Raw genomic sequence first — 144,179 nt, 5'->3', positions numbered from 1 at the left:
AGAACTTGGAAGCAACCTAGATGCCCCTCGACTGAAGAGTGGATAGAGAAACTGTGGTATATTTACACAATGGAGTACTATTCAGCAGATAAAACAACTGAATCCTCAGATTTGCAGGCAAATGGATGACACTAGAAGAAACCATCCTGAGTGAGATAACACAGTCACAAAAAGAGAAACATGGCATGTACTCTCTCATATATGGATTTTAGACATAGATGTGGGGAGTGCCAGCCTACAATCTCATGGCCAGAGCATCTGGGAAACAGAAACTTCATTCAGTGGCTGATCTAAGAAGAGGCACACTCCCATGGCTAAGCACTGAGCTGAACTCAAGAAACAGAGAGGGAGGACTGATGACCAAAGGGATTAACACTGGGCTGGTTTAATCCCCAGACACAGCTGACCTGATAAAGGTTAACTTTTGAATCCCAGGCATCAGCCTGGGAATCCAGCATGGGACTGATCAAGACTCCCCCAGAATGTGGGTGTCAGTGAGGAGGCCTAAGTAATCTATTGAGTCTTGGGCAGTAGATCAGTATTTATCCCGGGTATACAAATGGATTTTGTATTCCCATCCAACAATGTGAGATGCACTTTCACCCTGAACTCTTGGGGGAGGGTCTATGCCCTGCGCTGGATGAAATGACAGACTATGGATATCCCCATGAAGGGCCTCATACTCCCTGGGGAAATGAGAGGATAATGGGGGGTTTGGAGGGAGGGCACGGGAGGAGGGAAGGGAAAGAGAGAGGGACCTGGAACTGACTTGTGAAGCAACCTTGTTTCTAATCTAAATTTAAACTTAAAAATAAATAATAATAAAAAATAATAATATATGTATATATAAAGAGAAAAAAATAAAAATCAGTGACTTTTAATACTGTACTTGACATATAAACAAACGGATGTAATGAAACTGGAAGTCTAGTTTAATGGTGACTGACTGTCCTAGTTGGAGTTCTGTTGCTAAGATAAGCACTTTGGGGAAAAAAACAACTTTGGAAGGAAAGAAATTTTTATCATCTTCCAACTCTCAGATGAATTCCATTATTGAGGAAACTTAGGACAGTAATGACAGACAAGAACATACAGGCAGTAACTAAAGCAAAGAACATCAGGAAACACTGCTTACTGGCTTGATCCCTATTGTTTTTCTATGTTTTCTTCATATAGAACCCAGGACTATCTGGACAAAATGGACCTAAAAGAATGGGCAGAGTACAGCCATGTCAATCATAAGCCCAGCAAACTCATAGACATACCTACAGGCTGATCTGATGGAGGAAACACCTCAAATGAAGTTATATCTTCCCAGGTTGACCAATTATGTTAAGTTTTCAAAATCTAGCCAGCACAAGAAGACATTCTCGAATGCTAGAGTTAGTTTTTTGGTGGAAATGAGGCACCTTTTTTTTTGTCCAGTTTAAGTAGAGGCACAATGGGTTATTAGTACTTTCTAAAATGATGGATTCAAATTTTGGTTCAAATTGGAAGCATTCAGAATCTAACATCCTTATGACCCAGTATTGAAAATTTAATGCCATAAGAAAGTGAATGCTCAAATTTAAAGAAAGGGGAAAATGTAGTTACTGATTCAAAAGTTTAGGCAAGTTGAAATTCTCTGTGAGACACAATGCTGAAACTCTAGTGTCCAGCTACAACCATATTTCCAGTAACTGTTCCTTGAAAATGTAGTTTTGAACACACCTTTAAGTTGAAATCATCGAGAGAAAGAATATACAATGCTCATCTTATCTATTCACTCCAAACTTTAACAAGTGATTGATATATATTAACATTGATCAGTTATTAGGACTGAACTTTATCTAATAATTAAGAATAAAGATGCCATAAAGGGTTAAATGCTGTTTTGGCAAACAAGTAAAACTCTTTAAGATGAAAAATAGAGAATTTGTGGCAATAGGAAAAATATACCTCTATTGTTCACAAGTGCAAATTGGGAATGGATTAGACATAGGACCTATTAAATTTCAATTTAATGGTTTTAAAATATAAGAGAGGGCTATTTTACTGAATTATTGAACACATTTAATTGCTGGTTGTGTACTGTGAACTATTGATCCAATAATTATTCATGTGGACTATTAAAAAGGGATGATTCATTTTTTATTTTACCATCTCAGGCAATCCTTATATATTATTTAAAATTTGGAAGCTAGGAATAAATGACTTTTAGTACAATACAGTATTTCTAAAGTAGGGCAGGTCTTTGTGGGAGTCCAAGGTAACATTATACAGTATAATCAAAAATTAAGTAACTCTAAATTTCAATAGGTGAAAAAGGACACCCTTTCCCTTCAGTTGCGTATTTTAATTGCAGAACTATCTGCACTGACTTATGAACCTTTGCAACACATCTGAAATATTTAAGTATGATATATAAAATATTTTAAGTGCTCTGCAGATCTTTCACAAAAAGAATTGAAGGGACTGTCTCTCGTTGCTGTTTTTTTTTCTGTGCTAAAAAATGACTTTTCTGTAGTTGAGTTATTTTTCCTCTCATTTAAATACATGGTAATTGGGTCATTGGAGATTTTCAGTTGGGGGGAGTTTGAGCTCATCACTTAACTAGTAGTTAAAAAGGACAGCTCATCAAATTCCTTGTAAGTCCTGTGTGTTATTTTTAATGTAGTCAACTTTGATTGGTGATTTGATACTTACACACTTATTGTTTGTGCACTTCCATGCTCCACAGAATGCCCAGGCTCCCTAACACTTATTATGTCCCTACTTGAGAGAATGTTACTCAGGAACAATGCTATAGGATGTATGTACTGTCCAGGTGAAAACACTTTAGTCATTAACCCAAAAGTGTGGATTTGTAAAGTTAAAGGCAAAGCTGGTCATTCAAATTCCAAGGATACAAATCTGGGAAAGAATAAAGCTCAGATTGCAAAGCGAGGTCTAACATCACTGATGATTATTTTGTCTATCTTTTACATTATCTTAGTCAAAGCATCTCATAAATGCTTTTCACAAGTAGATTTTGGTGGCATAAAGGTCATGAGATGGCAAAGGGACTTCTCTTGCAAAAAGGGAGGGCTTATGAGATGGGGTATCCTCTGAAGAAAGCTATTCTCATGGCAGGGTGGTACGTGTGGATTGGAAATATGCATCACAAAGGAATGGGTGTACACAATAACATGGGAAGAAATTGACCCATTTCTATCAGGTTAATCTACTATCATCATCGTTATTGCATATGATTGGTAAAAAAGAATATGAAAAGCTGTTTTTTCTTGGAAGCCAGGAAGCTATTAGATAATTCAAATAACAGATGACCAGAGATTTTAACAGGATTTAAGAACATAATTTCCTGTACATATCCCTTGGGGGTTCTGCCAAAATGAAAATTATGATTCATAACTTCTGCTGACACACAGGGCAGAGGGCTGAGGTGAACACTGAGTCATCCAATTTAGGCCCGATTTCCTCCTGTTTGACCTCTCTTGGATCCCCTGGCTTGGGGACTGCTGCCAGGTCAACTCCCCACCCCCCATGGATGACCAAGCAATAAGGAGCTTGAGAGAGCTGGTCTCAGGGCAGAGGGCAGAGGGGAGCACCGGTTCCCCATTTTAGAACTGATTTCCTCCCAGTTGCCCTCTCTTGGATCCCCTGGCTTGGGGACAGCAGCCAGGTCGACTCCCACCCCACATACTGGACAGAGAAGCGACCAGTTGCCTGAGAGAGTGCTGGTCCATTTCTGCCCACACTCAGGGCAGAGGGCAGAGGCCAGACAGCAAAGGCCAGAGAATGTTGGATTGGCTTACTCCCACCAAAAGGGAACCCTGGTCACCTATACACCAGGAGAGGTAGAGACTCTTTGTACACCCAATGGAGAAAGTGATAGAGAAGAGGCAATATAAGAACATACTCATCAACAGAAAAACAAATATGACACCATCAGCGTATAGAGATTCTACATCAGTAAGACCTGAACACCCCAATGCGCATAAAGCAGAAGGGAATGACCTTAAAAACACCTTCATGAAAATGATAGACGCCTTCAAAGAGGATGTGAGAAAAATCCCTTAAAGAAATGGAAGAAAAAACTAACCAAAAATTGCAACAAATGCAAGAAAGGGAGGAAAACACAAAGCAAATATTACAAGAGACAATTCAAGCAGTGCAATGGTTGAAAGGTGACATGAAGACAATAAAAATACCCAGTCTGAAGGAATGCTAGAAATAGAAAAACTGGGGAACGGTTCAGGTATTACAGATGCAAGCATAATCAACAGAATACAAGAGATGGAAGAGAGAATCTCAGGTGTTGAAGACACACGAGGAGAAATAGATTCATCAATCAAAGAAAATCTTAAGTCCAACAAATCCCTAACATAAAATATCCAGGAAATATGGGACACCGTGAAAAGACCAAACCTAAGAATAACAGGTATAGAATAAAGTGAAGAAATCCAACTCAAAGGGATAGAAAACATATTCAACAAAATCATAGAAGAAAACTTTCCAAACCTAAAGAAAGACATGCCAATGAAAGTACAAGAAGCTTACAGAACACCAAATAGAGTGGATCACAAAAAAAGTTCCCTCACCACATAATAATCAAGACCCCAAGCATATAGAATAAAGAAAGAATACTTAGATCAGCTAAGGAAAAAGGCCAAATAACATATAAAGGTAAACCTATCAGAATCACACCTGACTTCTCCATGCAAACTCTGAAAGCCAGAAGGTCCTGGATAGATATTCTACGAAGAGCCCAGACTACTATACCCAGCAAAGCTTTCAATCACTATAGATGGAGAAAAGAATATATTCCATGACAAAACCATATTTAAGCACTATGTATCCAATAACCCAGCCCTACAGAAAGTTCTGGAGGGAAAACTCCAGTCCAAAGATGTTAACTACAACCAGAAAAACATAGAAAATAGATAATCCCAATTTACTAACTCCCAAAAGAGAAAAGGGGTGGAAATCCACATACAATTCCACCAAGAAAAACCATTCCAAATCAAATGATAATGAACAATCAAAGGCCATTATTATCCCTCAGTATTAATGGTCTTAACTTGCCCATAAAATGGAACAGGCTGACAGAATGGATTTGAAGACAGAACCTATCCATCTGCTGCATACAAGAAACAAACCTCAGCCTCAAAGACAGACATTACTTCAGAGTTAAGGGTTGGGAAAAGATTTTCCAATGAAATGGTACCAAGAAACAAGCAGGGGTAGAAATCTTAATATCTAATAAACTAGACTTTAAACTGAAATCAATCAAAAGAGATGAAGGATGGCATGTCATATTCATCACAGGAAAAATCCACTAAGATGATGTCACAATTCTCATCTATGCCCCAAATCCAAAGGTATTCAAATTCATAAAAAAAACATTACTAAACTTAAAACACATAAAATCTCACACACTTATAGTGGGAGATTTCAACACCCCAATGTCACCACTAGACCGAACTATAAGACAGAAAAATAACAAAGAAACAAAGGAACTAATAGAAGTTATAACTAAATTGGATTTAACAGACATTTATAGAACATTCCATCCAGACACAAAAAATGTGCCTTCTTCTCAGCCCCACATGGAACCGTCGCAAAAATTGACCACATACTTGACATAGCAAACCTCAACAGGTACAGGAGGGAGAGGGAAATGGGACGACATGTAAAACAAACTATTTAAAATTAAAAAAAATTTATGCATTAAAAAATGGAATGGAATAACTCCATATATCTTATCTGACCACCATGCTTTAAAGTTAGAGTTCAGCTATAACACAAACTGGAGGAACCTGACAAACTCATGAAAATTGAATAATGTGCAAATGCACCACTCCTGGGTCAATTAAGAAATAAAAAAAGAAATTAAATACTTCCTAGAATTCTATGAGAATGACTACACAACATACCCAAACTTATGGGACACTTTGAAAAAAGTGCTAAGAGGAAAGCTCATAGCACTAAGTGCCCACATGAAGAAAATAGTTATACTAGAGAATTAACAGCACAGCTGAAAGCTCTAGAACACAAAGATGCAAAATCACCCAGGAGGAGTAGACACTAGGAAATAATCAAATTGAGGGCTGAAACCAATAAAGCAGAAACTAGGAAAACAATATAAAAAAATCAATGTAACAAAGAGTCAGTTCTTTGAGAAAACAAGATAGTCAAATCTTTATCCAAACTCACTAAATGGCAGAATGTGAACATGCAAATTAACAAAATCAGAAATGAAAAGGGGAACATAACAACAGATACTGAAAAAATCCAGAAAAAAACATCAGATCATACTTTGAAAACCTGTACTCCACAAAATTTGAAAACTTAAAGGAAATGGAAGACTTCCTGTATAGATATCACCTGCCAAAATTAATTCAAGAACAGATAAGCAATTTAAATAGACATATAACATGTAAGGAAATAGAAGCAGTCATCAAAAGTCTCCCAACCAAAAAAAGTCCGGGGTCAAATGGCTTCAGTGCAGAATTTTACCAGACATTGAAAGAACATCTTATACCAATTCTCCTCAAAATATTCCATGCAATAGGAAAAGAAGGGTCTTTGCCAAACTCTTTTTATGAGACTTCAATAACATTGATAACCAAGCCACACAAAGACAAAAGTAAGAAAGAGAACTTCAGACCAATTTCTCTCGTGAACATTGATGCAAAAACACTCAGTAAAATACTGGCAAATGGGATGCAAGAACACATCAGTAAACTCATCCACCACAATCAAGTAGGCTTCTTTCCAGGGATGCAGGGATGGTTCAACATGCAGAAATATATCAATGTAATCCACCATATAAACAAGCTGAGAAACAAAAATCACATGACGATCTCATTAGATGCTGAAAAAGCCTTTGAATAAATCCAACACCCCTTCATGGTAAATCTCTTGGGGAGATCTGGGATAACAGGAACATTGCTAAAAATCATAAATGCTATATACAGCAAACCAACAGCCAACATCAAACTAAATGGACAGAAACTCAAGGTGATTCCAGTAAAATCAGGAACAAGACAAGGCTGTCCTCTCTCCCCATACCTTCAATATTGTACTCAAAGTTCTAGCTACAGCCATATGACAACAAAAGGAGATCAAGGGGATACAATTTAGAAAGGAAGAGGTAAAACTTTCACTATTTGCAGATGATATGATAGTTTACATCAGTGACCCAACGAACTCTACCAGGGAACACTTACAGCTGATTAACACCTTTAGCAAAGTGGCAGGATACAAGATCAACTCAAGAAAATCAGTATCCCTACTATACACAGACGATAAGATGGCTGAGAAAGAGATCAGAGAATCATCACCCTTCCCAGTTGCCACACACTGTGGGAACAAAATACCTTGGCCAGAGGCCCACTTCCCCATCAGCCTGGAAGCAGGCAGCTGTAACGAGTAGAAAACATGTTTACCAAAAAACAATCCAGTGTCTGTAAAAACATGTTTACTGCAACAATGAGTTCCTGATGTTTTCAGAAGGGTTTGTCTACAGGAACACCCTGACCTTGACCTTTTCAATGACTAACCACCTCTTCCTGACCCCCCCACCACTGCCTCTGGTGTCAGGGCATATAACCAGCCAGGATAAGAATAAAGGGGAGCCTTCTGGGGCCTTTCCTGAAGCCTTCTTTCACCACTGACTTGTCTTTGTGTCATCAATTCCGACATCTTCCACACATTCTCAGACACAGGCTGGTCAGTGAGCACGGCAACACATAACATAAAATACCTTGTGGTAACACTAACCAAACAAGTGAAAGATCTGTATAGCAAGAACTTTTAGTCTTAAAGAAAGAAATTTAAAAAGACACCAGAAAATGGAAAGATCTCCCATACTCTTGGATCGGTAGGATCAATGTAGTAAAAATGGCAATCCTACCAAAAGCAATCTAAAGACTCAATGCAATCCCCATCAAAATTCCAGCACAATTCTTCACAGACCTTTAAAGAAAAATTTTCAACTTTATATGGCAAAACAAAAGACCCAGGACAGCCAAAACAACCTTATTCAAGAAAGCAACATCTGGAGGCATCACCATCCCTAAGTTCAAGCTCTATTATAGAGCAGTAGTCCTGAATACAGCGTGGTATTTGCACAAAAACTGACAGATAGACCAATGGAATCAAATTGAACACTCTGAGGTTAATCCACAAATCTATGAACAGCTGATTTTGACAAAGAAACTAAATTATGCAATGGATAAAAATAGCATCATCAACAAAGGGTGCTGTCATAACTGAATATTGGCATGTAGAAGACTGCAGATAGATGCATGTCTATTACCATGCACAAAACTTAAATTCAAATAAATCAAAGACCTCAACATAAATCCAGCCACACTGAACCTGCTAGAACACAAAGTGGGAGGTACCCTTGAACTAATTTGTACAGGGGTCTGCTTCCTGAACAATAACACCAGTAGCACAAACACTGAGATCAACAATTAGTAAATGGGACCTCCTGAAACTGAGAAGTTTCTGTAAGGAAAAGGACACAGTCAGCAAGATAAAAAAGCAACCCACAGATTGGGAAAAGATATTCACTAACACCACATCTGAAAGAGGGCTGATCTCCAAAGTTCTTTAGAAAGAACTCAAGAAGCTATTCTCCAAAACACCAAAGGACACAATTAAAAGTGGAGGACTGAGCTAAATAGAGAATTCTCAATAGAGGAGACTAAAAAAGCTGAGAGACACTTGAGAAAATGCTCAAGATCCTTAACCATTAGGGAAATGCAAATCAACACAAGCCTGAGATAGCTATCATCTTACTCCTGTCATAATATCTAATATCAAAAACACCAATGACAGCTCATGCTGGAGAGGATGTCGAGAAAAGGGAACACTTGTCCATTGCTGGTGGGAGTGCAAACTTGCACAGACACTTTGGAAATCAGTAAGGAGATTCCTCAGAAAAATAGGAATCAGTCTAGCCTATGACCCAGCAATTCCACTCTTAGGCATATTCCCAAAAGATGCACATTTATACAACAAGGGTGTGTGTTCTACTATGTTTATAACAGCATTATTTGTAATAGTTAGATCCTGGAAGCAATCTAGATGCCCCACAAATGAAGAGTGGATAGAGAAAATGTGGTACATTTACACTGAAAAACCTCAATACTCCCCCTCACCCTTTTTTTTTTTTGTAGTACTAATCAGCGGGAGAAAAAACAACGGAATCTTGAAATTTGTAGGCAAATGGACAGCACTAGAAGAGACCATCCTGAGTGAGGTAACCCAGGCACAAAAAGACTAACTAAAAGCAGAGAGGCTATATTAATAGCTCCTATCTAATGATAAGGTTGATGACTTCCTTATATGACATCCTAGAACCTTCATCCAGTGACTGATGGAAGCAGAGACTCACAGCTAAACACTGAACTGACCCGCAGGAACCCAGTAACAGAGATGGAGGAGTGATGAGCAGAGGTGTCAAGACCTTGCTGGTGAAACCCACAAAGGCAGCTGACTGGACAAGGGGGAGCTCTTGAACACCAGACTGATGGCTAAGAGGCCAACAGGGGACTGATCCAAACTCCATGAATGTAGTGTCAGTGAGGAGGCCTCAGAAATCTCTGGAGCCTTGGATAGTAGATTAGTGTTCACTATGGTGTACAAGTGAACTTTAGGATCCCATTCTACATGGAGGGATGCTCTCTCAGCCTGGACACATGGGGAAGGGCCTAGTTCCTGGATGAAATGACACACTCTGGAGATCCCCCCAAGGAGGGCCTCACCCTCCCTGGGGAAAGATGTGGGGATTGGGCTGGTGGTGGGGGGTTGGGATTGGGGCTGGGAGGAAGAAGGCGGGATCTAGGATTGACATTTGAAGCTTGCATGTTTCTAATTTAAATAAAGAAAAGAAAAAAAGAAAATTATGATTCATTAGCTCTAGAATGTGAAACAAAATTAAGGATTTCTAAGATGCTTCCATGTGATTCTAATTTTGCTGTTTGATGGAATCCATGACCAGTCATAGCAGAATAATAATTAAGCTCTTAAAGTTTCATCCCTAAACCAAAACAATCAGCATTATCTATGAATTGGTCAGAACTGTGCATTAGCTGTCCTCATCCCATATGGAGAAGCAAATGAAGAATATTTATTTTGTTCTAAGTTCTAATATTCAATTTCAGTGGAAAAAGTGACCTGAAGTGGGAAAAAATAGAGAAAAATACCATTGTAATTATGTATCCAAGTGGGTAAGAACTTACTAAGATTCTACTTATGCTGAGGGCATCATTTTTTCTTCAATCATTTGTAAAGTCCTTAAATATTCCTTGTATATTCATATTCCTTAAAGTTACCTTTTCTTTTGACAGTAAGTATAACATGCTTATAAAGATCTGACCTCTTCTGTAATGTAATTAAGCACCTTGAACACTTAGATGAATTAGCAATGATGTCCAAACAAAAATATATTCCATTAACGGTCTTGATATGATGCCTGGAAATTTTCTGGGAGAGGAATGATGGGAAAGATGATTTCATAGTGTTTCCATTTTTTTTATAAAATACCCATGAACAATCTGGCAATCTGTAAGGGAGGTAAACACTCTTGCTATATTGTGCTATACTGGGTGTCATCATACCAAATGAACTTTAATTAGAATACCATCATTTTAAGAGTAACTGAGCAAACAATTACTATAGGAACACTGCCAATGGTCTAAAGTCTGATGGAATTTGCAAGTAATTTATGTTTTCCATTAGCACAGAGACACAGCATATAAAACGACAAAAAGATACATAAGGCTCCACCATTTTTGACACAAATAAAATTGGGTTTTTCAAAATGATTTTTCAAATGTAAATCTTTAGGGCTCTGTGCCACCAAATCCTGTTAACATAGCACCAGGAAAGTGATAGCATGTAGATTCTGCTTCTAATCTTTAAGAAAAGTGAAGTCTTCTGCTTTGGTTGCTGGGACCTCTGAGCCTCAAGGTATTTTCTGAAGAGACCACATAGAAGAACACTTCATGGAGAAGAACATGGCATGACTAAGATTGACTAAGCATGGAAATGCACATTCTTATTCTAAGGCATTGGGCATGAGAATGAAGCCTTTGTCTGAAGACCACATTGTCACTTACTGATACTCCATGGAGTACTACTATTACTTAACAGAACTCTGTCTGAACTCCTAGCAAAACATAATATTTATAGGAGAATTGTTTCTCAACCACTAAGTCTTGGGTAGCTACATACGCTGCAACATATCTGAATCAATTGACTCCTTATCCAATGAAGTGTTGTCTCTACTATTCCTTTCTTTTTTTTCTGATAAGAAGCCCTAGACATTGACTGACAGCACTGTAACTAATAGAGTCTCTGTGTGTTACTTAGAGACTCTGAAGTGGTGAGGGGACCCAGGCAGCAATCCAGCAACAAAGTTTCATTAACTTTTCTTCACATATTGATTGAAGAATTTAATCACTCTATAAAATATGTAAAAATGGACTTAGTTGTTAGAGAAACTTATACAAAATTTTAATAACAGTAAGTTGATTCTGCATATCAATGGGGGTTAATATTTGTTATGGTCTCTGGTAATATCTCTGACTGGAAAGCACAGAATTTCTTTCACTCACTTATTTCTATATGCATGTTTTTATTTTTTATTTTATTATTTTAATTTTAAATAGCTTTCTTCACATGTCAATCCCAGTTCCCTCTCCCTCCCCTCCACCAACACCTTCCCACTATCACCTCCCCAGCCTCCCACCCTATCGCCACTTCCTACCACACAGGGGATATCTAGAGTATGTCATTTCACTCAGGTAAGGGTCCAGGCACTCCCCTAAGAGTCCATGCTGAGAGAGCATCCCTCTTTGCGTTATGGACACACAAAGTCTGAGTGTGAGAGTCAGTGAGGAGGCCTGGGTAACCTATGGGGTCCTGAGCAGTGGATCAGTGTTTATCTCTACTATTCCTTTCTAAAGGACAGCCCATTGTTCCCTTTGCTGTGTACATCTTTTAAAAAAAGATTCATGTGTTTTCAGGTGTGTGTGGATATATGTGTGTATGTGTGATAGAGAGGAGGCAGAATTTATAGGATTAAAAAGTGGACAAGAGAGGAAGATAACAAGGATAAGTATGATCAACATATGTTTTATAAAGACATGGAAATGCCTTAAAAATATTATATAAGCATTATATATTCTGGAAAATTCACATGGTGTTTTCTGCAATGAATAAGACAAAAGGAAATCAAGTGAAGCAGCTAGAGTTGATGAGACTGACTTTGAAGTCCTTGTAAGCCTTGACATAAGTGCAACAAAAAGAAACACAGCAGCATTTGATATTTTGAACAGAAGAGGACCTTTTGTGATGACAGGTATTCCCCAAACCACAGACACACCTCTTGTCTTCTGGCTCTACCTCTATCCTGGCATTCTGACTTATCATCTCTCCTCTGTGCTGCATTTAAATCTATGTCAAGAAAGTCTCTTACACTTTACTTTATTCAGAATATATACTCTACTAGGAACTGTAGATTTACTTCTGTTGAATACTGACTAGGATATTTTTCAGAAAAAAATATGTTTAAGCAGTTTCTCAGAGTTGATCAGGGTTATCTAAATAGAAAACTCTCAGCTTCTTTAACAGTTCTTCTGTAAAAGCTAATGACCTAACCACAGCAGAACACCTTGAATGCTTGGTAATCAGATCTTGCTAAGATCCTCCACAGCAACCCCAAAGGTCTGTTTATTACTTCATTCCCAGGGTGCACTTGGGCTTTCCTAATTCTAATTTTGTTCTAATGCTGAGTAAGATACTATTATAATCAGAAAGAACATTGAAATTAGGGAAAGACAGTATAATACAATGTATTCTTTGCTCTATTTAGACAGTGTTAAAATTTATCCTATCATAAAAATAGAGTAACTAGAAAACAGCAACTTATTTTATGGACGTTCCAATCCATTCAGCTCACTTGGTTTAGGTCTAAGTATCTCTGGGTTGTGGGCTTTCCTTGTTATTGCTTATATCATTTTTTGCTTGTCTAGTTTTTGGTAGAAGCATCTTGGTAATACCAAGAAGTCCAGGTGAGTTGAATGTATCATAAATCTAATAGAAATGCATTTCTAAATTACAGAGATATGCATATCATGCAAATGAGTACTTAAGAATTCTTAAAGACATATAAATAGGACTAACCTTGTCTCTAAATGTACACTAGTCACCAGTATTTCTTTGATAATGTGTATATTGTCTAGGATGTTAAATAATCTGTAATGATATCCGATAAGAAAGTACTGTTAATTCCATTAAAAAATAAAGTAAGTACAATAGAAAATTAATGGTCCCTATCAGTGAAATGTCTGAATTGAGTTATTTGGATAGAGTTTCTAGCTTGATTCATCTGTCAACTTAGAATCAACTTGGAAAGGGGATTAGATTAGATTAACATGTCCACATGACTCTAAGGCATTGTGGAAGTTGACAGTAGGATGACTCAGCCCACTGCAGGTAACAGCAATTCCAAGAAGCTGGGATTTGATTGTATAAAAATCTAGCAAATATTTCTGTGAGCAAACTAGTAATTTTATGGTTTCTTTCTAAAGCTTTTGCCTTGCGTTCTTTCCCTGATTTACCTCAATAATAAACCATAAGATAAAATAAACCTTACATAACCCTAGTTTGATTTTTGTCAGAGTATTTTGTCAGAGCAAAAAGGAATAAACCTATAACAGAATTTGGTGCTAGTAGTGGCTATTTTTATGATGACCTTGACCATACTGCCTTTTATACCTTTGGATAATTTTATGAGATTATAGTAGATTTTGAAATATAATCTAGAATAACCATTGTTCTCTAAGTTTATTAGATTGTCTAGTGGCATTCTTTAAATCCTCTGTTTTAGACATATGACTATTTGCTATTTAAACTATTTTGAAAAGTCAAGTTAAAAATAGCACTCTCAATATGATGTCAAGTGCATTTAAACTCAGATGACCATTTTTGTATTTATGTATTCCTAGAAATATTATTATGAGCCACCTTGCCTGTATAGATTAAAGTGAATTTATTTGTTAAGTAAAGAGTATGCTGCAAAAAATGCAGATAAGGAAGGCCTTACTTATAAGGTCTCAGAGGGAAGCAAAACATGATTGGGTCAAATTTGTATGATCTTTTGGGTTAAGCTTTGTGAACAATACCACACCTAGGTAGGAAAGCCATGGGATATGAGAAAGCTAGCAGAGCATAAGTTTGAGAACAGACAAAGAGAAAGCCAGAGAGTGAGTTAGTATTCCACTATGTCATCTGTTTCAAGCTCATGCTTTGTCTTCTTGTCCTGATATCTATTAAAAGTGTATTGTCATTTAGAAATGTAATAATATAATAAAATAAATTCTTTCCTCTCCTATGTTTTGGTTGACCATGGTGTTTATCACAGCAACAGAAAACAAACTGGGAATTGGAAGGAAAATGTTAATTTATCAGGTGTTTTCAGAGATCCAAATGCAAAAAAAAAATATCTAAGGCCAAGCAGCTGACAAGGCTATTTCCCATGTTTCCCAGTTAATTTACTCTGAAGCATCTGCAAATATCATCATAGACCTTGTATTAGTAAATGTAGGAGCTCTTACAAAAGAGTATAGAGTATAAAATGACATTTGTGATGTTGATGATGATGATGACAGAGTGTATAGTTTGGCGTTCTGGCTCCTCATATACCAATAACATACTTGAAATGCTTTGGTAAGTCATGTTACGTCATATTACTGTCATTTTAAGTTTATGTAAATTTAAATGAAGTTCTCTAAAATGACAAATTTGGGAGGCTTATGACGCAATTAAGGCAAGTTTTAGAAAATTATTAATACATCACAAAAAGGATAAATTTGGTATATGTGTCCTTACCATTGAAGTATACTGTTAGGCATGCAACTGGCTAATTGATACAGGTCATTAATAGGGCTTAATGTGAAAGATAATCTTCTATCCTCAGTTGTCAACTTCCTCAGATCTACTATTATCAATAAATATTTTTGAGTCAGACATGATAAATCACTCCTGTAATTACAGGTTTTAGAAAGCCATGAAAGAAGTATTCCTATAAGTTCCAGGCTAGCTTGGGCTGTAGGATGAAATCCAGGCCAGTTGTCTCAATATAAAAGTGATAATGTTATTAAAGTCATCCTCATCCTTCCTACATTTGTTTCTCTCTGTATCATTTATGTTTCCTAGGGGTGCTGCTGGAATTATCATTTAGTCATATTCATGCCTCACCAACAATGGAAACTTCTTGAATTCACATGAGAAAAAAGAAAAAAATTGTGACTTCTGAGAGGGCTTTAAATTCAAAGTCAGTACTTGGAACTGGGTACCATAGGATTCCAGACTGAGGGAGGAAGAGGGTTGGCTCATTGATCAGAGATATTAACAGATTCCAGTTTTATGTGAACCTTGACAGTGGAGACCTGAGCTTTCAGATCTGTGACTCCATAGTCACATCTGGACCTCTCATTTCCATGGTTTTGGGTAAGGCACACCATTTCTTTTAGTTAGTTTTTGCTTATAAATTGATTTCCTCATTAATGTTCTAGTCCACAGGGGAAGTTAATTAATTAATGTACATAAAGTGCTTCAATTAACGTAATTGACATTACTTGCAGATAGTTTCATCAGTGGCTCTTTGGGAATAATTCCAAATCACTTCTTTCTCAGGAGACTTCTGATAATTGCTCCAATGTTCTCCTGGAAGTCTTGTAATACAGAGCCATTTCCAAAACCATTAATTTTTTCTGGAAGTTGATGCCAGGTATTAAGATGTGCATCATATTTGAAGCTCCATTACTTAGTTAAGTCATGTTTCCTGTGTAGTGATATACAAAGCCCATGTCTGCCACTAATGGGAGAGATGACCTTAAATCACACAATTTTAGTCAACTACATCTTCATCATTAGTAAATGGGAACAGGACTGTAATTGGAGCTGCATCTGATTCCACCACTTACCCCAATTAAGTCCTCACACTTTTCTTTTTCTCGTGAGTTCTTTACTAAATAGCCTAGCTTGTGTTCATCACTCCACATCAAAGACATGTATAATAATACTGTTTGCACAACACCATTAACTGTAATCTGAGACTGATTCAAGAGTGGATTTCTGATACAACTTGGGAAATTTTGTCCTACGGTGCAAATGATGAGTCATGGCAGTATGCAGACTCATTGGGCATACAGAAGAAACTGTACTTTAAGAAACGGGCGGGAAAAAGAAATGAATTCTTTTCTTATGATTATGACACTAAGGATCAGAAACTTTTACCTATCATATCTGAGATTAAAATGAAAACATGCATCTATCCCTGGACACAATTTACTCTCTGTGTTTGTTTTACCTTAAAAACTGAAAAAAATAGAATTGTGTGTTTATCCTTGCGTTTTGTGTAATTGCTCATTTAAAAATAACACAAGTTTGGGGTTTGTTATCAGAACGTACTCAGTAAGCAGGTCACTGTTTTTCTTGGTCAGTCTATCATATGTTCACTGACTTATTCTGGTTACATGACCAGTTTTCTTACTTTCTTGTTGCGTTGTGAGGATTGATTCTGTTTTAATTTCTTGCCTGATATTATGGCGATTTCAGTTGTGATCATAGTCATTTTATTTCACATTCACTGATCTTACACCCATGTGTAACCATCTCAGACTACTAGGCTTGAGGATATCTGTTGAGTTCTTTGCAATCCTGAAGGAAATTGCCAGGAGAAAATCCAGTTCTGAGTGAAGAGGTCTTATTCTGTAGATAATTTTAACATAGAATGGACGTTCTAGTTTATTCGATAGTCATTCTTTGAGAAAAGGACAGTGCCTATCATTAGGATCTGCCTCTTTTTTCACTGGACAATGTTATACATTGTTTCTTAGACAACACACTCTGGACACTGAGAACTCTAAACCTCAATGAGAGGATGAGAGAAAGTACATATAGCTTCCATCATCATTGATCACACAAATGAGAGATGTTTGGCTGCATTCCCAATAGACAATGACAATGTATATTCTCTGACCATCAACTCTGCATTATGCTCAGCATCATAATGACATTCCACAATTCAATACACATATGTTTCACATGTAGTGACTTTTTCTTACATATTTCAATGGATAGTGTAGAATTATAATTACCATTTATGACATTACTCAGTTTTAATTTTTTTCTGAAAGACATAATTTGGTCAGTAAGTTATGATAGAACTAAGAGTTTCAGAAATACTTTTTTTAAATCTTAATTAGTCATCCATCGGTCTCCATTTCCTATATTTTAAAACCATTCTTTGTTATTCAGAGATGTATAGCTAGAAAGCATATGGCAAATAGTTTGAAAATGATTTTGTTTTCTATGTTTTAACAAAATAACCAGCATGATTTTTGTTAAATTTAAGAGAGTGTGTGTGTGTGTGTGTGTGTGTGTGTGTGTGTGTGTGTGTGTGTGTGTGTGTGTACTTGGCTACATGTAAACTTGCAGCTATGTATGTTTTCCAAGACATCCATGTGGAAATCTCTTTCACCATATGGGTCCTAGGAATTGATTGTGTATATTCAAGTATAACATCTAGCACATTTAGCTTCTGTATAATCTTACCTGCCCAGAAAAAAGCAGTAAATTAAATAGTGAGAAACAATCTCAACTTTGATATTGATAAATGGTACACATGGTTGTATTATGATTATTATTTTATTTTTCTTAAGAGTGAACCATCTGACCAGCTTCCTTCTATACAACTGCTAAATGTATCAGTAAACAATATTCTTTGAGAATAATGATATTTCTCATTGAGTATAAAGTAGCAGGATGCTGAGTATATGTAAGACATATCCCATACGGTTGTCTCATATATACAAAATTTTGTCATGATTTGATATATGGGATTAGTCCACATAAATATTAATTGATGGGCAGAGCAAGGGCAACACTTGAACCTAAAGGCCACAGTTTTCTTTTCTTTTCTTTTTTTTTTGAATTTTTTAATTTAAATTAGAACCATCTTGTTTTACATATCCCTCCCATGCTCTCATGTCCCCAGCCAACCCCCCATCCTATGCCCTTTTTGCTCCCCAAGGAGAGTGAGGCCATCCATGGGGCATCATCAGTGTCTGTCACATCATTTGCGCCAGGGCCTAGGCCTTACCCCCAAGTGTCTAGGCTGATGGAGCTCACAGTTTTCTTAATACACTGGAAGACTAATCAATTTCAATTCATAATGATTTTCAGTCCAGGTTCATTGTAAAGAATTCTTCCAGAAATATTGTAGATCATGGTAGATAAAAGTTGATAAACTGGATTCTTAATGAAGTCATCCAAATGTGTCCCATGATTATTAAACAATTCATTTCCTATTACCAACTTAAAAAAAGACTCATACAGACACCTGAGTCAGGTGAATGCTCCCTGAATTTTCTTGCAGTTGATGAGTGACCATTTTATAGATTTGGAAAGCACTGATTACATCAAACAACACTCACAGCAGAAAAACCTAATTAGATATTGCATCCATTCATGGTATCCACCTTCTGCTGTGCTGCTGCTTGCCTTCTCTGTTTACTTGAGAAGTTTTTCCTTTGTTCTTGACACTGGTTATAAGAACAGTGTAGGTTCTTTCTCATTCACCATTTAATGGAACTGTTTTTGTTCTCGTACTTCTTTGCATGAGAATGGTTCCCATAGGCTCGAATATTTGAGTGCTTGCTCCCCAGGTGGTAGACCATCTTGGAGGATTAAGAGGTGTGGCTTTGCTGGAGGTGATGTGGCCAGGTTGGAGGAGGTATGTTACTAGGGGTGAGTTTCAAAAGCCTCTCCACTCCCAGTTAGCTCTCTTTCTCTTTATCTACCTTGCAGACAGGATGTAGTTCTCTGTACTGCTCTAGTATCATGCCTACCTGCTTGCTGTCTTACTCCACCGAAAGTGGTCATGAACTCTAACCCTCTGGAACCATGAGACTCAATAAATGTTTACCTTCTAAGTTTCATTGGTGATAGTGTCTTTTCATAGAAATAGAAATGTGACTAAGATATTTAGTTTCTGCTGAAGTAAGAGAAAACAAAAGTATTTTGTAAATTAAGACATTCTGTGCTTTATAATGGAGATGTTTAAATTATATGTTATGATCGTCAGATGCCGAGGGCATAAATGTTAGAATCAAGACTGAGCATGGAGGACATTGTTGTGTCAGACTCCACTAAGAATGTATGATACTCAGTGGCACATAGTCCCACCAAGTTCTGTAGGATCCTTTTAAATAAAAAGATAGAACAATCTTCTCTATTGCTTAGACTTAATGTACTCTCTGCATTTTCCATATTCTGATGTGTAGGCTATTCAATACAGCCATTTATTTTTCCTACCACAGTATTTGAATAATCATTTTACTCTGCCTGTAGTTTCTCTATATATCTGATTCTATGGTGTTCTTTTTAAAATGTGTTTTCAGGCATGGCTTTAAATTTATTTTGCTATTGTGTGTTCTACATGCTCAAATTCAAGCACTAGTGACCTTTTCTATGTAGCATAAACTTATTTATACATCTTGCTCAGGTCAATAGGTCAGACTTTCTAGAAATAATATTGCCAAGTTTACCTTGGAGAAAGAGCATTTTGGATTTACTTTTGTGTTGCTGGATGGTCTGTGTAACTATCAAAAAAGAAAATGAGGTAATGCAGCACAATGAGAGAATCTTTATTCATTCTCAAAGTGTCTTTAAACATGATCTATGACTTTACCACACAAGATATTCCAAAAACAAATGCTAATCCACCAACTCTTTTATTATTTATTGGATTTTTTCTTTGACTTATTTGATCTTTGCACTTTGTTCTACTCATTATAGGAACTGAAATCCTCTGTCTTTTTCTTCTGAGTAAATATCATTAATAATTCAGAACTTCCTGATGCCAGCAATGCACACTGGGGCAAAATAACTTGGTGTCCCTTTCCAGTTGGTTTGTTCTGGTCATAGAAGGTTGATGGTTGGGGCAACCAGTTAACATTTAAATTGTTAAGGTTTTATCTAGACTATAATATTTCCAATTTTTTATTTATGAAGTAAATGTAAGTCACAGAAACAAAAAGGTAAACAAGACAGGTCACACAAGAAAGCTAAATAAATAAATACACAATACTAAGTTAATTAAGCAAATACATATAATAATCAAGAAATAGCTATAATTATATTATTTGACATTGACCTAACAGTGTTTCAAGTGGAAACTGAAAATGCTCCCAGAGAACATTGTGAAGTTAGCTCTTTCTTTTCTTAGAGATGAGTCACTATGGATCAGACTTAGAGATCATTCATGTATTCATTCATTCGTTTACAGAAGTATGAACTTATCAGAGGTGATGTGTTTCCTTTGAAGTACAGCATATCAGTTCCTGTCTGAAAGAATTTTACTGATGATGATGGGAACAAATCTGTGAGAAGGGATCATATCTGGTTAAGTGCTGTGATATAGATGTAAACGTATATTTGCTATTTTAATGGAAGAAGAAATTTAAAAACATATTTCATTGTGGGACTCAGAGCCAGAAATGTCACCAAAGTATTTTGGATGGAGTAATGTACATCAAAGACAAAAACAAATTTCTGATTTCCTAACAAACTTCAGTGGTCTTGAGTGCTAATGTGTGGGCTATGAATTGTATTCTGAGTGAGTTGAGTGTGTACCAATAAGCGGCTTGGTGTCATAAATGATTGGAATGCATATAAACTACACCTTATTATCCATCCATTTCATCTGACTCAAACATTGTAGCCCACTTGACCAGCCTTAAAAAGACAATGGAATGCATCTCTCAATGTTCAGATAAAGCAGCTAAGAGTACACAAGTTATTTTAGGAACATGGCTGATATACACTGAGCTTCTGCTTACTTTAGTCAGTAGTAAAATGACAAGGTAAGTTTGCCTTACTCAAGAGCATACTTACACAAGGCAGAGAGAGTAACTGAGGTATAGCATTTAAATTAAGTTTTGTAACATTGTTGTTACTATGGCAGACATTTATTTGCACATACTTCTTGTCACCTGAAAAACAAGGCTTCAGTGTACTATTTGATATAGTGTAAACTTTCAGGAAGAGCGATTCAGGAATATTCATAATCCTTTCCATGCATTGCATTCTGCAAAACTGTTTAACGATATCTTCATTTGTCTATGAAGGAAAAATAGGAAAGATGGGAAATAAAATGATGGAAGCAGGTAGAATTTGATGGAAATAAACTTACAAAAATTTTCTATGTGCCAGAGAGGTATTGTGTATAGCGGGGAGATAACTATAAGGTGATGAAAATATGAATCATTGTCCTTTGAAATATAATCACATGATTGTTTTCAGCTTAAAGACTGAGAAAATGGAAATAATATGGTTTAGTCACGAATGAAGAAAGAATACTCAGATAACCCAAGGTTCAGAATAAGTAAATATTGATAAATGTATGAAATGTAGAATTTAGAGATGAAACCTGGGCCACACAAAATTTTCTGTATTTCTCTTGCTTTCAATGGGTCCAGTGGGCATCACTGAATGAAAAGGTAAGTACATGTGCAAATGATGGTATGTGCCTTAGGCGTATAGTTATTTATGCATGATTTGGTGATTTAACCCAGTGTTCATTAAGAATCTAGTGTAAACACAAATACCTTCTGTGTAAATGGCACCATGAAAATATGGTGGACATAGGCTGTGTTCTAAGTAAGGATGCCTGTGGGGAATCCAAATAGTGAAGAGGGTGCAAGTGAGGTGAGTATTCAAAAAGGCAGGGAAGAATCCCCAACAGTGGCATTTCATGTGCTCATAACCTACTCTGTCATGGGAACTAAATGCTTGTCCTTAACTCTCCCTGACTAATGACCCATACTGCAGTGAACCTTTACAGATTATTTTAGCTCCGCAGAGAAAAGGCTTCCAGTACTTCATTAGTGCAAAACGACCCAGATTTTGCTACATTTCCAGTCTCATATTTTGCTCCTTAATTACCACTATTTAAATGGCCTTTCAAGATCAGCTGTAAATTAAAATTGATCCACTGTCAGCAATCTCCAGCAGTTGGCAACAGACTATTGATACAGATGACATGCCTTTCTGAGAAGACAAAAATGTAAAGAAATCAGCAGACTCGGCAGCTCAGCACAAAAGGCAAAAATGTATTTTTTCCCTAGTGGCAAAATTAAATATAAATTACAAGCCATGTTTAGAAAATTCAAATAAATGTGTATGAATGGAGACCCAGAGCTTTTATCTTTAAGCACGTCATGAAAGATTATGCAATCATGCTCTTTCTCTAAGGCACAGCATTTCTTTAGAAATAAAGCTTTGGGATATGTCAATGTGAACGTGTTCTTTGGAGTTAGGTCTGAAATAAAATCTTGCTTTGGTTTTTACGTGGTTTAGAGAAACAAACACCAAATACTGCAGAGCTCAGTTTGTGCCTCTAAACAATGCAAGTTAAGCACTCTTCTGACATTATGATGCTTAAATAAGCAAGACGAAATTATCAGTGCAGTTTGTACTACAATGCTTCATACAAAGGGATGAATAGAAGGTAAGGACATCTTGGAAGCAACGGGTGTAAGAAAGCACTGGGCTTCATCTAGAAAGAGACCTTCACATATCTTCATTCTCAAGGGCTCTGCTTAAGCCTTAGACTTCACTGCTAGAACAGATGAAATGCTCAAATGCACATAAAAGGTACTCCATGACACACATATGAACACACATACACACACACACACACCTACACACACACACACACACACACACACACACACACACACTATGGGATACAGTCAGACATTTGGTTTCCACTTTTTGGAGCCATTTTCCAGACCTAATTAGCCTTTTGTGGCACTGAACATTTCAGAACTACAGTCATTTACTTGCCCTCTCTCACATCTTTTTCCAAGACGTGGGGCTAGCACTCAACCAAGTATACTCAGGCTTCCAGGGCTATTACAACACTTCCAGGTACTTTTCAGAACACTTTCGAAAGTAACTCAATAAAAGTGAATTTCTCTGCACTTTTAAGAGCCACATCAGTCATATTTCTCCATCCACAAACATTCTGTCAGTATAAGAAAAAATAAACAAAAAAGCTAAACTAAACTATTAGTGGCATCAGAGGCATTAACTCCAGTGTGAATCATTTGTTTTACTTCGATAACACTCCTTTCCCTTATTTGGGAGGGTTGCCTCCTCCTTCCTTGTCACATCACCTGATAGAATGATGCTTCTCAGAGAAGCCCAATCTTATTGCATATTACCTAGTATGCACTATCATCTCCTCTAGTTCTCTCCCAAAGTCTACTGTATGTTTTCTGAATATATTGTGCTCTCTTATTATTTCCAGGGAGACAAGCCAAATAAACAAGTGGACAGAATGCATCAACAGTGATTCAGCTAGGGAGTAATGGTCCCAGTCACAGCAGAACTATCTAGGAAAGTCTTTCTTCTGTTAATCAACCAGGAACCAGACCTTACACCATCTATCCTTATCTATATTGCTGATCTCTATCTTCTGAATGCAATAGTCTCTACCAATACATGCCTTACTAATCCTACTCTACCACCAAATGTCCACAATTACTAAAAAAAATCTCCTTTACATGATCCTTGCTCTTCTGGTAGCAAACTGATTTTGTGCAAAAACACTTTGGATACCTGGTGATATGGCTCAACAGGTAACAGCACATTTTTTGTAAAATTATCTGAGTTCAAATTTCTAGAAACCATGTGAAATTCTGAGTATGTACTAGAACTTGTAGCCTCAGTACAAAATGATGGAGTATGGGGAGAAAAGAGGATCAATGGGAATTTTCCTGTCCTTTATGTCCTTTATCCTAGTTCTGTGTTCAATGAGTCCCCCTAGCTGAAGAGAATATGGTGGAGACTGACATGATACCCTTTACTAGCTTTCAAGCACACACAGGCAAATGGCCCCTACACACACACACACACACACACACACACACACACACACACTTCAAATATTTACAGTAGTTTCTATACAACATTTATCTGACACAGCTTGACCTCTGTATTTATGCCTTTGTCAAATATAGAATAGTACACAGGTCATCACACTTCACATGTGATTGATGCTGATGTTTCTTCTTTTGACTGAAGTTTATCAGTCAGTCCAGACATATAGTGAATGCTCATTCTTCCATCATGAGCTTTGCTGGGTTCCCTTGGGAAGAATGAAGCATGTTTTCCTTGCTTTTCCATCTTTGTAGCACTATTTATCATGTAATATAAGTAGTTAAATTTACCACTGCATTACATCATGAATTCTTAAGGGTTTTGATGATTGTCTTTTTGTCTTTACAACTGGAGTGCATAGCCTAGGGCCTGGTGAATGGCAAAAGCCCAGGGATATCTGAAGAATACATGAATAAATGAATAAACAATTAAATTATCTGGTAAGTCCTCTTTATCTGTGTCATTGTCTTTTGTATTTGTTTTAGATGGACTTAATATCTTGAAACGAAAACCATATATATTTTATTCTGTGCTATCTAAGGGCTTATTTTCTTTTCCATAAAACTGCTTTCAAGTATCAGTAAATGCACATATCACTACTATCACAACTGAATGGTAAAGGAAAGAAAACCCTGTAGCTGTAAAAAACACCAAACATGAATGTAGTTCTTAAGTGATAATATAAACTACATTACTAAGACCTTTGTGTCAAATAAACATCCTTCACTAGCCACTGACTCCTTTAATGTTCCCAGTGCTTTCCATTAACTCATCACCAATGGCCAGAGCAAACTCTTAGGCAAGACGTTGATCCTGATGCATAAAAATGTGGAAGGAAGGACTCTATACTTACTGACTTCACAGAGCATTTCATCTGACTTGAGATACACCAAGATAATAATTATTCAGAAGTATAATTTTCCAGAAATTTTATGGAGCAGTTAGTGCATGTTGTCTAATGTGTTGAAAATGCATTTACTTATTTGATCTTCGTAACTAGCTTTTAGATTACAGTTGATAACTCTCTGCATTTTACAGAGGGCAAAATCTGAAACATAAGAAAATTGAAGGGAGATAAAAGGTCACACAATACTAGAGATGAACTACAGAAAAACTCAAAGCTTTATCCGTAGAGCTGTTACTTCTTCATAAAAATGAATGAGGAAGCTTAGCATGAGAAAAACTGTACACTATCCATGTCCAAACACATGCTGAACAGAAGTTTAAAGGAACAAGGTCATCTCAGTTAATTTCCCATGGTGTCCTGTCCTGACATGGGATGTGTCCCAGTCTTTTAAAACCTCCCTGGGAATCTATAAAGTACACTCTTACATGCATCAGCGTAATCAACTGATCAATATTTATTAAGAAGATAGCAAGCAATGTCATTCCAAACTAAGCTGCAATAATTGCAGATGCTGCACTGTACCAAACCCTGTGAAGTTCGCCTCTACTGTGGGAAACAGATATAACATGAAGAGGGTTCAGTGTTTGCTCCCAGCTGGCAATGTGTGTTCTCATCATATGCTATACATTCCTCTCAGAAGATGAAACAAGTGCTTCTCACATCTGAGCATGGAGTGCAGTTGGTTTCCCATGGTGAGCTCATTTTAAACTGACACTTTCTTCTTTCAAGTTTTCTCACCTATGAGTCCTGCAATAACCCTGACTTTTTGATTTAGATTCATGTGCGTACACCTACTATTCAGGCAGTTGGCTAACTAGGTGAGTAGTTGGTCAGTAATCTATGAACTTAGAGAATTTCATATGTACAATAACCACTAAAGAAGCCTGACTGACTCTACCTGCTTCCAGGTTTGTCATCAATAGACTCATCACATCCTTGGGGAAGGGGTTCCCTAGAATCCAAATGAAGTATATTGCTAAATCTAAACATAGAATCTATAATCATTTCCTCAGTCAGTCCTTGACACTGACTTGGATAAGATGACTGCCTCAATCTATGCTGTAAAGAGGGCACAAAAAATCAAAAATTCAGTTCAAAGCTACACATTTTTTTTTCTCAAGTAGAAATTTTAAATTTATCTTTTAAGTTTCTTATGAGTTTTAAGCCTCAGTGCTGTATTTACATAATTTTCTCTTTTTTAATGTACAATCTTACATATAACCATTGTATACCAAACCAGTGTATTGCATCCCCTTAGGGTTGCCTGTGTGTATGCATTTAACAACTGACTTTTTGTTACTGAAAACATTATCAGGGGTATATTCTTGGAGAAAACTGATTCTTCTTCTCTTCGCAGTCATCAATTACACATAGCTTGCTATCTGGTACTGAGAGCTTTTGAGATTTCCCCTATGTATGCTGGTATCTCAATTGGTGTTTTCATCATGCAGGTCTTACTTAGAATTCAAAAAGAAATTACTACAGTGGAAATCTAGATATTATCTCTACAACTGTGATCCCCCACTAACACATAACTTTTGTGTTCTGACTTGGGTTCCAGGATTAATTGCTATTCTTGAACATGTAAAGTATTTTCCTGGAAGAGTTGGTTTACTCTTTCACCATGTGGGTCGGGGTGACCCAAGTCATATGATCAGCCTAAGCAGTATGTGCTCCTATATCACTATCTCATCAGACCTTAAACAGGTTTTAAAATTATGTCATCATTACTTAAATGATAATTTATCTCTTTCAGATTTAAACATGTCCAAGCTACTGACATGCAACTTGAACTTTCATTTTATGATAACACAGTGACATCAATATAACAATATCATGAAATCATGGGTGACTTTTAAAAAACTCTTAAACCTGATATGTCCTACCTTGTTAGAAATAATAGCATAAGCATTAAAAGTAGCAATAATAAGCTGCCTTTATCCCAGCACTCGGGTGGCAGAGGCAGGCAGATCTCTGTGAGTTCGAGGCCAGGCAAAACCGACAGCCTCCAAAACAATATAGAGAAACCCTGTGTCGTAAAACCAAAAAACAAAGTAGCAATAATAAAAACATCCTATCTTTTCCCTTCTTCCTGAAATGCCTGACAGAGTCATTTCCAATTCTTTTAGCAAATTAAAATTAAGTTATGGAAAATAAAAAGACCCATTTATGAGGTACTGACCTGATACCTTGTATTTTACAATGGCAATCTAAGTACCAGCCCCAGTTCTGAAACTCTGTCCTTCCCCCAGACTCCTGCTCTGACATCTAGACATTCAGGACTAATTGCTGCTCTTAATCGTCTGCAGCTCTTTCCTGTAAGACCTATAAATACAAGCCCAAAGTGCTTTGTAGACAGGCAAGGCCCAGTAATCCTAGGACATCATTCAGTTGGAAGTGGCAATTAGACATTTTTAACAAGTTCTTTAATACAAAATGGAGTAATTAAAGCTTGAACATTGGAAGGGAAAAACACTTTTGAGATTATGTTCATTTTATTAAGCCATTTCAAATACCAGAGTTTATTGCAAGGCATAGCTCTTTCTTTTCTCGCTTTAATTGAATCTCTGGCACTAACAACTCAATGAAATGAACGCCTGACCCATTGAGAAAGAGATTAAGTTATGTAGGGTGTTTATTTTTAATTGGTATTGACCATGAACTCATACATTTCCACTAAAATTGAATTGAACTGGAAGATTTCACTCTTCAATCTAAATATTATGCTTCAGTCACAGTCTGATGCCAGTCTCTGTTTAACCTATGCTAGCTGCACATTGTGGCTAATATCTCATTTTTGTTTGGGAGGTCATCAGTTTCATGCATGCTTTGCTAATGTTAGAAGCAGATATTTGGCTAATAATAGTATTATTCAATAATGTCTCCATAGTTAACTTACAGCTTTATTCAATGCAAATGCAAAAAAAAAGATTTTTTTAAATTTGTAATAACTATTTGCACAATATGTTACAACACTAAATGGTAGAAGATAGCCAAACTTACATTGGTTTTGAGATGCTAGAAAAGGTCTCTTGTGTAGATACGTTTCTTGGATTCCTTGAATTTTTTAATATACTCAATAAGAGCAGAGATATTCAAAATGTCTTTACTGAGGACTCATGTTCTCAAGAGAATCTTCTAGTTCATTGTTCCCACAGATGATTTTCCGTCCATTGTTTTAGTCTTTGTTTGGCCTTCCTTCCAGGATACCAGCAGCTTCCCAGCATGCAGCTTGAAATCTCCTCCTGTCTGCTCATTTCTTATCCCCTGCCTCCTGTGACTGCATTTGACTCTGACAAGGTAACTAACTTCAGTCATGCAAGAATTTGTAATGGCCACTGCTAATCATCATCTTGGCAAAGGCAAACTCCTGGGCTTTGGCTTCACTTGCTTCCAGAGCAGGGTCCTCTAGATTACTCCGCTGTCATACGATCTGGATTCTCCTTCCTAAAGCTAAGACAGATAAAGGACATATTTTTAAAAGGCATATTAAAACTGAGGACGGGTGTGATAATTTGACTTCAACATAAACAAAATGGAATACTGCTGTATCTCAAGATCTGTTGTTAAGCAAATGATCCAAAAATATGTGGGCAAAGTGATTTCCAGAGGAAAGACATAACATTTCTATTCTGTTGCTTCTAGTAAATTACAAAATTTTATGGTTAACATAATTTTGCAAAAATCAGAAAATCAAAATAAGTAAATAAGTCTCACTGGTGAAAGTCAGTCCCAGAGATGTTTTTTTCTGGAGCAGTTCTTCTTAATCTGTGGGTCACAACTTCAGTAGAGATAGGGGTTCTCATGTCTGATACCCTGCATTTCAGATATTTTCATTAAGATCCAGAAAAGTACCAAATTTACAACTATGAAGTAGCAAGAAAATAATTTTATGTTTGGGTGTCACCAAAAATGAGGTTCTGTTTTAAAGTCTCACAGCTTTTGGAAGTTTGAGAAGCACTTCAGAATCTTGAGCTTCAAGAACAGAATCCATTTCCATGTTTTTTCTAGTAAAGGACACCTTCACTTCTCATCCTTTAGATACTCCTACTTTAATCCATAAACATGTCATACATATACATAGTATTCAGACACACACATACACACATGACTTAGTAAACATACCTTATCTTATTACATCTCCATCTGTGACTCTGACCTTTCTAAATCTTCCATGCTGAAAACCTTGTCATCACACTGGGTCCACTTGGAATATTGATATTAATTGGCACTTCTAAAACCCTAATGGCATCTGAAAACTTTCTTTTGCCTTATAAATGTGGTAGACTGATATGGTCTGACAATTATGATGTGTCCATCTTTGAAATACATTATCTAGAATACTACAAATAAAAATCATTTAAACTAAAAAGCAAACACAAACTCATAAGCTATAAGAAACTCATAATCAAAGAACATATGTATATGTGTAAAGAAATGATTAGTCAGACTCCTGATTGAAACCTTGAAATGTAGTTAATATTCTCTTGGACTTGTAAATGGAAACTAGAGGAATATAGCATAGGGAGGAGATGCATAGGTAATACAAACTGGATATGCCCTCTCAAAACTCACCATTGTCTATGAATATTTCATGCTCAAGCTTACTTATCTAACTCCTGGTAATGAATGTATGTGTCCCATAAAGTGTAAGCTAGTCATTTTGGTGCTGTGTTTCGCATGCTTATGAGCTTGAGATTCATACCAAAACCTCTAAGTGGAAAAGAATAAATAGATAATGCTGACCATTGCAAGATTTCCAAATATGAATAGAACTTCATCTTTCTATTGTGTAACTCAGAGTTGAATAGCAAGAAACAGTTTCCAGAAACAAATGTCATGTTGTTATAAGTTTATATGAGTAAAATGTATTCTGTAATGTTTATGGAAAGCAATAGGGTGTTTATTTATATAATCAATAAATTATGCAGCAAAGTTGGCTATCAACCAGGAATGCCTGGGGGCTATAATAAATATCAATAGCCCGGCGGTGGTGGCGCATGCCTTTAATCCCAGTCCTCGGGAGGCAGAGGCAGGCGGATCCCTGTGAGTTCGAGCCTAGGCAGGACCGACAGACTCCAAAATAATACATAGAAACCCTGTCTCATAAAACCAAAAAAAAATCAAATCAGAATCAATTGGGATTCAGTATTCTGATTTCTTTCTTATGACTTAATGTTGTCTAATTCTCCATTTTAGCCATAATGAAATCCAAACACTTCCTAGGTCTTTTCAAGTCAAGTCAGCATAAGTCTTTCTCTTTAGCAACTTGCTGTATTTTGCTGTATTAGCTTTCACTACCCTTATCTTCTGAGTACTTGTCTCTCTTAATACCTGGGTTCTAATTTCTTCCTTTAAGCAGTGCATAATTTCTAGATTTCTTACGGATGAACTCTTCTCATTGAGAATTTGGTTCAAATACCATTTCTTCATATTACAAAACAATAAACACAGCTCACTATAGCATTGAAAATATCCCATGATTCACTAGTGTTATATAATCCTGTTTTATTTTCTTTGGGAAGACATTGGGCTACCTTTGACAAGACTCAGAGATGTGACCATTAAAGGTGTAAAGATCAGACTCACCCAGAAACGGAAGAAACAGGACCACAAAACTGTGACAACAAATGAGACATTGCAAGAATATTTGGTGAAAGGAAGCATTCCAAGCAAAAACTTTGCTTCCACATATAAATTAATTCATACACTGAGAAGAAAGACAATAGTAAAGTGAAATTGATGCTAAAGAAAACCTCAAAAGTGGCAAAAATGGACAGTACTGATGAGCCAGCTCTCTCTCTTAAACACCACTAAAGAAGGGTAATGGATCTTTTATTATCCTATGCTTCTCCTCCCCTTCTTTTCCTTTATCTTTCTCACATTCATTCCTCATCCAGATCATTGCAGTCATACTCAGATTACTTAAATATCTAAACCACAGTAATTGATATTATATTTATACTTGTCATAAATGTATACAAAATAATGACAGGTAGTGTAAGAAATAGACATCTTTCAATACTCCTTGTCAAATGTAAAACTCTATGAAAAAAGTATATGAAATTGGAACTATAATTGCTTATATTTCACAAATCAATTACTACCAGTTATAAGAAGAAAAGATATCTGATGTGTTACAACTGAACTCGTAATAAACAACCTAATGGTGAATATCTGAGGAATGACTACCTGGAAGAATATTTAATACATTCAATGTGGATGACAATTAGGTAGCTTGATCTGTGAGAAGGGCTTGCAGTGGGACCAGGACTTATCACAAGTGTATGAACTGGCTTATTGGAGCCTGTTTTCTATGGTGAGATACTTTGTTCAGTCTTGATACAAAGGAGAGGGCCTTGATCCTGCCTCAATTTGGTATGGCAGATTTTGTTGACTCCCTGAGGCAAGCCTTACCCCTCCGAGGAGTGAATGGAAGGGTGAGAAGCAGGCAGGTGGAAGGAGAAGCAGAAGGGGTGGGAGGTAAAATTGGGATTGGCATGTAAAATGAAAAAAATTAAATAATAAAGGTAAAAAGAGTATGCTTGCTACTCTAGAATTGTCATTAAAATGGATCATTAGATATATAAACACACAGTCTCTTACTGAATATCAAATGTACCTTGCAAAGTTTGCATCTAAGAAAACTGATAAATGAAATGACTCTCTCAAGGTCCCAGAAACAGCTTATTGCAATTCCAGGATGAGGGTCATTGTACAGTGTTCATTTATGTAACCACATTGCTTAATTTGCTGGAACAATTACTGCTAAGTTTTGCCCCATCATTGCCCAAATGTCAAGGCATAACCCTGTGATCCTGAAACTAATGGTTGTTGTACATCAACAGCCAATAAGATTAGCCTCCCCAAACTGCAGCATATGGAAACAAAACAACATTCCCACACACAATTCTCCTCATTAGTGATCTTCTCAAGGTGCCCCTGCTTTGAAGAAATATCTGAAAATTAAGGTAAATAGAAAATTATTGCTGTCTCATTGACTAGAATACAATTGTAGGAGCAATTGGAGTCTCTGATCGGCAATCAAATTCCAGGAAACATATCTGAGATATTTGAGCATTCATGCTTTGTGTCATAAGTGATTTGCTCCCCTAATCTCTTAAACAAACAATTATTCAATAAGCCGAAAACCGGAAGTATCAGAACACAGATGGCTGGTTGCTTCAATGAGAGAAGGGACTGTTTCTTTGTTGATAAAATGCAATGACTACAGCCGGGCGATGGTGGCGCACGCCTTTAATCCCAGCACTCGGGAGGCAGAGGCAGGCGGATCTCTGTGAGTTCGAGGCCGGGCTGGACCGATAGCCCCCGAAACAATACAGAGAAACCCTGTCTCGTAAAAAAAAAATGCAATGATTACATCTATTTCATGAGGTGGTGAAAACATGCATAAAACAGTATTTGTACATATGAAAAACCATAGCTATATAAAACATGATATTTGTTTAGGAAGAAACAGCTGAGGTATGATGAACAATAGCTGTAAGACAAGTCTGAGTTCTATTACACAGAATTTATTTTTTGTGTCAAAGGAGCTATGCTATCATGTTAGGAGAGGCAGAAAATGACATTCAGATAGATTAGTTAACGACAGCTTGTGAGAGAAAAAGGAATTTGAATTGAGATTTAAGTTGAGGATGCATCTGAATCTATGAGAAAGCAGCCTATTCTTTTTAAACACATTTATTTTGTAGTTTATGCATATGGGCATTTTCCTTGCAAGTATTTGAAGCATCTGCATTCAGTGGTCATGAAAGTCAGGAGATGGCATTAGATCCCCTGGAACTAGAGGTAGAGATAGCTATGAGCTGCTTAGATAATGCAACACAGGTCTCCAGAGAGATTAGTAAATGTTCTCGACTGTTCAACTCCATTTCCAGCCCACAATATTCAGTGCTTAAACCACAGGATTGGAGAAGCTCGTGATATTCTTAGTTATCAAGTATTTTCAATAGAATTTTTGGCACATGAATATGTTCATGGAAATAATTAGAAGAGGGATGAAAGGTAGATAACATTGCTATAGGCTGTAAAAAAAAATCAATATTCACTGAATGTGCTTGAAACTAAAATAAGAGGCCTTGAATTTGCAAGGGAGTCAGAAGTGAATCTGGGAGGATTTAGAGGAAACAAGGGGGTCAGGAAAATAATGCCATATTCTAATATAAAAATATATTAAATAATTAATGGAATCATTTTTTCATAATAATACATATTACCGTATGTTTATGGTGCTAATTTTATGAAATTCACTAAGAAGTATCTTCCAAAATTTGTACATGAATAAACTAAGGAATACTTTAAATATTTTTATATGTTTAGTTGAAATATGTCTTCCATTCTGTAATCTAAAGTTAACTTTCCTAGGAAATCACAGGCTATCAAAAATGAATAGCATGCTATAATAAGAGAAAAATATGGATCCCCAATTCTGGCAGTCTAATTAATTGTTTCTCTTGTGAAATAACATGACCTTATACTGAAGAGTTGTAAACTAAATAGCATCTCATTATCAATAAGTCAATGTCAAGTTGCATGTTTCTAGGGCCGTACTTCCTTAACTTGATTATAAATAATATTCTTACTTTGATTTCATAAAATATTTTACTAAAATAACACTTAATAAATATTTAGCTGCTTCTCTTGTATTAGTAAAAGATACATAAAGTTATCATTCTTTCATAGTCTCAGCTCTCCATGTACACTGTTAATTTGTTGTTGTACAGCAATATATGAGCTAATACTAGTTTATTCATACACCATAAAGAACTGTCCTATCTTTAAAGGTTCACATATAATAATATGTTTATATAAAACTTTGTTAGTCTATAGCACAGAAAACATTACTTGCTCAATTATACACATGAAATAATGATTGAGACAATGCAGATTGGTAAATATCTGTGAAACACAATTTCAGTGTAAGGGCATTTTGCCTAGTGGATTTTATATTAAGAACTATTTGCATTTGAAAAAAATAATTCCTATGATCACTTTCCTTTTTCATTATTTTTATTTTTATGTATTTTATTTTTCATTCTATGGAATATGCATATTATATGCCACTGCAATTCATCTTCATTGTTATATTGATTCATTCTTGATGTGCTATTGTCATACTGAGAGACCTGCATAAATGAATTCTCAAAATTCTCTGTTAAATAAGGTTGCTTCTCATTAAATAACCTTTCATTAGTAAGCAAATACTGTTTGCCAGTCTTTACAGCACATTATTTAATATGTGTTGTGTTATGTTACTAAGATGTAGAAGCTAACCACAAAGAAATGTGCCCTATCTCTCCTGGTAGAAACACAGCTGGAATATAAACAAATGCCTTTCAGGATAGAAGTTAAATGCATCGCCTAATGAGTAGGATGAAGAGAATGTGGAGACTAAATAGAGGCATGTTCCTGAATCTATGGATACTGCCTTTGCATCTCCTTAAGATTTCTGGAGCAGAAAGCTCTGTGAATATAAGGTATTCATTGTAGACTAGGGAAGTGATCATAGATTGGAGTCTAATCTTACTTTCTTTGCTTTATCGAGACCAACGTGTTCACTTGTTTTGGCACAATACCCTGGATATTAACATCATTTTATGTGAAGAAAGCCTATGTTTACAAAATGAACAAAATAAAAATAAAACAGACTGGAGATAACATCACTAGGCAGTCAGGGTAACCTACTGAAAGTGAGGACCTTGGATTACAAGGAAAACTGAATAAAGATAACAGTAAGTGTTAATAAGTTATATGACTGAACTCTAATATTTCCATTTATCCATGTAGATGATTTCCATGCAAGTCCTTTGTTTAACATATTTTCTTTGTTTTGCTTATTCATAATCAAGAAAATGATTTGACAAGAGTGTTGGTAAGATATAAATGGAGATACAATCTTTAAACAAGTAAACACTTAAAATATTTTACTTTTCTTATTTAAGTTGTTCATTTTTCATCTTTTTACATAAATATGCACTGAAAATATTGTTAAACTAACCAGTTGCTTTGAAAGAAATATGGTTCACAATTAGAATTACATCCAGCTATTTTGAAAGGCACTGGCTTGACTGAAATTAATTTTATTCCCAATTTTAGTAACCTAATCATTCATCAAAACAATGGAAAAATATTGAAAACTGTACCTATTTTAGGTCATTTTCCCAAATATAACTTAAGTATTTATAGATGTACAGCTTATCAAAGTACACATTTGTAACGTATTTACATTTGCAAGTATAATTCATGCACAAAATATGAAGGCATTAGATTCATTTAATAAATTCATGATGGATAATGTGTTGGATTTTCTCTAGGAGAACACATTTGGTTATTAAAGTAAAAAGAGATAGTGTGGAAGGCCCAGATTGCCAAAACATCCTTATATCATTTAAAAGTTACACATCACTTTTTGACTTGGAATTTAGTCAAGCAAGTTAATTTTATATTCATTGAGTAATACATTCAAAGGAAATTATAGATCACTTGGAATCTTGACAAAGAAAATGACTCCATGCATTTTGATAAAAATTTTCAGGTCTTTTTCAAGATTTATTTGTTTTTTTGTGTTTTTTTATTTTAATTTTAAATAGCTTGTTTCACATGTCAATCCCAGTTCCCTCTCCCTTCCCTCGTTCCTCACCCCCTCACCATCCCCCCCATCCTCCCACCCTATTGCCAATTCCTTCTGCATAGGGGTTATCTAGAGTCTATCATTTCTCAGGGTAGGGTCCAGGCAATTCCCTAAGAGTCCAGGCAGAGAGAGCAACCCTCTTTGTGTTATGGACACACGATGTCTGTTAGTATTCGAGGGATAAACACTGATCCACTGCTCAGGACCCCATAGGTAGACCAGGTCTCCTCATTGACTCTCACATTCAGGGGGTCTGGATCGGTCTCATGCTGGCCTCCCAGCTGTCGTTCTGGGGTCCAGGAGCTCTCCCTTATTCGAATCAGTTGTCTCTGCTGGTTTTGCCAGCCCATTCTTTGCCAATTTGCTCTTTGCTCCTCTCTCTCTGTCGCTGGGTTCCTTGGGTTCTGTTCAGTATTTAACTTTGGGTGTTTGCCTCTGCTTCCATCAGTCACTGGATGAAGGCTCCAGGATGTTTATAGACATCAAGTTCACTATCAGGAATGGACATTCGAGGTGGTCGCTACACTATTGCTTAGCTTGCCAATTGGTGTCATCCGTTTAGATCACTAGAGGTCACAATAGTGCCTGATCTCTCTTCTAATCTATGGGGAACATGGCGAGGTGTGGGGGAAGGGAGACCTGGGAAATAGAGAGGGGGAGAAGTGGAAGAGAAAGTAGGAGGTGGAGGAACAGGAAGGTTGACTGGGGGGTTAGGATAGGGGGAATAGGGAATCATAGGTTACAAGATTCATTTGTAATACAAATAGTCTGTCAAATATTTGTTCTAGAAAAAACATTTATTCTTTTATGTAAAGGTCAGAGATTGAACCTTTCAAGGTATTATTAATATCTCCAAGTCATAGAAACTATTTTATTGCTAGAGAGTGGCAGTAAAGTTAGGCTGACCTGTCCTTCAGAGAATAGAAAACTGATAGGGTTTATGACATTAAATAGTTTTTCATATAATCCATCTCTACTAGATCTAAGCCAGTTCCATACCTTAAGCCAACTCACTTAAATTATTCCATTCAAGTATTCCTTAAGTATTAATCCTTAGCATTAGAGTGTGTATTGATTTACTAGAGATATTTATCCTCTGTACTTTCATCAGTTACTTATAAAATATTTTTTGAGCCCTCCATTTGCTAATGTCATTTGGGTGACCATGAATATCCTCTCTGAGTATGTTTATCCTGTTGTACCAAGTGTTTGGGGTTCACAGGGGAAACTTCTCAGTAAGAACACATTTTTTTTCTTCCAATACAATGTAGCATCTCTTTCCTGAGTGACTTCAGTGTGCCAGCCAACACAAAAGGAGAAAGGAGCAAAGTAAAGACTGAGGACATTGATCTTCTATTCCTTGTGATATTTAAATCTATTGTCAGTATAGAGAGATGAAAACAGATTATCTCTGAGTAATAGAGTTGGGGAAAGGAAAGGGACCATTCCCAGTAGGGGGAGCAGAAATAAAGTAAGCATTATACAATATAAATTGATTATTCATATTTTGTGACTGAGCAACTGATTATCCTTGGCATGGACTGTAGAGCATGCTGGGTACTGGTTAAAGTGTCTTAAAGCTAAGAATCATGCCAAAAGCTAAAAGCGGCTTTCTACAACATCAGAATAGAATATTGCAAAGCAATTCTCCTCTAAGGAGGTGTGAATCTTGATTATAGAATGCAGAAATTATGATAGGGTCAAGATCATGTGGGTCTTCTTCAAGTTTGAAATAAGAACTGCATAAGTTTTGGAAAGGACAAGATATTCAGATGCCAGTTGGTAGAATTTTGTGTAAATCTCCTATGAAAAGTAGAGAAAAACAACAAAACAAAACACCTGTGCTCTTAAAGACACAGAGCAAGAAGTGAGTAATAAAGAACTGGCCTCCTTCCTTCCATAAGCCTCTGAGGACTTTGTCAAGTGAAGTTGTGAGATGGTGTCATGAGATAGTCTGGATCCTATAACTTCAAAATTAAACATCTAAATACATACAAATGTTGATTACAAATTTAAGAACATTACGGCAAGTCTCCTATCAAGTCTGAGTAAAGAGTTTCCTTGTAGGTTCCTCATTGTAAACAGTTGATATATGAGTTCCCAAAGGAATTATATAACATGAAAAAGCGGAGTGTGCTTTAAGCTCTAAAGTATTACTCACACTCTGCCTATTTCTTTTATAATCTGTTTAAACAAAATATTTAATATACTTTAATTCATTTATTTTATCATCTTATTTATTCATATCTCATATAATATATTTTGATCTTTCACCTGCCCAAATCTTTCCATACCTCCAACTTACCTAATTTCAAATTCTTTCTCTCCCTTAGAAAATGAATGAAATTTGCATACCTCATAACATACACACAAATAATGTACAAATAGCTTATGTATTTAGAGATATATATGTATATATGAATACACACATGTATACATATAAACACTTAATTTAAAAGGAGACCATTAATTTTTTTTAAAAAAAGAGTAAAGAGATATACATGGAAGGATTGGAGGTAGAAAAGAAAGGGAGAAAGAGTATTATTATAATTTCAAAAACAAAATAAAATAAAAATATCTAGTTTACCATGTGTATGTTAATTGTTCCTGGGTATTAGGCCTGCCCTAGAGTGTAGACAATGTACAAAGTATCATGCCAGAAAAGAAACTGACACTCCTTCACACAGTATCAATAACACAGAATAGCTACTTGCCTAGGTATGTGATTTTGTCCCACCTACCTCCCTCCTTTCTGGGATTTTTGTCTAGCTTGATCTTGTGCAGCTCTTCTACCACAGTATCTGGGGATTAACATGTTCATCTGCATAGGAGTGTCTGAACAAAACAGTTTCCTTGAAGTCATCTGTCACCTTGACTCTTGGTCATTTTGCCACTACTTCTGCTGTACAGATCCTGAGCCTTGAAGGAAAGAGTACGATAATGTCATCTCATTTATGCTGAGAATCCCAAAGCTGCGTATTATTTTCCTCTCAAGTAGTGCATACAGTACCATTCGGCTATGAATATTGGCTGATAGGAATAAAGTTTCCACTTGAGTATCAGTTATATTCACCATGTTCAATGACGTAAGTACATGGTATCTTTAGCAATAAGAGCTTACCTCCAATGTATTCAGGTTACCAAACATCATTAACAATTAGACTATAATGTTTTGGGTTGGAGGATATGGCATTGGCCCTCAATTCAGAACTCAGAAAGTGGTATGACCCTCTTGATACCGGCAATTATATGTTTGTTTATTTATTTTTTATTGATTGATTGATGTAGAATATGATAGCTCTCTGGGTTATAATCCTCCCAATATAAGACAACACAATTTAAATTCATTTTACATATATTCATATTTTAGGAAGTATCAATAGTAGTTTTTTTTCCTTTCTTTAAGTTAAATTATAAACAAGCTTGTTTTACATGTCAATCCAAGTACCCTCTCCTTCCCTTTCTCTCCTGCCTCCCACCAATCAATCCCTTGTCCCAAACTCAGAGAGGGTGAGGTCTTCCATGGGGGAATCTTCAAAGTATGATACATCATTTGGATCAAGGCCTAGACCCTCCACTATATGTCTAGGATGAGAGAGTATCCCCTTATGTGGAATGGGCTCCCAAAATGCATTCATGTACTAGGGATAAACTACCAGAGACCCCATAGATTAACCAGAACTCCAAACTGGCATCATGTTCAGGGGGTCTGAAACAGTCCTATGCTGGTTTCCCAGCTATCAGTCTGGGGTCCATGTGCTCCCCCTTGTTCAGGTCAGCTGTTTCTGTGGGTTTCTCCAGCTTGGTCTTGACCGCTTTGCTCACCACTTTTCCCTCTCTGAAACTGGATTCCAGATTTCAGTTCAGTGTTTAGCTGTCTGCTTCTGATGCCATCATCTACTAGATGAAGGCCCTAGGATGGCATATAACCTCATTATGCGAGGGCATTTAAGGTAGCCTCTCTACTATTGCTTAGATTCTTAGTTGGGGAACAACCTTGTAGATATCTACCAGAATTCTCTTTAAACCTATATTGACTCCCTCTATTATGGTATCTCTTTTCTTGCTCTGCTCCATTCTTCCCTGGACTCAATCTTCCTGCTCTCTCATGTCCTGCTCTCTCCTCCCCTCCTCTACCTTTCTTCCTTCTAACTCCCTCTTACTTCCCCCATGCTTCCAATTAGCTCAGGAGATCATGTCTCTTTCCCCTGGTCTGGGGGACAATGTAAGTCTCTCTTAGGGTCCTGCTTGTTTCCTAGCTTCTCTGGTTGTATGGACTGTAGGCTGATACTCCTTAGCTCTATGTCTAAAATCCATATTTGAGTGAGTATATGTCATGTTTGTCTTTCTGTGACTGGGTTACCTCACTCAGGATGGTTTCTTCTAGTTTCATCCAATTGCCTGCAAATGTCAAGATTCCATTGGTTTTTTGTTTGTTTGTTTCTGCTGAGTATTAGTCCATTGTGTTAATATACCACATTTTCTCTATCCACTCTTCAGTTGAGGGGCATCTAGGTTGCTCCCAGGTTCTGGCTATTACAAGTAATGTTGCTATCAACATGGTTGAACAGATGTCCTTTTTGTATGAATTTGCATCTTTTGGGTATATGACTAAGAGTGGAATTGCTGGATCTTGTGGTAAACTGATTCCCATTTTTGTGAAGAACCTCCATACTGATTTGCAAAGTGGCTGTATGAGTTTTCACTCTCACCAGCAGTAGAGAATTGTTCCCCTTTCTCCACATCCTCTCCAACATAAACTGTCATTGGTGTTTTTGATTAAGTCATTCTGACAGGAGTGAGATGGTATCTCAGAATTGTTTTTAATTATATTTCATTGATGGCTAAGGATGCTGAGCCCTTTCTTATGTGTCTTCAGCCATTTTAAATTTCTCTATCTATTTCTGTACCCTATTTTTATTGGCTTTTTTTGTGTTTTGGTGATGAGATGATTGAGTTCTCTGACTCTTTTGAAAATCAGCCCTCTGTCAGATGTGGTGTTGGTGAATATCTTTTCCCATTCTGTGGGCTGCCATTTTGTCTTGTTGACTGTGCCCTTTACCTTAAAAAAGCTTCTCAGTTTCAAGAGGTCCTATTTATTAATTTTCGGTCTCAGTGTCTGTGCTACTGCTGTTATGATCAGCAAGTGGTATCATGTACAATTCATTTTAAGGTACCATTTATTTTGACTTCTAAGATGTTAAATGTGGCTGTATTATGTTGAGTTCTTTGATCCATTTGGACTTATGCTTTGTGCAAGGTGATACATGTGGATGTATCTGCAGTCTTCTACACGCAAGCATCCAGTTATGCCAGCACAATTTGTTGAAGATGCTTTCTTTTTTCCATTGTAAAATTTTAGCTTCTTTGTCAAAATTTGGTGTTCATAGTTGTATGGATTAATACAAGGGTTTTAAATTAATATTGTTGAGTTTTAATAACCATTTATTGTTCATTCTTGATTCTTTTGGATTTGTTGGTGGTGGTAGAATTGTGTGTGGATTTCCACCCCTTTTTATTTTGGCTGTTTGTAAAGTAGGATTATCTATTCCCTATGTTTTTCTGGTTGTAGTTAGCTTCATTGGGTTGGAGTTTTCTTTCCAGTACTTTCTGTAAGACTGGATTAGTGGATATGTGTTGTTTAAATATGCTGTCAAATATGTTGTTTTCTCCATCTATAGTGACTGAAAGCTTTACTGGTTATTGTAATCTGGGCTGGCATCCGTGGTCTCTTAGTGTTTGAGGAAGATCTATCCTAGACCTTCTGGCTTTCAGAGTTTCCATGGAGAAGTCAGCTGTAATTCTGATAGGTTTGCCTTCATATGTTACTTGGCTTTTTTCCTTAGTTGCTCTTAATATTCTTTCTTTATTATTTATGTTTGGGTTCTGATTATTATGTGACAAGGTGTCTTTTTGTGGTCTACTCTATTTGGTGTTCTGTAAGCTTCTTGTACTTTCACTGTCATGTCTTTTTTAGGTTGCTAAAGTTTTCTTCTATGATTTTGTTGAATATGTTTACTGCCTCTTTGAGGTGGGTTTCTTCACCTTCATCTATACCTATTATTCTTATGTTTGGTCTCTTTTCACATTGTCCCATATTTTCTGGGTATTTTGTGTTAGGGATTTGTTGGACTTAAGATTTTCTTTGTTAGATGAATCAATTTCTCCTACTGTATCTTCAAAACCTGAGTTTCTCTCTTCCATCTCTTGTATTCTGTTGATTGTACTTGCATCTGTAGTACCTGACTGTTTGCCCAGCTTTTGTATTTCCAGTCTTCCTTCAGATTGTGTTTCTTTTATTGCCTCTATTTCAGTTTTCAACCCTTGCACTGTTTGAATTGTTTCTTGAAATTTTTGCTTTGTGTTTTCTGCCATTTGTTGCATTTCTTGCATTTTTTGTTTTTTTCTTCCATTTCTTGCATTTTTTGATTTGTTTTTTCTTCCTTTCTTGCATATATTTGTTTGCTTTTTCTTCCATTTCTTGCATTTTTCATTTGTTATTTCTTCCATTTCTTTGAGGGATTTTCCTATATAGTCTTTGAGGGCCTCTATAATTTCCATGAAGTTGTTTTTAAGGTCATTCTCTTCTACTTCATTTGCATTGGAATGTTGGACTCTTGCTGGTGTGGAGTCTTTAGAATCCAGCAGTGTCATATTTGTTTTTCTGTTGCTGAGTGTGTTTTTGTATTGTCTCTTTCCTATCTGTTCTTCTAGTGGGTGCAGAGAGAGCCCCTTACTAGTCTGGTGGTTATGGGAGCAGAGTTCCCTTTCAGTAGGTGGGTGCAAGCAAGTCCAATACTCTGGTATTTCTCCTCTTCCTAGTCCTAGTCCCATGGGTGGAGAAGAAGACCAGGAATCTGGGGTGCATAGTCTCCCACTCCGGTCTGCAGGCACTGGTCCCCTGGTCCCCTGGCCCTGTTGATGGAAGAGAAGACCAGGAATCTGGGGTGCATGATTCCCGCAGGAAGGGGGGCTCTGTGGCATTCCCAGGCACTTGAAGGCAGAACTGGGTACAGGGTCTGGTTTACCTTGTCCCCTGGTCCCTGGTCCCGTTGGTGGAAGAGAAGATCTGGAATCTGGGGTGCCTGTCTCCGACCCGGGAGGCAAGGCTCTGTGGCAGACCCCATGCAGTCCTCAGGCACAGGAAGGCAGGATTGGATACAGGGCCTGGTTTACCTGGTCCCGTTGGTGGAAAAGAAAACCCAGAATCTGGGGTGCCTGTCTCCTGCCAGGACAGGAGGCTCTGTGGCAATCACGAGTAGGTTTCATATGACTTTTTACAAAGGCCTTTTGTGTTATTTATCCAACTCTGCTATTTCCTCCTCTATGCCCAATTTAATCTTTTCTGTTTCATTTCTCCCACTTTATGTTTTATGGGATGGATTTGATGAAAGAACCAACAATTCCTTCTGATGTATAGCAGACACTTGTGGAAGAGAATAACTGAAGTAAAAAGGGGAAATGTTGACAAAAGAAAGAAGAAAAAACAAGCTTTCATAAAAGAGTATGAAGTAGAAAAGGGAAATGGTGATAAGAGAAAGAAGAAAAAGTAAGCTTTCACCAAAGTGTATTTATTGCCACAACAATCATGGAATCTTATCACATAAACAAAAATTACATATTTATTTAATGAGTGAGTGAAAATTCATGTGTAAATAAATAGCTTTAGAGATGATTATAAGAGACCTAAACCTATAATCATGCATGTATATACCACATATAATACTGGATTACATGCAACATACTTATGAAATTAATTATAGTTCATGATTTAGAAGTTAATATGATCACATTTATTTGATTTCTTATAATCTAGAAGGAGATTCTAGACTAGATCTGCGTAATTTTATTTATACTTCTGCAAAGTTAATTTTCACATTTTAGGTATAATATAAACATTCAGATTAAATATTTGTCATTGTATTCTTTCTCACAATACTTCTTCTATGCTTGTCAACAATATTCCCTTAATATATCTCATAACAGGTAAGTTGAAAAACAGGAAGTGTTTCAAGGATTTCTAAAAATATATACACCAGACCATAATTGTATGGGTACACTGTAGAACAGATGCAGGATCCAAGGGTCCACCGCTGAGGCTGAAAACTGAGGGAGTGGTTCAACTTTGATGATAGTCTGCTGTGTGGTTGTGGACAGGTCTAAATATAGGCATTCTTTCAGAGTTGTTCACACAATTTCAAACATTACTCTAAAACTTATAAAGTTAAAACTAGTAGTATATTTGTGAGAAAGTGAAATGGAAGGTATAAATAGAGTGGCACATCTCTGTCTGTCTCTGTATCTCCATCTGTCTGTCTGTCTGTCTCTGTCTATATTGTTCAAATAACATTAATTAAATAACTAGCATATGTGCACATATTTATATGTACTACATTGTCTCAAATAAAGAAGAGAAGAGATACACTTGAGCATTTGGTCATATGTATGTTTACTTAGTGCTTGGCACTTTACTTAGAAATACCATAAATATATTTTCATTTATCGATACAACCATCTCCGAGTAGGACAGTATTATTCTCATTGTGGCACATGGGGAAAGTAGTTTATCTTTTAAATGATAATTGTGGACCAAAAAAAAAAATAGAGCCAGCATCAGTCCTGTTGACATTACAACTTTAGAGTTATCTCCAGGTGTCTTGTCTTTAAATTCTGTGCTTTTTTAAATAGTATTAACCACAGCAAACTATCATGAGTGAACACAAGACTCATGCATAAATACTCACATTTGTACCTGAAATCCCATAGCACACATTTTGCTCCAGAACTCTTCTGTGTGAGACCAGAGCACTCAGTGTATCACTTTAGTGTTTTCACATGGCAGAAGAACTTCCCAATCATGGTTGTAAAATAAGTTGAGACAGGCTGAAAAACTTTTTTTTTCCAAAAATGGTTGCATTGTTTTATGAGCAGTTTAAAGCAATTTTGGACCAATATTTAAGGTTAGCTCCGACTCTAAATGGAAACGTGGGAGTGAGCAAAAGCAAAAGCACATAAAAATTCAGGGAAACTAGATTTTCTTTTGTTCATGCCAAAGGGAGAAAGTCAACCAACACACATATCTTTAATACCTGCTGTTTATTACACACCAATCCAGGAGCTTCTTTTACACTTTCCAGTTAAATTCCATAATTATGTGTGCAAAAAATATGGTATGTATCTATGATAGATAGATAGATACATCGATAGATTTGCTTTCTTTCTCTGTCTTTCTGTGTATGTGTGCACATACACATGTATATGCTGCTTGTTACTCTTTTTCTCTGTGTTTGTTAATTAAAATGACTTAATGATCACATGTGCACATATTTATATGTACTATTATTTTGAAGATAGTACTATCTTTGCAATCCTCCCATCTTTCTCTTTTATACTGAGAATGTTTAGCCTGTGCCATTAAATGTTAAAATTGTGTGACCTTTTGATTTCACATAACTTCAGAGATAAGACATTCTTCTGAATTTCATGACAAAGCTTGAACTTCAGGCTTTTGAATAGGGTTGAAACTCTTAAAACTGTTGGATTTCTCTGATTCAAGCCGGATTAATTTTGTGCTATTAGATGGCTGCATGCCTTTTGGGTCTAGGGACAGAATGCAATGGCTGAATTCCCAGTATCTTCCTGTAAGAGCTCTTTTGAATTCTGCTCTGTAGTTGGTGAGGAACTGTGAAATGTGTGTGCAGGGAGGCCTTTGAATATTATAGGTTGGCCCTAATTTCTATCCTTGTTCACTGCTTTCTCATCAGCCATAAGTGAATAGTCACCACCATGCTCTCTCCCACCAGGAACTCTTCATTTCTTTCTCTAAAAGAAAGAACCTTATAATCATTAGCTAATAAATATTTCTTCCAAAATTCTTCTCACAGATATTATGGTCACAGCAATGAAAAATTACTACTAACACGTGAGAAAAATCAATATCTTATGACTTTTAATAGGCTTTGAATTTACCACGGTTTTACATGTATGATAAAGATACATAAACTGTAGATAATGCCAAAGGAATACCATGCAAACAAATGATGAGAATTTGACAACACAAAGAAATCATCGCAGCTACCCTTTGAGTGTATTAAGGTCATTGATAATTAAGGAAAGTTTATAAATTATTTCTCATCTTAGATATTATGAAGGAATGACATAAAATGCATTTGCTAAATATTGAATGCAATTTTTTTTACAAACATGAGCAATAGAGTGGTCTAAGACAAATATTAAATGAAGCATGAGGATTTGAGAACAGTGGGTTATGAAGGCTAAGCCCCTGATCTTTATGCTCATGCAACATTTTTTTTTCTTTTATCATTTTTTATGTTAATTTTAAATAGCTTGTTTTACATGTTAATCCCAGTTCCCTCTCCCTCCCCTCCTCCCGCACTCCCCTCCCCCCCTAGCCTCCCACCCTATTGCCAAATCCTTCCACATAGGGGATGTCTAGAGTCTGTCATTTCACTCTGGGTAGGGTTCAGGCACTCCCCTAAGAGTCCAGGCTGAGAGAGCATCCCTCTTTGTGCTACAGGCACACGATGACTGTTTGTATTCCAGGGATAGACACTGATCCACAGCTCAGGGCCCCATAGGTTGCCCAGGCCTTCTCGCTGGCACTCACATTTGGGGGGTCCAGATCAGTCCCATGCTGGCCTCCCTGCTGTCGTTATGGGGTCCAAGAGTTCTCCCCTGTTCAGATCAGCTGTCTCTGCTTGTTTTGCCAGCCCATTCTTTGCCAATTTGCTTATCACTCCTCTTTCTGTCACTGGGTTCCTTGGGTTCAGTTCAGTGCTTAATTGTGTGTTTGCCTCTGATTCCATTAATCACTGGATGAAGGCTCCCGGATGGCTATAGATATCATGTTCATTATCAGGAATGGGCTTTCGAGGTGGTCTCTCCACTATTGCTTAGCTTGCCAATTGGTGTTATCCCTTTAGATCACTCGAGGTCACTCTGGTGCCTGATCTGTCTTCTAACCTATGATTCCCTCTTCCCCCTATTCTACGCCCACCCACTCAACTTCCTGTTCCCCCATGACCTACTCTCTATTCCTCTTCTCCCCCTCTCTTCTTCCCAGCTCCCACTCCCCCCCACTCCTCGCCGTGTTCCCCATCCATTCAGAGGATCTTGTCTCAATCCTCTTCTCTTGGGTACTATGCATATATGCATATCTTTTAGGTTCTTTCCTGTTTCCCAGACTCTCTATCAGTGGAAGTGCAGACTGGCACTATTCTGATCCATGTCTAAAATACATATATGAGTGAGTACATACCATGTTTGTCTTTTCGCAACTGGGTTACCTCACTCAGAATGGTTTCTTCCAGTGCTATCCATTTACCTGCGAATTTCAAGATTCCATTGTTTTTTTCTGCTGAGTAATACTCCATTGTGTAAATGTACCACATTTTCTCTATCCACTCTTCAGTTGAGGGGCATCTAGGTTGCTTCCAGTTTCTGGCTATTACAAATAATGCTGCTATGAACATAGTGGAGCAGATGCGCTTGTTGTATGAATTTGCCTCATTTGGATATATGCCTAAGAGTGGAATTGCTGGGTCTAGTGGTAGATTAATTCCCATTTTCCTGAGGAATCTCCATACTGATTTCCAAAGAGGCTGTATGAGTTGGCACTCCCACCAGTAGTGGACTAGTGTTCTCCTCTCTCCACATCCTCTCCAGCATAAATTGTCTTCGGTGTTTTTGATTTTAGCCATTCTGACAGGAGTAAGATGGTATCTCAGAGTTGTTTTGATTTGCATTTCCCTGATGGCTAAGGATGTTGAGCACTTTCTTAAGTGTCTCTTGGCCATTTTAGCCTCCTCTATTGAGAATTCTCTATTTAGTTCTGTACCCCACCTTTTAATTGGATCCTTTGGTGTTTTGGAGACTTGTTTCTTGAGTTCTTTGTAAATTTTGGAGATTAGCCCTCTGTCAGATGTAGGGTTAGTGAATATCTTTTCCCATTCTGTGGCCTGCCTTTTTGTCTTTTTGACTGTGTCCTTTGCCTTACAGAAGCTTTTTAGTTTCAGGAGGTCCCATTTGTTAATTGTCGATCTCAGTGTCTGTGCCACTGGTGTTATGTTTAGGAAGTGGTCTCCTGTACCAACTCATTGAAGAGTATCTCCCACTTTCTCTTCTAAAAGTTTCAGTGTGGCTGGATTTATGTTGAGATCTTTGATCCATTTGGACTTAAGTTTTGTACAAGGCAATAAACATGGATCTATCTGCAGTCTTCTGCATACCAGTACCCAGTTATGCCAGCACCATTTGTTGAAGATGCTTTTTTCCATTGTACAGTTTTAGTTTCTTTGTCAAAAATCAAGTGTTCATAGGTGCCTGGGTTAAAATTAGGGCTTTCAATTCGGTTCCATTGGTCTACCTGCCTATTTTTGTGCCAATACCAAGCTGTTTTCAGGACTATAGCTCTACAATAGAGCTTGAAGTCAGGTATGGTGATGCCTCCTGAAGTTCCTTTATTGTATAGGGTTGTTTTGGCTATCCTGGGCCTTTTGTTTTTCCATATAAAGTTGATTAATGTTCTTTCCAGGTCCTTGAAGAATTGTGATGGAATTTTGATAGGGATTGCATTGAATCTGTAGACTGCTTTTGGCAAGATTGTCATTTTTATTATGTTGATCCTACTAATCCAAGAGCATGGGAGTTCATTCCATTTTCTGGTATCTTCTTTGATTTCTTTCTTTAAAGACACAAAGTTCTTGATATACAGGTCTTTCACTTCCTTGGTTAACATTATCCCCAGATATTTGATGCTGTTTTTGGCTATTGTAAAGGGTGATGTTTCTCTGATTTCTTTCTCAGTCACTTCATCATCTGTATATAATAGGGCCACTGATTTTTTGAGTTTACCTTGTATCCTGCCACATTGCTGAAGGTGTTTATCAGCACTAGGAGTAACCTTGCGGAGTTTTTTGGGTCACTTATGTAAACTATCATATCATCTGCAAATAGTGAAAGTTTGACTTCTTCTTTTCCTATTTGTATCCCCTTTACCTCCTTTTGTTTTCTTTTTGCTGTAGCTAGAACTTCAAGTACAATATTGAAGAAATATGGAGAGAGTGGACAGCCTTGTCTTGTTCCTGATTTTAGAGGAATTGCTTTGAGTTTCTCTCCATTTAGTTTGATGTTAGCTCTTGGTTTACTGTATATTGCTTCTATTATATTCAGGTACGTTCCTGTTATCCCTAATCTCTCTAGGATCTTTATCATGAAGGGGTGCTGGTTTTTGTCAAAGGCTTTTTCAGCATCTAGTGAGATGATCATGTGGTTTTTCTTTCGCAGTTTGTTAACATGGTGGATTACATTGATAGATTTTCTAATGTTGAACCATCCCTGCATTCCTGGAATGAAGCCTATTTGATCATGGCGGATGATTTTTCTGATGTGTTCTTGAATCTGAATTGCGAGTATTTTATTGAGTATTTTTGCATCGATGTTCATGAGGGAAATTGATCTATAGTTCTCTTTCTTAGTTGTGTCTTTGTGTGGCTTGGGTATCAAGGTAATTGTAGCATTGTAAAAAGAGTTTGGCAGTGAGCCTCCTGCTTCTATTGTGTGGAATACTTTGAGGAGTAATGGAATTAGCTCTTCTTTGAATTTCTGGTAGAATTCTGCAGTGAAGCCATCTGGGCCTGGGCATTTTTTGTTTGGGAGACTTTGGATGACTGCTTCTATTTCATTAGGGGTTATAGGTGTGTTTAGATTGTTTATCTGTTCTTGATTTAGTTTTGGCAAGTGGTATCTATCCAGGAAATTGTCCATTTTTTGTAAATTTTCAAATTTTGTGGAGTACAGATTTTCAAAGTATGCTACGATGATTCTCTGGATTTCCTCAGAGTCCGTTGTTATGTCCCCTTTTTCATTTCTGATTTTGTTAATTAGCATGCTCTCTCTCTCTCCGTCTTTTGGTTAATTTGGACAGAGGTTTGTCTATTTTGTTGATTTTCTCAAAGAACCAACTCTTTGTTTCATTGATTCTTCTCAGTGTTTTCCTGGTTTCCACTTGATTGATTTCAGCCTTCAATTTGATTATTTCCTGGCGTCTGCTCCTCCTGGGTGTGTTTGCTTCTTTTTGTTCTAGAACATTCAGCTGTGCTATTAATTCTCTAGTATGACTGTTCTCCAGTTTTTTCATGTGGGCACTTAGTGCTATAAACTTTCCTCTCAGCAGTGCTTTCAAAGTGTCCCATAAGTTTGTGTATGTTGTGTCTTCATTCTCATTGAAATCGAGGAAGTCTTTAATTTCTTTTTTTATTTCTTCCTTTACCCAGGGATGGTGAAATTGTGCATTGTTCAATCTCCATGAGTTTGTAGGGTTTCTGCAATTTGTGTTATTGTTGAATTCTAATGTTAATGCATGGTGGTCTGATAAGATACAGGGGGTTATTCCAATTTTTTTGTATCTGTTTCCTATTATGTGGTCAATTTTAGAGAAGTTTCCATGTGGTGCCGAGAAGAAGGTATATCCCTTTGTATTTGGGTGGAATGTTCTATAGATGTCTGTTAAACCCATATGGGTCATAACTTCTATTAGTTCTTTTGTTTCTTTGTTAAGTTTCTGTAGGAGGTCCTGTCTAGCGGTGAGAGCAGAGTGTTGAAGTCTCCTACTATTAGTGTGTGAGATTTTATGTGCATTTTGAGCTTTAGTAATGTTTCTTTCACGAATGTAGGTGCCTTTGTATTTGGGGCTTAGATTTTTAAAATTGAGACTTCATCTTGATGTACTTTTCCTTTGATGAATATGAAGTGTCCTTCTTCATCTCTTTTGATTGATTTTAATTTGAAGTCTAATTTGTTAGATATTAGGATTGCTACACCCGCTTGATTCTTTGGACCATTTGATTGGAAGATCTTTTCCCAATCCTTTACTCTGAGATAACATCTGTCTTTGATGTTGAGATGTGTTTCTTGTATGCAGCAGAAGGAAGGGTTCTGTCTTCGTATCCATTCTGCTAGTCTGTGTCTTTTTATAGGTAAGTTGAGGCCGTTGACTTTGAGTGATATTAGTGACCATTGATTGATGATTCTTGTTTGTGCTTGATTTATTGTTAGTGAAGTTATTTTGCATAGTTTCTCCTCCCTTTTTCTTTTGGTGTTTGGTAAAGTGGGATTATATATTGCCTGTGTCTTTGTGAATGTAGTTATCTTCCTTGGATCCTAGGTTTTCCTTCTAGCACTTTTTGTAGAGCTGGATTCATGGATACGTATTGTTTAAATCTGACTTTGTCATGGAATATTTTGTTTTCTCCATCTATGGTAATTGAGAGCTTTGCTGGATATAGTAGTCTGGGTTGGCATCCTTGTTGCCTTAGCGTTTGTAAGACATCTGTTCAGGATCTTCTGGCTTTCATCGTTTCCATTGAAAAGTCAGGTGTAATTCGGATAGGTCTGCCTTTGTATGTTACTTGGCCTTTTTCTTTAGCTGCTCTTAATATTTTCTCTTTACTCTGTAGGTTTGATGTTTTGATTATTATATGTTGAGTTGACTTCTTTTTCTGGTCCAGCCTATTTGGTGTTCTGTATGATTCTTGTATTTTCATAGGCATATCTTTCTTTAGGTTAGGTTCTATGATTTTGTTGAATAGGTTTTTAGTACCTTTGAGTTGTATTTCTTCGCCTACTTCTATACCTATTATTCTCAGGTTTGGCTTCTTCACGGTGTCCCATATTTCCTGGATATTTTGTGTTAAGGATTTGTTGGTTTTGAGATTTTCTTTGGTTGATGACTCTATATCCTCTAATGAGTCTTCAACACCTGAATTTCTCTCTATCTCTTGTATTCTATTGGTGATACTTGCATCTGTATTTCCTGATCGTTTACCCAGGTTTTCTTTTTCCAGCATCCCTTCATTCTGTGTTTTCTTTATCGTTTCTATTTCAGCTTTCAATCCTTCAACTGTTTGAGTTGTTTCCTTTATTTGTTTGGTTTTTTTTTTCTTGGTGCTCTTTAGATTCTTTGAGAGATTTGTTTATTTCTTGAATTTTTTCCCCATTTCATGGATTTTTTGTTTGTTTTTTCTTCTATTTCTTTAAGGGATTTCCTCGTTTCTTCTTTGAGGGTCTCCATCATCTTCATGAAATAATTTTTAAGGTCTGTCTCCTCTTCTTTGTCTATGTAGTGCTTTTTGGTTCTTGCTGGTGTTGGATCCCTAGATTCTGGTGGGGTCATGTTGGTCTTTCTATTGCTGAGTGAGCTCTTATTCTGTCTTCTTCCCATCTCTTCTTCCAGTGGGTGATGGTGGGGTCTTTCTGTCTCCACTGGTCTCCTTCCTTCCTGTAGCTGAAGCTGGGCATGCTGACATGGAGTTTGGGGCCTGGAAGGGCTGATGTCTTTCCTGAAGCTGGACTCGCTGGGGTTGGGGTCTTGGAAGGGCTGATGTCTTTCCTGTGTGGGCGGGTCTTCTGGATCGCTCATGCAACCTTATACAAAATTTATTTCTATATGAATTTTCACTAGAATGGTAAAGGATTTCACCATCTTTTTTGATAAATAGTTTAAATAACAATTTTCTGTTTTCTGAGAAGTTTATTTAAAAATGGACTATGAAAAAAGTGTTTACCTAGAGCTCTTCTACTCTTAAAAATGTAGTTCACTTGATACTTTAAAACACTGAAAAAGGTGAAATTATTACATTCATTTAATTCAAAATTAAATTTCAGTAATGAAAAAAAGCATTAAAATGTTTGGTTCTGCCCTTCTGAAGGAAAAAAAAAACAGTCAGGATAATGAAGAGAACTTCTGTGGGACACAACACATGGGTAGAACATCTAGAACTGTACTGCAAAAGGAAGTTTCCTCAGCTCTTGGGGCAGAAAATACATTATTGTTTAAATAACCGAATTCTACTTTCTCAGGATGTGGAGGGATGTAGACACCAGGTTCACAGGACACACTCCTGTTTCATGGCAGCAGTTTACTAGCCATGTATATTATGTATCTTCATATATAGGACACACAAAAATTTATCACAATATGACACCTATTGTCAGAATTGTTTTCCTGTGAAAAAAAGTTCAGCATGCTTTGCCCACAAGAAAATACCAGTTGATGAAAACATTGAGATTCCATATCACCACAGTCAGACAGGCTCAAATCATGCTCTGTCAAATTTGGGGAGATTCCTATTAGTGGAGGCAGTGTAGATCTAAAACCAAAGCAGTAATAATACAACTGTAATATGACTCAACCAAGCCATCTCTAGCTCTATGCTTAAAAGATATGGCATCAAATGACAAATATATCATTTTATTTATATTATTGTAGCTGTTAAACCATTTTTTGATGTCAATTTAGGTGTTAATCAACAGTTTAATTCATAGAGAAAATTTAACACATATATAATGGGATGCATTATATTGACTCATATTTTCTTTATGCATTGATAGGTTAATATATATATATATAATTTGAGACACACACTTATTTTAGAGATAGAAATTATTATTCAGCCAATCAGATGAATGAAATTTTGTCATTTTTCAGGAGAATAGATGATTTACTTGGCTGAAATTAGGCCAAATTGATCAGTTCAGTAAAACAAACATCACACATTTTCTATTAAATGCAGTATCCTGTATTTTTAAATATGAGACATAAATTTGAGGAATTCTACTTTGAATTTGGAAAGGGGAGAAGCACCAGTTGATTGGGAGGGGAACAGGAGAAGGCAATATTGGAGTAAATGAAATAAAAATATATGAAAAATAATAACCAAAATTGTCTCAGTCCAAGATCTATATGAATAAGCAAGTGTGCCTATATCTTGAAAATTTTAACATTCTAATCTTGTTTTTGTTCAGAAAAACAAATAAGCATATTAGGACAGCATTAGAGACATGGAGTAATATGTTGCTGTGACGTACTTAACTCTCTTTTTTTGTTGGAAGAATGGGAAATTGTTTGGACTTTGAACTGAAAAGCCTCAGAGCCTAATGAGCTGTTTGAGGAGCTTAGAATATAAAAGTGTTGAGAAAAATTAAGAAAATTAGATGCCTGATGTGTGAGATTTCAGAGAGAAGCAAAAGCATTTTCAGGACTGTTTATGTTATATAGGCATGCTAACATGGAAGAAAGAAAGCCAAGATATGTATGTGTATATAATATAGATAGACAGATAGATAGATGATAGATAGATGATGGATAGATACATACATAATTGATAGATGATTGATAGACAGACAGTTAGATAGATGATGGATAGATAGATGATAGATAGGTAGATGATAGATAGATAGATAGATAGATAGATAGATAGATAGATAGATGATAAGCAGATCAGATAGATAGGGAGACATGTCTAAAAACAACTAAAACAGTTCTGAATTTGAAAGAGCACTGTCAGGGTACATGAGGTCAGTTGGAGGGACGAATGGTAAAGAGGGAAGGAATTGGTGGTTTTTGCTCAGCTAAAACTGAAGAATCATTTGTGATTAACAAGAAACAATCCCTCCCTCACATGGAATCTCCTGAAAAGATTTCCATGTGGTCAGCACACTGAAGTTGTGACTCAAAGGTAGGCAAGGCTTTCTTATACTGGAAGCAGAATATTGCAGTATAGAAGAGTGTTCCAAGTAGTGCTAGCTTTAAAAGGCATGAAAGCTGCAAGATTCATGGTGTCCTTGAGAGTGGCTGAGGCTTGCACCATGTGAATGAAGCATTGGAATCACTGAAAAAAAATAAGCAGAGACCATTGGTGAAGTTACAGCCTGAGTTGCTATGAAGACATCAGGGTACAGGAGATAGCAGAACTGTGGCAAAGCCGTGAAGGACAATATTCGAAAAATTATGAAAACCATTTTAAATAAAATTTTAAAAAGCATAACATACTACAAGCCTTTCCCCACTATCTTACCAAGCATATACTGTCACTTGATCAATGATGGACTCTATCCTCTGTAAGTGACTCATAATTTCAAAGTTATCACCTTTTATGTTAAAACAAATACTTGCAATGACAAATACATGTGTCTCCAGAAAATATTTAAATTTTAATTTGCAATAGTGCTTTCAATAAATTCACTTGGGAATTCTGATGAATCAAGGCTGGCTGGATTTACTCCATACCTGATCAACTTCTGTAGCAAAAGACACACAATGCAAGATTTGCCTGAAAATTTCTGCTCTGATATATTTATATTTTCTATTTAAAGTGGTAAAATATTACCACTTTATTAATAGCTGTTGAATTTTTAACATAATCTAGACATGTTTTCAGGCTTCCTAAGATCCTTCCTAAAACTTTAATATTTCTGTCACACTGCAGTAAACTTGAATGAGTGGAAACCCCAGATACCCAAGAGTTTATTTCTTTTCACACTTACAGTCAAAGGACTCTTTGAAAATATCTACCTGAGTCAATCACCTCCACGCTGCCTGCTTCTTGAGTCAAACTCCAGACTTGTGATTGATTCAGAGGACTTATGCCAATTTCACATGGACACTTACTGCACGTTACTAGCTTTTGCACAGAATATATCCCTAGATTGTTCTGATGTCTTTCCATGTTTCCCTGGTCCTACCCAGGAACAATATTCCTGATCTTAATGACATCTCACTTAGACGGCAGTGTCTTCACAGGCTATTTTTTAAATAGCCCCTACCTATGAGTTGCCACTTTTTCTCCTCTCATATTTCATTTTGGTGACAAGCATTTTGCTACATTTTTTATTATCTTTATAGTTGCGAAGTACAAATTCTAATCTATGTTTAATCCAGAATTTAATATTTTGGATGGTGAGAAAACATTTTATTTACGTAACTATCCATCATATTACTGGCAGTTTTGAGGAGAATAGCATTTTTATTAATTTATTATTTCAATTAAAAATAATCTTATTTTACTTGCCATCCTCCCACTCTTCCAACCTTTTCCCCATCCCACTCTCCATCCACTCCTCAGAGAGGGTGATGCCTCCCAAGGATGATCATCAAAGTCTGTCACATCATTTGAGGCAGAACCTAGACCCTCCCTACTATTGTCTAGTCTGAGAGAATATCTCTCCATATGGAATGGGCCACCAAAAGACAGTTCATGCACTAGGTTTAAATACTGGCTCCACTGCCAGTAGCCCCCACAGACTGCCCAAGCCTCCCAGGGACAACCACATTCAGGGATCCAAGTTTAGTTTGATGCAGGTTCCCCAGCTATCAATCTGGAATTCATGATATAATATTCTCTAAACACAAATGTATTATGCACAAGTAGTGGGAATTGATGAATTATTAAACCCACAATAAATAAAGGTTTTCTGTTTTACAGATGATTACTAAATGCAGAAATTCACAGCTTGTAAAAGCACAAAGAACTTTAGGGTACTCATCCTTAAATGAAATCTGATCACCCTCAGGGAACCTCTCATAAGAAGCCTTGATAGATTGTAAGAGCCAGAGAGAAATAAATACTGCTGTGAAATAATGTCTTCTACTCATATCTGAGCTGGTTCACTAACGTAACCACACCAGCTGTAATTCTATGCAACAAGATCAGTCCAGGAAAATATCCAGCATGGACCAGATATGCGGTCATGAAGTCCCACTGCTAACTGCAGAGGCTATTTGCATTTGATAGCTACTCTTGAAAGGAAAGCCAGTTTTCTTCAGTGATGTTGCCCATTGCAACTTGTTAATGTTCCACATGATCATCCCACTAGATGCTAAAATGTCTTTGACAAAATCCAGCACCCCTTCATGATAAAGGTCTTGGAGAGATCAGGAATAACAGGAACATACCTAAACATAATAAAAGCAATATACAGCAAACCAAAAACCATCATCAAACTAAATGGAGACTCAACGCGATTCCTCTAAAAGCAGGAACAAGACAAGGCTGTCCACTCTCCCCATACCTCTTCAATATTGTGCTTGAAGTTCTAGCTAGAACAAAAAGACAGCAAAAGGAGATCAAGGGGATGCAAATTGGAAATGAAGAAGTCAAAATTTCAATATTTGCAGATGATATAATAGTTGACATAAGTGACCCGAAAAACTAAACCAGGGAACTTCTATTAGTTATTTTATTATATATAACTGTTCACTTGGTGTATAATACCAGATGACTATGCTGGAAGACTACATTATTCCACAGTAGCAAATTACATGTTAATTCATTAAATTGTATCAGAATATGTTTCATTTCCATGTTCTTTCAAGGAATGTGTCTGATCTAAGCTGTCTGTGAATCTTCTGTCTTTTTCTCTTCAGTCTTGGTTTGTGGTGTGTCCTCTGCTGAAAAAGATGCCTACAGCCGAGGGGAAACTAGTCTCTGTGAATGAACATAATCTCCATCAGACACAAAATACCTATAGAAATCTCAAAAGTATTAGGTTAAATGATAATTTAAGGCTTGATAATGAGGGGAAACATAGAGAACACATGTATTTAATTCCACATACATGAAACTGAAAAACAAGAAATGATGAACAATATGTTATTACATTATAAAAATATAACAACTATAAAGAAAAAAATGCAAACCTGAGGGAGGAATTGTTAGCAAGTTCTGCTGCATGCCACCATACATATCTCCCTGCTAGGAGTACTGACTGCCACTGGTAAAAGGTCTGACAGATCTGGTGACAGTCAATTATATAAAGCAAAGAACACCCTAGCTGAAGAGTACAAAATTGAGCTGAAGACAGAAAAAGACAGTAATTATGGAAAGTTGGAGCTTCACTTACTGGGGAATATTTATAAGACAATCCAGCACACAAAGCTCTGAGATATTGCTCCTTATTCTCTGCAGAGGGGTAAGGGAGTACGTGCATTTGTATTGTATACCATCCTCTCCCAGTCATGGACTTAAAGCTGCTTTCTAAAGATAGTACTTCTTTTGTATGTATGGTTAACCTAGCAGCTGGCAAAGCAGGCTATAGAGACAGATAAAACCATTAACTAAAGAAATGAATACCCAGCCTTTGGCAGTTGAGACAGTGTTTCATTTGGGGAAACACAGACTTGACTAATGGAAGTAAGAATGTAAATGCAGATAAATAAATACAGCTACAGAACAAAGTATGTGACTAGTTTAAGTCCATCTATTCAAGCAAATGTAAGGCCATGAGTAAACAGGTAATGTTGCTTAAACAACTTAAATATGAATTATTTAAAGAGAAAAGAAAATCTTTGCACAAAAAGAAAGTTATGAAAATGAGAAAACAGTGAAATTTTTAAAAGTTATGTAAGTATAAATAGCATAAAATATTAATTTCATCACAATTATAAAGAGAAGTATAGTACTGTTCCAGTATATAAAGGGAGTTTATAGGTTTCCAAACTGAATCCAATAAAGAATCCATGTAGAATCAAAGAATATGAAACAAATGAAATAAAATTCATGATATTTAACTATAAACTAAGCTATAAATTTTGTATGTGTCTAACAGAAATTTTAATAGCTTCTTTACTGTTTGAGACAACATACAGATTCCATATGTATAAGGAGTTTATCATTTAAATATCATTAGAATATTCTAAAGCAAACAGATAAAATGAGCATCAAATCCAATTTCTAGCTCTGGCAGCATCAGGTAAGCAGGCCGGCTTCCTGGGCCTGTGTTCCACTGCCTGCAGATCGCCTGGGAACTGCACAGAGCTCCCAATCCCGGCGGGAGCCAAGCACCCAAGACTCCAGATCTTCTCTCCCACCAACGAGACCAGGAAACCAGAGGGGGCAGGGAGACCAGGGGAGTAGCTGTTCTGGATCAGGTACAACAGGACCCAGCATTTCATTTACTCCAATATTGCCTTCTCCTGTTCCCCTCCCAATCAACTGGTGCTTCTCCCCTTTCCAAATTCAAAGTAGAATTCCTCAAATTTATGTCTCATATTTAAAAATACAGGATACTGCATTTAATAGAAGAACCACCAGATTATTGGTCTTGCTAGCACCCACCAAAAGGGAACTCTGGTACCCAGACCAGTAAGGGGCTCTTTCTGCACCTACTAGAAGAAGAGATGGGAAAGAGACAATATAAAAACACAGTCAGCAACAGAAAAACAAATATGACACCGCCAGATTCTAGAGACTCCATACCAGCAAGACCCCAACATTCCAATGCGAACGAAGCAGAAGAGAACGACCTTAAAAGCACTTTCATGAAAATGATAGAGGCCCTAAAAGAGGATATAGGACAATCCCTCAAAGAAATGGAAGAAAAAACAAACCAAAAAATGCAAGAAATGGAAGAAAAAACAAACCAAAAAATGCAAGAATTGGAAGAAAAAACAAACCAAAAAAGGCAGGAAATGGAAGAAGAAATGAAGCAAAAAATGCAAGAAATGGAAGAAAAAACAAAGCAAAAAATGCAAGAATTGGAAGAAGAAACATACCAAAGAAGGCAGGAAATGGAAGAAGAAACAAAGCAAAAAATGCAAGAAATGGTAGAAAACACAAATCAAAACATGAAAAAATATGGAAGAAGAAACAAACCAAAAAAGGCAGGATATGGAAGAAGAAACAAAGCACAAAATGTGAGAAATGGAACAAAAAGCAAACCAAAAAATGCAAGAAATGGAAGAAAGAACAAACCAAAAAATTCATAATAGGAACAAATGGACGAAAAGATAAACAGAAAATTACAAGAAGCAATGCAAACACTGCAAGGGTTGAAAACTGAAATAGAGACATTAAAAAAACACAATCTGAAGAAAGGCAGAAAATAGAAAAGCTGGACAAACAGTCAGGCACTACCAATACAAGCATTACCAACAGAATAGAAGAGATGGAAGAGAGAATCTCAAGTGTTGAAGATACACTAGGAGAAATGGATTTATCAACCAAAGAAAACTTTAAATCCAACAAATCCTTAACACAAAACATCCAGGAAATATGGAACACCATGAAAAGACCAAACCTAAGAATAATAGGTATAGAAGAAGGAGAAGAAAACTAACACAAAGGGGCAGAAGGCATATTCAACAAAATCATAGAAGAATACTCTCCCAAACTTAAGAAAGACATGCCAATGAAGGTACAAGAAGCCTACAGAACACCAAATAGAGTGGACCACAAAAAAAAATCCCCTCGCCACATAATAATCAAGACCCCAAACATACAGAATAAAGAAAGAATATTAAGAGCAGCTAAGGAAAAAGGTCAAGTAACATATAAAGGCAGACCTATCAGAATTACACCTGATTTCTCCATGGAAACTCTGAAAGCCAGAAGGTCCTGGAGAGATATTCTACCAACACTAAGAGACCATGGATGCCAGCCCAGACTACTATACCCGGCAAAGCTCTCAATCACTATAGACGGAGAAAACAAAATATTCCATGACAAAACTAGATTCAAGCATTATGTGTCCACTAACCCAGCCCTACAGAAAATTTTGGAAGGAAAACCCCAACCCAAGGAAGCTAACTACAACCAGAAAAACATAAGCATTAGAGAATCCCTCTCTACCAACAGCCAAAAGAATAAAGGGGTGAAATTCCACACATAATTCCACCAACAACAACCATCGCAAATCGAAAAAGGATGAGCAATCAATGGTCATTAATATGCCTCAATATTAATGGCCTTAACTCACCCATGAAAAGACACAGACTAGCAGAATGGATTCGAAGACAGAACCCTTCGTCCTGCTGCATACAAGAAACACACCTCACCCTCAAAGACAGACATTACCTAAGAGTTTAAGGTTGGGAAAAAACTTTTCAATCAAATGGACCCAAGAAACAAGCAGGGGTAGCAATCCTAATATCTAACAAACTAGACTTTAAAATAAAATCAATCAAAAGAGATGAAGGAGGTCATTACATACTCATCACAGGTGCAACCCACCAAGATGAAGTGTCTATCCTGAACATCTATGCCCCAAATACAAAGGCATCCACATTCGTTAAAGAAACATTATTAGAACTTAAATCTCATCTAAAGCCCCACACAGTTATAGTGGGAGATTTCAACACACCACTCTCACCACTAGACAGGAATACCAGACAGAAACACAACAAAGAAGCAAAGGGTCTAATAGAAGTAATGACCCAACTGGGATTAACAGATATCTATAGAATATTGCATCCACATAAAAAAGAATATACCTTCGTCTCACCACCACATGGAACCTTCTCAAATATCGACCACATACTTGGCAACATATCAAACCTCAGCAGCTACAAAAAAATTGGAATAACTCCATGCATCTTATCAGACCACCATGCTTTAAAATTAGAATTCAACAACAACACAAATTGCAGAAAACCTACAAACTCATGGAAATTGAATAATGCTCAACTGCACCATCTCTGGGTCAAAGAGGAAGTAAAAAAAAGAAATTAAAGACTTCCTCGAATTCAATGAGAATGAATACACAATATACCCAAGCCTATGGGACACTTTGAAAGCAGTGCTACGGGGGGAAGTTCATAACACTAAGTGCTCACATGAAGAAACAGGAGAACAGTTATACCAGAGAATTAACATCACAGCTGAAAGCTCTAGAACAAAAAGAAGCAAACTCCCCCAGGAGGAGTAGACGCCAGGAAATAATCAAATTGAGGGCTGAAATCAACAAAGTAGAAACCAGGAAAACAATACAAAGAATCAATGCAACGAAGAGTTGGTTCTTTGAGATAATCAACAAGATAGACAAACCTTTGTCCAAACTTACCAAACAGCAGAGAGTGAACACGCAAATTAACAAAATCAGAAATGAAAAGGGGGCATAACAACAGACTCTGAGGAAATCCAGAGAATCATTAGGTCATACTTTGAAAACCTGTACTCCACAAAATTTGAAAATTTAAAAGAAATGTATTACTTCCTGGACAGCTATCATTTGCCAAAACTAAATCAAGAACAGATAAGCAATTTAAATAGACCTATAACCCCTATGGAAATACAAGCTGTCATCAAAAGTCTCCCAACCAAAAAAAGTCCAGGTCCCGATGGCCTCAGTGCAGAATTCTACAAGAAATTCAAAGAACAGCTTCTACCAATTCTTCTCTGTTGGGGAAGTCCTGTTATTTGTCAATAAAGTACTGTTGAGCCTATAGAAAACCTAGATAGGAGGGACTAGGAGTCGAGGAGGATTCTGGGAAAGAGAAAGACAAGAGAGTTCGAGATGTAACCACCATTGGGGTAGGAAGCCGGGAAATATTCTCCGGTAAGAGACATACTCAGATTAACAATTATGGGGTAATTACTTAAAGCAGAGCTAGCCAGTAAGAGACAAGCAAGGCCAACAGCTTCATAATGAATATAGCCTTCTGTGTGTTTATTTGGGACTGATGCGGCTCTAGAACCAGGCTGTCGCGGCAGAGCCCAGGCAACTGGCGGGGGATAAACCAAAGCGGCTAGCAAAAGAAAAAGCTTCCCTTAACACTTCTCAAAGCGTTCCACACAATAGAAGCAGAAGGGTCTTTGCCAAACTCTTTCTATGATGCTTCAAAAACCTTGATCCCCAAGCCACACAAAAATACAACTAAGAAAGAGAACTTCAGACCAATATCCCTCATGAACGTTAATGCAACAATACTCAATAAAATACTGGCAAATCGGGTCCAAGAACACATCAAAACAATCATTCACCACGATCAAGTAGGTTTCATCCCAGGGATGCAGGGATGGTTCAACATAGGAAAATCCATCAACGTAATCCACCTTATAAACAAGCTGAAAAACAAAAATCACATGATCTTCTCACTAGATGCTGAAAAAGCCTTTGACAAAATCCAACACCCCTTCATGATAAAGGTCTTGGAGAGATCTGGGATAACAGGGACATACTTAAACATAATAAAAGCTATATACAGTAAACCAACAGCCAACATCAAACTAAATGGACAGAAACTCAACACAATTCCTCTAAAATCAGGAACAAAACAAGGCTGTCCACTCTCTCCATGCCTTTTCAACATGGTACTTGAAGTTCAAGCTATTGCCATACGACAACAAAGGGGGATCAAGGGGATACAAATTGGGAAGGAAGAGGTCAAACTTTCACTGTTCGCAGACGATATGATAGTTTACATCAATGACCCAAAGAACTCTACCAGGGAACTCTTACAGCTGATTAACACCTTCAGCAAAGTGGCAGGCTACAAGATCAACTCAAGAAAATCAGTAGCCCTACTATATACAGATGATAAAAGGGCTGAAAGAGAAATCAGAGAAACATCACCCCTTACAATTGCCACAAACAACATAAAATACCTTGGGGTAACGCTAACCAAACAAGTGAAAACCTGTATCATAAGAACTTTGAATCTTTAAAGAAAGAAATTAAAGAAGCCCTCAGAAAATGGAAAGATCTCCCATGCTCTTGGATAGGTAGGATCAATGTAGTAAAAATGGGAATCCTGCCAAAAGCAATCTACAGATTCAATGCAATCCCCATTAAAACAGCAGCACAATTCTTCACAGACCTTGAAAGAACAATAATCAATTTTGTATGGAAAAGCAAAAGACCCAGGATAGCCAAAACAACCCTGTTCAACAAGGCAACGTCCGGAGGCATCACCATCCCTGACCTCAAGCTCTTTTTACAGAGCTATAGTCCTGAAAACAGCTTGGTACTGGCACAAAAATAGACAGGTAGATCAATGGAATCGAATTGAAAACCCGGGTATTAACCCACACACGTACGAACATCTGATCTTGACAAAGAAGCTAAAAATATACAATAGAATAAAGAAAGCATCTTCAACAAATGGTGCTGGCATAATTGGAGACTGGCATGTAGAAGAATGCGGATCGATCCATGTTTATCACCATGCACAAAACTTAAGTCCAAATGGATAAAAGACCTCAACATAAATCCAGCCACACTGAACCTCTTAGAAGAGAAAGTGGGTGGTACCCTTGAACGAATTGGTACAGGAGACAGCTTCCTGAACATAACACCAGTAGCACAGACATTGAGATCAACAATTAATAAATGGGACCTACTGAAACTGAGAAGCTTCTGTAAGGCAAAGGACACAGTCAGCAAGACAAAGAGGCAGCCCACAGAATTGGAAAAAAATATTCACTAATCCCACATCTGACAGAGGGTTGATCTCCAAAATTGACAAAGAACTCAAGAAGCAAGTCTCCAAAACACCAAAGGACCCTATTAAAAAGTGGGCTGCAGAACTAAATAGAGAGTTTTCAATAGAGGAGTCTAAAATGGCTGAGAGGCACTTGAGAAAGTGCTCAACATCCTTACCCATCCGGGAAATGCAAATCAAAATAACTCTGAGATACCATCTCACTCCTGTCAGAATGGCTAAAATCAAAAACACCAATGACAATTTATGCTGGAGAGAATGTGGTGAAAGGGGGACACTCCTCCATTGCTGGTGGGAGTGCCAACTGGTTCAACCACTTTGGAAATCAGTATGGAGATTCCTCAGAAAAATGGGAATAAACCTACCACAAGACCCGGCAACTCCACTCTTAGGCATATATCCAAAAGATGCCCATTCATAAAACAAGGATGTCTGTTCCACTATGTTCATAGCAGCTTTATTTGTAATAGCCAGAACTTGGAAGCAACCTAGATGTCCCTCACCTGAGGAGTGGATAGAGAAAATGTGGTACATCTACACAATGGAGTACTATTCAGCAGAAAAAAATAACAGAATCATGAGATTCACAGGCAAATGGATGACACTAGAAGAAACCATCCTGGGTGAGGTAACCCAGTCACAAAAAGAGAAACATGGCATGTACTCTCTCATATATGGATTTTAGACATAGGTCTGGGGAGTGCCAGCCTACAATCCTATGGCCAGAGGGTCTGGGAAACAGAGACTTCATTTAGTGGCTGATTGAAGAAGAGGCAGACTCCCTTGGTTAAGTACTGAGCTGAACTCAAGAAAGCCAGTAACTGAGAGGGAGGACTGATGACCAAAGGGATTAACACTGGGCTGGTTTAACCCCCAGAATCAGCTGACCAGACAAAGGTTAACTCTTGAATCCCAGGCATCAGCCTGGTAATCCAGCATGGGACTGATCAAGACCCCCTGAATCTGGGTGTCAGTGAAGAGGCCTAGGTAATCTATTGAGCCTTGGGCAGCAGATCAGTACCCATCCCAAGTATACACACGGACTTTGGACTCCCATAGAACAATGTGAGGTGCACTCTCACCCTGAACTCTTGGGGAAGGGTCTAGGCCCTGCCCTATATGAAATGACAGACTATGGACACCCCCATGGAGGGCCTCACCCTCCCTGGGGGAATGAGGGGATAACGGGGGGGGGTTGGGGGGAGGGCACGGGAGGAGGGGAGGGAATGGGAGAGGGACCTGGAACTGACTTGTGAAGCAACCTCGTTTCTTATCTAAATTTAAACTGGAAAATAAAATATATTAAAAAAAAGAAACCTTCAAAAAAAAACCAAATCCAATTTCTACTATTCATATACTCACTGGAGCATGGTCAAACTCCCAGTGGCCTTCCCTCAAAGAGAACTTACTCCTTACCCATCACCCATTCTAGCAGAAGCCATCAGCTCTGGAGAGCTACCCTTCAACATCTTTATCACAATTTTAAGGGCTCTCTTTAATAGCTTCTTGTCTGGACTGGGGAGGACGTCACAGAAGCCTCCAAAGGCTTGCCTTGTGTAAAGAGTCTGCAGTCATCAATACCACTGCAAAAGAAGTTTCCTTGCCTATAGAAGCTGGGAACAGCATGTATTTAAGTATTAGAAAGTGAAACACTCTCATAATCTTCTTTAAAATCATACACATTACTTATTTTAGAGAATTATCCTTGTCCCCTCCATTTCTGTGTCTGGACATTGTAACACATGCAGGTACAAATGCGTGTGTTTAGCTAGTTTGGTGGATGTGTTAATCCCCAAAGCCATGCTTTCTTTCATGACTCCAACAGAGAATGCTTCTTCAGCACCAGCCTTTCAGCTTCATGACTGATTTCCCAGGAGCTTACATTTTATGCTATAGAAATGTCTTCTTTTCCACATCAAATATAGTTTGCTTTTCTTTCTAACCTTACATTTTCTACCTGGATGCTATGAGCTGCCTTCAAGTGTATTTTGAGCACTGTGTCAGAGTAATTATGGCAGAATTAATTTTAAAAAGTTTGCAGCCCAAATGTACTTAAAGAGCAGGCACTGTGTCTAGAACTATCATTATACACTGTTCTCTGCTGCTATGTCACACTTGCAAAAACATAGGAATGTTAATCACAGTCTCTGAGTATCAGACTTTGTTAGTTTCAAATACAAACAGTTCCATCATATTTGTGCTGTTGTGATGAGTAAGTATGGACATTGTGATGCAAACCAAGTCTATAGGCATCTGCTCCACAGTAAGCTCAATAAATATCCAGCATTAGCATTGTTATTTCTATTACTTATGTTAATGCAGAGCACTGGACAAACTAGGTTACAGGGTATTTCTATTTGCATAGGAGAGAGGAAAAGATGCTTAGGGAAGGATGGGCTCAAATCATGGGAGATTAGGCACTGACCAGAAAGAGAACCAGGGGAAACCACTAATACTCATTCATCAAGTAGATCCAAATAATGAGATGCCATGACTTGTCAAAGGGATGCTGGTGGAGGTATACTTTCTACCCTATGATGAAAATAAAGTACACATCTTCAAAATAACAAAAGTATGGTTGCACGTGGAGTCCACAAAAGGATATAGTGCAGGACTTGCCACCCCACACTCTACTCTTCCGTCTTTCAATAATTACTAGTGGAAGACAAAGACATTGCCCAGGATAAATATGCATTGATTTGAAGTTAATATTTGTTGTTATTTTTCTTTTTACTGAGTATTTGACAAAAAAAAACAGGATGCTTACACAGATAGGAATCATCTCGTGCATTTCTTCACTTTTTTCCCAATTTAATTCTTTCTAAAAAGATTTTATTAAATTATTATTTGAAAATTTCAAAGAGTACCCAATGCATTTGATTACTCTCACCACTTCCGTGTCTTCCTCTCATGAATATCAACCCTGTTTTAATAATTTTGTCATAAAATTATTTGTCTTAAACACATTTTCCAGAATATGTTTCTTAGCTATTTTGAAATTTTCATTCCATATTTCCAGTATCTGTATCTATATTTTCATATTGTCTTCTTTTTATTTATTTTATTTTGTTTTCATTTTTGCTGTTTTCTTGTTATAATTAGATTTGCATATTTGCTCCTGTCTCTTGTCATGTTTAATTGTTTTACTGAATTAGTAAAATTAAATTGCATCTTGACTTTAGAGATTAAATCGTTAGACTCTTCAGATGTTGTCTCTATCTATAGAGTATTTAATTTCCTCTGACAGAGCTGAGACCACATGGCAAATTGGTTGACTCAATCAGAAACTGGAATGATTTTAGGATCAAATTTCAATATTGGGGAAGTCCGATCTACTTCATCTGCCTTAGCTGAAATTGCATGGTTTATCACAAGCCCTGCAGACACAGGAAGACACTTAAGGGTTTGGGTTGTTTTATGACATTTGACTGGCAGGTTCAGACAATTTGGTCTATTTTCTAGGCCCATATGAGATCTTGAAAATTCCTATAGAATACAGAAAAATATGGACTCATCTCCCAATTTCTCTCAGGCTTTTGCTCCCTCAAATCCTGCACATCTGAAGAACTTAACAGCCCAAATTTTACCCATCCAGTCTCTTGGTGTAATGAATCTATCTGTCTGATCTTTAAGGGACATGAAATTTATTAAAATACAGGTTTGAAGAAATAGGAGGCCATCTTGGAGTGCTTCATCTTTTTCCAATGCCTGATGCCATCACTCAGTTTTGCTGCTCTCAATTTGCTTTTACTCTCTTTTGCTTGAATATTATCTGCTATTTATTGTTATTGGTCTGATAAAAGATGCACCTGTTTTGCAAAAGTAGACACCTTTTCTTTTCAACTTTCTTTTATGGCTATCTTTTGTTGTCATAATGGAAAAGCAGCATCAGTTTGGGGAGTGAACATCTTTTATCTCTCAGGAAGCTCTCCCTGTCTTTCTCACTGTGTTCCACTGGTGTGAGCTCTCTGGAGCTGCCATGTCTCTGCAGTCAGTGTGTAAGAAACAAATTATATCTGTTTGTCTAAGTATTTTACTACAAATCAGACTGTTAACAGAAGTTGCTTTCAAGTACCAGAGTTCACCAGAAATTTAGCTGCAAATTTAAAATACCTCAATATATGTATCACCTGATATCTATATGTGCCAAATTCAATATGCTTGAATATTTACAGCTAATTCTTTCATGAATTTCTGGACAATGTCATGTACTAACCATATTTATAGACAACACAAGAATTATAAAGAAATGACCCTTCCAGTGTCAGATAAATAATTTGTGTATCAAATGCAGGACTGCTAATCTGTGTGGTAAAAATCATGAACATTTTAAAGGAAAGTTAATACATTGTAATTTATTTAAATATTCTTTTAGAAAACCATTTCATAATACGGTGATAATGCAAATTTCTACAATGATTTCAGTGCACAGTATAGGTTCGAGCAGAGAGTACACCAGCATATTTTGAGAAATCCCACCCAAACACCACTCTTAAATATGAATATTTTTCAGATTCAAGTGCCATAGTAATATTTCTCACAGGAAGCCCCTCTTTTAACTACATGATCCATAAATTTCCCAAAGAAACAGCATTAGGGAATGTATGCCACCATGTGAACTATTAGACTGTAGAACAGTCCCAGCACACATGAAGAGTATTAAGTCAGAGAGGATAGTGATATAGCCAAAGATATATTTCTTTTCAGAGTGAATCCCATATAAGCTAGAATTTAGAGTTATACTGCCGCCAGAGAAGGCAGCAAGAATGTAGTCAGAGGATAGTGACAAGATCAACAAAAGAGATAAGTGATTCCAGAACTACAAGAAAGACAAGAACACATACACCATTCCCTTACTTGTGTTTATTTGTGTCTATTAGCTTTGGCACAATTTATACTTGAGCTGAGCCTACACCTGAGGTAAATCAGAGGGACTTAGGTTTTATTTTCTCTATCTTACTCTGGTTGTCTGGTCTATCAGTTTTCTGTACGTGGAATGAATAATAGTATTTCTGCAAGGGTTTGCAAATGTGTCAGCCAATTCACTGGCCTCCATTCAATGACCAAACAAGCTGCTTCCTTCAGAAAGGAACCCAATATTTCACATGCCCAGAATGGGCAGGTGTTATTCATGTCTCCTTGATGTGGACTGACCTAATAGAAAGAGATCATGGTCTTGAAGACTTTTATTTTTTCTCCATTTGGAGCTTAGAATATCTGAATATATTTTTAGAAGCATTCTTATTTTACATATCCATCCCAGTCCTCTCTCCAACCATGCCTCCCAGGCCTGCCACCGACCCCCACAATCCACTACTCATCAACTCCCCAGGGAGGGTGAGGCATTCCATGCGGGATCGTCAAAATCTGTCAGATCCCATAAAAGCCCTCCCCCTTGAATCTAGACTGAGAGAGTAGCCCTGCATATAGAATGGGCTTCTAAAGTTCATTTGTGCACTAGGGATAAATACTGGTTAAACTGTCAGAGGTCTCATAGATTGCCCAGACCTCCTGACACCCACACTCAACATACTTCGTTTAATCCAATGCTGATGCCCAGTTTTATGACTGGGGTCCCTGTGCTATCACTTGGTCAGGTCAGCGGTTTCTGTGGGTTTCTCTAGCATGGTCTTGACGCCTTTGCTTGTCCCTCTTCACTCTCTACAAGTGGATTCTAGGAGATAGGCTCAGTGCTGAGCTGTGGATGCTTTCTGCTTCTGCTTCCATCAACTCTTGGATGAAGGCCCTAAGATAGCATTTAAGATATTCATAAATCTCATTATTGAGGAAGAGGATTTAAGGTAGGCTCTCCACTATTGCTTATATTTTTAGTTGGGGTCATTCTTGTGGATCTCTGGACATTTCCTTAGTCCCAGATTTCTCTTAAACCTATAATAGATCCTCTATTAAGATATCTCTTTTCTTGTCTCTTCTATTCTTCCTCAAGCTCAGTCTTCCTGATTCCTCATGTTCTCTATCACCTTCTTCTTCTCCCCTTCTCTTTCTCCTATCTCCATCCCTGCTCCCTCCATGCTCCCAATTTGCTGAAGAGCTCTCGTCACTTTCCCTTTCTGAGGAGTAACATGTATGTCTCTCTTAGAGTCCTACTTGTTTCCTAATTTCTCTGGAGGTATGCACTGTAGGCTGGTAATCATTTCCTAAATGTCTAATACCCATATATGAGTAAGTACATACCATGCTTGACAAATCAAATCCAAGAACACATCAGAAAAATATTCCACCATGACCAAGTAGGCTTCATACCAGGGATGCAAGGATGATTCAACATATGAAATTCCATCAATGTAATCCACCACATAAACAAATTGAAGTCTATCTTACATGAAATTGGAATACTGGAGAAGCAATATATAGGTGTTGTGATCAACACTACAGTTGTATCGAATGCCAACAGTCAACACCCATCTCAAATTGCGCACATGTACCATCTTTGATGTTGAATTTTAGCCAACTACTGCATGTAATCACAGGATCCACTGTAAATGATGCCCTTCTCTATGTAAATGGTTCCTGTTTGTAAACTCCAAACTGTTAATAAAACTGCTGTTTTTTCATAGTTTTTATTTAAGTTAGAAACATACTTGTTTATGCCATTCCCAGCTCCCTCGCCCACCCCTCCTCACTTCCCCCTCCACCAATTCTCCAACCCCCCACCCATTCCCTACACCATTTCCTAAGGAGGGTGAGGCCCAACATGGGGGATTTCCAGAATCTGTCATTTTATCTGGGGCAGGACCTAGGCCCTTCCCATGTGTTCAGGCTGAAAGATCATCCCTCCATATGGAATGGGCTCCCAAAGTTCATTCCTATGCCATGGCAAACACTGATCTACTACCCAAGGCCCCAGAGATTGCCAAGGCCTCCTAATTGACACTACCTTCAAGGGTCTGGGTCAATCCCCTGCTGGTCTCTCAGCCAATCAGTCTTGGGTTCAAGAGCTCCCCCTTGTCAGGCAAGCTGCCTTTGTGAATTTTACCAGGGTCTTGACCCCTTTGCTCATCACTCCTCCCTCTCTGTCACTGGGTTCCAGGAGTTCAGTTCAAAAGCTGCTGTATTTACAACTTTCAGTTGTTTATATAATTTGCTACATAGTAATTGTAACCAAAGCTTCAGTATCTAGAAGCTGTCTTAAAAATTAATGAAACTATAGAAACAGAAGAGACACCTTTGCTCTATATAAGCAGTGTTATTTTTATGCTCATGTTAGAACACTCAGACATCTACCAAGCATCTGTACAGTTTTCAAGGTAAGGTGATGTTTTAGTAATATAAAGATAGTTAATTCCTAATTCAATGTTCAAATTATTCTTTTGACATGCAGTGAAGTAATAAATATGTACACAATATAATTAAATATACATGACTCTGTGTTATGAAAATCAGGGATTTTAACTCCTAGTACTGAGGACACCTTGGATTAGAAATCTTTTTCCCTGCTACAGATAATGTCCCGCGTGGTCTAGAATGGGTAAAGTCATTTTTTTTTTCTGTCTCAATAGTAGATACCAATAATCCCTTTACCATGGGACAAAACTGGTCCCAGTTAAGAACTCACAACAGAAAACTCTGTTGCATATAGTTTTATTAGAGGCTTTATATGGAGTTTTTCCAAAATGAAACTGGTACTAATTGAAGACAAAAAGAGAAGACAAGTCTTATGTCTCTGATTTTACTTAACACTTGGAGGCCCACTGTCACCATTGAAATAGAAATGCAAGAAGTGTTTCATGCTTACCAAACCCTTGTACTCAAAGAAAATAGAATTATGGGAACAAGACAATGTTGATAAACCAGGAGCCTCTGTCTTGGGATAGTCATCACAGGATTATCTACAAAACAGTGTGAGCAGGACTGAGATCAATAAAGACAACTCTGGAAGCAGACACAGGAAAAACCACCTATAGAAGACACTCATCCAAAAATAAAGTCCACCCTATAGTCACTAATGGTATTCAGGAGGTAAAAGAGAGTATAAAGCCAACATAGGGGTAACTATGGATTTAATATGCAAGCAGAGTAGTATGTTGTGTTTCATTTCATGAAATAATATGCAGACATATAGGAAAATGAATTTCACACTGATAACAAAGAGAATCACTTATCAAGTTATATTTCATGCTAGTTTATTTTTGTTAAAAGATAATAATTACTACATAGAATACAAGTATATAAAGAACAATGATTTCTGTATATAAGATCCACTGAAATATTCTTAGAACTTAATTTGTTTATACAATATTTCTATATCTGCTCATTTTTTTAAATAGAAAAGTAATTGAGTGGATAAAATATATTCCCAAGTATTGAGGAATACACTGAAGTAGTGCTTTGGATGGCAGATAAGACAGAGAGACGTAACATACTGAATAATTAAGAAAATAAAAAGAATTGTATCTTTTTAAAGACAAGGCTACATGAGTCCAGGAGCCCTTGATTGTAATTGTATTATATCTTGAGTGATTTTTCTTCCTTCTTTGTTATGTAGAGACATTAGATAGATATGAATCAAAACTGATAATAAAATTAATCAGAAAGTAGTTAGGTGTGTCTTAAGTTTTGTGCATAGCATATTGTGTTAGTCATCATTCTATTGCTCTGAGGAGATACCATGACCAAGGCAAGTCTCATAATAAAATATATATTTAATTGGGGGTATTTCTTGCAGTTTCAGAGATTTAGTACATTATCATGATGGAATGAATGGTCAGAGTGGAGATAGATAGATAGATAGATAGATATATTATGCAGAGAGAGAGAGAGAGAGAGAGAGAGAGAGAGAGAGAGACAGAGAGAGAGAGAGAGAGAGAGTTGTATGTTTTGAGTCTTGGTATCACACCATCCCAAGTGCTTCAGTTCCAGGTGTATTCTACCACACTTAAATTGAATCACATTTTTTCCTGAATGTTAATTCCAACTTTTGTCCACTATACCATGATGGCAGTAGGCCATTTCAACATTGAATTTTAAACACACACAAACATGCTTGACCTCTTCTAGAGAAAGAAACAAAACAGCTTTTAATTTCCATTCAGGCCTTGAAACAGTGTCATGATTCAGGTTTCAATAATCTTTGAATTTCAATTCATTTTATTCCATCTCTTGAAATAGCCAACTAAAGAGATTCATCCAGCATAGGACCAAACAAGGCACCCTGAACACGGGTATCAATTAGGAGGCCTGGGCAGTCTATGGGACCTCTAGTAATGGAATGGTATTCATCCCTAGTGTATGAATGGACTTTTGGAGCCCATTCCCCATAGAGGGATATTCCCTTAGTCTAGACATACGGGATAGAGACTAGGCCTTGCCCCAAATGAGGTGACAGACTGATGATCCTCCATGGAAGGCCTCACTTTCCCTGGGTAGCAGAAGGGGGATGGGATGGGCAGTTGCTGAAGGGCATGGGAGGATGGGAGGGAGAGGAACTGGGATTGGTATGTAAAATAAAATTGTTCCTAATTTAAATTTAAAAATCTAGAAAAATATCTGAAAAAATGAGAAAGACAGACCCCAATATTCTAGGGTCTTCAGGTTTAGTGGTTTAGCCCATCCTATTCATTTGATTTTCAAATTCCTTTACTGAATAAAGTCATCAAATTTCATTTCTTATCACATTAGTTTCAAAATATGTTTTCCCCTCTTAAAAGCTGAATTGCTTTACTTTGTAAACTGCTTGTATTTTTCAACAATTGCATTACAATGTGTTCAATTCTCACCACCCTGCTGCTCAGTCTTCTATAAATCCAAAGAAAGAAATAGTTCTATAACCAAGAAACATAAGAAGTGAGTAAAAGAATGAAATTGCTTCAGATGAGTATCCATTTGCTGAGGACAAAAAGGCAATTTAACATCTTATTTTTCACATGTATTATTGCCTTCTTCTTCTTTGTTTACCTTGTACCAAGTGGAAGCCTGATAACATCTGTCACTCTCCCTCAATTTAATTACATAGTCTATATCCTCATTCTCACTAGGAAATGTCTCTAGTTTCAGAGACTTACCTTACCTTCCATATCCAAGTTTACATTGCATGATACTTTCTATTTAAGTAAACTGCAAATTTGCTGTCTTCACCAGTGAATTGAAGTTTTCATAGTTTGAAAGCACTTCTAATAAAGTTCCTTGAATCTGAATCCCTATTAGTTTCCCATTTTCCCCAGATGACTCAATTATCTCCTCAGGGGAGAATCTGTTTGAAACTAAGAATTACCTTGCCTGCACAGAGGGAGACCAGGAGAGGTAACATCTCTAAAATCCTTTTTCTTTCACTCTTTGTCTTCAAAGTGTAATTTATATTTGTGAAAAGATGTTTTGTTTGTCCTTTTGCTTCATTCTTCAAACCAGAAAAGGGATCTATGTTCTAGTATCATTGTTTCACACACTGAATGTTAAAAGCCAGCTAAGGTCTCATCTGCCCCTTGGTGTCACTTTCGTTCTTGAAAGAAAAGGGAAAATGAGCTTCTCTACTATTATTTTAATGCTTGCTTTCTCCTATTCAGAAGTATACTGTTCATTAAAATCCCCAGAAACTCTCAAATTAAAGCAACAAAATTATTCCCTGAAACACCCACTTTAGTGAATATGAAAATATTGCATGATAATTTCAGAGAAAAATTAGAAATGGTTGATATTAATAAATGCACTCTGTCTTGAGCAGGATCATGTGAAGAGCTACAAAAAGAAAATCAAAAACATGTAGATGCACACATAATGAATGCTATGCTATTTTAGTTACAAATATTACACTAATTTACTGACTAATCCATCATATACCTTTAAAGTTTGTTAGATCATGTTATAGTATGCTTTCCATCGCTGTCTTAAAAAAGGTTGAACAAGAATAACTTTGGGAAATTGTTTTTTTGGCTTATACTTCCTTGCTACAGTTCATCAATAAGAAAACATGTTGTAAGAATTCAAGTCAGCAACTGGAGGCAAGGAATTCAAGAAATCTGGAGGCAAGTATCAAGAAGGAATGTTGCTACTTCTTTTCTGGATAGATCTTTGACTTGGCTCAGAATCATGCTCAAGTTTCTTTATACAACTGAAGTCAGGTAGTATGGTATGGGTGGTGTACTGCCTTTAGTGGTCTGGGTTATCTAACATCAATTAATAATCAAGATATTCCTTCATAAGTTTGTACACAGCCCAACCGGATAATGATAATTGCAAAGTTGAGACTGTTGCAGGTGATTGACATGTAAGCTGTCTAGACTAGATTAAATATACTACCAGTATGCTTCCTGTTTTAAAGTAGCTTGTGGTCTAGGATAGGCAATGAAACAATAGATGGGTTGCCAGAAAGTCAGTCTTATAATATTATGCATATCTAAAAACTGGGCTTTGGGCAAAAGGATAGAAATTTTGGTTTAAATATTTTTTCATCCAATTATTAGTGGCCTATATTTACAGTATATAGAGAATATAATTCATTATATATATTCTTATTGTATCATTGAAATGTGTTTATTAGAATAAATTTATGCCGGTCTGAGGTGGCACATGCCTTTAATCTCACCATTTGATGGGTAGAGACAGGCAGATCTCTGTGAGTTCAAAACCAGCCTGGTCTACAAGAATTAGTTCCAGTTCAGGTTCCAAAGCTATACAGAGAAACCCTGTCTTGAAAAACCAATTTAAAAAAAGAATTAAGTTACTTGTTATTTGTTTTTAGCATTTTTATATTTTGAAAAATATATATTTGGTTATGCACATATATGTATATTACATATGCTTATATATTGTGAATGTATGTATATTCCAGCCATCATTTGATAATAATCATTTCTACAAAGTCAGATATTTAGTTTGATGATCTGGATTACTATCACAGTCTTTTCTTATAAACCAACACTGCTACCCTCTTGCTTGTAAGTGGATAAGTCTTAGGCTGATACTCAGGTTCCTTGAACAATCTAGCGATTTTTTTTCTGCTTTTATAAGTGTATTTTCTAGTTTTGCCTACCATGAGGCTGCAGTAGAGCTTTTATACAGTTTTAATAACTTGCCTTCTTCTGTAATTTTCTTCCTGTGCTTTTCACAGTCTAGAATGCAATTCTAATATCACATGGCCTCAAACTCTTTCGAATAACAGGCACAAATGTCCACATCCCCTGGAAGAAGTAATCGACTCCAGTGAGGACTTTACATTTCAGCAGGAGTTCTGCAGATAGGGTTGTTCTTCCTGTAAGCATGAGCCTTGTGCTGAGCACTGATTAGACAGAGTAATGACTCATGTGCGGCTGTTTCCACCTTAGCACTATGTATACAGTTCAGACTCATGTAGAATCAAGGAATGAATTAATTTTATTTCTGTGTAGTATATCTTTGACAGCTTTGGCCAACTCTATATATTCTAATATTCTTTCCAATATAAAGTCACATGAGTAATGCTGCATGCTGCAATATAAATTAAAGTCAGAAAAAGAATAAAAAAGTCACATAAATATTCTGATAGCAAAAATAAATGGAAAAGATGTGATATACATCAATGTATAGGATAACCAGATGATTTTTAAGCAAGAATCATGCTTTTTGTGGAAGAAGCAGTAGAGGAAATTATACAAATGAAATAAATGTGCCAGATAAAGACAAAGTTAATGTGATTGCATGTAGGAGAGTGAAAAATTACTCAGTCTTGTGCTCAATTCCTCTGTCCAACAATATTACCTCTATAGCATGTGATAAAATACTGTGTTTCAAGTGTTTTCAGGACTAAGGCTCCAAGACAGCCTCATAGTGTGAGAGAGCATTGGAGTTCAATAACGAGACATGCAATCAAGTCCAAGTTTTCAACATTCTCTCTGGAGACTCTATGCAATTTACCTGCGCTATCCTTGCCAATTTCCACACATACATTAGAGTAGTGGTTTCAAGTACTCCCAAGAAAAATCAGTAAAAATATCATGTCCTTAATGAGTTACAGAATCCCAATATAAGGTGCTATTCATGAAAAAGAACCATTCTGAAATTAGCTATGGGGTACAAATCATTTTTAAACAGTTTTCAAACAAAACTAGAAACTAAAATTATGCAGCTCTTTAGCTAGAAGCTTTTGTTTCATTACCAGACTGGAGAGCAGGGATGGAGAGGAATTCTTCAAAGAAGAATGAGAATATCCAAATATTCTAAGACTCATTCATCAAATGGTTTCACTCAGCTGAAGCCTCTGATGGGTGAGTAAGCAAACTGCATTCCTAAAGCAAGCCTGTCTCTTTGGTGCTGATTTTGTGTGTTGGTTTTGATTATTGTTATTTCTACTGAATAACTATGACATCACAGTGACAGCTTTCCCTTAGCCAAAGGTCACAGCTGTCTGTGCAAGGATTGTCTGGAATATATTCCCCACCCATCACTGCAATCACTGGCTTTTATCCTGCAGTTCTGTCGCAGGGGTCTTCATACAAATGCCTGTTGCCTTTCACCTCTTAAAAAAGATAAGGATGGTGTTTCAACCATTCAACAAGTGGCTAGCAAATTGCAGCACTTGGTGGATTGAAAAACTACCAGGGGGCCAGCTGGAATAATATAAAAACATCTGTGTCAGGGAGACACAGCCTGAAATCCCAGTGTCATCTTGTTTACCTAGGAAAAGTCATATTGACATGTTCCATTTTAAATTCTTTATCTGAAATATGGAAATAAATCAGAATTTAATGACCTCAGCAAGAAGGTCTGAGAAATTAAGTAACATGAAAATTCTTGATTGAACTGTAGTTTATTTCACAAATATCATTTATTATGCTGGAAAATTATTTTTGCTATATTTGTAATGAGACTTTTTATAGGAAATTTTTTAGAATCATTTTTTGTGAAGTTTTTTGAAATTCCTGGAAGTGACAGTAATGAAAAGGGGGCAAGGGCCATCTTCACATCCATTGTAGTGAGCAGAGCCATGGAGATGGCAGGGAATAATTCACTAGCTGCTAATCTGCCATGAGGATTCACCAATACCTATCTCTACCTCGATTCAGAACACAGTTTCTATCAGTGATGAACAATTCCTGATTACTCCTCTTACTCTGTTTTCTGCATGGCACCTTGACACCTAAATATTGAAGCTATTTCTGTATCTGAGAAATTATCCCTTCTGCGTGTTCAAACAGGTATAGTGGATAGAATATGCTTTACGAATGGGCCAAAATGTTGGATGTTACTCCTGGTTTTATGACTGGCTAGTTTCTGAAATGGTTCAAGAAAATTCTTCCCCAGCTTGCTTTCTGTGGATCTGTGGAAATGGCAATAAAATACTTACCTCAAGGATTGGAATAAGGGTAACATGTTGAAACAAGAGTTAATTTCTCCAAAACACAACACTTTCTCACACAGCAAGGTAGGGCTCTCAGTTTGAAATTCTTCTGGAGAGAATGGAGAAGCAAAATTGAAACTGTTTTGATATATCACGGCAACTGCTTTGGAGTGAGTTCTAGTCGTATTCAACACCAGATAGTTGGTGAGAATTATATCATTAGATAATGATATTAGAATTTGAGACAGTGCTTTGTAAATAAAGAACAATGCATAGCCATTTCATTGATCCATTGGTTTTTTGTTTGTTTATTTGTTTTTGTTGTTGTTGTTTTTGTTTTGTTTTGATTTTTTCAGGCAGGGTTTCTCTGTGTCTTAGGAGGCTGTCCGGGAACTAGCTCTTGTAGACCAGGATGGTCTTGAACTCACAGTGTTGGTATTAGAGGCATGCACCATCACCTTCCAGCCTTGGTCTCATTCTGAGATTAGAGGTATTTATCTTCAGTTGCAAACACCATGTTTTAATGACTGTGCAGAGCCCTAAATTTGTGTGATTGACAAGCATCTTGAATGAGCCTGATGTTGACTGTTCAGAATTCCATTTTAGGAATAGATATTTTATGACATTTGTTTACAGTGGTGAGAGCTGAAGCCCCATGACAGCAAACTCTGTGAGCCAAGTCTGTTGAAGCAGCATTAGTGCTGTCTGCACAGCATAGTGCACTGAAAATTTATGGAAATGGGACAATCTGCTGAGGCATCTGGGGCTGCTCTCTTCATCATTCCATGCTATTTTCAGGTGCTGAAAGAACAGAAAGTAAGTTTAACGATGAGACAGCTTTGAAAGTACAATGAAAGCCTGGCGTTCAATCCCAGCTAACGAAATAAGCTCCTTTGTGCCATTAATCTCACATTTTCACCATGTCACTTATATACAACAAAATAAATTCTAAATGGATTAAATGAAAACAATGTCAGCACATGAAGAAATACAGAGAAATTCACTGTGTATAATTTTATAAATGTTGTAAATGAGGTAGATTTGACTACAATAGACCTTTCTAGACAATAAGACTTCTATAAATGCTTTAAAGGATAAGTCACCAATTGGAGCAAGCTTTGCAGCATCTATAAAAAATTAGGTACAAATATAGTCACAGGACATAAGGATGAGAATATGTTCTAAGAAATTTGTCATTGGGCAATATTGTTATTGTAAGAAAACACTGAATGTTTCCACAGACCAGCGGCATTGACAAGCTCTGAATATAAGTTTCAAACAATTTTCCAGTTGTCTTCAGCATAGCTTTCTCAGGTTCAAAATTCTTTTCCATATTGTGCAGTAAATAATAATTTTAAATTGTTTAAAACCCACCCCCCCACAAATACAGAGAGCTAGGAGTAACTCCAACAACATAGTAATTCTAATTTTCATCTCAAGTTTATTTTTTTTTTCTTTTGAGCACAGTTGTCATGATATTAAGGAGATCTGTTTTTAAATCCAGATTGTTAGAAGTTTCTTCATACCTGGTAGAATACCTTCCAAAATGTTTTCTATTCTCCCTATGTTCATTTAAGAAAATCCTTTAACAGTTTTTGCCACATTGCTGTTTTTTTCAAGACTGTGGTTACAGTGGGATGGAGTCATGCTTAACAGGCAAGCAGTAAGTACCACTGGTTTTTAGTTTCACAGTTCTTATAATCACATTTATTTCATTTTCAGATCAGTATCTACAGTTTATCCCACAAGGCTCATTTGTAGGGCTCATAAGACACAGAACAGCATGACATTAAAAGAAGCTTAAGTGGAAATGACACAAATACATAAGGCATAAAACACATAAACCTGGGGCCATCTACTATCATATAGGTAGCCATTCATTGACTCAAATACACATTTTTTTGTTTTACAAGGCTGTATCTTTAACATACTCTGTTTTTGAATCAATAGAAATGATTGTTTACTACAAATAAAGGAAGAGCAGTTGAGAAATTGGTAAGGATTGAAGTATTTGAAAGGGCAGAAAAGCAAAGTTACCAGTCTTTTTATAGCATTTGATTTTCTAAGGGAAGCTAAATAAAATAATAAAGTCAATGGTAGGATTCTTGGTCTTTTCTTTTCCTCTGACAAACATAGTTCAACTTGGACATTGAGAAGCAGGTGCATTTTCAGGAGTTGATGTCATTTGTGCCGAGTCTTGAAGGACTGATAGAAGTCAGTGGAATGAACAGAAACCTTTCAGCCAACTATGCTGTGGGAAAAAAGTCAGAGAAAGCATGGACGTTGTGGTTTCTAGGGTATGAAAGGAAAGTGCAGGGGAAGCAGAGAGTGAAACATGTTATGAAAAGTCCTAGACAACATATTAAGGATTTAGAATTATGCTGTACGCAGGATGACATTCAAGTCAAAATGAAGAATAATACTAATAAAACTAAACAGAGAAGAAGTAGTAAATGGAAACAGTGAGAGCATCTTTGCACATCCTCTGCCTCCTTTTTGTTTTCTGCATCCATTTATGCAATACAAAGTTCCCGATTGTGTGCTATCTGCCTTGGTTTTCATAATCAACGTGATATCTTCTCATTATTCAAGCTTTTCTCCAGTTTTATATTGCTTTTTATATCTCCACCAGTAGAAGTCATTCTTGTTAGAAGGGTCCCTATATCTATCCTCAAACTCATCATATAAGAGGACCCAGATGCAACTGAATTGAGGTAAATGGGAAATAAGCTGTTGGTATAACCCCCTAATTTTCTTCTCTTGGAAACTGAATCACACTGTGGAACCAAACCTATACTCATACCTGCAAAACCCCAATGACCAAATAGTTTTTCTTCTTCCTTCAAAGCTCTAGTCTATTAATGGATATCATCCAGGGTGCTCTTTACAATTAATTCATAAAGATAAAAGGCAAAGTAGATGACTCTTAATTCTGTACTGTTATTGCATAAATAACATTTCACTTACAGGAATTGCATATTGGTTTGGTGCATTAAAATTTATGTCCTTTTTACTTACGTGTAGTGTGTGTGTGTGTGTGTGTGTGTGTGTGTGTGTGTGTGTGTGTACGCACGCACGCGCGCTGCAGGCAATCTATCAGGCATTGAATACCCTGGTGCTAGAATTACAGACAGTTGCAGATGTTAACCATTGCTCCAACCCATTTGTTACCATTAGTGTTAGTATTAAATTCTATATGTGATATATATGGAAAATTGGGCAGTTGCCAGGGAATATCCCAACACAAGCTAGAAAAAACAGACAACCTTGTGAAGTTGCTTCTCTCCTTCCACCTATATGGGTCAGGAAAATGCAATTCAGATATCTGATCTGCAAGGCAAAGGCCTTTACCCACTCAACCATCTTGTTGGCTCAGTTCCCTCATCTTAAAGGCAAATATTTATATTTGCAACCAGAATTGCTAGGCACTAAAAATTCTCACTCCTCCCACTGATAAGAAGCTAACCATGGGTCATATGGTGTCAGTCTCTTACAGGATGACACTCAGTGATACCTGTGTCAAAGCAGTTAAGGAATCAGTAGTGACATCCAAAATTAGGAATTCTGATAGATTATTGGATGTGTTTATCTTCTATGACAGCAGTAATTAGGTTCTACAAGATATATGCCTTAAAACAACATGAAGAGATGGTGTCTTATTTCTAGAGAACACCATGTCTGGTTATCCACATTCTCTCCAGTGGTTCAAGGTATGAAACTACTCCAGCCTTGCTTCTCTTAACTCCCTGTATTCTTTTAATCTGAGAATCTCCTTGTTTTGAAAATAAAAATTTCAGTCATCACTCATTCACATCCAGTATTTCCCATGTTTCTTTGTGTTTCTATTCTTTGTTCCTGACAGTACTAGCCATACTAGAGCAAGAGCTGTCCTACTCTAAAATAATCTCTATTATGTTTATACCTTTCATGAGTCCATTAAATTCAAGTCACAATCACAGGAACTAAGGATTAAGACTCAAACAGCCTTAGAAGATACAATTCAACACTCAAAGGGTAAATCGGTCACTTTACAGGAAGGTCAATGTGATTTCATGATCTATGTATGCTATATAGTGTTTACTATGAGCTCCATAAAGTGAACTTCAGCAGGCCTGGGTTTCTATATGTACAACTGGATTGACTCTCAGGGTCCTGGGACAAATGTAATACAAGTAAGATAAATAAAAAATATTGTACTGAATAATGTAAAATCATGTAAATTTCATATTTATGAAACAACTGCAAAGATGTGAGTGTGAGATGAAGTGACGGCGTCACATTCAGCTATGTCAAGTAAGAATATGTGTCTCTACTTATCCCAGAAAAGCAATGTGATGCCATAACCATTAAGGAATACCATATTCAGACAAAGAATAAAGTTCTAAAAGTCTTGTGTTTTAGGAACTGGAGAGATTGTTCTTAAGAGTACGTGCTGCTCTTCCAGATGACCTGAATTCAATTCACATCACCCACATGTTATCTCACAACCATGTATAACTCTAGTTTCAGAGAAGTTACAATGTGCACTCTGATATCTACAGGCACTATGTACAGAGGGGGTGGAGGAGGCATGGAGGGAAGGAGGCAAGGAGGGAGGGTTTGAGGAGGGGAAAGAGACGCACATAAAAATCGATAAAACACTCATACATAAGAATGTCCCATGTTCTGGTTTTGTTATGCAGTCAAGGTGAATGACTTTATGATAGTCTTCACATCTGCCTTCCTTCAGATGACAACAGGTCTTAAATACCTTTCAAGGTAAATACATGTGCAATGGTTAACAAAACTGGCTCATGTGCTGCCGCCCGTTTAGTGTATGATGAACTTCAGCATAAAACTAAAATTGCTACAAGAATGTTCACAACTACCTACACTCTCCTTCTCCCCAAACTGGTGTATTTCCTTATCACAGAAATCACATGAGAACACAAGCCCGGTACATTTAACCTTTCTATTTGGCAATAAGGCACATTTAACATGATATTTTGTCATTCAAATTAAATTATCTCTAAATTCTTAAATTAAAGATTGCTCCCTAGATTTCTGACACAATATGAGTCAGAAAAAGCATCATTATAATAATATTTAAACTTCCACAAGACTCAAATCTGTGTCCTTAAGATCACTGCTAGCAGCTTCCCTGAGGATGATGTGGGGATTGGGTGGGGGCTGAGGGGACTGGTGAAGGGACAAATGAATAGGGGTGGGAGAGGGAGCTGGGAATGACATGTGAAGCATTCAAGTTTCTAATTTAAATAAAAATATATATTGAGGAAAAAAGATCACTGATATAAATATGTTCTAACAGAGATTAAATATTTCAAAACAAAATATCATACTCATTTACATTCAAGATGATCAAGCTGCTTACTAATGCCAGCAAAGAAAAATTACCAGTCTACACATAGAAGGTTAATATCTGTTCAAGGGTACAAAGGTGGAGATTGGATGAGTCATGCTTGTGTGTGCCATGGATCTGCGATTGGAGATGTTGACTCACATTCCTTTAGCTCAAACAGTTTGTAATATAAAATTGCCTTTCACATAGAAATCTTATTTTCCTCACATTTTGTTGTAATTAACTAAGCCATTTAGAAATTATAAATGGTCATGGTTTATTATTAATATGGATTAGTAAGTACATGTAAATATTACAATACATTACTACAGAAAATTCTAAATCATTAAGTTATAATTATTCTAATTTGGCACAATTAAATGATACACTAAATTAACTTTCATAGTATTAAATATATTTTCATGGGACTTCCCACTAAGTAAGGTCATTTGAGTTTTATTTTAAGCATTTACTATAAGTCACTTTCTGTTTGTATTCATTTAATGTTTATCTATATTTAAAATCACAGGTAAGAATGGAAGCTTTGTTTTTAGTTTTGTTTTTGAGAATTAATGTCTAATGATTGAGTCTCAAAGATGGATGTATAAGCCTCTTCCTCTCCTTTATTTATTGTTAAAATCAACTCCCGGAGCTAGCAAATACCATTTAGCCTGTATATTTGAAAGCATAGGGGTAAAACACTACCAATTGCATTTTTCTTCTTATCAGTGTGACAGTATCAAACATCTCCTTTTCAATCATCTGTTTCATTTTTCTACAGTCTGGAGTCAGTTTGCATAATACATATTTTGCTAAGAATATCCATTTCCAAGATAGTTTCAAATTTATTAGCATATGTTTAAATGTGGTTATGTTTTCATTAATTTGTAGTCTGTCTTCCTTTTCTCTCTTTTTCATAATTGTGTTTTTGTGGTCTGCCTTTCTGTGTAGGCAGTGTGTGGTGTGTGTCTGTGTGTGTGTGTGTGTGTGTGTGTGTGTGTGTGTGTGTGTGCAGTTGTAGATGTCAAATACACCTGTGAATATCTAACAACAACTTCTGAGACTAGGATCTCTCCTGCCACCCTGTAGGATCCTTGGATTGAGCTCAGGTAGTCAGACCTCAGTTGCAAGCACCTTTCCCTACTGAGAAGTCTCACCAGCTCTCAGTTTTCTCTCTTCTAATATTTAACTCGCTTTTGTTACTGTCAATATTTTCTCATGACCCATCATCCAAGTCTGTATCCTTAACTCTTTTCTTTCGATTTTTCAGTTGCTATCTTAGAAATCTGACAGGAATTTTATATGTGTCCCTTACTGGCACTTCATGTGTATTGTACAAATGGCTACCAACTGCAACAATTATAGTTTATTGTGACTTTAAAATGGCTTTGGGGTTTTGTCATATGATGCTTTCTAATTTCATTTTATTTCTTCTTTATGAGTATTTTTTTAATTTCACTACTGAGTAAAGGAAAAACAATATATTTTTCAATTTTATTATTCAAACATAATTCAAATGAATGTTAAAATGACTATACTTACATTTGGTAAAGTCCTGAATGTTCTCTTGGACCTCAGACTGCTGGTGACCAGTGAAATAAGTGCATAGGTTGCCAGTCTAATATGATAAACGTTACTGCAAATGTTTAATTCACCTTAGATAAAATGTTCATTCTTTCAAATTTATGCGTTTCTGCCTTTATTCCAAATAATAGTTAAAAGGATTTTTGCCTTTTAAATTGAATTCTATTTACTGTGAGAATTAAAATATAGTTACATCATTTTTTCCCTTTCCTTTCCCCCTTCCAGTTCTTCTCATGTTATGTGACCCTCTTGTTTTCTAATTCATGGCCTATGACCATTTACTCTTTAGTAATCTGTGTGTGTGTGTGTGTGTGTGTGTGTGTGTGCATATATACCCCTGAACACGTTAACACAATCTGGTCAGTACATATAATGTTACTTTTATTTATATTAGTTTAAGGGTGACTACTTGTAAATATAATTTATAACACAGACATGCAATGGGGTCTTTCACAGTCATTTCCCTGTCTACTTGAATCAATCTATCTATCTATTCCAAAGTAAAATATAAATTGCCAATAAAATAATTATGAATTCATATAAAAGACACAGAATTCCAGTGATGTTAGCTGAGCTACCACTTACCTTCCACTTAATCCGCATTAAACCCTAACATATTCCCAGGAGCCTTTCAATTAGTCTAATGAATTATCTAGTTTTGTACTGGTAGTTTTAATTGTGTTCAGTATGCAACAAACAAAAGAAATACCACAAGTTTCTTATACCAAAATATTGTAAAAGAATATCAGAAGATAGCTACACAGAAATGGCTCGCCCTTCTCAATATTTCTCTTAGTGATTGTCAGGTTTGGAAAAGAAGTTGAATTGAGGAGAGGAGAAGGTAGAACAAATTGGAGCACAGACCTTCAGGTCTCCTTCTGTCCCCAGTGTTTCCTTTGTCTTACCACTTATTTGATTAGAGTATTGTTATTGAATGTTGGTGTAGATGAGTATTTTCTTACACCCACATACTGCAAGGAAGCCCTCTACAACAGAGACAGATACAACACTCACAGCAAGCCTATCAAATACATAGTTGCCTCAGTAAGATATTTCAATATACTTAATAGTTTTACTATACGTGCCTGCTCTGTGCCAGCCCCTCAGCCCTCACCCTTTGCTATTTTCAGGGAAGAATAAGTCTCCAAAGAACCTTTTAAGCCTGTATTCTGCCCTTTTTACATTCAGGTGTTTGCTAATATCTCTTTTATTCATTCATATTCCCTCTTCAATATAACTTAGAACTTACAAGAATAAGAAAAGATTTATTTACTGGGGCTGGTTTCTGCCTCATTCTTCATATCAATGAGCAACTGAGGACAAAAACTGAGTGTAGAATCAACTGTATTCCATCTTTCTCTTGCCTGTGTGTCCTCTGGAACAGTCTCAGGAAGACAAATCTCTGATAATTATTGGACTGTTAGCTTGAAATTGAAAAACAAAAACAAAGATCCCAAACAGCAAAAACAACAAAATGGTGGAACGTTTGTGTATTTTGATAACCTTGTATGATTTTAAAATGTAATAACTCATATGTAAGTGGTTTGTTTCCTTAAAATATTATTATCTCCACATTTTCTGTTGTTATGAGCCTTTATTCTTTTCATACCTCCCGTTATACTTTATATGTTATTGAACTCAAGTACTCAATGCTGTATCTAATTCAGTAAACTTTGTTAAAACACAGTTCTCAAATTTATTTTTCATTTACATATTACTCTGCAAATTACATTTTCTCACATTTATGTGCTTTGCTTAGGTTAACTTTCCTTTGTTCACTTTGAATATCCTAAGCTCATAATTAAGCTTGAATTCGATCTTATTCTTGCAAGATTATGTCATTTGGAGTTTGCATTTTCTGGTTGGTGTCCCCAGGATACAATTTGTTCATCTGATCAAAAAATATTTGATCACCTGTGTTATATGAACCAATTATTGGATAAAAACATTGGGAGACAATGGATGGTTTGTACTATAAAATTTCGTGCTAGTTTATATGAAAGAGAGAAATTAAAACTTCCAATGAATACATTCATAAAATTAAGTGAAAATATTTTAAATAATTCAAGAGGAGTACTATGACAGAAAAGAAGAGACTAGTGCCTATATAAGATAGTGTGAGAGGGTGAAGGGACATGGTACATCATAGAACTGATGATTAGGTCTCAAAACGAGCAGGCAAAGTTGAGTTTTAACAAAAGGAAAGCCACAACATGTCAAACATCTCAGCCAAAACTTGAGTTCCCCATCACTTCTCCTTATTAGCTTGTACTTAACTGTATTTTTCCAAATTTTCTTGTCCTAATTTTAAACCCAGTATACCTCATATCACCTGAAAAGTATTACCTATATTTGCAGAGATTAATAGAAATCTGCAACAGAAGCTTCCTCTTCTAAGAGGCCAGGATGCCTGAAAATCAAGCATACATCTATTTTACCTAGTTTCTTCCACTTAGGGAAAACAGAGTCTCCTTAGGATGCCAGCACAGCCCACCTTGGGTGTCATTATTACTTTCAGGATCTTTTTGCTATGATCTAATAATCTATATACACCTCGTCATTATTTGAATATATTGTCTCTCATAAAATTAAAACTCTACTTTAACTTCTTATTTCTCTCTAATGACTACCTAGCTGTCAACTCCATTACCAAAGCAGCCTTAGTATGAACAAATAAAATTTCTCCACTACTTGCTTAAAAGAAACTTAATGCATTGCTAGTATCCCACTCATTTCTAAAATTGCCCAGGCCTTCACTTGTTTAACCTATGTTGTCTGATGATTCTTCTGCAAATGATGATTTCACTCAGCATATAGAGTACCAGGAATTACTCCCCCTTCCTGCACCACACACACACACTGGGATTTCTTTGTTCTAAGTGATGGTGTTGTTCATGGTTTGATAGAGAAGTCCTGTGTATATGTTAATAAAGCACTGTTGGACAATAGGGAAGCAAGATCGGTAGGACTAGGGGTCGAGGAGAACTCTGGGAAGGAGAAACACAGGGAGTCATTATGTAGCTGCCTTAGGGGTAAGAAGTCTGGACCCTTTACTCCAGTAAGAGAAATACTTAGATTAACAATTGTGAAGTAAATACTTAAATCAGAGCTAGACAGTAATAAACAAGCATGACCAACAGCTCCATAATTAATACAGTGTCTTGTGTGTTATTTGGGGACTAAAACGCAGCACAGTCCAGGCGCCTGGGAGGGGGGGAACCAAAGCGGCTGCCAAGGAAAAGGCTTCTCTCTACAATGGTTCTGTTGCTTCTCCATGTGCTGGAGAGTCCTCTCCCTAGCACTCCACTTCCCACTGTGTTTCCTTCTAGCTTTAGTGGTTTTTGATTTTCTAAGTCCATTTTAAATATCAGTATGTACTCCTAATTAGATATTTATTTCTGCTCATCTCATTTCTTGTTAAAATGTACATGCAATCTTTTTCTATGGTTTTTGCTTGTATATCTTTTACACACACGAGTCTGAATTTCCAATTGCTATGGCAATCATTGTCTTTCTTGCCCAATAAATGTCATGTTCAGCTAATTTTTTGGTCTTCCAAAATGCTAGGTATCACTTAGGAATCTCCATTACACCCATCAACTAAGTTCATACCAAATCATTATATTTATACTTATGTCCATTTTCACCCCATTCATTGTATCAAGAACTGCATTTATCTCACATTTACTAACATATAAATTTAAAATATATATCTTGAATTGCAACTATATTAAAGTTACTCTAAGTTCTGGGGATAAACCAGTGAACCAGATAGATCAAACTCTCTGCCATGATGGATTTGAAAATTTCAGGGAGGAAATATTGTCACAAATTATAATACATTTAAAAAACAGAGCATTACAAATACTAAGTGATTTGGAAAAGGCAAGTGAGATGGTCAAATTGTGCCCCAGGCAAAGGGAATAAAAATAAATTCCCACATAAAGGAAAAAAAATGTGTTTAACATAGGGAATCTAGCAGTCCATGAGTGACTGTCAGCCAAGTGTTTGTTTTCTGGAAACTTGTGTTCAAAGCAAAGAAAAATGGTGAAAGCATGAGATGAACACAGACTCCATGGCTCTGGGACGCTCATTAAAGCTGACTTTATATTGTGTATCACAATGCTATTGTAGAGTTTTAGCAGGAGAATCTTAATTGTATTTTTCATAAAATAATCTTGTCTCACCTTTGGTAAATGGTTATAGTATTTATAGAAAAGGGGTAAAAGTTTCTCAATCAGATAAAAATCAAACTGCAATGGGAGCTAATAGTTCCACCTTTGAAAATATACCAGAAATAAATGCATTATTATCTAAAAATAATACATACACTCCAATGTTCTTGCACTTCCTGCATGAGAGTATGATCACCAGTCTATAACCAAGAAATATACTAGATGCTCCAGAATTGTGAACCACAATAAACTCTTTCATATTTTAAGTGGATTACATTAGATATTTGCTATAGTAACATAAGGCTAGCTATTATACATGTCCTTATATACTAGCATTTCATTGGATAATTTTATCTGCTTTTATTTAGTGCATTCACATGTTGGGGGGGTCAATTTGTAGATATTTTTCTCTCTGTTCCTTTCTGGCTTAATAGTTTCTTGTAATTTTTATAATAATTTTTTATTCAACTTTTCACACATATTACTCCCAGTTCCCTCTCCCTTCCCTTCTATCACTCCCCCCCAATCTCTCTCCCACTCCCCACACCATCCTCCCTTCTCTCCCCAGGGAGGGTAGGGCCTTCCATGGGGGGTTTTAAAAGTCTGTTATATCATCCCGGGTAGGGCCTAAACCTCCCTCCAAGTGGAGTGGACTCCCAAAATCCATTTGTATGTCCCATAGATTGTTGAGGTCTCCTCTCTGACACCCAGGTTCAGGGGGGTCTGGATCAGTCCCATGCTGGCCTCTCAGTCATCATTCTGGAGTCCATGCACTCCCCCTTGTTTAGGTGAGCTGCCTCTATGGGTTTCACTAGCTGGGTCATGATTCCTTTACTTGTTACTCCTCTTTGCAGCTGGGTTCCAGGATTTCAGCTCGGTTTTTAGTTGTGGGTGTCTGCCTCTGCTTACATCAGCCACTATAAGAAGGTTCTAGAATGGCATATAAGGTAGTCATCAATCTCATTATCAGGGGCTGTAATATTTAATTCATGCATTTGTTAAAGACATTGTTATTTGTGTTTTCCAGACTGTTTACACAGAGCATCTCATACTTTTTTTAAATGAGAACTTAATATTAGTCACTTGCCATATATACTTTTGCTCCACAGTCTTACAACTTGTATTTTTGTCTTATAGTTTATGACCATTAGAAATTTTATTATAGCAGTGATCATTTAATAGTTTGTTTTCAACATTTATCCCTGAGAACTGATTTTTATACATCTGGTATAGTGTAAAAGTTGTCCAAGCTTAATTGCATACTTGTATTCTGAGTTCTCCTCATTTTTATTATTTTGTGTTTCTGCCTAACAATATTTTCCTTCAACATGAATGACTGCCTTTTGCATTTTTAAAGGCAGATCTTCTGGTGATAAATTTCCCCATCCTTTATTGGTAAAAAAATCACTGTTCTGTAGTTACAAAGAGTAGAATTTTTGATAGTAGCATTCTTGTTTGACAGTTTGAATTCTTCTGAATTTTCACATCTGTCATCTCCTTCCTTTCTGGCAGACAGACTGTGTGAGCCAATTGCTTGTGGTTTACCAAAGAATCAATGAATAAATAGAAACCAAAGAACAAAACACCTACCAACCAAAGACGAATCCAGAAACCTAGGCCTGTTGTCACCCCAAACCTAGATGCCTAATTGCCAGTGTAAGAATACAATAATTGGCTGGGCGATATGTCACAGCCAGAGCCCAGCTATTGTACTATAGCAAGCCCTAGATATTACAAAACAGCTCAAGCTAAACTAAATCACAATAAAAACAAATTTATGAAGGTGATAGAGGCCCTTAAGTAATAAATGAACAAATTTCTTACAACAACCAAGGAAAAGACAAACAAATATTGGATGAAATTAATAAATCTTCTAAAGAAAGTCAAAAATAGACATACAAGCGGTTGAAGGAAACAAAACTGCCCAAGAACTTAAAATGATAATAGAAGCAATAAGGAATAAGCAAACTGAAGGAATTCTGGAAATGGAAAGTAAGTAAGCAGGAGTTATCAACAAAATAAGAAAAAAAAGTAGAAGAAAGAATCTCAGGCACTCAAGATACAATATAATAAAAATAAATATATTGTAGGAAATCCAACATTATACTAACTCCACCCCCTAACCACTGGCCTCAGCATGCATAGTGATTATTGCCATGTCATTGGTCACAGGACTCAGTGGCCATGTGTAACTCCACTTTTTGAGCCAAGCTCTTTTATTCTCTCTCTCTCTCTCTCTCTCTCTCTCTCTCTCTCTCTCTCTCTCTCTCTCTCTCTCTCTCTCTCTCTCTCTCTCTCTCATACTCTTCTATCTTATTTCTCTTTCTCTCAGCTCTACATGGGTTGGTTATCTTTCAATGTCCCTTTCCTTTCCTGTCTACCAATAATACTCCACGTGGGACCATTTACTCACAGTTTATGTCTCATTACTGGGTAAACTCAGACATTTTAACAACATATATATCTCAAAGAAAATGTTAAACCTAAAACACCCCTGACATAAGATATCCAGAAAATCTGGGACACTATGGAAATACCAAATTTAAAAATAATAGAAATAAAAGAATTCCAGCTCGAGTCCAAAAATATTTATAACAAAATCTTAGAAGAAAATTTTCCTAACCTGAAGAACACAAAAATACAAAAAAATATTCAGAACACCACATAGAATGGAAGAGAAAAAGAAGTTTTCTACCACATAATCATCACCCTCCCTGGAGAGTGGATGGGAGTTGGGATGTGGTTGCTGGGGGATGTGAGAAGATGGGACAGATAGGTACTGGGATTGATATGTAAAATAAGTTTGTTTCTAATTTTAAAAATATTTATAAAAATAACGCAAAATATTTTAAAACTTAAGGTATGTAAGTAGTTGCATTGATGAGGCTAATAAATGATACATTCATGTTAAACAAGTATTCTACATCATATTGACATATAAAAAGAAACTTTGTGTTAAGAGAATTTTAATTAATCACATTACTGGCACTGATAAATTATTCTTATTTTTTACAGTGATCTGTCTATAAAATTCTAGGACTGTAGTTTTAAAAATTAAATATGGTTCATTGGAAAATAATAAAAACTAGGTGTTGCATTCTATTAAACACTAAAACTACAAAAACATAAGGAACAAAACACAGATATTTACTCATACCACTTCTGCTAAATGTATTGCTTGAAATTCCAGCTGAAACTATAAGACAACTGAAATAAATCAAAGAGGATTCTACTTGAAAAGGAAGAAGTCAAAGATTTTTTTCTTTGCTGATGATGATAGTATGTATAAGTGACCTCAAATATTCTAGGCAGGAACTGTTACAACTAATAAATGTCTTTAATGAAGTGGCTAGATACAAGGTTGACTCAAAATGAAACAATATAAGGTTAGCCTTCCTATACAAAAATGGCAAATATACTGAAAAAGAAATAAGAGAAACAACATCCTTCACAATGGGTACAAATAATATAAACTATCTTGGAGTAATCCAAACAAACAAGAGAAAGATGTGTACCACAAAAACTCAAATATGGGGAAAAAATTTAAAAGATATCCAAAAAATAGAAACAACTGCCATGCTCAAGGATCAGTAGGAATAGCATAGTAAGAATGGCCATCTTATCAAAAAGAATTTTCAGAATCAATACAATCCCCAATTTGCAGCCTAGTTCCAACACAATTCTCAACATATTTTGAAAGGACAATACTCAGCTTCATATGGAAAACAAAATAACCTAGAAGAGCTAAAACAATCCTGAACAATAAAGAGAACATCCAGAGGTAACTCCATCCCTGATTTCATGATATACTATAGGCCTATAGAGATTAAAAACAACAACAACAATGACATGTTATTAGCAAAAAAAGAAAGGCTGGTCAATGGAACCAAATTGGAGACCGTGATATTAATCCAAACACCTATGGATAACTGAGCTTGATAAAGAAAGGAGAAATACACAATAGAAAAAAAGAAAGTATCTTCAACAAACAGTGCCAGTTTAACAGGACATATGCCTCTAGAAGAATGCAAATAAATCCTTATCCATCACCCTGCAGAAAACTCAAATTCAAGCTGATCAAAGACATCAACATAAAATTAAGTACACTGAACGTGACAAAAGAAGAATTGCGGCATTGTCTTGAACATACTGACACAAGAGACAATTTTCTAAATAGCATACCAACAGCACAAGCACTAAGGACAACAATCAATATATGTATCTACATGAAACTGAAAATCTTCTTTAAGACAAAGGAAACTCTCAATAGGACAAGACAGCTGCCTACTTAGTGGGAAAAGATTTTCACCATCTTTACATCTCACAGAGGGCTAATTTAAAAAATACATAAAGAATTCAGTAAACTATGTGTCTACAAACCAAATAATCCAGTCAAAACTAGGGTGCAGATATAAACAGATACTTTTCAACAGAGCAATTTCTAATAGTTGAGAAACACTTTTAGAAATGTTGAATATCCTTAGCTATCAGGGAAATACAAAACAAGACTACTTTGAGATTCCATCTTACACCTGTCAGAATGGCTAATATCAATAACAAAATTTACAGCTTATGCTGAAGAGGATTGGAGCAAGAGGAACACTCCTCCATTGCTACTTGTAGAGGCACTATGTAAATCAATATAGGTTCTTCATCAGAAAACTGGGGATCAGTCTACCTCAAGACCAGCTAAACTACCCTTGGAAATATACCTAAAGGATGTTTCATCCTACCATAAGGACAGTTGCTCAACTGTATTCATAACAGCTTCATTCATAATAGCCAAAGCCTGGAAACAACACACCAAAACATTACTCAGGTGTTAACATCAAGAAATTTCCATGCAAAAGGATAAAACTTGAAAAAAATCATCCTGAGTCAGGTAACTCAGACACTAAAACAAAAACATGATATTTAGTTACTTATATTTAGTGAGTTCAGCTGTTATCTCTGGAAAGCCTGCTCCATTTTTTTGAAAGCAAATGGAGGAATGGATCTAGGGTAGAAGGAATGTTGGGGAGGGAGGATTTAATGAATGAAAGAAGAAGATTTTTAAAATGAAAATTGTATTATTCTATTTCTTCTTTGTGTTTCACCCTTTGCAAAATTCCTAAACAATAGTAATTAAATCATTAGTCTAGACTTCTGCTCATACTCAGGGCAGAGGGCAGAGGTGAGCATGAGGTCCCCATCTTAGATCTAAATTCCTCCTGCTTACCCTCTCTGGGAATTCCTGGCCTGGGGACCATAGCCAGGATGATTCACCCTGGACAGATGACCAAGTGACCATTAGTCTGCAGACAGAGCCAGTGTACTCCTGCCCACACTCAGGGCAGAAGGCAGAGAGTATTGGAGTTGCTTTCCTGCACCAAAAGAGAACCCTGCTCACCTATCCACAAAGAGAGGAAGAGACTCTTTCTACAAAATAAGAACAGCCTCAGCATCAGAAAAAGAAATATGACACCAATAAAGTTTACAGATTCTACAGCAGCAAGACCTGAACAACCCAATACAGATGAAGCAGAAGGGAATGACCTTAATAACACCAAGGCCCTCAAAGAGGAAGTGAAGAAAATCACTTAAAGAAAGAGAAGAAAAAACAAACAAAAAAATCCAACAAATCCAAGAAATAGAGAAAACGCAAAGCAAAAATGATAAGAAAAAATTCAAACAGTGCAAGGGTTAAAAGCTGACATGGAGACAATAAAAAACACAGTCTGAAGGAATGCTGGAAATAGAAAAACTGGGGAAACAGTCAGGTACTACAGATGCAAGCATAACCAACAGATTACAAGAGATGGAAGAGAGAATCTCAAGTGTTGAAGACACACTAGGAGAAACAGATTCATAGACTAAAGAAAATCTTTAGTACAATGAACCCCTAACATAAAATATCCAGGAAATATGAGACACCATAAAAAGACCAAACCTAAGAATGATAGGTCTGGAAGAAGGTGAAGAAGCCTAACTCAAAGGGATGGAAAACATATTCAACAAAATCGAAGAAAACTTTCCCAACTTAAAGAAAGACATGCCAATGAAGGTACAAGAAGCTTACAGAACACCAAATAGAGTAGACCACAAAAAAGTCCCCTTGCCACATAATAATCAAGACCCCAAGCATACAGAATAAAGCGAGAATACTTGGAACAGTTCAGGAAAAGGTCAAGTAACATATAAAGGCAAACCAGACTTCTCCATGGAAACACTAAGAGACCATAGATGCCAGCCCAGACTACTACAGCCATCAAAACTTTCAATCAACATAGATGGAGAAACAAGATATTCCATGGCAAAGCCAGATTTAAATAATATATATCCACTAAACCAGCCCTACAGAATGTTCTGGAAGGAAAACTACAATCTAAGTAAGTTAACTACCACCAGAAAAACATAGGCAACAGATAATCCCATTTAACCAACAGCCAAAAGAGAAAAGGGGTGGAATTCCACATAAATTCCACCAAGACCAATCATCAAAAACAAACAAGAACGAGCAATCAAAGGTCATTAATATCCTCAATATTAATGGTCTTAACTTGCCCATAAAAAGGCATAGGGTAACAGAATGGATTTGAAGACAGAATCCATCCATCTGCTGCATACAAGAAACAAACCTCAGCCTTAAAGACAGACATTACCTCAGATTTAAGGGTTGGGAAAATATTTTCCAATCAAATGGCCCCAAGAAACAAGTAGCACTCCTAATATCTAACAAACTAGACTTTAATCTGAAATCAATCAAAAGATGTGAAGGAGGTCATTTCATATTCATCAAAGGAAAACATCCACCAAGATGAAGTCTCGATTCTGAATATCTTTGCCCCAAATACAAAGAATCCACATTCGTAAAACAAACATTACTAAAACTCAAACCATACATAATACCTCACACACTAATAGTGGGAGACTTCAACACCCCACTGTCACCACTTGACAGGACTACAAGACAGAAACTTAACAATAAAACAAAGGAACTAATAGAGGTTATGACCCAGTTGGGTTTGACAGACATCTATAGAACATTCCGTCCAAACACAAAAGAATATACCTTCTTCTCAGCACCACATGGAACCATCTCAAAAATTGACCACATAATTTGCAACATAGCAAATCTCAACAGGTACAAAAAAGTTGGAATGACTCCATGTATCTTATCAGACCACCATGCTGTAAACTTAGAGCTCAAGAACAACACAAAATGAAGGAGCCCTACAAACTCATGGATATTGAATAATGCGCTATTGCACCATGCCTGAGTCAAAGAAGAAATAAAAAAAGAACTTAAAGACTTCCTAGAATTTATTGAGATTGAAGACACAACATACCCAAACTTATGGGACACTTTGAAAGCAGTGCTAAGAGGAAAGTTCAGAGTACTAAGTGCCCACATAAAGAGACTGGAGAATAGTTACATTAGAGAACTAACAGCACAGCTGAAAGCTCTAGAACACAAAGAATCAAACTCACCCAGGAGGAGAAGATGCCAGGAAATAATCAAATTGAGGGCTGAAATCATTAAAGCACAAACTAGGAAAACAATACAAAGAAACAATGTAACAAAAGCTGGTTCTTTAAGAAAGTCAACAAGATAGACAAACATTTATCCAAACCTGTATTCCACAAAATTCAAAAATTTAAAAGAAATGGAGGACGTCCTGAATAGACATCACCTGTCATAAATCAAGAACAGATAAGCAATTTAAATAGACCTATAACACCTAAATAGAAGCAGTCAACAAAACTCTCCCAACCAAAAAAAAAAAAAAAGTCAAGGGCCAGGTGGCTTCAGTGCAGACTTTTACCAGACATTGAAAGAACATCTTATAGCAATTCTCCTAAAAATATTCCATGCAATAGAAGCAGAAGGGTCTTTGCCAAATTCTTGTTATGGGGCTTCAATAACATTGATACCCAAGCCATGATGAAATAGGCTTCATTCCAGAAATGCAGGGATGGAATAACATAAGAAAATCTATCAATGTAATCCACCATATAAAGAAGCTGAGAAAAAAATCACATGATCATCTCCCTGGATGCTGAAAAAGCCTTTGACACAATTCAACACCCCCTCATGATAAAGGTCTTTGAGAGATCTGGGATAACAGGAACATACCTAAACATGAAAAAGCTATATATAGAAAACCAACAGCCAACATTAAACTAAATGGACAAAAACCCAAGGCTATTCCACTAAAATCAGGAACAAGACAAGGCTGTCCCCTCTCCCCATACCTCTTCAATATTGCATTCAAAGTTCTAGCTAGAGCAATAAGACAACAAAAGGAGATCAAGGGGATAGAAATAGGAAAGGAAAAGGTAAAACTTTCACTATTTGCAGATGATATGATAGTTTACATAAATGACTGAAGAACTCTACCAGAGACCTCTTACACCTTCAGCAAAGTGGCAGGATACAAGAACAACTCAAGAAACTCAGTAGCCCTACTACATACAGAAGATAAGAGGGCTGAGATAGAAATGAGAGAAACATCACCCTTTACAATTGCCACACACAAGATAAAATACCTTGGGGTAACACTAACCAAACAAGTGAAAGACTTGTATCACAAGAACTTTGAGTCTTTAAAGAATGAAATTAAAGAAGACACCAGAAAATGGAAAGATCTCCCATACTCTTGGATAAGTAGGATCAATGTAGTAAAAATGGCAATTCTGCGAAAAGCAATCTACAGAATCAGTGAAATCCCCATCAAAATCCCAGAACAATTCTTCACAGATCTTGAAAGAACAATTCTCAACTTTATATTACAAAACAAAAGATGCAGGATAGCCAAGACATCCCTGCTCAACAAAGCAACATCTGGAGGCATCACCATTCCTAACTTCAAGCTCTATTATAGATCTATAGTCCTGAAAACAGCTTGGTATTGGCACAAAAATAGACAGGTAGACCAATGGAATCGAATTGAACACCCTGAGATTAATCCACAAACCTATGAACAGCTGATTTTTGACAAAGAAGCTAAAATTATACAATGAAAAAAGATAGCATCTTCAACAAATGTGGCTGGATATTGACATGTAGAAGACTGCATATAGATCCATATCTATCACCATGCACAAAACCTAACTCCAAATGAATAAAAGACCACAACATTAATCCAGCCACACTGAACCTCTTAGAATAGAAAGTGGGAGGTACCCTTGAAGGAATTCGTACAGGAAACCGCTTCCTGAACATAACATTTGTAGCACAAACACTAAGATCAACAACTAATTAATGGGACCTCCTGAAACTGAGAAACTTCTGTAAGACAAAGGACACAGTCAGTAAGGTAAAAAGGCAACCCACAAATTGGCAAAAGATATTCACTAACCCCACATCTGACAGAGGGCTGATCTCCAAAATTTACAAAGAACTCAAGAATCAACACTCCAAAAATCCGAAGGACCCAATTAAAAAGTGGAGGACTGAACTAAATGGAGAATTCTCAATAGAGGAGTCTAAAGAGGCTGAAAAACACTTGAGAAAGTGCTCAACATCCTTTGCCATTAGGGAAATGCAAATCAAAACAACTCTGAGGTATCATCTTACTCCTATCAGAATGGCTATAATCAAAAACACCAATGACAGCTTATGCTGGAAAGGATGTGGAGAAAGGGGAACACTCATCCATTTCTGGCACGATTGGAAAATTGTACAGCTACTTTGGAAATCTGTGTGGAGATTCCTCAGGAAAATGGGAATCAATTTACCACAAGATCCAGCAATTCCACTTTTAGGCATATACCCAAAAGATGCCCTTTCATACAACAAGGATGTCTGTTTCACTGTGTTCATAGCAGCATTATATGTAATAGCTAGATCCTGGAATTAACCTAGATGTCCCACAACTGAAGAGTGGATAGAGAAAATGTGTTACATTTACACAACGGTGTACTACTTAGCGGAAATATTCAATGGATCCTTGAAATTTGCAGGCAAATGGACAGAACTAGAAGAAACCTTCCTGAGTGAGGTAACCTAGTCACAAAAAGACAAACATGGTATGTACTCATTCATGTATGGATTTTAGACATGGGTCAGGGGATTGTCAGCCTATAATCCCAGGGCCAGTGAGTCTGGTAAACAGGGGGGTTCCGAAGAAATCTGCCTTTTACCCCAGAGAAGTGGAATGAGGCAAGATCTCCTGAGCAGATTGGAAATATGAGGGGAGGGGACAGAGAACCAGGAAAAAGAGACGGAGATAAGAGGAGAAGAAGACATTGGGGAGCAAGAAGTTTGAATCTGGGTAAGAATAGAGAGCAGGATGAGAGATACCATAAGAGATGGAGTCATTATAGCTTTGTGGCGACAGCTGACATTAGTGAGACTCAATGAATGTAGTGTCAGTGAGGAGGTGTAGAAATGGCATAAAATGATCTTTGGGAGCCCATTCAACATGTAGGGATGCACTCTCAGCCTGGATACATGGGGAAGGGCCTAGGTCCTGTCCTGGATGAAATGACAGACTCTGGAGATTCCCCCCAAGGAGGGCCTCACCTTCCCTGGGGAATGATGTGGGGATTGGGCTGGGCCTGGGGGAGGGGGTGGTGGAAGGTCAAGGGAGGCGGGGTGGGAGTGGGAGCTTGGATTGACATTTGAAGCATGCATATTTCTAATTTAAATTAAATAAAAAACCATTAGTCCAGTTATTTGTATATAAATATCGTAAAGGAGATATTAGTCAACAATAAATCTAGGAAGATCTTCATGATGCATCTAAACTCAGTTTTCTATTTCTGGTTTTTAATATTTTGAAAAATATCATAGTGTAATCTTGAAAGAGGGAAGACATAAGTGAGGACATTAAGATACACCTGGAGTCTTTAAAATTATAGGTATATGTTCTAGCTCCTTCCTCACTTGCAGGGAAGATTGCAGAGAAATCTAGTCCTGCACACTTTTGTCCCATATGTAGGAGATGAGGGAAAGGGCTATGTTGTTTAGAGTGCTTACTCTGAGATATGGAGAACAGCTACAACAGTTTGCAGACTTAGTTCATAGTTTTGTTCTTTGAGTTTAGAGATTCATGATGCATAGCTCCCTAAATTTCCAGCAAAGGTTACTTTATTAGCTGTAGCAATGCCTGACAATACCACAGGTGGCTGTCATCATGACAAGTCACCTAGAGACCTTAATCTACTGGACACAACTTGTGGACAGTTTGCTTCTGGGAACATGCTTTCCTTCCTTTTAATATGCTAACCATACTGCTGGCCTTACTCAATCAAAGTAGCTGATGAAATTTAATATTACATATTTGCATAACTGATCTGAGAAGAATGGTTTTAATCATAAGAGCTTTAAGGAAATGTTATTAAGGATAAAATAAAAAGCACCAATGACAGTTTATGCTGTAGAGGATGTAGAGAAAGGGGAACACTCTTCCACTGCTGGTAGGAGGGTAAACTCATACAGTCACTTTGGAAATCAATATGGCAGTTACTCACGAAAATATGAATCAGTCTACCACTAGATCCAGCAATTCCACAATTGAGCATATATGCAAAGGATGCACATTCATACAGCAAGTACATATGTTCAACTATGTTCATAGCAGAATTGTTATTAATAACCAGAACCTGAAATCAACCTAGATGTTCCTCAAATGAAGAATAGATGGATAAAATGTGGTACATTTACACAATGGAGTACTTCTCAGCAGAAAGACAAACAAAAAATGAAATCTTGAAATTCTCAGTCAAATGGAACTGGACGAAAACATCCGGAGTGATGAGAGAAAGACAAGCATGGTATGTACTCACTCATATATGGATATTAGACATAGAACAAAGGATTGCCAACCTGCACTCCATACAGCCAGAGAAGCTAGGAAACAAGGAGGACCCTAAGACTGAAACACGTGATCCCCCAAAGAATGAGAAAAGGATAAGAACCTGAGCAGAGACTTGCGGCTGGCTTAAGTTAGTCTTCCTAACTCAGCATTAAAAGAAAAAAAAAGGCAACAAGGTTCTTTTAAGAGGCTTTGCTAACAATTTAAAGGTGTGTACGTAAAGCTGGAAGTGACAGTGACCACATTTCTAAGCCTGCAGCTGGAGTCACGCTTATGCCCGCCATCTTGAAAAAATAACTGCAGTTTAAACTGCCACAGTTTTAACAGATAAGACACATGGCCAGAAAAACATAAAGAGTTACAGTAAAGTCAGACTTGGATGAAGAAAACCTCTAAAGGTTTACAGTGTGTTTAAAAATATACGTGAGATTGAGAGAGAAAATGAAACGACAAAGTGGTAAATAAATAGAAAAGTCAGCGTTGTGGTGGCACACGCCAGTAGGATTTACTCCAGAGGCAGAGGCAGGCAGATTTCCCAAGAAAAATCCTGTCTCAGAGAACAATAAATAAAAGTAAAAGAAATAAAGTAATATTAGATAAATAAATAAGCCACATAAAGATGGAAAATACACAGAGAGTCTGGATACAGTCTGCTATTGTGTTTTTCAGTTTTTTTGATTGCTCAGGAAGGAACAGCTGCTAAAGTACACTTGATTATAAATGCTGCTGAATTAATCCAACTTCTATCTTTTAAAAATGCCTTAATTTCAAAATTTAAGTATAAGGATATGTTACTTGGAAAAGGAGATTTTGCTTATGTTTCTACAGAAAATGAAAAGCTGAGGATTCCTTCCAGGCTTCTGTGGTTTGATGAACAAAGACCCCCTGGAAGCGGTGGACCAAGTGTTCCAACAATTGAAACAGCTAAGATGATACAGTTTTACAGACCCTGAAAATAAGGACTTATACATGTTTCTGAGTTTTGTCATGGTCCCCATGGTATGGACAGCGCCCCCTTCCAGCACGAAGCAGTTTCGAATGAGCGAAGTCCTAATTGCCATCTTGTTTATAAATCTTTGTTTTCATTTAAATGTGATTGTTTATAATTGGTTAATGATCACAACCAATCTCTTTTTAATGGTAAAAAGGGGAATTATGGTATGGGTATGGTTTTTCATTTATTGATACAAATTCAAGGTCAATTTTGTGATGTGTACATTTCTCCTCTTGATTAAGTATTGTGCTTATACTGATCTTTTTTCTCCTCTTGATTAAGTATTGTGCTTATACTGATCTTTTAAAACGTAATGCATAACTAAATACAGATTATAGATAGTACTTATAATAGACAGAAATTATAGTTAGGTAAGTTAGGTTTTCTAGATATATAGAGATGTATTTAAGACAGATAGATAGTCTTCAAACCTTTCAAAGACCTTCAGAAAATGGCATTTAAAATGGTTTAGGGTTTTTCTTCACAATGAGAAATATCTGCTCCTGGAAGCACCAATTATGTCTGAGAGGAAGATGGGCATCGAAGAAACTTGTTATGGAGTTTGCTTTCAACATGGCAAGATTAGCCATTTGGGCAAGAAACTGCTCTTGCCTGTACTGCTTGACTGTTGTTGTATAATCTGGACATGCAGGACCCACAGAAAAGTGACTACTGAACTCAGTCTTACAGGGTTCCTGCTTCATGGAAGAGTCCACGAGACTTTCTGCAGGACACAGAAAAAAGGACTGACAGACTGCTGATGCAAATGGACAGTTTGAAATTTCCTGCTTTGTTGAGAAGTGTTCCAGACACACTGTGGCCTATGGGCTGAAGATGGATGACCCAACATTACAGAGGAACTTTGGATGACTGTTCAGGTGGCAAGATGTCTCTGTCATTTCTAGTGTTTATATATTATCCTTCTGTGGTCTTTTTTGAAGACAGATAGTTATAGTTATAGTTTTCCTTAGTTATGATAAAAGATAAGCTACATATAGAACTTTGGACTCACAAGAATGGGATGGATGATATTTTCTTTAAATCTTGCTAAATGTTGACAAAATATTGCAACTGTGTTCTTATTTGATAACTGTTCTGTTATATAAAATTTGACTGTGTTAAAGTTAAGACCTTTTTGTTTAAACAGAAAGGAGGAGATGTTGGGGAAGTCATTTGTCAATAAAGCACTGCTGGCCAATAGGAATCTAGATAGGTGGGACTAGGAGTCCAGTAGTACTCTGGGAAGGAGAAACACGAGAGAGTTGAGATGTAGCACCATGGGGTAGGAAGCCCGGAACTATTCTCTGGTAAGAGAAATACTTAGATTAACAATTATGGGGTAATTACTTAAGTCAGAGCTAGCCAGTAAGAAACAAGCAAGGCCAACAGCTTCATAATTAATATAGCCTCCTGTGTCTTTATTTGGGACTGATGTGGCTCTAGAATCAGGCTGGTGGGAAGGCTTCTCACAAGGAAAAAGCCTCACTTTACATAAGTACCCCGAGCAAATTGGGAGCACTACCTTAATTGCCATGCTAGAGCCTTCACTCACTAGCTGATGGAAGCAGAAGTAGGCACCCATAGCTAAGCAATGAGTCATACTCCTGGAATCTAGCTATAGTGAGGGAGGAGGAAAGGAGTCAAGACCTTGCTGGAGAAACCTACAGAAACAGTTGACCTGACCTAGTAAGAGCATAGAGACCCCAATCATAAAGCTGGGGAACAAACAATGGACTGAACCAAGTCCTCTGAATATGGGTGCCAGCTTGGAGGTCTGGGCAATCTGTGGAACATCTAACAGTGGAGTCAGTGTTTATCCTAGTATATGAATGGACATTGGGAGCTCGTTCCACATAGAAGGATACTCTCTCACTCTAGACACTTGGGGGTGGGCCTAGGATCTACTCCAAATGATATGACAGACTTTGAAGAACTCCCATAGAAGTCCTCACCCTCCCTGGGGAGCAGAAATGGAATGGGATAGGGGATCATTGGGGGCAGGGGAGGACAGGAGGGAGAGGAAACTGGGATTGACATGTAAAAAAAGTTCCTTTCTAATTTAAATTTTAAAAAACTGAAAAAAGTGCTATTAAGTCAATAGTATCAAATGTCAAGAAACTGGGAATAAAGCAGAATCACAGATACTCATCATTCCCTCATTTCTAATAGCTGTGCCAATACTCTAAGGGAGACAGTTATAAGGACAAGGATGAGTGATGCCAACAATTTAGAGTAAGTTGCCAAATTTTGTTGCATATAGGATACATGGAAAAACCTGCCATGTCCCCGGAAGAGATAGAGCAGTGCAAAACACAAAATGGATTGATCCAGCTTCAACTGGTGAGTTGACCATGAGAACCCAGACTCTACCAGATGGTAAAGATGTAAATATTAACCACCATGCATGATGCTGTAACCACATGTGCTGCCAAATGGGCATGCTGTTCTACTTGTAGGCATGCCTAATTAGAAAAGATCCTTTGTAGCTTGCCAAACTGCTCATGATTCTGATGATAGAGATATAGGTCAAATTGCTACCCATGGCAGAGTTAGAAAATAAAAGGGAAAGAGATAGGGAACAAGCTGAGAATTATTGTAACCATTTTTAAGAAACTTAAAAAATAAAAACTCTTTGTAAAAGTATTCACACAAACCATTGAATACTACACAAATAAAAACAGTTCAGGCTATTCGCGGCCACTTGCTTGAATGAAAATTTATGGTCATGATTTTTTATTGCCTTCAAATCTACAATTCTATTCTAGGTCAACAAACCCAACAGGAGCAAAGTCTTCAGCAATGAGTCATTCTGTTAGTGAACATCATAAATACTGGCATACTCAATACTTGTAGAGACTACATAGAAGAAGAATATGCAAATTGGTATTGTTGAGCAAACAAAGGAGGGAAATCGGGAAGAACCTACTCGTGTTTGAAGAAGCTGAAGGCTTGTAATCTCCTAGCAAGTGGGAATTCTGACCTGAAATTATTGCTTAAGAAACTTAGGAACAAAGGCCACAGAAGACCTACTTTCCTTTCATCCATGAAGAAATACTTTCCCTCCTAATGAGAAATGGAATGGATGAAATTCTGGAACATTTTATGTTAGAAGGCATAGGTAGTGATTTCCTAAAATTCACACTAAAGACTCCAGTTTCTTCTCATAAACAAACTATATAGGGCTATGTTTGTTACTGTACAGACTGGGAGAAGGAGAAAGGAATATCCCCTCTCCTATTGAAACAACAAAAGTCCCTTTAACTTCTTCTCAAGGCACGCTCTTTGCAATTTTCTCTGAGGACAGCACAGAGAGTTCTGTTTTACCCTTCCATGTGCACAGTGGTTCACTGACCCCTTCTGATAAAGTATTATGAACAAATAGGAAGAGCACAAAGAGAACTCTCCTTTACACAGAGCCTTCATTCTTGCCAAAACCCTTAACTTCCTTCTAGGAGGATATAGGGATATGATTATTTGTGGAACCAACTGGTAGGTGTGTGCTGCTCTTCTCATTTAAAACATGTGTTGTCCATTATTTACTATGAAGACACTGAGACAAGAGTCTGTTAGAAACCATCAAAAGAAGATTTAACCAATGTATTTCTTTATAGAATAAAAATTGGCTTGGTATGCTAGGAAGGAGGAATAACAGTAGGGCAGCCATTTTTGATTCATTTCCCTTTTGTTCATTCTGTTGGTAAAACCTTCCAATGCCTGCTGTTTTCTAAGTGAACGAAGAAGCATTGAATAATGGCTAGAAAGATATATTCAAGATTTTTATCCCTGAGGAAAATGTTGGAGTCATTATTGTCTTCTAAAGTTTAAGGCTTTGTCTTCATAAAAGGGTTAGTACATGAGTGCATCCACACATTTCCAATACATTTTGATGTTGCACATTTTCATGCCTGTGCAGGGTGTGAAAGTCTTCAATTGGATTCTTTTTTTTTTGTAGATAGATAATCTGTGTTAAATAGTTAACTCAGAAAAAGACTCCAGTGTTTCCTAATCTAATCTTATGTGAATATAACAGCCAATAACATTTAAGCAAATACATCAAGATTATATAGGATAATGAACACAATTGTTTTTGACAAATGGTCCTGGAGAAACTTTATGTAAAGTGGTTGCACATCTATATCATACCACATTAGAACCACAAACAGACCTACTAAATATACTCTAAAAGTCTGAAAAAATTAAAAGAATAAATAGTTTTTGGAAGAAATATGGAGGTAGATTTCCACTATTTGGGATTCTATAGTAGAATTCTATCATTATTTTTTAATTTTTTTTATTATTTTAATTTTAAATAGCTTGTTTTACATGTCAATCCCAGTTCCCTCTCCCTCCCCTCCTCCCGTGCCCCCCCATCCTCCGAACGTATTGCCAATTCCTTCCACATAGGTGATATCTAGAGTCTGTCATTTCACTCAGGGTAGGGTCCAGGCACTCCCCTAAGAGTCCAGGCGGAGAGAGCATCCCTCTTTGTGTTATGGACACACGATGTCAGTTAGTATTCGACAGATAAACACTGATCCACTGCTCAGGACCCCATAGGTTGCCCAGGCCTCCTCCCTGACTCTTACATTCAGGGGGTCTGGATTAGCCCCATGCTGGCCTCCCAGCTGTCTGACTGGGGTCCAAGAGCTCTCCCCTGTTCGGATCAGTTGTCTCTGCTGGTTTTGCCAGCCCATTCTTTGCCAATTTGCTCATCGCTCCTCTCTCTCTGTCACTGGGTTCCTTGGGTTCAGTTCAGTGTTTAACTGTGGGCGTTTGCCTCTTCTTCCATCAGTCACTGGATGAAAGCTCCCGGATGGCTATAGACATCAAGTTCATTATCAGAAATGGGCATTCGGTGTGGTCTCTACACTATTGCTTAGCTTGCCAATTGGTGTCATCCCTTTAGATCAGTAGAGGTCACAATGGTGCCTGATCTGTCTTCTAATCTATGATTCCCTCTTCCCCCTATCCTACACCCCCAGTCAAACTTCCTGTTCCCCCATGACCTATTCTCTTTTCCTCTTCTCCCCCTCTCTATTTCCCAGCTCCCCCTCCCCCCACCCCTCAAATGCAAATCAAAACAACTCTGAGATACCATCTTACTCCTGTCAGAATGGCTAAAATCAAAAACACCAAAGACAATTTATGCTGGAGAGGATGTGGAGAGAGGGGAACACTCCACCACTGCTGGTGGGAGTGCCAACTCGTACAGCCACTTTGGAAATCTGTATGGAGATTCCTCAGAAAAATGGGAATCAATCTACCACAAGACCCAGCAATTCCACTCTTAGGCATATATCCAAAAGAGGCAAATTCATACAACAAGGGCATCTGCTCCACTATGTTCATAGCAGCATTATTTGTAATAGCCAGAACCTGGAAGCAATCTAGATGCCCCTCAACTGAACAGTGGATAGAGAAAATGTGGTACATTTACACAATGGAGTATTACTCAACAGAAAAAAACAATGGAATCTTGAAATTCGCAGGTAAATGGATAGCCCTGTAAGAAACCATCCTGAGTCAGGTAACCCAGTCACAAAAAGACAAACATGGTATGTACTCACTCATATATGGATTTTAGATATGGATCAGGAGAGTGCCAGTCTGCACTTCCAATGACAGAGAGTCTGGGAAACAGGAAAGAACATAAAAGATATGTATGGTACCCAAGAGAAGAGAAATGAGGCAAGATCCTCTGAACAGATGGGGAATTCTAACATTATTTACCTGCAGCACAAGCAATGTAAGATGAAGAGAGTGTTAACCATAATTAAGATATTATGGAAAGCCACATAGAAACTTATTATCTTGTAAACGAATTAAAGAATATAATCCATAAGTCAGAAAAAGACAACCTTGAAGCAAGATAACCTTTTGGGCTGGAAAATGTTGTTCCTAAAACCTATAGAATTTATTAAACAAAAATTCTAATGCTAGGGATGGGCATCTTAAGACTAATGAGTTTTTGGTCAGGGAGCCCCCTAAAGTTCCCTCAAAAGAAGACAAGTTCTTGCCATTTCTCTTGGTGAGCCACCAGAACTAGAGAGCAAAATTCTACTGCTGAAGTCAACACACATCTTAGTTGCAGTACACAGAATATTTAAGCTGGAAATAATATGGAAACTTCCTTTCTGTTGTCTAGATTTTATAGTCCTATCAGGGATAGAAAAGTCACCCCTGATGATGTTACCCAGTTCTGAATTCTATGAAGTAAATGTCTCAACTGCCGGGGAATATGTACCCACTTGTGTAGTAGTGGTACTCTTGTTATAGGAATACCCTGCTTCCGTCTGATTGAATTTGAATCTCAGTGCACAGAAGAGATGACAAATGTGTTACTGTATACCTAATGGGGAAAAATGAGAAACATAATGGGTGAGGTCAAAGGCACTAAGGAAGAACCTGTTACAATTATTTAACTCAATTGACATTATGCCAAACCGAATTCTAAATATTACTACTATTTAGACAAATAGTACTATTTAATGAGTAAAGCTTATCTTTTTAGTGAATGGAGGGACTTAAGGTTGCAAATGGTATTGATATTTTAGCCCCCCAAAAGATATTCATATGATCCTCTCAAAGTCTCAAGGAACATTGCCAGTAAAGGGTCAGAAAAAAATTGTGAAAGCCAGAGTACAGTAATATTGGCTGCCAAATGCCTCCTAATTGCCAAGGAGCAGCCATTACAATCCAGAGCTAACAAAAGCTTTAGAGGCTAGCACTAACTCCATCATGATGTTTTGCCCGTTAACAGTCAGGCATGAATGAAAGAGATACTCAAGGGACTCTCCCCTTATATCTGAATTTCTTTCTGCTGTGTATCAAAAGACACTGGGAGTCATTACTGTCAATTGTGTACTGGATTGTGATTATACTAGTCTCCTGTGTATAGTTGAAATCCTACAATAACACTTATGACTTCCTTAAACTAAACAGGTCACAAAATCAAATCAAAAGTCATGAATCTTGAGGAAAGGAGTATAGATAAGTATGGTTATAGGGACAGTAGAGTAATAAGAGAGAGTCATAGGAAGTAATTACAATGCATTGTGTATATTCATGAAATTATCAAACTTATTTAATTAAAATTAGAAATACTAGTATATCTGAAAACATCATCAAAAAATTGAAAACCAACATTTGAATTGGTGAAAATATTTTGTCATATATTTGAAAGTAAATAATATGCAAAACATAAAAATTATTTCAAATTTCTAAGAGAAAAGGGCAAATTACTTAACCAACAAATATAAGAGCTCTGATAATAATTTGTTTATAAATGATGATCAACAAGCCTGCAGGAAAGTGCTAAGAATCACCAATAACTAGAGATAGAAACATACTGGTATCTCTGTTAACAGTTAGTTGTATAGCCAGAATAAAACAAACAAATAAAAATAAATATATTGGTAAGCTTGTAGGAGATTTAAAATACCACATATTGCTGATGGTAAAACCTAATATTTGCTTCTTCAAAAAGATATTCATAAAATTAACACTCAGTAATTACAATCCTATACAATAGTAACAGAAAAAAGCTAATTGTGTCTTCAAAACTGCAGTATTTACAATAACCCGAAGGTGGAAACAATTATATTTCCTTCAGTGTGTGTATAAATAAGCAAATTGAGATGTATTGCAGCTAAGAAGATGGCTCACTAAGCAAAATACTTGGTTGAGAAAGCATGAGGACCTGATTAAAAATCCTCAAAACATGTAACACAAAGCTCAGGAACAATCAAACAAGCCCCCAAATCCAAGCGCTATAATATTCGTGAGGGTGTTTCTAGTAACCAGACTAACTCTGTATTCTGTGAGAGTATTGTCTGAGACAGAGAGTGACACAGAAATGTAACATTCACCTAAGGTATCTACATGCAAACATAGGCCCATACATCTACAAAAACTTATGTTCATTTAACACACACAGAAAATAAAAACATGTTGATATATGCACAAATGTACAAGTATGATTCAGAAAATCAAAGGTGTCCAATACTAATATATGATACAACATGACTAAGCGTCAAAAGAAAATGGTTACATAGAATAAATCACAGTCTGACAATAAAGGTCTTATCAAATTCTATGTATGACATAACCAGAATAAATGCACCACTAAGACCATGAGTACTGGCTGGGCGTTGGTGGCGCAGGCCTTTAATACCAGCACTTAGGAGGCAGAGGCAGGTGGATCTCTGTGAATTTGAGGCCAGCATGGTCTACAGAGCAAGTTCCAGGACAGCCTCCAAAAAAATACAGAGAAACCCTTTCTGGAAAAAATAAAAACCAAAATAAATAAATAAATAAAAATACCATGAGTATTTTGATGGTGGCAAGACTATATTTGCAGTCTCAGAGGTGGCCCTCCTCAGCAAAAAACAGACCCATTGGTTGTCCAATGCCAAATGAAAATGTCCATACAGGTAGCATTATATGGTCTCTTCAGTTTATATTTATGAATATGTGTGTATATATAAATCATATATGTATTCAATATCAATGGATTTAAAATGAGACCAAGATTTTGAAGGAGAATATGGAGGAATATATAATGGAGTTTGGAGGGAGGAGAAAGAAGAGTGAAAATGTAATTAAATGAAAGTTTCCACAATAAAATAAAAATAAAAACCAAACAAAAGAGAGTTTCTCTAAGTAACTTATGGCCACAGGAATCATTTGTGGATGATTCTAAAAACATAAAAATTGGAAATTCTGTAGAGGTGGTAGCAGTACTGTGTGCCCTTGAATTTCTCTGATTCTACTTCTATCATCTGTCTATCTCCTCTTCCACTTATTTTTGTTTACCTGAGACAGGATATTATTATGCTTTCCTGGCATTTCCAACACAGGCTGACCTTGAGCATGCAGTGAGCCACTTACCTGGCTTTTGTAACATTTTTATTATAGTAAGAGCTATATGGCTTGTCTAGAATTGCTCAATTTAAATCAAGTAAATTCCACTTGAAAAATGTTTAAATAGGTAGATGACTTAAATGAATACAAATGAATGCAAAGAAAATATATTAACAGTAAAAAATAGTATGTAGCATAGTTACTCATTAGAGGAATGTAAACAAGAATCATAATAAAGTGCCACATCACACCATTTAGGATGGCTGTACCAAAAAAAAAACAGTTACAAAAATCAACAAGAATATGGGAAATATGGTTTGTTCATTCTCTTTTGGGAATAACATAGAACTTCATAGTGTCCTCAAAAGATAACCAAGTACCACCTCAAAAACATGAACATAGGGAGTAGCTGCAAAGCCACTTAGGCTGTAAAATCAAAAGACATAAATACATATACACACAAAAACTAAACAAAAATACAACAAAAAGAAACTCACAAAAGCAACAACAAAGCAAATGTATGCACAAAAGTATTCATATTAGCATTATTGATGTTATTATAGAAGTAGACAACTCAACTGTCTGTTGAACCCTGAATGAATACACAGTAGTCTAGTCATACAACATATTTTATTTTACATTCATATGTGAAATGTGAAAGTATAAATCTTAGTGAAAAGTCAATATTAAAAATCAAACACTATTCTGGGATCTCCTGGCCTGGCCTGGGCACTGCAGCCAGGTCAACTTGCCTCAGGTTCACCAAGCAACCATGAGCCTGCAGAGATTACTGGGTCACTCCTACATCCACTGAGGGCAGAGGGGAGCCCTACCCCCACCTCAGGCACCACTTCTGTTTGCCTACTCTGGGATATCCTGGCCTGGAAACTGCAAGCAGGTCATCTAGCACCCTTCTCGCCCAGCAACCATGAGTCTGCTGACAGTGCTTTGCTAATCCACTTCCAACCTAGAGGGAAAGGGGGTGCCTCAGACCTGCCTGCACCCACCTTGAGACACATTACAGTATTGGACCTGTTTGCACCCACCTGAAGAGAACCTTAGACCCACATCCACCAGGAGAGGAAGAGACACACTAACTGTATTCACTGGAAGAAGTGATGGGAAGACAACAATAGAAGAACACATTCTACAACAGGAAAGCCAATATGACACCACCAGAGTTTAGTAACTGTACACCAGCAAGACCTGAAAATCCAAACACAAATGAAACAGAAGAGAATGACTTTAAACACAACTTCATGAAGAAGACAGAGACCCTAAAAAGGGAAATGAGAAAATACTTTAAAGAAATGGAAGACAAAACAAAACAAAAACTGCAAGAAACCATTCAAACAGTGCAAGATTTAAAAGTTGAAATAGAGACAATAAAAACACACAATTGGAATGTGTGCTGGAATTAGAAAAGGTGGGTAAACAAGCAGGAACTACAGATGCATGCATGACCAACAGAATCCATGAGTTGGAAGACAGAAGCTCAGGCATTGAAGACACACTAGGAGAAATAGGTTCATGGATCAAAGAAAATATTAAGTCCAACAAATCCCTACCACAAAATATTCAGGAAATATGGAACACTGTGAAAAAAACAAAACTATTCAACAGAATCATAGAAGAAAACTTTCCCAACCTAAAGAAAGACATGCCAATGAAAATACAAGAAGCCTACAGAACACCAAATAGAGTGGACCACAAAAATAAGTTCCCTTGGCACATAATAATTAAAACACTAAACATATAGAATGAAGAAAAATATTAAGAGCAACAAAGGAAAAAGACCAAGTAACATATAAAAGCAAAACTTTCAGAATCACACCTGACTTCCCAATAGAAACTCTGCAAGTCAGAAGGTCCTGGATGTTTTACAAATACTAAGAGACCACAGACACCAGTACAGGATACTATAACACAAAAGCATTCAATCTCTATAAATGGAGAAAACTAGATTTAAACAATACATATCCACTAATCCAGCCCTACAGAGAGTACTGGAAGGAAAACTCCAACCCAAGAAATTTAGTTACACTCACAAAAACATAGGCAATAGATAATGCCACATTACCAAAATTAAAAAAAGGGGGATGTCACACACAATGCCACTACCTACAACAAAAACACCAAATAACCCAATTTAAAAATAGAGATCTAAATAGAGAATTATCAATAAAGGAATCTAAAATGGCTGAAAAACACTTAAGAACAGGGGAGTGCCAGCCTACAATTCCACAGCCAGAGAGTCTAGGAAACAGTGAGGACCCTAAGAGAGATATGCATGGTACCCCAGAGAAGGGGAACAGGATAGAATCTTCTGAGTGTATTGGGAGCATGGGTCAGGGTTGGATCTGGGAGAAAGAGAAGGGGTGAAGACAAGGGGAGAGGAAGACCGGGGAGAGCAGGAAGTTTGAATCAGCAGTAGAATAGAGGAGAGCAGGATGAGAGATATTATAATAGAAGGAGCCATTCTAGGTTTGAAGAGAGATCTGGCACCAGTGAGATATCCAAAGATCTACAAGGATGACACCAACTGGCAATCTAACCAGTAGTGGAGAGGCTAACTTAAATGCCCTGCCCAGATAATATGATTGATGACATCCTTGTATGCCATACTAGAGCCTTCATCCAGTGGCTGAAGGAAGCAGAGAAAGACAGACACCTACAGCTAAACACTCAACTGAAGTCCTGGAACCCAGTTGCAGAGAGGGAGGAGTGATGATCAAAGGGGTTAAAACTTAGTGTGTGAAACCCACAGAAACAGCTGACCTGAACAAGGGGAAGCTCATGGACACCAGACTGATAGTTGAGAGGCCAGCATGGGACTGATCCAGACACCCTGAACATGGGTGTCAATGAGGAGGCCTCTGCATTCTTTGGGGTCTCAGGCAATGGATCAGCATTTATCCCTGGCACCCAGATGGACTTTGGGTGCCCATTCCATGTGGAGGGATGCTGATTCATCCTGGATACATGGGGGAGAGCCTATGCCCTGTCCTGGGGTGATATGACAGACTTTGGAGATTCCTCCATGAAGGGCCTCACCCTCATTGAAAAGTTAAGTGGAGACTGGGTGGGTGGTTGGGAGAGGGTTGAAGTGGAGCAGAGAAGGAGGGGAGGGAGAGGGAGCTGGTATTGACATGTGACACAAGCTTGGCAAAAAAAAAGTAATTGCTCAACATACTTAACCATCAGTGAAATGTAAATCAAAACAATTCTGAGATACCATATTACACTGACAGAATTGCAAGCATCAAAACACCATCAACAATTTATTTAGGATAGTAAATGGAGAAACGACAACACTCCTTCATTGCTGGTGGGAATGCAAACTTGTACAGCCACACTGGAAATCCATTTGGCAGTTACTCAGAAAAATGGGAATCAGTCTATATCAAGATCCAACAATTCTTCTCTTAGGCATATACCCAAGAGATGCACATCTGTACCACAAGGACATCTATCCAACTGTGTTCATAGAAGCATTATTTGTAATGGCCAGGACCTGAAAACAACCTAGATTCCCCTCAACTGAAGAATGTATAAAGAAAATGTGGTATATTTACAAAAAAGGAGTACTACTTAGGGGAAAAATAAAATGGTGTCTTGAAATTCATAGGCAAATGGGTGGAACTGGAAGAAACAATTCTGAGTGAGGTAACCCAGACACAGAAAGAAAAACACGATATTACTCACTCATAAGTGGATATTTGTCATAGAGCAAAGGATAGCCAGCTTACAATCTACAACCCCAGAGAATCTAGTAAACGAGGAGGACACAAAGAGAGATATACATAGATCTCCTGAGAAGGGGAAAGGGACAAGATCTCCTGAGTAAATTGGATGCAGGGAGGAGGGTGGAGTGAGGTAAGAAGAAGAGTAAGAGAAAATAGGAAGGGGAGCAGAACATGAAGGATCAGGAAGGTCGAGTGAGGGAAGAACAGAGAAGGAGAGCAAGGAAAGTGATACCTTAATAGAGGGAGCCATTATCGGCTTAACAAGAAATCTGCCACTAGGGAAATTTCCAAGATTCCACAAGATTACCCCAAGTAAGAATCTAAGCAATAGTGGAGAGGCTACTTTGCAAGCTCTTCCTTATAATGAGATTGTTGACTGTCTTAAATGCCATCATATGTTTTTGCTGAAATACACATTTCTTTTGTTTTTTTTAAGTATCTCAAACTACATAAATTTTGATCATAATCCATGAGTTTGTGGTGTTGTATGTGGTGGGGTTTCACCTCCATCTCCGTGACATCTTTGGATAACAGGACGCTATGTTTGTGTCATATACATTGTGTTATTTAGATGGTGCAGAGATTTGAATGAAAATGGACTGCAAAGTGTCTGGCACTATTAAAAGATCTGGCTTTGTTGGAGGAAGCATATCATTGAGGTGTGTTAGTTTTGAGGTCTTCCATAATCAAGCTATGCCCAATGACACAGTTCACTTCCCATTGCCTGCAAATTAAGATGTAGAACCCTCAACTCCTTCCCTAGCATCATGTCTGCCTATATTCCACCATTTCCTGCCATGATGATAATGGATTAAACCTCTGAAACTGTAAGCCATTCAATTAAATAGTTTATTTATAAGAGTTGCCATGGTCATGACGTCTCCTTACAGCAATACGAGCACTAAGATGGATGGTGATGCAATTGACCACACACATCTTGAGTTAGCATCATCATCTCAATAATGAAAAACATTAATGTCTCATATTATACAAGTGGCACAGAGAGAAATGCCTGCTTGAGAAACATTTCCTACTCAAACCTCCCTCCTCACCTTCTCCCATTAACTGATATCCATGCACTGTGAACTGTCCATGACTCTCCTCAGACTCTGTATATATTTTCTTTCCACCCAGTTAGCAAAATGGTCTATTGCACTCAACTCTGAATACAGAATAAGTACAAATGTGCATTGACTAGTAGGAAAGTCACATAAAACTCTTGTCCACTCCATGAGCTCAGTAGACACACTTCAACTTCATGCTCAGTAGCATGTTCCTCACCACCACACCCAACTAGATAGACACAGACACAGGCTTCTTGAGTTCTGCTTCTTCATTCCATGTGCACAGAGGATAACATGGGCCTGTTTTCCTATGAACTATAATAAAATGAATGCCCGCCCATAACTCAACACCCAGCAACTTGACCAGGATGATGAATCCATAAAGTCTCCTTATTCATCCCGAGGGCACCTGAGGGCAAGGAGCCAGAGAGGAACTTACACAATGCAGGCAGCTGGGTGACCTAGACAGCTGTGCTGAGACATGTAATTATCAAAGCTGCAGGGACTAACGGAGAGGATCAATTTAGCTGTGAAAACGCTGCGAGAGAGAAGGTGGGATGCTGAAGTGAGTCAATGTTTTAATCTGACAAAAGATTTCCATCAGATTAAATTTCCATCTTCTAAATTTAGAACAAGGAACAGCAGGCTGCCTCTCTGACTGGGCCTTTAAACAGTATGAGTACAGAGAAATTAGTCCCATGCTCTCACCAGCACTCAATAGGTGTGAAATAGTCGGCTGTTTGGGTTTAAATTTACATGTCCTGATTGACTATTTTGAGTGCCTTTTATGTGCTTGTTTATCTTTCTTATGTCCTTTCTGAGAAGATTATTTCAAGTATTTTGATTATCTTTATTGGATTTTCTTGTTCTTTTAAAATTTTTATCAGATTTCTATATCATACAGTTGTGCCCATGAGAAACTTGGTATGAATTTTCACAGTAATATTTGAAAGTGTGTAGTTTCTTTTTTCTCCTCTAATACTTTAAAAACAATTCTTTTAACTTTTATTTATGGTTGTGTATGTGTATCTGTGTGTACCTGTACACATGTGTGGAGATGCCTAAAGAAGCTATGGAGGGTACAAATCTTTTGGGTCTGAAGTTTCCAGCAGTTATGAGCCACCAGACCTGGGTGCTAGGAACGGAGCTGTGGTCCTCTGGGAGACCAGAGGACCATCTCACTAGCCCCTAATTTTCACTTTGTTTAGCATTGTGATACACATAGCACAATTTATCATTTTCTTTATTTTACATTTATAGTAATTTAGTGTTATTAAGTACAGTTACTTTATTATGCAGACAACCACCAAAACAATTTCATCTTGCCTAGCAGAAAATGTCTACCTGCCGAACTCCATTTGTCCCTGTCCATCCTTACTGGTGGCTGTCCATGTCTATTGCTATTGATTGTCTATATTTCATACCTTAGAAATGGAATCATATAGTGTTCTCTCTTTGAACATGAACATATTTCACTGAACATATATAATTCTATTATGACAGTGATCATAACTAGCTTCCTTTGGGGGATGATGACTGTTCTATTGATTTATTTGGCTCTGTAGATCTATTTACCCATCAATGGATGCGTAGTATTTATGGTTTTTAGCCCAGTTTGAGTTGATTTATTATGCAGATAGAGAAAAAACAAATTTTATTCTTGTGCATGGGGCTAGCCAGTTTCCAAGCTTTATTTACTAAAGAAATTCTTCGGTTACATCGTGTGGTCTATACATTTTAGCCAAAGCTAATTGTGCACATTTGACAACAGCTAACAGATAATTGTGCATAAGTACTGTGTTTTATTCATAGTCTATATTTTTCTTCTTTTTGGGGGAGGTAGTTTGAGACAGGATTTCTCTGTGGCTTTGGAGACTAGCTCTTGTAGACCAGGCTGGTCTCGAACTCACAGAGATCTGCCTGTCTCTACCTCCTGAGTGCTGAGATTAAAGGCATACACCACAAACACCATACTTATTCTTCTTGTTTACATATCACTGCTTTATGACAATTTTATTTCAATTATTTTGTAACATATTTAGAAACTAGCAGTAAGATTTTTTTCTTTGGAACAAGTTTAATTTGATTTGAATATCTTATAATGCTTTAAAAATCATAATCACCTATGTCAACCTAGCCTGAAACCATGGCTGCAATAGAAGTCTACATTTCTCAGATATAACGAAATGTTTAGGTTGACTAATAGTCCATTTTTTCTGATTTATAACATGCTTTTTTCCATCATTCATGCAATAGCTTTCATTGTGCTCATGTTCAGTGATATTGTACTTTAGATACTTAATTCTTGCTCCTGAAATGACAGTTGTTATATTTTCTAACAGGAAACAATATCTAAAGATGATCAACCTAAACTTGTTTGTACTTAATTTCCTGCAAAGGGAAATCTGTGCAAAGTTCAATGTTTTACTATTTATTGCCCTCTTTTTAGGAAGAAATTATACCTTAGTGGGTATCCATTGAACTTCTCAAGTTCATATGCCTTTTGAACTTTCCACTCCACCACTTGAACTACCATCATGGGTATAGATGATACTATACACAATACTCAGAACTGAGCCAAAATCTGGGGAGATTCTCTTGCTATTGTTTTGTGGTTATGTCTTGTGGCTCTTTTTTCCTTTAATCTCCTATTTCCTACCCCAACTTGAGTCTACAGTCTCTTCCTTTGGCTTTCATCATTAATGTAGATACATGGCGACATTTTATTTGGCTTCTCCCTTTGTTTTCCACAGATTGTGGACAAATCCTTGAAGCATAGATGTGTGAATGTGAGTGCAAGTAAGAGGGCTTGTTGTCTTTCAGAAAATGACTTAACTTCTGTTTCTGTTGGTATATCGATATTCGATGCATATAGGGAAAACAATATATTTATTTACCAGAGAGAGAGAAAGAGAGAGAGAGAGAGAGAGAGAGAGAGAGAGAGAGAGAGAGAGAGAGAGAGAGAGAGAGAGAGACGCGACGCACAGACCAGGAGTTAGAAGCATGGCTGGCTTCCAGGAGAAAAGGGAAGCCCCTTTATCTTTCACTTCCTTTTATCTCTACCTTGACCATGCCCTGTTGGGCGGATAGCTTTGTGGGGTTCACTCCTACATCTGTCTTTATTACTTTTCTGCTGCTCTCAATGGCATTAAAATATTTTATAGAATACATAATTCCTGCATATGGGTTATTATTTTATAAACTATATCCTTCCATTTTCAGAGTTGAAACTCTAAGAGATAAATGTGTGATTTAAATCATACAGCGAATGCATTATTATCATTTAAAGTTCAAGAACTGCATAAAGAAAGAACATAGTTTATTATAGCTCCAAATTCTGAACACATTTAGAAATGTGTGTGCACATGTCATAAAATTTGGAATGCTGAGAAGACCTAATATAAACCTTTAGGTGTAGTCCTAGGAGTATGAGCAAACTTTCAAAGATCACATATTAAAGGAAAGAGAGAGACTACTCTATAAATTTTGAGATACAAACTCAACACACATTTTATTAGTCTCATACGTCAATGTTTGGAGCAGTTGCTGTTATTACTATCCCCTATATAAAAATTTCAGAAACTGAATATGCTATTGGGTTACTTGGTACCACAGAAGGTCTTTCCTTAGTGGTAACTGAGAATGTTTCAACTTTGAATGACCATGGTCCTTTTCCTTGATGCTTTCCACTGAAGAACTAATAGCAAGTAAGAGTACTTCCTGAACAAGCTCCCTTGTTGTTATAATTTACAGATAGAAATATCTAAAGTTTCATATTGAAGCAATGATCCTATGGCAGAAGCATTAGGAAATAGAGTCCACACTTGTTTACAGAAATTCAATATAGGTGGTTATGTATCTGCATTATAGAACAGTTGTAGGCATAGTAGACTTGGCACAGCAACCTGAAAATGAGGGAAATACCACTGTCATTCAGGATAAAGCCACATGAAAGAAAGCAATTCCATGAAGCTTCACAGCTATGACTCTTCCCAAGTGGCAGCTAGAATCAAGATGAGACTGCAAAATGTATGCTAAGCACTAAGAATGGAAACATGAACAAAACAGCCCCTGGGGAAGAAAAAAATGAAGACATTGACATCTCTTTTCTTATCACTGTTGGTATCCCTGGCAATAACCCCACTGGGAGGAATAGAATGATTCCAGACACCCAGATAGTTTGTAAAAGGGCCCTTATTCAGCTTAGCTTGGCCCAAATAAGAAGGCACACAGTACAATGTTAACTGGAACACAATACTTCAATCAAATACACTTTTGTGTGTTCCTCTGCTATAGAGTCTATAAATAGTATATGCATAAACCTGTTGTATTCTGTTGGACCTTACATTTATCAAAATTGTCTCTAATTTGAGATGTTTCTAACCAATAATGTGAAATTATTAAATTGGGAACAACAGTTGTTTTCTACATCAAATGTACAGGCATTGAAAATATCACAGATCTTCAAGGCCACAACAGTGGTAGTTAGTTAGTGCACAAGAGTGAAGGACTGAAAGGTAGAGGGAGGGGAGCTGTGCAGACTGTGCCTATTAGCTGTGGAATGGAAGACAGAACTCAGTAGAGTAAGGACATGAGGAAATTGACTGATTCTGTAGCCCAAACACAGCAGAGTCTCCAAAGCAGGGATAGAAGGTGAGTCAACTCTATGTGGAAAAGTTGACTGGATATGACACACTGTCCTACAGGGTATGTCCATCTGTCAATTGTTTTAGTAATTGAGACTTGTAACTGCCCAGAAATGCCTATGGAATGACAGACCTGGAAAGCCAACAGAAATGGGGCATTTTTAAGAACAGAGGTTATTTGGGGGGGAGAAATTCAGCTTTCCTGAGACATTTCTGTAGAGTTTATTTCACTGAATAACAATAGCTTTTTTATTTCAGCTGCCAATCTGTTGAATACTTATTCCATCTTCCCCATCAAATATTATTTCTTAAAGCACTGAACTATAGCAGGAAAAGAGCTATTAAAACAGATGATTAGGGCTTAGACTTTCAGGAAGGTTGGGAAGTCATTTAAAAGTTTCTTCAAAATTATTCATTGACCTCTTTAAAATATTGATCTGCTCTAGAGTTACCTCTGCCAAGTACAGATCTGTTTCAACAGCAATTCAATTTCATGCATATTTACCGTAATAATCCAGAAATTCTATGCAACAAAGTCCCTTCCTCCACATATGTTTTCCATCCCTCCTTTCTTTCTATCCTTCTTTCCTGTCTTTTCTTCTTTCTTTCATTCCTTTTGTGATGCATATCTTTTTAGTCATTCAATTTATTTATGTTGAATGCAGTGACCATTATGAAAATGTGTTAAATGATAATATTTTCTTTCATAGCATATACAATGTAAAACATATGTAAAGAATACTATCAGTAAATAGTGACAGCACTGGGGCAGATAGGCAGATGACTTAGACAGAAATGTGTTTGATGTACAAGAAAGAAAATCCTCAGCACTTACCAAAGGCACATGTGCTCTGTAATTCCAATGCTGGGAAGGGGAGAAAAAGGCTTGAGGATCCCTGGGATTGTTGACCAATCATTGTAGAAGGATAAACAAGGTCAAGGTAGTCCAAGAAACCCAGTCTCAAAAATAATTTAGAGAATGGCTGAAGAAGACATCTTTTATTGAACTCTGACCTGACAAGCATGTACACACTTGGGAAGACATACCCATGAACGTATACTTACTCATACATGATATGTATTTGTAATCACCTATATCACACACAATAAATATTCATAACATTAGAAGAGATACATGCCAAGATTGACATATGGAAAACATAATTTATCAAAACTTTGAATGAAATGAGTTTATAAGGATTTCCATATCTTTTTTTTCACTGTGGCCCTTTTAAAAGACCTTATTTTCTTATTGCTATTGTTGTTTTGGACCTAACCATTCTGTATTCACAGCCTTATATGATAGATAGTATTTTTCTATTAGAAAACTGAATATCTGAGAGATTAATTTCCTCACAATAAAATGAAAATAAATGGTATATCCAGAGGATTACCCTTTATTTCTTTTACATATCACTAAATGAGCAACCAAGGAAAGATTCAGACTAGAGCTAGGCAATTTTTTTCCTGGAGAGACAGTATACAAGAATCCAAACAAGGAAGAGCATTCTTGTTGAATTGAACAGCAGTAGCATAAGCACAATTAAAACAGAAAGTATATGTGGTTCAATGACTGAAGAAAATTATACAGTTTAAAAATGTCAAGTCTTACTAAATTGTAATGGGTAGTGGAAGTGAGGATTTGAACATTATTGAGCTACTTCCTTCATATGACACTAGAAAAATAACAAATTAATGTTGCTAGTAAGAACACTTCTTTATTTGTAAATTCCTGTTACTATAATGACTAAGATTTCCAGAGTGTTATACAGAGAGTTCCTGTGTCTCTGAGCATTTCATAAATTGTCCTCTAAAACGTCATGTCCTCTAAGAATCAAAGTGAAATTCAAAGAAAGACGTTTATGTACCAAAGCCTGAATGCTCTCTGGGAGCTATGTGTAAAACATAAGAGAAAGCAGACAGATAGAGAACATGACCAAAAAATTTCAAAATGCTCTCACTGCATATGTCTATCACCCCAAAGTTTGAAGCTTCATTCAGAATTACAGTACACAGTGCGACACGACAGCACCTGCAAACATCCTTTCTGCAAAGTGCATGCACATTTGAGGTGGCCAGCTGCAGCAATCACAGTTCCATTTAGCATTGTTTAAAAGCCAAAACATAGACATGTAAAACACAATAACATTTAAAGACAATAGTAATCCTGAACTTTCAAAAAAGAATGAATTGTGGAAATGGAATGGACAAGCTTGCACAGTTGCATGGAAACTTGTGATGTAGAATGCATTTCCATGCCCTAGCGGTCAGCCCATGTGCATGCTTCCTGGCATCACTAATTGGATTCATACTTTATATAACAGCAACAACAATAATAACATAAGAAAATGATTTGATAAAGGGATATGGGAGCAGGGAAGGGAACAGTATATATGATTAAAATGCATTGTATTCATATGCAAAATTCTCAAAGTAATTAAGGAAGTGTTAATATCTGAGATTTTTTAACCAGAGGATCTCTTTGTATGATTCTTCTACAATATTCCAATACTTCTGTAGTTAGTAGGTAGAGCTATGCTTTGGGAAAAAGGTTTCCTTATGAGAGCAGACCATAATTCACACATCTTTACACACATATCATCAGTACACAGATGTCTTTCCAAGACAATCGAGCCAATCTCCAAGAGTTGAGGGACATAAACAGTGTGGTTGGGCCTACTTATGCAATAACAAGCAGTACTAAAACTACTTTGACCTGCTACTGTATAGAAAGCATGCAGCGATCGCCTTGAAATCATCTGTGCAGGAAGTTTGAGATTGGGAATCTGTCCACACTTGAGGACTGAGCCCCTCAAAGAAAGTAACTTTGAAAGAGGTCAACAGCACCATCCCTGGGTCAAAGAGGAAATAAAAAAAGAAATTAAAGACTTCCTCGAATTCAATGAGAATGAAGACACAACATGCCCAAACCTATGGGACACTTTGAAAGCAGTGCTACGGGGGAAGTTCATAGCACTAAGTGCTCACATGAAGAAACAGGAGAATAGTTATACCAGAGAATTAACATCACAGCTGAACGCTCTAGAACACAAAGAAGCAAACTCCCCCAGGAGGAGTAGACACCAGGAAATAATCAAATTGAGGGCTGAAATCAATAAAGTAGAAACCAGGAAAACAATACAAAGAATCAATGCAACGAAGAGTTGGTTCTTTGAGAAAATCAACAAGATAGACAAACCTTTGTCCAAACTTACCAAACAGCAGAGAGTGAACACGCAAATTAACAAAATCAGAAATGAAAAGGGGGACATAACAACAGACTCTGAGGAAATCCAGAGAATCATTAGGTCATACTTTGAAAACCTGTACTCCACAAAATTCGAAAATTTAAAGGAAACGGATGACTTCCTGAAGAGCTATCACTTGCCAAAACTAAATCAAGAACAGATAAGCAATTTAAATAGACCTATAAACCCTATGGAAATAGAAGCAGTCATCAAAAGTCTCCCAACCAAAAAAAGTCCAGGTCCAGATGGCCTCAGTGCAGAATTCTACCACAAATTCAAAGAACAGCTTATAGCAATTCTTCTCAAAGTGTTCCACACAATAGAAGCAGAAGAGTCTTTGCCAAACTATTTCTAGGAGGCTTCAATAACTTTGATCCCCAAGCCACACAAAGATACAACTAAGAAAGAGAACTTCAGATCAATATCCCTCATGAACATTGATGCAAAAATACTCAATAAAATACTGGCAAATCAGATCCAAGAACACATCAAAACATTCATTCACCACGATCAAGTAGGTTTCATCCCAGGGATGCAGGGATGGTTCAACATAGGAAAATCCATCAATGTAATCCACCATATAAACAAGCTGAAAAACAAAAATCACATGATCATTTCACTAGATGCTGAAAAAGCCTTTGACAAAATCCAACACCCCTTCATGATAAAGATCTTGGAGAGATCTGGGGTAACAGGGACATACTTAAACATAATAAAAGCTATATACAGTAAACCAACAGCCAACATCAAACTAAATGGACAGAAATTCAACGCAATTCCTCTAAAATCAGGAACAAAACAAGGCTGTCTACTCTCTCCATACCTTTACAACATGGTACTTGAAGTTCTAGCTATTTCCATACGAAAACAAAGGGGGATCAAGGGGATACAAATTGTGAAGGAAGAGGTCAAACTTTCACTGTTTGCAGACAATTTGACAGTTTACATCAGTGACCCAAAGAACTCTTCCAGGGAACTATTACAGCTGATTAACACCTTCAGCAAAGTGGCAGGCTACAAGATCAACTCAAGAAAATCAGTAGCCCTACTATATACAGATGATAAAAGGGCTGAAAGAGAAATCAGAGAAACATCACCCTTTACAATTGCCACAAACAACATAAAATACCTTGGGGTAACGCTAACCAAACAAGTGAAAGACCTGTTGCGTAAGAAATTTGAATCTTTAAAGAAAGAAATTAAAGAAGCCCTCAGAAAATGGAAAGATCTCCCATGCTCTTGGATAGGTAGGATCAATGTAGTAAAAATGGCAATCCTGCCAAAAGCAATCTACAGATTCAATGCAATCCCCATTAAAATCCCAGCACAATTCTTCACAGACCTTGAAAGAACAATAATCAATTTTGTATGGAAAAGCAAAAGACCCAGGATAGCCAAAACAACCCTGTTCAACAAGGCAACGTCCGGAGGCATCACCATCCCTGACCTCAAGCTCTATTATAGACCTATAGTCCTGAAAACAGCTTGGTATTGGCACAAAAATAGACAGGTAGACCAATGGAATCGAATTGAAAACCCGGGTATTAACCCACACACGTACGAACATCTGATCTTTGACAAAGAAACTAAAAATATATAATGGAATAAAGAAAGCATCTTCAACAAACGGTGCTGGCATAACTGGAGACTGGCATGTGTAAGAATGCGGATCGATCCATGTTTATCGCCATGCACAAAACTTAAGTCCAAATGGATCAAAGACCTCAACATAAATCCAGCCACACTGAACCTCTTAGAAGAGAAAGTGGGTGGTACCCTTGAACGAATTGGTACAGGAGACAGCTTCCTGAACATAACACCAGTAGCACAGACAGTGAGATCAACAATTAATAAATGGGACCTACTGAAACTGAGAAGCTTCTGTAAGGCAAAGGACACAGTCAGCAAGACAAAAAGGCAGCCCACAGAATGGGAAAAAATATTCATTAATCCCACATCTGACAGAGGGTTGATCTCCAAAATTGACAAAGAACTCAAGAAGCAAGTCTCCAAAACACCAAAGGACCCTATTAAAAATTGGGCTGCAGAACTAAATAGAGAGTTTTCAATAGGGGAGTCTAAAATGGCTGAGAGGCACTTGAGAAAGTGCTCAACATACTTAGCCATTTGGGAAATGCAAATCAAAACAACTCTGAGATACCATCTCACTCCTGTCAGAATGGCTAAAATCAAAGACACCAATGACAATTTATGCTGGAGAGAATGTGGTGAAAGGGGGACACTCCTCCATTGCTGGTGGGAGTGCCAACTGGTTCAGCCACTTTGGAAATCATTATGGAGATGCATCAGAAAAATGGGAATAAACCTACCACAAGACCTAGCAACACCACTCTTAGGCATATATCCAAAAGATGCCCATTCATACAACAAAGATGTCTGTTCCACTATGTTCATAGCAGCTTTATTTGTAATAGCCAGAACTTGGAAGCAACCTAGATGTCCCTCACCCGAAGAGTGGATAGAGAAAATGTGGTACATTTACACAATGGAGTACTATTCAGCAGAAAAACAATGGAATCATGAGATTCGCAGGCAAATGGATGACACTAGAAGAAACCATCCTGAGTGAGGTAACCCAGTCACAAAAAGAGAAACATGGCATGTACTCTCTCATATATGGATTTTAGACATAGATCTGGGGAGTGCCAGCCTACAATCCTATGGCCAGATGGTCTGGGAAACAGGGACTTCATTTTGTGGCTGATTGAAGAAGAGGCAGACTCCCTTGGTTAAGTACTGAGCTGAAGTCAAGAAAGGCAGTAACAGAGAGGGAGAACTGATGATCAAAGGGATTAAGACTGGGCTGGTTTAACCCCCAGAAACAGCTGACCAGACAAAGGTTAACTCTTGAATCCCAGGCATCAGCCTGGTAATCCAGCATGGGACTGATCAAGACCCCCTGAATCTGGGTGTCAGTGAGGAGGCGTAGGTAATCTATTGAGCCTTGGGCAGCAGATCAGTACCCATCCCAAGTATACACATGGACTTTGGACTCCCATCCAACAATGTGAGGTGCACTCTCACCCTGAACTCTTGGGGAGGGGTCTAGGCCCTGCCCTATATGAAATGACAGACTATGGACACCTCCATGGAGGGCCTCACCCTCCCTGGGGGAATGACGGGATAACGGGGGGGGGGGGTTGGGGAGAGGGCACGGGAGGAGGGGAGGGAAAGGGAGAGGGACCTGGAACTGACTTGTGAAGCAGCCTTGCTTCTTATCTAAATTTAAACTGGAAAATAAAAAAATAAAAGAAAAGAAAAGAAAGAGATCCCAAGTGCTTTCGCTCTCACTTCCTCACCTACCAGCTTGCTATACAGAGAGACCACAGAGCTGCTCTTGTCTCTCCTGTTTTTACATTTTTTTCCGCGGTGCTGGAGGTCAAAACTAAATTTTGTAAATTCTTGGCAAGCACTCTTCCAACTGGCCTACATCTGCAGCCCAGATATGTGTGAAACACTTCATGCTTCTTATATTTATTATGGCAAATTGCTATATGCATAAGAGAGTTTCATTACAGGATAATTTTATATAGTTGAAATAACTATATCAAAGCATAGATGTTTATGTCATAAATACTCAAATGTTGTATCTCCAAATTCATGTTACAAAATAAGATCACCCCAAAATTTCCTTCTTATGTGTTAACATCTCTAAACATATAGAATATTAATATTTGAAAACTGAATATTGAGAGTTAAATTAACATTTATTTCAATTAATTGATATTATTTAATATATTTCATTGCACTTTCAGTGAATTTATAATCCAAAATCAGTCTGTTTTATCTAGAGCTATTTAACTAATTTTAGTAGATTTTAAAGGTAAATTAGCATCTGTGAATTTATTTGCTAAGTATCGGCCACACATCTCCTATTTGATGTTTATGTTAGTATTACTATTTTGTATGTGTTACTATTTTATAGTAACATACCCTTTTATACATTTTGGCCTTATGTATACAGGAAATGGTTCCATTGCTACGCTTCTTAATTGTCTAATGATCTCTTTTAAATAGTGTTTTGTCTTTTAGTGTTAAATGAACATGCTAATTAATATGATTTTTCATGTAAGAAAAAATAATTTTATTTTGATGTTTAGTAATTTAAAGATATTTTTAGTCTTTCCCACATCTACTTTTCTAGTTTTGTTTCTGTTGCAGTGAGAAAGCACCTTTATTAGGAACAACATGGGGGAAATTGCTTTATGTTTCATGTAAAAGAGAGATCATGGTAAGTACTAGAGGCAGAAACCTGGAGCAGAAATGGCAGAGGAAGGCTGCATGCTGCCTCACTCACTAGTTCATTCTCAAATAACTTTATTTAATATAGCTAATACATGTCTGCCTAGTGAGGGCCCTGCTGTTCATGATCTTCCATATCAGTGATCAATCAGGATAATCTTTCATAGGCATGACCACAGCTAAACTTACTGTAGAAATTCCTCAACCGACGTTCTTGTCAGATGACTCTGGGTTCTGTCCAGTTGACAGTGAAAAAAATGAACCATCACAATTTAATCTTTGCCCATGTGACATAAAAAAATATCACTGTTAAACCATCTATTTTCTGTTCTTGTCCCCAAGACTGCATATAACTATCACAATGTAAAAGCTAGACCAACTTTTAAAAGTCTCACAGACCTTTAAAATTCACGTTAAAGAACAATTCATCTTTTAAAAGCACACATTTTCTTAATTTTGGCATCCTTTAAAGTTAAAGAAAATTGATAGATACTTCGTAATTCTAAATGGGTAGAAATGGAGAACAAAACGATCAAATCCAGCAGTGTAAATCTAAATCATACAGTTCAGTGTTCTCTTCTACATTTTGGGCTCATTTTTGAACTTCTGTGGCAAAAGGCCCAAATAATACCTCCTTTTCAGCTATTCAATCCATATCACTCAGCTTGCTGTGTAGGGTTATTCTAGCTCCACTCCACACTTACAACTGCCTGTGACAGATATCCCATGGTCCTGGCATCTCTAATAGTGCATGCTCCCATTTCTGAGATGGCACCTTCATCAATAGCTTATCCTGACATCCTTTAGAGATTTCAGCCATATAGGACCAGGGCTCAAACACTCTCTACCATGTTTTAAAATCTGAGATTTAAAAAATTTTCTCTTATCACTACCATTGTTATTTCTTGGTATGTTGCCTTTACATTATGTTTGATAACTGGATATCATAAATATAAAGGGATACCATTGAGCTAGTACAGACAAATATGCCAGCCATATCACTCAGTATTATATAAGTAACATATTTGTTTGCAGCCACATATTATACAAAAATGAAAATTCACTTTTCCTACTTCCTTTTACACAACAATGTTACACCATTGAGTGAGTGAGATACTTTGTAACTCTGTGCTTATTATCCTGGCTTTTAATTTGAGTATATTATCTGCTTCATGGTTCAGTATAATAATATGGAAAATGGAAATAACGCTGGAATGAGTTTCATGAACAAAGATGAAGAGTTTGCTGAGTTAGTATAAATGTGTTTAAAATACTTCACAAATAATGAGAACTCAATTGGTCTTCTGTGCCTTTGTTTCATCTGCTACACAGTTTATAAATGTCATAGCAATATCAGTGCTTGCTCTAGCTTGTCTTGAAGGGCAATTAAAATATAAAGTGATGTGATGGAAATGGAAGTGCTTTACAAATGATATTATTAAAATACAAGGAAATTTAAGTTCTAAACTCAAAGGCACATTTTTTATTCTAGTTACATTTACTATCTTGCGAGTGACATAGAAGAAAAAATAGAGCTGAAACTCAAATTTTATCTTACCTATTAAGAAAGTGTTTCATCTTTCTCCTACCTCCTTCCCTGCCTCCCCCATGCTCCCAATTTGCTCAGGTAATCTTATCCTCTTCTTTGGGAGACCATGGATGTCTCTCTTAGGGCCCTCCTTGTTTCCTAGCTTCTCTGGCGATTATGTGGGTGTCAGTTGAGAGGGCAGGGCAGACTATGGAATTTCTGGAAATGGAACCAGTATTTGTCCCTAATACATGAATGGGCTTTGGGAGCTCATTCCCTATGGAGAGAAACTCTCAGCCTAGATACACAGGGGAGAGCCTAGGCCATGCCCCAAATGATGTGACAGACTTTAGTGATCCCCATGGGAGATCTCACCCTTCCTGGGAAGTAGATGGGGGTGTGATGGTGGATTAGTGGGGGGCATGGGAGGATGTGAAGGAGAGGGAACTGGAATTGGTATGGAAAATGAAATTTTTTAAAATTTCAATAAAAATTTACTTCATAAAAAGAAAGTGTTTCTGGAATTAACATGTGAAGCAACCTTGTTTCTAATTTGAATTTAAATTTAAAAATAAAAATTAAAAAGAAAGTGTTTCCTATTTTTTTTTAATTTTAGTGAAATCCTTGATGGGTAGAAGCACAAATGAGACTATAGAGTAGAAGTTCTTTTGTTTTTCAGGTAATTAGTCAGCCTTTAAGTGCAGTCAGGTTTTAATACACAGAACCACAAGCAAACTGTTGTGGAACAGTATCTGTGAGTGGTTGTGTAGTAAGTACTCCAGATCATTTCAAATGTAGCACATAGATTGTTCCACACAGTTTAATGGGAGGGCAATGATATTACATTTAGTTTACAGAAAAGAAAATTAACTCCAAGCCACATCTGGAAAGCAGGAAGGGGTTTTTCAGCCCTCTGGATCATGGGTCTGTATTCTTGAGCAACTCTCTAGTCTGTGACAGGGTCTATGTTATTCCCTGACTGTAGTTCTCACTGTCCTCCTCTGTTCCCTGTGGAACGTGGTGCTTCAGGTCAAATAGTACATTTCTTCTGGAAATCTGGCATTACTAATGTACATGTGAATATCAACTCCAAAGAAAAAAGAATTTTGAAATCACTTGTTGCTAGATATTTGAGGTATTTCCAATTCTTAATTATCTTTATTATTGCTGGTAGTAGTGCCTTGGAAGTTGTTATAAAAGTCTGTGGGAGGTTACATGACTTCATTTGTTTATTTTTCTTCTTAAAAAGACTTTAATTAAAATAAAATTATGTCACTTCCCTCCCCGCTTTCCTCCCATCAGTCCCTCTCAGCTGCACTCCCATGAACCACTGCTTTGCTCTCTGTTCTCAAGCTGACTGACTCTTTTTCTTTAATTATGTTTGCATGTTTATGTGAATGAGTTTATATGCTATATATGCATATATGTATATATATACACACATGAATACATATGTGATGAGTTCACTTTTGTTTGTGTGTCTAAGGCTTCACAACTAACCACTCTGTATTGGACAACCAATAATGGGTCTCATTTTGCAGAGAAGCAAATTAGTTATTCTAAATCTAGCAAGGGTTTTAATAAGGCAAAGTGGCAATAGTAGATTCTTTTCTAAGGTACATGAGACTAGGTAGATTTCCAGTACCAGTCAAGATTTCTCTTTTGTTGAGTGTGCCTTAAGTTCTCTTAGACATATGTAAGTTTCCAGTGACTTGTGAATGCCACATCTTAACACTATTATGTGTTTCTTGCCCTACTGCTTATTGTAATTTACATATGTTTCAGCTCTGAGGAGATGTTTAACTTCTTCTCTCCTTTGGTAGGTTACAAAGTATTTGCTGGAACCCTGGAAAGGAGACCACAGGAATATGGGTTTGGGGCCAGATGCAATTCAAGTTATTTGAATCCTCTGTTCTAACTGTGTGCTGTCTTCAGCAGCAGGGGTCCACCCTCAAGTCCTGAGAAGTGACCAAAGACTACATCAGGAATCAATATTGTTTTGAAAGGAACCTCCAATTGCCATGCCCTGCTGTGCTGCCTGTGTCTGAGAATGTGCAGAGGGTGTCGGGACTGATGACACAGAGACCATGGTGGTATAAAGAAAGTTTTAAGCAGGCCCCAAGAAAGATTCCCAAGAAAAGCTTTCAAGAAAAGCTTCTCTTTATTTTTTACCTAGGCTGGTTATATGCCTCTGACACCAGAGTTGGCCACAGGGGAGTCAGGAAGAGGCGGCTAGCCATTGGAAAGATCATAGACAGGGTGTTCCTGTAAGCGAGCCCTTATCGGGAAATTATTGCTTCAATTATTGCTCTGGTAAACATTTCTTACAGGCACCGGATTGTTTTCAGTAAACATGTTTTTAGTAAACATTGTCTTACAGCTGCCTGCTCCCAGGCTGACAGGGAATTGGGCCTCCGCCCAAAAACTTTTGTTCCCACAATTCCCCCTTTTTTATTTTCTTATGAGGCACTCCTGTCTTAGGTCAAGTGGGGTCACCCTCCCTTGCCCATCCTTGGGGGAACTGGTGACCCCTGTCTTAGGCTGGAGGTCTCTTCCCCACAGGTTGCCTGTTATCAGAGAACCTCATCCTTGATCATCTGTAACCAGAATTCATGGCTACCGGGATTGCCATGGGCTAAGATGAGCAATACTTAGTGACAGATATGTTGCCTATGGAACAAGGCACCTTAGAACTCAGCATAAAGCCAGAATGCCTACCGCCACTGTCACCATTCCCAGGACCCCCATTGTCATAGAGTCTCCCTGTCGCCATACCCATCCCTGATCTGGGCCATAGAATTTTACCACCAGCCTTTATTCTGCCACTAAAAGTATCCTGTTTAACTCTACAAGATGAGGGTTCTCATGTTTGATACTGGGATGTCTGTTAATGGATAGTTCTTGTGTGGAATAATGTAATGGCATTCTTGGACAGAGCAATTGCATGTTCAAAATCATGAGAAATTCCTCAGTCAACTTTTATTTCTTTTATTTATTGTTCTCTCATATATTATATCCCTACCACAGTTTCCCCTGTATTCTCTCCTCCCAGGCACATTCCTCATCCACTCTTCCTCCTTTCCCTTCATTAAAGGACAGGAATCTCAGGGATGTCAAATAACACAACATACCAATTTGCAATAAGACTGGATACTTGCCCTTGTATTAAAAGTTCTATTTTCATTTTCAGTTCGTGAGCAGTTTCATTCATTTCCTTCACCTGTTTGATTTTTCTTGGCTTCCTTGGATTTCTTTTCCTTTCATTTTGTTTTGTTTGCTTGCTTTTTTGTTTTTTGAGTCCTTTTGTTTGTTTGTTTGTTTTTGTTTTTTTGTTTTTTGTTTTTTTGAGACAGGATTATTCCATGTAACTGCCTTGGCTGTCCTGGAACTCATTCTTTAGATCGGACAGGCCTTGAATTCACAGAGATGTACCTGCCTCTGCCTCCCAGGTGCTATGATTACAGCTGTGTACCACTGGTACCTTTAGCCCTTAGATATAAGTAAGGGATTTATTTCCGCTTTGAAGACATTTATAATCTTCATAAAATTGATTTTAAGGCCGTTTTCTTTGCTTCAGTAGTGTTGGAATATCCAGGGCTGGCAGCAGTAGGAAAGCTAGGTTTTGTACCATATTGCCATGACTATTGCTGATTATCTTAAGTTGGATTCTGGGTATCTAAGTTTGGGGTAATTATAGGATTAGGTGCCAATTTCTGAGTTATGTTGGTAGATGGATTTTTTCCCCTTTGGTTGTCATTTATTTTCTTGTCTTCTGCTCTGTTTGTATTTCTGATGAATGCTGAGTCCTCATTTCCAATAGGTTGTCTCATCTGGGGTTTCACTGGCCTGTATGACCTGTGCTGTTTTGGGTGCCTCTGGTGTTCTTGATACTTGGCTGGTCTCTGGGGTTTCAGGTACTGGAATATATTCTGGTAGAGCAGAGGGATTCTGGGGTTCTAGGTATCTGCATGGCCTCTACTAGAGAAGGTGCCAGGGTATGGGACAAAGGGAAGAGATGCTGATTTGGAAACCAGTTCACTCTAAGGTGTGTTGGCAACTGGACGTAGAGATTCAGCTAGGATTCTGAATACTTGGTTGGCCTCTGTTGGAGCAACCCATGTTTTTCTTTTATGGATGTTTAATACATTTTATCCTTGTTTACAAATCATTTTGGAATACATATTAAATTAATATTAACCTGTTCTTTTAAATTTTTCTTTGTAAAATTATTTGAGAATTTAACAAGTGTATAAGATACATTTTTATCAAATGCACCTCATTTCCCTCCCTGCCATGATGCCCTCCATTATTATTTCTTTCCAACTTCATCTGCTCTTTTCTTAAACCCACCAAGACCACTTAATCTACATGGGTGTAGCACCATCTACTGAAGCACTCTTAAGGACTGCATCATTACAGAAAAAATGATTCTTTTTCAATTCCTTTTTGTTTGATTTTGTTTTTCAAGATAGATTATTCTCTGAGTAGCACTGGATGATCTGGGACTCAATGTGAAGACCAGGCTGACCTTGAACTCACATAGCTCCAACTACCTCTGTCTCCTGAGTGCTATGATTAAAGATGTGCACCACTCCCAGATTTATTTTTTTTGCACCATCAATGTATGTAAGACAAGGACTCCAAAAACTCAATTTGAATTTTCCTGATGAATAAGCTTGTTGAACATCTTTTCAGATATTTATTGGTCATTAATATACTTTTTAATAAAAGGCTTATTCAATAATTCAAATCTATACACAATGAAAAAAGTTAAAATACTGTACATGTCTCGGAGTTCCATTAAAGAATGACTGAAGATCACTAGTCCTAAATCACTGAGTGGTTTTTCTTTATCTTTTCCTTTTTTTTAAATTTTAGAAGCACTCATATTTACATATCAATTGCCCCATTCCCTCTCCCTCCCATTCTCCAATGCTCCACACAGATCCCCCAAACCCACCCTCCATCCAGTCCCCAAGGATAGTGAGTCCCTCCATGGGGGACCATCGAAGTCCATTATATCATTCAGGAGAAGGCCTAGCCCCTCTTTCTTGTATCTGTGTTGCAATAGTATCCCTCCAAAGGGAATGGGCTCCCAAAATCCATTTGTGCTCTAGGAATACACACTGGCTCCACTCTTAGAGGTCCCATAGACTGCCCTAGACCTCCTAGCTGGCAATCGCATCCAGAGGTCTTGGTTTGGTCCAATATTGGTTACCCAGCTTTACAATGAGGGTATCAGTGCTATCACTAGGTCTTAGAGTGTGATTGCTGTATCATGATGTAGACTGATTCCCATTTTCCTGAGAAACTACCATACTGATTTCCAAAATGGTCACACAAGTTTGCACTCCAACCAGCAATGGAGGAATTATCCTCTTCCTCCACATCCTCTGGAGGACAGACAGTCATTGCTGTTTTTGATTTCAGTCATTCTGGATAGTGTAAGATGGTATCTCAGAGCTGTTTTGAGTTGCATTTCTCTGATGGCTAAGGATGTTGAGCACTTTATTAAGTGTCTTTAAGCCATTTTTGATTCCTCTATTGATAATGCTTTATTTAGTTCTGTACCCTGTTTTATAATTGGATTGTTTGGTATTTTGGTGGCTTGCTTCTTCAGTTAATTGTATATTTTAGAAATCAGCACTCTGTCAGATGTGAGGCTGGTAAAGATCTTTTCCTATTCTGTGGGCAGATATTTTGTATTTTTGACTATGTACTTTGACTTATAGTAGCTTCTCAGTTTCAGGAGGTCCCATTTATTAATTGTCAATCTCAGTGTCTGTATAACTGGTGTTATGTTCAGGAAGTGGTATCATGTACCAATTAATTCAAGGGTACCCCCAACTTTCTCTTCTAAGAGGTTCAGTGTGGCTGGATTTATGTTGTGGTCTTTGATCCATTTGAACTCAAGTTTTGTGCATGGTGATAGATATGGATCTATCTGCAGTTTTTTACATGTCAGCATCCAGCTATGCCAGCACCATTTGCTAAAGATACTTTCTCTTTTCCATTGTAAACTTTTAGCTTATTTGTCAAAAATTCGGGGTTTGAAGGTGTGTGGATTAATATAAGGGTTTTCAATTTGATTCTATTGGTCTTCCCATCTATTTTTGTGCCAATATCAAACTGTTTTCAGGACTATGGCTCTATAACAGAGCTTGGAATCAAGGATGGTGATGCCTCGGGACATTGCTTTGTTGAACAAGGTTGCTTTGGTGTCCTGGGTCTTTTGTTTTTCCCTACAAAGATGAGAATTGTTATTTCAAAGTCTGTGAAGAATTGTGCTGGGAGTTTGATGGGTATTTCATTTAATCTGTAGATTGCTTTTGGGAAGATTGCCATTTTTAGTATCTTGATCCTACCTATCCAAGAGCATGGGATATCTTTACATTTTTCTGGTATGTTCCTTAATTTCTTCATTTAAAGACTCCAAGTTCGTACTATACAGGTCTTATACTTGTTTGGTTAGCATTGCCCTGAGCCCATGATATTTTATGTTCTTTGTGGCTATTGGAAATTGTGATGTTTCTCTGGTTTCTTTCTCAGCCCATTTATCAACTGTAAATATGAAGGTTACTGATTTTTAGTTAATTTTGTATCCTGTCACTTTGCTAAAGGTATTTATCTATTGTAGGAGTTCCTTGGTAGAGTTTTTCAGGTCACTTATGTAAACTACTATGTCATCTGCAAATAGTGAAATTTGACTTCTTCCTTTCCAAATTGTTCATCTCCTTTTGTTGGCTTATTTCTCTAGCTAGAACTTCCAGTACAATATTAAAGAGATATGGAGAGAGTGGACAGCTTTATCTTGTTCCGGATTTTAGAGGAATCACATTGTGTTTCTCTCCATTGGTTTGCTGTACATTGCTTTTATCATGTTTATGTATGTAAGAAGTTATGGAGGAGTACTATGAAATTCTGTTCCTTCAACATCATATGGCTATTGCACTCAAGAATTCATGGTAGTTTTGATTACCAGCAAAATGCTGAAAGAGTCAAAATTATAACAAGTTTGGGGAGGTGTAAAGAGAAGTCTTTTCCTTGAGAGAAGCCTTCCAGCCAGCCTGGTTCCAGAGCTGCATCAGTCCCAAATAAACACACAGGAGGCTATATTAATTGTGAATCTGTTGACCTTGCTTGTTTCTTACTGGCTCACTCTGACTTAAGTAATTAATCAATAAAAGTATTTTTCTTACCAGAGAAGTTTCCAGGCTTCCTACCGCATAGCGTTACATCTCGACTCTGTGTTTCTCCTTCCCAGTGTCCTCCTGGACTCTTAGTCCCACCTATCTTGGTTCCCTATTGGCCAACAGTGCTTTACTGACATATACACAGGACTTCCACCATCATCTCCTCTTTTCTGTCTAAACAAAAAGAAAGGTCTTAACTTTTACATAGTCAAATTATGTATAACAAAACAGTTATCAAGTAAGAACGCAGTTACAACATTTTGTCTATTAACATTTAGCAAGATTTAAAGAAAATATCATCTATCCCATCCTTGTGAGTCCAAAGTTCTATATGTAGGTTATCTTTTATCATAACTAAGGCAAACTATAATTATAACTATCTGTCTTAAACACCATCAAAGACCACAGAAGGATAATACATACACATGAGGATTGACAGAGACATCTTGCTGCCTGGACAGTCACCTGAAGTTCCTCTGTAACGTTCTTCAGCCCATAGGCCACAATGTGTCTGGAAGACTCAGCAAAGCAGGAAATTTCAAACTGTCCCTCTGCATCAGCAGTCTGTCAGTCATTTTTCTGTGCCCTACAGAAAGTCTCATAGACACGTCCATGAATCAGGAACCCTGAAGGACTGTTTGAGTTTAGTAGTCACTTTCCTGTAGGTCCTGCATGTCCAGTTTATACAGCAACAGTCAAGCAGTCTAGGTAAGAGCAGTTTCTTGCCCAAATAGCTAATCTTGCCATATTGAAAGCAAACTCCATAACAAGTCTCTTCAATGCCCATCTTCTACTCAGACATAATTGGTGCTGCCAGGAGCAGACATTTCTCATTGTCAAGAGAAACCCTAAACCATTTTAAATGCCATGTTCTGAAGGTCTTTGAAAGGTTTGAAGACTATCTATCTCAAATATATCTTTGTATATCTAGAAAACCTAACTTACCTAACTATAAGTTCTATAATAAGTAACTATCTATAGTCTGTATTTAATTATGCATTATGTTTTAAAAGATCAGTATAAACACAATACTTAGCCAAGAGGAGAAATGTACACATCAGAAAATTGACCTGGAATTTTTATCAGTAAATCAAAAAACATACCCATATAATAATTCCCCTTTTTACCATTAAAAAGAGATTGGTTGTGATCATTAGCCAGTTATAAACAACCCTATTTAAATGAAAACAAAGATTTATAGACAAGATGGGAATTAGGACATCGCTCATTCCAAACTGCTTCGTGCTGGAAGGGGGCGCTGCTCATACCATGGGGATGACGACAAACATCAGAAACCTGTATAAGTCCTTATTTTCAGGGTCTGTAAGGCTCCATCATTTTACCTGTTTCAATTTTTGGAACACCTAGCCCACTGTTTCCAGGGATCTTGGTTCATCAAACCACAGAAGCCTGGAAGGAATCCTCAGCTTTTCATTTTCTGTAGAAACATAAACAAAATCTCCTTTCCAAAGTAACATATCCTTATATTTAAATTTTGAAATCAAGGAATTTTTAAAATGTATAAGTTGGATTAATTCAGCAGCAATTATAATCAAGTGTACTTTAGCAGTTGTTCTTTTCTGAGCAATCAAAAAAATGAAAAACACAATAGCATAGAGTATCCAGACTTTCTGTGTATTTTCCATCTTTACATGGCTTATTTATTTATCTATTATTATTACTCTGTTTCTTTTACTTTTATTTATCTATTTATTTCTCTGAGACAGGGTTTCTCTTTGGAAACTTGCCTGCCTCTGCCTATGGAGCAATCCTACCAGCTTGCACCACCACATCCGGCTTCTCTATTTACCATTATGCCATTTCTATTTCTCTCTCAATCCTACGTATATTTTTAAACATACTGTAAACATTTAGAGATTTTTCTTCATCCAAGTCTGACTTTACTGTAAATCTTTATGTTTTTCTGGACACGTGTCTTATCTGTTAAAACCAAGGCTGTTTAAACTACAGTTTTTCCAAGATGGTGGGCATAAACGTGACTCCAGCTGCCGACTTGGAGATGTGGTCACTGCCACTTTCAGCTGTGCTTACACACCTTTCAATTTTTAGCAGAGCCTCTTAAAAGAACCTAGCTTTTTTTATGCTGAGTCAGGAAGACTCCCTTAAGCAAGCTGCGTGAGTCTTTGCTTGTTGCTAGCAAATAGAGCACACCTGAGAAAAATGCTGCTACCAAGAACCCATGCTTTTCTCCATTCTTTTGTTTCTAAAATTTCCTTAAATCTTTTGTTATTCTACGTGGAAATTCATCATCTCACTTCTGACACCATTATGTAAAGAGAAGCCTTTTACTTGAGAGAAGCATTCTTGCCAGCCTGGTTCCAGAGCTGCATCAGCCCCAAATAAACACACAGGAGGCTATATTAATTATGAAGCTGTTGGCCTTGCTTGTTTCTGACTGGCTAGCTCTGACTTAAGTAATTACCCCATAATTATTAATCTAAGTATTTCTCTTACCAGAGAAGTTTCTGGGCTTCCTACCCCCATGGCGTTACTTCTCGACTCTCTGTGTTTCTCCTTCCCAGTGTCCTCCTGGACTCCTAGTACCACCTATCTTTGTTCCCTGTTGGCCAACAGTGCTTTATTGACATATACACAGGACTTCCCCTGTCATCGAGGGACACACCTTACTAGTAAATCTACTAGCAATTGATAGATATGGGAGGATTATTTTTAGACAATGTTCTGACTTGTGAGTTTACTATTTTTGGTAAATGATCCCACAGCAATGCTCACATTTGGGCACTAACTCTGTTTACGTGGTATTAATTAAAATAAAAACAGGGAGTTTGTAATAGAACAAACTATAGTGAGGATACAGGAGAAGTTATAGAAGAACAACTGGAGTGGATATGATCATATTTCATTGTAGATATTTAAATCGTCAATAATAAGCAAAAGTATAATAACACATGAAAATAAATTAAAACAAATATTCAATATTTAAGTTGGATCATTTTATTCAAAAGAGTAAGTATGTGATTCTGTTTATCCAAATATTTGGGGGACTGAGGGAGGAGAATCTCTAGAACCCAAGAATTCAACATTATTTGAGGCAAATAGTGTGCTAGCATATCAAGCCAAACAGCATAGTTTTCTAGGAAAATTAACGAGTTTTCCAATTTCAAACATGCTATGTGCACTTTTCTAATTCCTTTCTGATCCAATTCAGTCATATGTAGCATATTGACTAAACAGGAGTTTGGTTTCTTTGAGGAAGAATCTGCTATAGAACTTCACTCAGCAATAATGAGATCATTCTTCCTTCCATGAAGGAAATTGGAGCCATCTAGTCATTACTACATATTGGGGAAAGGGACAAAGAAAATATTCCACTTTTTCAGACAGGGTGTGATCATGGACTGAGATGGCATGGAAATTAGAAATCCAACTTATCCTCATGGCATCACTAGAGAGAGAGAGAGAGAGAGAGAGAGAGAGAGAGAGAGAGAGAGAGAGAGAGAGAGAGAGGTTCTTAGCCAAAATCAGTGTAAATAACTGGTCCCTGGTTCTGTGAACCTTCTTGATTATTGCCTTACAAGTAAGTCCTAGAGTATACATGTATACATTCTTAATTTACAATGGTTCCATTTATTATTTTTTAAACTTACACAGGTAAAAATTTTATGTGCACTTAATATATTATTTTTGTCTTAGTTTAGATGGTTGGTCTCTGGATTTGCAATTTCTGCTTTTGATGTTGTTATGTGTTTCAATTCCTAGGCAGCCTTTGAAGGAAAATTACTGATGACTTACAGTCTTCTAAATGGATAATTGGTTACTTTTTCCATAGGTGACATGATTGAGATAGGTTTATTCCTCTTGAGATGACACTGGGACAAGGTAAAATCTTCATGAGGTAAGTAAGACATGGTGCAAGCAGGAGTGTTACCATGGAAAAAATAATGAAGGAATTCTAGGACCCCCATTATTTCCCTGAGAAAGATACTTAGATCAGTGGAAGTGACTAACTTCATAGTTGCTTATTATATGTTTTACCTCCTGAACTGTGACCTACACAACCTATATTATTCTTATAATATATGCAGGCTTATTTTTCAAAACAAAAGAACATGTAATAACAAAGAAAGCAAAAAATGTTAAATGCATTTTGCTTTGTGTTTCTTTAAAATTTTATGTTTAATTTCATTTTTCATATTCATTTTACATACCAACCTCATTGGTCATTAATATCTCTTAATATCAATGGACTCACTTTACCAATAAAAAGACACAGGATAGAAAAATGGATACAAAAACGGGGTCAACCTTCTATCTCATAAAAGAAACATATCTCAACTTCAAAGACAGATATAAACTCAGGGTAATGTGTTAGAAAATAGCTTTCCAATCAAATGGAAATAAGAAGCAAGCTGGTGTAGCTATGATATTATCTAACAAAATAGGCTTCAAACTAAAATTAATCTAAAGATATGGAGAACAACTTTTCATATTCATCACAGGAAAAATGCATCAAGATGAAGCCCTAATTCTGAATGGTTATACCTGAAGTACAAGGGCACCCACATATGTAAGAGAAACATTACTGAAGCTTAAATAACACATCAAACCCCTCACACCAATAATTGGAGACTTCAAAAACCCACTTTCATCAATGAAGAGGTCTGCCATAAAGAGTCTTAACAGAGAGACTAGGGGAACTAAACAGATGTTATGACTGCAATAGGTGGGATTTAAAAGACAGCTATAGAATATTCCACCAAAGCACAGAGAAGGAACCTTCTTGTCACCAGCTTCTCTAAAATTTGCCACATATTTGGTAACAAAGCAAATTTCAACAAATACAAAAAAATCCTTAATAAAACCCCGTATCTTATCAGATCAACAACAAAAATTACAGAAAGCTTACAAACTAAATAATGCTCAACTTAATCACCACTGGGTCAAGGAAGAAATAAAGAAAGAAATTAAAGACTTCCTAGAATTTAATGAAAATGAAGGCTCAACATACCCAAGCTTATGGGACACTTTGAAAGCAGTACTAAGAAGAAAGTACATATCATTAAGTGCCTACATAAAGAAGCTGGAGAAATCTCACACTAGCCAATTAACAGTATACCTGAAAGCTTTAAACCAAAAGAAGTAAACTCACCCAAGAGTAGAAGATGTCAGGAAATAATCAAATTGAGGGTTGAAATCAATAATGTAGATATAAATCCAAACTAACCTAAAAGCAGACAGAGACTATGCACATTTACAAAATCAGAAAGATAAGGCTATAATTATAACAGACACTGAGGAAATACAGGAATCATCAGGTCATCTTCAAAAGCCTGTACTCCACAAAAATTGGAAAATTTAAAAAACATGGATACTTCAAATTTAATGAATTTTTTGAAGTGCAAATCCACCAGAAATTAGGATGCATATGTTACTGCAATACTTTTGAGAATTGATGGCATTTACATTTGCCCCATGGCTGGTAGAATAAGATATATAGAGATTCTTGCCAAGTAGAATAGTTAATATAGACTTACCCTATTGTGTATACTCTGGGTGATTATATCCATGTGAAAGTTGTAATCTGAAACCAAGATGAGTTTCAGTAATGTGGTGGGACACAAGATTAACTTTTAAAATAATAAGTAGTCCTCCTATATACAAATGACAGACTGAGAAAGAAATGAGGCAAGCAAATACACTTCCCAATGCCAAAAATAATATAAAATATCTTGGGGGTGATTGTAACTAAGAAAGTAAAAGAATTGAATAACAAACACATCAAGTCTTTAAAAAAAACTGAAGATAATACCAGAAGATGGAAATATCTCCCATTTTCATATATCAGTAGGTTTAACAAGTAAAGATGTTCATCCTACTAAAAGTAATCTAGCGATTCAGTGCAATCTGCATGCAAATTCCAGCACAATTATTCACAGATCTTGAAAGGGAAGTTTTCAGCCCCATCTAGAAACATTAAAAAATACAGGGTTGCTAAAACAAACCTGACTAATAAAAGAAATGTTGGAGGTTCCACCATCCCATACCTCAAATAGTGCCTTGGAGATATAGTAATAAAAGCAACATGGCATTGACCCAAAACAGATAAACTGAACAATGGAGTTAAATCAAATTAAAGACACAGATTTAGATCTACACACCTATGGATATATGAATTTTTATAAAGAACACAGAAATACACACTGGAAAAAGACAGCATCTTCAACAAATGATGCTGGTCAAACTTCATAGCTACATGTAAAAAAAAATCCAAATAGATTTTTACTCATCACCCTGCCCCAAATTCAATTTTAGATGGATCAAGGACTTCAACATAAAACCAGATATTCTGAACCTGAAAGAAGAAAAAGCAGGGAATAGACTTGAACTCATTGCCAGAGAAGACAACTTCCTGAAGAAAACACCAATAGCATGGGCACAAAGATAAAAATCTTAATAAAAGGGACCTTATAAAACTGAAAAGCTATTGGAAGACAAAGTAAACTGTGAATAGGACAAGACAGCAATCTAAAGAATGGGAAAATGTTTGTTCAACTTTATATCAGTCTAATATCCAAAATATATAAAGAACTGAAAAATCTGGATATCCATAAATCAAATTAAAAGTGGGTCACAGACATAAACAGAGAATTCTGAATGGGGGAATTTAAATGGCTGGAAAACAAAGAAATATTCAAAATATTAAGCCATCAGGGAAATGCAAGTCAAACTACTTTGAGATTCCACCTTACACCTATCAGTGTGACTAAGATCAATAACAGAAGTTACAGCTCATTCTGAAGAGGATTGTTCAAGGGAAATATTCCTCTTCTGTTGCTGGTGGGATTGCAAACTTACACTTGTACACTAAGCAAATCAATATGGATATTTCTTAGAAAATTGGGAAGCAATCTACCTCAAGACCCAGCTTTATTCGTAATCACCAAAAACTGGAAACTACCTACACGCCACTTGACCAAAGAATTAAGAAAATGTAGTACATTTACACAATGGAGTATTATTCAGCTGTTACAATATGACATCATGATATTTGTGGGCAAATTAATGGAACTGGACTAAAAAACGTAAACACATATCCTGAGTGAGGCAATACAGATACAGAAACAAATATGATATGTAGTCAATAATAAGTAGATATTAGCTATTAAGTAAATAACAATCATGCTACAGACATGGGTAGTTCAGGCTCTGTATCTTCCATTATTGAGATCTTCCTTGGGTCACCATCAATGATCTTAGAAAGGACAAATAACAAAGAAATCTCTAAGGTTGATGGATGGATTTCCTTGAGAAGGGGAAATAGAATAAATTTTTTCAGTGGACTGTGGACAGGTAGGAATGGGAATAGAAGAAATTCGGGGGGATAAAGGGAGAGAAGAATGGAAGTGGGGGTCATTTGGGGTGGAGCAATGTAAAAACCTTGTGTAGTGAAAACTACTTGGAATCTATAAGGGTGACCCAAATGAGGACTCAGTAATAGTATATATGGAGCCTAAACCATCCATTTTCTGTTACCAGGCATTGCTTACAGTGGTGAGCCTGGGATTCCAGCTCAGCCACGAAAGTTTCTGCTTACAATCTGCCATGTTGGCAAGATGTCCTGGGAAAATGGTGGCACAGAACTCTTGAGAATGGCCAACCAATGACTGGTATGACTTGAGGCCCACACCATGAATGCCTTGAGAAGGAACCTATACCTGACACAGCCTGTATAACCAAGAACTGTAGACTATGTAGCCCAGAGACCTAGAATAGAACCAAGCATACTGGCAACAAACAAAAACATAAAAATATAAAAATAATAAGATTCCTAATGATGTTCTTCTATACTCATAGATCAATTCCTAATTCAACCACCAATACAGAGGCTACCTCTTGCA

This window comes from Mesocricetus auratus, unplaced genomic scaffold (genome assembly GCF_017639785.1).
Source record: "Mesocricetus auratus isolate SY011 unplaced genomic scaffold, BCM_Maur_2.0 Super-Scaffold_100006, whole genome shotgun sequence".
NCBI lineage: Eukaryota > Metazoa > Chordata > Mammalia > Rodentia > Cricetidae > Mesocricetus > Mesocricetus auratus.
This window is presented reverse-complemented; position numbering follows the sequence as displayed.